At 43.7% G+C, this 131,839-nt stretch overlaps 4 protein-coding genes and 1 pseudogene across 7 annotated transcripts; 1 reads left to right on the plus strand and 4 right to left on the minus strand.

Moving 5' to 3' along the window:
- Window positions 1–13,000: 13,000 nt before the first annotated feature.
- Window positions 13,001–13,134, plus strand: LOC118944389 (annotated as a pseudogene).
- Window positions 13,135–16,728: 3,594 nt separating this feature from the next.
- On the minus strand, window positions 16,729–40,797 carry peli2 (pellino E3 ubiquitin protein ligase family member 2). Its single transcript, XM_021584894.2, has 7 exons — window positions 40,653–40,797; window positions 39,949–40,077; window positions 30,295–30,424; window positions 23,876–23,977; window positions 19,699–19,896; window positions 19,229–19,417; window positions 16,729–19,015 (listed from the first exon to the last, which is right to left on the minus strand). Exons 2-7 carry the CDS (start codon window positions 40,023–40,025, stop codon window positions 18,437–18,439), a joined length of 1,275 nt encoding a protein of 424 aa, XP_021440569.1. The 5' UTR covers window positions 40,026–40,077; window positions 40,653–40,797; the 3' UTR covers window positions 16,729–18,436.
- Window positions 40,798–46,819: 6,022 nt separating this feature from the next.
- ktn1 (kinectin 1) lies at window positions 46,820–80,399 on the minus strand. 2 transcript variants are annotated; one of them, XM_021584882.2, is made up of 34 exons: window positions 80,207–80,399; window positions 63,518–64,128; window positions 63,105–63,260; window positions 62,796–62,900; window positions 62,385–62,620; window positions 62,086–62,217; window positions 61,810–61,916; window positions 61,512–61,656; window positions 60,983–61,079; window positions 60,680–60,858; window positions 60,306–60,374; window positions 58,671–58,708; window positions 58,453–58,543; window positions 57,987–58,055; window positions 57,848–57,885; window positions 57,639–57,729; window positions 57,457–57,525; window positions 57,307–57,344; window positions 57,105–57,195; window positions 56,856–56,953; window positions 56,655–56,754; window positions 56,514–56,554; window positions 56,304–56,394; window positions 55,102–55,188; window positions 51,930–52,019; window positions 51,584–51,700; window positions 51,408–51,497; window positions 51,217–51,309; window positions 50,868–50,936; window positions 50,652–50,735; window positions 48,608–48,691; window positions 48,297–48,386; window positions 47,928–48,038; window positions 46,820–47,805 (listed from the first exon to the last, which is right to left on the minus strand). In XM_021584882.2, exons 2-34 carry the CDS (start codon window positions 64,125–64,127, stop codon window positions 47,782–47,784), a joined length of 3,630 nt encoding a protein of 1,209 aa, XP_021440557.1. In that variant the 5' UTR covers window position 64,128; window positions 80,207–80,399; the 3' UTR covers window positions 46,820–47,781. The 2 variants fall into 2 exon arrangements, with proteins under 2 accessions (XP_021440557.1, XP_021440559.1); XM_021584884.2 differs by lacking the exon at window positions 55,102–55,188.
- On the minus strand, window positions 80,261–87,269 carry msh4 (mutS homolog 4). Of its 3 annotated transcripts, none has more exons than XM_036962218.1 (20): window positions 86,400–87,269; window positions 85,982–86,155; window positions 85,723–85,889; window positions 85,455–85,565; window positions 85,251–85,366; window positions 84,975–85,148; window positions 84,697–84,869; window positions 84,502–84,569; window positions 84,317–84,391; window positions 84,165–84,229; window positions 83,897–84,066; window positions 83,601–83,737; window positions 83,248–83,351; window positions 82,875–82,999; window positions 82,002–82,202; window positions 81,764–81,882; window positions 81,541–81,669; window positions 81,181–81,355; window positions 81,003–81,091; window positions 80,261–80,912 (listed from the first exon to the last, which is right to left on the minus strand). In XM_036962218.1, exons 1-20 carry the CDS (start codon window positions 86,548–86,550, stop codon window positions 80,871–80,873), a joined length of 2,565 nt encoding a protein of 854 aa, XP_036818113.1. In that variant the 5' UTR covers window positions 86,551–87,269; the 3' UTR covers window positions 80,261–80,870. The 3 variants fall into 3 exon arrangements, with proteins under 3 accessions (XP_036818113.1, XP_021440561.2, XP_021440560.2); XM_021584886.2 differs by having other exon boundaries at window positions 80,479–80,865; window positions 80,974–81,091; window positions 86,400–87,265; XM_021584885.2 differs by having other exon boundaries at window positions 80,479–80,865; window positions 86,400–87,262.
- A 40,967-nt stretch (window positions 87,270–128,236) lies between these two features.
- Window positions 128,237–130,922, minus strand: LOC110505580 (ADP-ribosylation factor 6). Its single transcript, XM_021584899.2, has 2 exons — window positions 130,763–130,922; window positions 128,237–130,552 (listed from the first exon to the last, which is right to left on the minus strand). The coding sequence occupies exon 2, from the start codon at window positions 129,829–129,831 to the stop codon at window positions 129,301–129,303; it is 531 nt and encodes a 176-aa protein (XP_021440574.1). The 5' UTR covers window positions 129,832–130,552; window positions 130,763–130,922; the 3' UTR covers window positions 128,237–129,300.
- Between the last annotated feature and the right edge of the window lie 917 nt (window positions 130,923–131,839).

Consider the following 131,839-nt stretch of genomic DNA (forward strand, 5'->3'; position numbering starts at 1 on the left):
ATATCCATAGAGATCCAGAGATTCATATACTGCCAGGATTCAGACACGGTGTATATCCATAGAGATCCAGAGATTCATATACTGCCAGGATTCAGACACGGTGTTTATCCATATAGATCCAGAGATTCATATACTGCCAGGATTCAGGCACGGTGTATATCCATAGAGATCCAGAGATTCATATACTGCCAGGATTCAGACACGGTGTATATCCATAGAGGTCCAGAGATTCATATACTGCCAGGATTCAGACACGGTGTATATCCATAGAGATCCAGAGATTCATATACTGCCAGGATTCAGACACAGTGTATATCCATAGAGATCCATATGCTGCCAGGATACAGACACAGTGTATATCCATAGAGATCCAGAGATTCATATACTGCCAGGATTCAGACACGGTGTATATCCATAGAGATCCAGAGATTCATATACTGCCAGGATTCAGTCACAGTGTATATCCATAGAGATCCAGAGATTCATATACTGCCAGGATTCAGACACGGTGTATATCCATAGAGATCCAGAGATTCATATACTGCCAGGATTCAGACACAGTGTATATCCATATAGATCCAGAGATTCATATACTGCCAGGATTCAGACACGGTGTATATCCATAGAGATCCAGAGATTCATTTACTGCCAGGATTCAGACACAGTGTATATCCATATAGATCCAGAGATTCATATACTGCCAGGATTCAGACACAGTGTATATCCATAGAGATCCAGAGATTCATATACTGCCAGGATTCAGACACGGTGTATATCCATAGAGATCCAGAGATTCATATACTGCCAGGATTCAGACACGGTGTATATCCATATAGATCCAGAGATTCATATACTGCCAGGATTCAGACACAGTGTATATCCATAGAGATCCAGAGATTCATATACTGCCAGGATTCAGACACGGTGTATATCCATAGAGATCCAGAGATTCATATACTGCCAGGATTCAGACACAGTGTATATCCATATAGATCCAGAGATTCATATACTGCCAGGATTCAGACACGGTGTATATCCATAGAGATCCAGAGATTCATTTACTGCCAGGATTCAGACACAGTGTATATCCATATAGATCCAGAGATTCATATACTGCCAGGATTCAGACACAGTGTATATCCATAGAGATCCATATGCTGCCAGGATTCAGACACAGTGTATATCCATAGAGATCCAGAGATTCATATACTGCCAGGATTCAGACACAGTGTATATCCATAGAGATCCATATGCTACCAGGATTCAGTCACAGTGTATATCCATAGAGATCCAGAGATTCATATACTGCCAGGATTCAGACACAGTGTATATCCATAGAGATCCATATGCTACCAGGATTCAGTCACAGTGTATATCCATAGAGATCCAGAGATTCATATACTGCCAGGATTCAGACACAGTGTATATCCATATAGATCCATATGCTGCCAGGATTCAGACACAGTGTATATCCATAGAGATCCATATGCTGCCAGGATTCAGACACAGTGTATATCCATAGAGATCCAGAGATTCATATACTGCCAGGATTCAGACACGGTGTATATCCATAGAGATCCAGAGATTCATATACTGCCAGGATTCAGACACGGTGTTTATCCATATAGATCCAGAGATTCATATACTGCCAGGATTCAGGCACGGTGTATATCCATAGAGATCCAGAGATTCATATACTGCCAGGATTCAGACACGGTGTATATCCATAGAGGTCCAGAGATTCATATACTGCCAGGATTCAGACACAGTGTATATCCATAGAGATCCATATGCTGCCAGGATTCAGACACAGTGTATATCCATAGAGATCCAGAGATTCATATACTGCCAGGATTCAGACACGGTGTATATCCATAGAGATCCAGAGATTCATATACTGCCAGGATTCAGACACGGTGTTTATCCATATAGATCCAGAGATTCATATACTGCCAGGATTCAGACACGGTGTATATCCATAGAGATCCAGAGATTCATATACTGCCAGGATTCAGACACGGTGTTTATCCATGGAGATCAAATGCAAACAAGCAGAAAGTCGGCCTCATACAAAAGCTGCACAGGGATGTATCGCTACACCAGAGAAACTCATCTTCTATGTCCAGAGGTGATAGTTAGGCCCAGGTCTACTGTATACTGAGTCTTTCTTTGTGCGTTCTGGTAGGTGGTCTTTGTGCGTTCTGGTAGGTGGTCTAAACACTGCAGGTGGCAAAGCCATTTCAGATGTAAGTATTCTCACAGATCCTGTTGTGATTCCAAAAGGCAAATTAGGTACCACTCTCAATCTAAGTCTGTTGACAGGGGTCACAAATACACACGGGTTCCAACATCCTTGTGTATCAACTGAATGACAAGGATGTTGTAAACTAAAGCTAGCTGTTTTACCTTTGCACCATGTGGTTTACAAAATGTTTCTAAACTAGACCGCAAGATGGAAAGGATAAGACAAATGATAATCATCATTTTGCACAATGGAACACAATGGGGTTGGGAGAACAGAGGACAACAAAGTGAGCCCTTGTTCCAATCGCCCAAAGCAGTACACTTAATGGAGACCAATTAAAATGTGAGGATTCAATTTTGCAAAACAACAGGAACCTGAAGATAAATCTTGTATCTCAGTTTGCAGTGAAGGCCACTCCCTTACTTTGGTTTCTATCATGTTTGTTGTGGCATTTCAGAAAAGCAGCTGGCTACTGACAGAGTTGGTCCAAACTACCCCTCCAAAATGGCACTAATCCTACTACACAATGCATTTAGACAGGGAGAGGGAGAGAAGGGTGAGGAGAGAGAGAGAGAGAGAGAACAGGGCTGAGAGTATGAGAATAAAGGAAATAAGATAGTCTAGGACTGTGGTGTGGAGAATTTAGAAATAACAGGAGGGAGAGAGAGACTGAACGTCACAGCATGACTTCCATGTGGGAGCAATCCACTTACTTAAACTGATAAAGATTTAATTAACACACAACTCTGCAATTGCTATGTAATTAAAGTAATTTGTCCCCTTGTTGGGATGAGTAGACTATGTGCCACAGCTGCCACAAAATAGGAAATTGAAGAAGGTGGGAGTGACAGAGAAAAGAAAGAAGGGTGGGGGTGGGGGGTGTGGGGGGGTGAAATCAGAAGAATAAAGGCCATCTGCCCCCAAACAAATTGAGTTGATGACAAAAATGCACATTCAGAGTAGGCCTATGCAAAATAACAGCGAAAAGGTAATTGTCACGCCCTGACCTTAGAGATCCTTTTTATGTTTATGTCTATTTTGGTTTGGTCAGGGCGTGAGTTGGGGTGGGCATTCTATGTTTTGTGTTCTATGTTTTCTATTTCTGTGTGTTTGGCCGGGTGTGGTTCTCAAATCAGTAGCAACTGTCTATCGTTGTCTCTGATTGAGCACCATACTTAGGTAGCCTTTTCCCACCTGTGTTTTGTGGGTAGTTGTTTTCTGTTTTTGTGTCTGCACCAGACAGAACTGTTTCGTTTTTTGTTCGTTCTCTTTGTTATTCGGTGTTCAGTTCTATTAATAAATCATGAACAATTACCACGCTGCGCTTTGGTCCACTTCTTCAAACAGCCGTTACAGAACTACCCACAACCAAAGGACCAAGCAGCGTGGAAGAGAGAACTGGACATGGGAGGACATTCTGGACGGCAAGAGATCCTACACATGGGAGGAGATCCTGGCTGGAAGGGATCGCCTCCCATGGGAACAGGTGGAGGCAGCCAGGAGAAAGGAACCAGCGGTATGAGGGAACACGGCTGACAAGGAAGCCAGAGAGGTAGCCCCAAAAATGTTTTTTTGGGAGGGGGCACACGGGGAGTGTGGCGGAGTCAGGTTGGAGACCTGAGCCCACTCCCTGTGCTTACCAGGGCGAACATGTGACTGGTCAGACCCTGTGCTATGGGGTGATGCGCACTGTCTCGGCCGAGCATTCACAGGCCGGTGTTCTCGGTGCCAGCGTCCCGCATTTGCCGGGTGGAAGCTGGCATCTAGCCAGAACGGGTGGGGCCGGCTCTGCGCTTGAGACCGCCAGTGCGCCTCCACGGCCCAGTGTGTCCGGTGTCTCGGCCAAGGAGGAGGCCGCCTGTATGTCTCCCCAGCCTGGTGAGTCCTGTGCCTGTCTGGAGCTGCCAGAGTCTCCCTCCTGTCCGGAGCTGCCAGAGTCTCCCTCCTGTCTGGGGCCCGCTGCGAGGGTCCCCAGTCAGGGGTTGGCGGCGAGGGTCCCCGCTCCAGAGGCGCCACCTAAGTGGGCCAAGCCTAAGGTGGAGCGGGGTCCACGTCCCGCACCAGAGCCGACACCGCGGATAGATGCACACCCAGACCCTTCCCTATAGGTTTAGGTTTTGGGGGGAGGGGGGGGTGTAATGTTATGCCCTGACCTTAGAGATCCTTTTTATGTCTATTTTGGTTTGGTCAGGGCGTGAGTTGGGGTGGGCATTCTATGTTTTGTGTTTTCTATTTCTGTGTGTTTTGCCGGGTGTGGTTCTCAATCTGAGGCAGCTGTCTATCGTTGTCTCTGATTGAGAACCATACTTAGGTAGCCTTTTCCCACCTGTGTTTTGTGGGTAGTTTTCTGTTTTTGTGTCTGCACCAGACAGAACTTTTTTGGTTTTGTTTGTTCTCTTTGTTATTCAGTGTTCTATTAATAAATCATGAACACTTACCACACTGCACACTGCCCTAACCCATCTGGACAAGAGGAATACCTACGTGAGAATGCTGTTCATCGACTACAGCTCAGCATTTAACACCATAGTACCCTCCAAACTTGTCATCAAGCTCGAGACCCTGGGTCTCGACCCCGCCCTGTGCAACTGGGTACTGGACTTCCTGACGGGCCACCCCCAGGTGGTGAGGGTAGGTAACAACATCTCCACCCCGCTGATCCTCAACACTGGGGACCCACAAGGGTGCGTTCTGAGCCCTCTCCTGTACTCCCTGTTCGCTCACGACTGCGTGGCCACGCACGCCTCCAACTCAATCATCAAGTTTGCGGACGACACTACAGTGGTAGGCTTGATTACCAACAGCGACGAGACGGCCTACAGGGAGGAGGTGAGGGCCCTTGGAGTGTGGTGTCAGGAAAATAACCTCACACTCAACGTCAACAAAACAAAGGAGATGATTGTGGACTTCAGGAAACAGCTGAGGGAGCACCCCCCTATCCACATCGATGGGACAGTAGTGGAGAGGGTAGTAAGTTTTAAGTTCCTCGGCGTACACATCACAGACAAACTGAATTGGTCCACCCACACAGACAGCATCGTGAAGAAGGCGCAGCAGCGCCTCTTCAACCTCTGGAGGCTGAAGAAATTCGGCTTGTCACCAAAAGCATTCACAAACTTCTACAGATGTACAATCGAGAGCATCCTGTCGGGCTGTATCACAGCCTGGTACGGCCACTGCTCCGCCCACAACCGTAAGGCTCTCCAGAGGGTAGTGAGGTCTGCACAACGAATCACCGGGGGCAAACTACCTGCCCTCCAGGACACCTACACCACCCGATGTCACAGGAAGGCCATAAAGATCATCAAGGACAACAACCACCCGAGCCACTGCCTGTTCACCCCGCTATCATCCAGAAGGCGAGGTCAGTACAGGTGCATCAAAGCAGGGACCGAGAGACTGAAAAAGCTTCTATCTCAAGGCCATCAGACTGTTACACAGCCACCACTAACATTGAGTGGCTGCTGCCAACACACTGACTCAACTCCAGCCACTTTAATAATGGGAATTGATGTAAAATATCACTAGTCCCTTTATACAATACTACTTAATATAATGTTTACATACCCTACATTACTCATCTCATATGTATATACTGTACTCGATACAATCTACTGCATCTTGCCTATGCCGTTCTGTACCATCATTCATTCATATCTTTATGTACATATTCTTTATCCCTTTACACTTGTGTATAAGGTAGTAGTTTTGGAATTGTTCGGTTAGATTACTCGTTGGTTATTACTGCATTGTCGGAACTAGAAGCACAAGCATTTCGCTACACTCGCATTAACATCTGCTAACCATGTGTATGTGACAAATAAATTTGATTTGATTTGACTTTGGTCCACTTCTTCAAACTGCTGTTACAGTCATAGTCAAGGTCTTTTTAAATGAGGTTGGGTCTGTTTTGCCTTCCAATAGGCATATGCTGTATAGGGGAGAGTGGAGACAATTTTTATGACAAATGTTATTTATTTAACGAGGCAAGTCAGTTGAGAACAAATTATTATTTACAACACAGGCCAAACCCGGACGACACTGAGCCAATTGTGCTCCGCCCTATGGGACTCCCAATCACGGCCGGTTGTGATACAGCCTGGAATCAAACCAGGGTGTCTGTAGTGACACCTCTAGCACTGAGATGCAGTGCCTTAGACAGCTGTGCCACTCGGGAGCCCTACACTACATGACCAAAACATCTCATTCCAAAATCATGGTCATTAATACAGAATTGGTCCACCCTTTGCTATAATAGCCTCCACTCTTCCGGGAAGGCTTTCCACTAGATGTTGGAGCATTGCTGTGGGGACTTGCTTCCATTCAGCCACAAGAGCATTAGTGAGGTTGGGCACGGATGTTGGCCGATTAGACCTGGCTCGCAGTCGGTGTTCCAATTCATCCCAAATGTCTTCGATGGGGTTGAGGTCAGGGCTCTGTGCACGACAGACAAGTTCTTACACATTGATCTCAACAAACCATTTCTGTATGGATCTTGCTTTGTGCACACGGGCATTGTCATGCTGAAACAGGAAAGGGCCTTACCCAAACTATTGCCACAAAGTTGGAAGCACAGAATCATATAGACATTCTATATGAGTCTGTGCTTCCAACATTGTATGCTCTAGTGTTAAGATGTCTCTTCACTGGAACTAAGGGGCCTAGCCCGAACCATGAAAAACAGCCCCAGACTATGTGTTGCAACAGAGGACAGATGATTTTTACGCGCTACACGCTTCAGCACTCAGCAGTCTCGTTCTTTGTGCTTGTGTGGCCTACCACTTAGTGGCTGAGCCGTTGTTGCTCTTAGACGTTTCCACTTCACAATACCAGCACTTACAGTTGACCAGCGCAGCTCTAGCAGGGCAGACATTTGATGAATGGAGTTGTTGGAAAGGTGGCATCCTATTGACAGTGCCACGTTGAAAGTCACTGAACTCTTCAGTAAGCCCCATTCTACTGCCAATGTGTGTCTATGGAGATTGCATGGCTGTGTGCTCGATTTATATGCCTGTCAGCATGGGTGTGGCTGAAATAGCCGAATCCACTAATATCAAGGGGTGTCCACATACTTTTTTATATGTGACTCCCCACCTGGATTCAGTCTTATGTAGGACAATTTGAAATCTTTTTTTTTTTTTTAATTGGTAGAAGGTTGAGACTCAGAGCTACAAAATGGTATATCATGCACTGCATTTGAGGAAAAATGGGAAAGTAATTCTGCTTTGAAAGTTGATCAACTTGTAAACTTAATTTTGAGAAAAGGGCCTTTGAATGTTTTGGTAGCCACTGGAGAGCTCTCATTTGTCTACACCCATTCGGCATTGTTCACACCCTCTTAAGCCAGCCCCACCCATCTCTTTAAGGATTCACATGTGAGGTCATGTGCTAAACACTGAGTAATGTAGTATCGATTAAGACTAAAAGAGGCAGTAGTCTACAATAAGGAAAAATTCCAGGTAAACAGAAAGTGTCCAGATAAAAATATTTGATGACTCTTACCCAGACACACTTGTCTAAATTGATGACCACTATGTGAAAGAAATGCTGTAACCCCCATCCACATCCAGTGTTGGAAAAAGTACTAAATTCTCATACTTGAATAAAGATACCTTAATAGAAAATGACAGAAGTAAAAATCACCCAGTAACGGGTCACATATAGTGTATTAAAAACATATAGTTTATTAAAAACCACTACAATCCTAGAGCAATAATGTCATATGTAATATTCAAACTAGACCTAGAGTAGGCTATGCATATTTTTTTGAGACGCTGGGATCCTACTGTTACATATATCAAGGAAAATAGAGGTTGGGAGTTCAGGAATTTAAAAAAAAAAATTCAAATACCTTTTCTACCCCTCTCTTATTTGCAGAGGTGCTCAACCAAGGGGCCCCGGGAAGCGTGGACGGCTGCTGGGCTGACTGGCTGCTGACTGGTGCGTATTTCGAGGTAAATATAACTTTGGTTGAATACCGGGTGTTGATAATTAATGAGACGTTTTCCGCAGCAAACAGTGACTAATTGCGCAACACGGATATAGCGAAGAATTAATAGCATTCATCCAACGCTTGCCACGATCCCCTACCGGTTCAATTTGCCAGGAGATTAAAACGACTGCCAAATTTACTCAATTAAAAAGCAGGGAAACAAACGTTCGTCTTGTTGTGTTTGTGCGTGAGTTGGTGTGCGTGTGTTGTTACTTCATTTTTTTTAAGCGAGGGGGGAGAACCCTATCTCTTATTTACAGACGATGATCTGCATATCATTTGCCTCGGCAGCATGCTGGGAGAGGTAAATATCACAGCCTCCAACTCGCTGGCTAAGGTGTCCTATTGATAGCTTGGCGTGCAGCCTCTAGCCACCTGTGGCATTTCGCATGCCAGTTCACCGGGTCTTGGACAGAAAATAGATCAGGAGACAAAGAGACATGAGGGTGGTTACACCATTCAGACACAGCAAGTGAGATGGCGTCTCCAGCAAGGATAATAAGGTTTACAAGACAACATAGCTGCATGGCGACATTGCATTATACTCTGCTGCTCACCATACATACCCCATGGCCATCTAATCTAAACCGTTTTCAAGTAGACTAAGGCCTAGCATTTATAACACTCTCTCCTACTATTTGATTATTATCCACCATTATCATCTTATTCTTTTATATGTTTTACTTATCTAAATATGTAGGCCTATGTGGCATCAACAGACATTTTATTTAGACTCACACTTTCTGTAAGATGTATAATGATTTAATTTTTGTGGTTTTGTAATGGACTGCAAATGATAATTCATGATATCCCCACTCTCTTCCCCAACCTGGACTCAGGGGTAGATGTAACATAGTAAATGTAAATCCAGGACACTCTCTTCCCCAACCTGGACTCAGGGGTAGATGTAACATAGTAAATGTAAATCCAGGACACTCTCTTCCCCAACCTGGACTCAGGGGTAGATGTAACATAGTAAATGTAAATCCAGGACACTCTCTTCCCCAACCTGGACTCAGGGGTAGATGTAACATAGTAAATGTAAATCCAGGACACTCCCAATTAGTGTGATAATTTAAGTTTGATATGGTGTGTATTAATTTGTGACTGTCCATCATCCATTTATTATACGTTACAAATTACAGTTTGAATAGTATGTTACGACTTGCAATTTGTACAACATTTGCAAAACATATACAGTACCAGTCAAAAGTTTGGACAAACCTACTCATTCAATTTGGACTCATCAGACCAAAGGACAGATTTCCACCGGTCTAATGTCCATTGCTCATATTTCTTGGCCCAAGCAAGTCTCTTCTTATTATTGGTGTCCTTTAGTAGTGGTTTTTTTGCAGCAATTCGACCATGAAGGCCTGATTCACGTAGTCTCCTCTGAACAGTTGATGTTGAGATGTGTCTGTTACTTGAACTATGTGAAACATTTATTTGGGCTGCGCTCTGAGGTGCAGTTCACTCTAATGAACTTATCCTCTGCAGCAGAGGTAACTCTGGGTCTTCCTTTCCTGTGGCGGTCCTCATGAGAGCCAGTTTCATCATAGTGCTTGATAGTTTTTGCGCCGGCACTTGAAGAAACTTTCAAAGTTCTTGACATTTTCCAGATTGACTGACCTTCATGTCTTAAGTTGTTGGACTGTTGTTTCTCTTTGCTTATTTGAGCTATTCTTGCCATAATATAGACTTGGTATTTACCAAATAGGGCTATCTTCTGTATAACACCCCTAACCCCTAACCCTAACCCCTCACAACAACTGATTGAGTCAAACACATTAAGAAGGAAAGTAATTCCACAAATTAACTTTCAACCAGGCACACCTGTTAATTGAAACGCATTCATGAAGCTGGTTGACATAATGCCAAGAGTGTACAAGCTGTCATCAAGGCAAAGGGTGGCTACTTTGAAGAATCTCAAATATAAAATATATTTTGATTTGTTTAACACTTTTTTGGTTACTACATGAATCCATATGTGTAATTTCATAGTTTTGATGTCTTCACTATTATTCTACAATGTATGTGTCCAAACCTTTGAATTGTACCGTCTGTTATGGATTCCAATTGGTTGTGTCTAACGTTAGCTAGGTTGCTAGGTAGCTAACACCAACGTTAGCTAAGTGGCTAACATTAGCTAGGCTAGAGGTTAAGTTTAGGCATACGTTTAGCTAACATGCTAAGTAGTAGCAAGGTAGCTAAAAAGTAGTAAGTAGTTGCAAAGTTGTCCGTGATGAGATTTGAACCAGCAACCTTTGGTTATGCTAGACGTTCCACGTTCACGTTATACGCCAACACCTCCACCCCGACATCCCACCCTACTTTCATTTTTGCCTTTAGTAACCTTCTGTCTAATGTAACCATACCAAACGTAACATATCCTGCAAATTTGAGTGTCTCGGAATTACATTTACTAATGTTACGTTTAGTCCATAAGACCAGGCTGTCTTCCCAATATAATTTATCCACCATTCAGAGGTTGACATCTTCTGATCTCCTCTTAAAACTGCCCCACCATCCTCACCCACTGCCAGCTTCCCATCTAAGCACCTGTCTAACAGCTGTTAAAACACACATGTATCCCTACTCATCAAACACTGTTCACCTGATCACTTCAAAAGATGCTTTAGTACAACATGAAAGGGAGGAGTGATGTAGTCAAGGTTATCAGAAGGGAGAGGACACAGACTCGGTTGTCTGTTCTGGTTTCAATCTGCTTCCTTGGGTGCCTGCATCTCTCCTTTTGTGGGTGCCTGAATCTCTGGCTGATAGGATGTGACATATCCTGCCTCCGTCTTTGATCCTGCAGGTACGGGCCTCTTGTGAAGACAGGCATCCTGACTGAGTCTGTCAGTGGGCTGAAATAATCACACACATTGTATTGGTCTACCTTTCTGTTTGTGGTGTACTCTTGACGTACCGCTCAGCAACACCACACAAACTGCGAAGCCTCTACAGCACAGAGGCACTAAGCTCCACACTTCCAGAGACCAAAGCGGCTGTCAGTCTACTAATGGGTTATGTCCATCTTGATAGTTAATGCTTCAACATTGTATCATCACTCCCACCCAAACTTCTGCTGTGTTACTAGCTTAAGACTAAAGCAATACTGTTTAGGTGGATACATGGTAGAGACATTTAGTGTACACAAAAAAGGAATACTTCCTTGGCAAATGGCAAAAAAACTGGAAGCTAATTTCATGCTTTAGTCATGCCTGATCCCTTCAATGTGCTGCTTTAATCTATAATGTTAATATGCACTTGAATTCATGAAGTTATTGTTAAAATGGACTATATGAATTAAGGGCAGTTCTAATTCACTGCTCGTTTTCGACATATTTTCTTTCCTATGTCAAGGGCTGATAAAATTTTACCAATAGCAAATGTGTAATAAAGTCTATATAAAACAGCTCATTCACATTTAGAAACTGTCACTGTTTAAGTCTCGTTCATTTGCATAACCCTGCCCCGCTTAAAGCAGGAAAGCCAACCAGTGATCTCCCAAATTAGCATTCTGTCACCTTCAGTGTCTCCTCTGTCATTCAGAAAAACAGGCGAGGGTGCAAACACACGAACCCCCTCACATCCACAGGAGTAATGTTAATTAGGAGGCATGGCATCCCACTGCTCTATCCTCCTCCTCAAACTGACTAAATGACATGTTATGTATTTAAATCCTTTCATGCGCCCTTAGTTTAGAGGGGAGCAAGTTAAATGTGTTTGAGGGAAAATGTCACCGTCATTGTACAATGTTTCTACATGAATACAATTATTCTACAATGTCAAGAAAACTCAATGACATGACTTGGATCCATGATTTGCACTGGTATAGCTAGCTTCTATAAATTGCAACATGAGGAATGCCAAGGAATTATACATTATCTTCCCCGCCCATGTGACTCTGTACTTTTCACATTTTAATATTGTCAATTTAGGAAAAAGCATGACATCTATATACAATCTTGATGTGCCGTCTGTCATAAATATTATTCATCATTTGTTGTAATGTATTTATTCTCTTCTATCTGTGTCATCCACTGCTGCAATGAGTTGTGGGTCCAATAGTTCCCTTGGACATAATTCGCTCCTTACATGACACTGGGTAGCGCCATGTCCATAGTTGAGGGAACAGTGTCCTCTAGTGGTTGGTAAGGTGACCTGCACAAACAGGAAACAAAGGGTCAGGAAATGTTCCTATTATTCAGGCCTACACTAACTTGCTATAACCATTTTGAAACAACGATAGTATCAAGAAATGTTGCTGATGTGTTCTGTATGGTAAAATAAAGAGTGGGCTGTCGCTGATGAGATATGACATGTACAAAGAAAGCTGCAATCTTTTCTCCATCTTATCTAAAATTGTAAATTTTATAGAGCCAACTTTATTTACATATGCTTGTATGAAGATTGGGAATGATGCAACATGTCAGCAACTATGAAGAAAGCCTCCGTGAGATGCAGTAATGCCTGTTATCCTGTGGGGGAGCCAGAGAATCCCAGCCTGCTTGGGACTGCTGTCAACCAGGACTGGAATCTTCTTCCCACAGTGTTTTAACATGGTCACCGTTCTGCAAAGCCTGTCTTAACTTACATGTGTTCCTGAGTATTATCTTTCAAAAAGGCTTTAGTAGCCTAAATGTGAGCCTTACCTTTTACAATTGAAGTGATTTTGATCATAGATATAGGCAATGGGCATCTAATAACCTTTACACATGATTATCAGTTGGCTCATACTGTTGTAGGAATACTAATGTATACTTACCTGGCAGGGGAGATCCAATGAGGCTCGGCCATTGCCTTCCTACAATGCAGGCCCCCCTGCGAATTTCCCAAATGTGGGAATCGCGACTGCATAATTTGTGGTAGTTGGGGACTGCTTGCGTCTAGTTTGGCTGATGCAACTCATGTGGTACACAGCAAAGGAAGTTTTTGAGTTTGGTGTCAGCCAGACTAGAAGGGGGCTGAGCTCTCCCCTGGAGAACAGAAAGACTAGAGTGTAGTGAGATCCTACACAGAACTGAAACCAAACAAAGACAAGCAACATTGTTTTAAACAAATGTTTTATTTTTGAAAGTAGGCTTTGGGAGCATCAGTGCAGGCTATGACCTGGTTACAGAGTTCAGAGACAAAATGCACTGAACAGGTCGTAGAGTGAACAACAGGACCCCTCCACCATTGCAGCAGGAAGATGTTTGGGGATGGGGTGCTACATCGGTCCACTATCACAGGACTGGTAAAGGCCCAGTGCACTACTTTAGTGAGACATTTTGTTAGTTTTTTGTTGCATTCTGATTTTTCAGGGGGTGCTACAGCACCCTCAGCACCCTTACTTCCCACAGCTATGCCTCCCAAGTATTCAGGGAGGAATGTTTGTGCTACATTACAGCTGTTCCAGAGCAGGGTCTTTATCTGCGTACTGTCAGCACTAACTGGGCACCGTGGGGGGAATACTAGTGTAAGATACCCTTCCTTTACACTGCTACTCAGCACCTGTTATGTCACCACATCTGTCCTACTGTTAGCTTCATACTACCAAGGTCATGTCTTTACCCTCTGGAGGGGGAACCGCTGCAGTCCACCAAAGGAGAGGACACACCACTTCTGTACTGTATCTGAGCCCATGTGCATTGTAGAGACACACGTGACATGTCACTATATTATTTGGCTTCTCAGTGTAGCTGAAAAGAATAGCATCATGAAGAACAAGGAACACACCAGGCAGGTCCGAGATACTGTTGTGAAGAAGTTTAAAGCAGGATTTGGATACAAAAATATTTCCCAAGCTTTAAACATCCCAAGGAGCACTGTGCAAGCGATAATATTGAAATGGAAGGAGTATCAGACCACTGCAAATCTACCAAGACCTGGCCGTCCCTCTAAACTTTCAGCTCATACAAGGAGAAGACTGATCAGAGATGCTGCCAAGAGGCCCATGATCACTCTGGATGAACTGCAGAGATCTACAGCTGAGGTGGGAGACTGTCCATAGGACAACAATCAGTCGTATATTGCACAAATCTGGCCTTTATGGAATAGTGGCAAGAAGAAAGCCATTTCTTAAAGATATCCATAAAAAGTGTCGTTTAAAGTTTGCCACAAGCCACCTGGGAGACACACCAAACATGTGGAAGAAGGTGCTCTGGTCAGATGAAACCAAAATTGAACTTTTTTGCAACAATGCAAAACGTTATGTTTGGCGTAAAAGCAACACAGCTGAACACACCATCCCCATTGTCAAACATGGTGGTGGCAGCATCATGGTTTGGGCCTGCTTTTCTTCAGCAGGGACAGGGAAGATGGTTAAAATTGATGGGAAGATGGATGGAGCCAAATACAGGACCTGAGACTGGGACGGAGATTTGTCTTCCAACAAGACAATGATCCAAAACATAAAGCAAAATCTACAATGGAATGGTTCAAAAATAAACATATCCAGGTGTTAGAATGGCCAAGTCAAAGTCCAGACCTGAATCCAATCAAGAATCTGTGGAAAGAACTGAAAACTGCTGTTCACAAATGCTCTCCATCCAACCTCACTGAGCTCGAGCTGTTTTGCAAGGAGGAATGGGAAAAAATGTCAGTCTCTCGATGTGCAAAACTGATCAGAGACATACCCCAAGCGACTTACAGCTGTAATCGCAGCAAAAGGTGGCGCTACAAAGTATTAACTTAAGGGTGCTGAATAATTTTGCACGCCCAATATTTCAGTTTTTGATTTGTTAAAAAAGTTTGAAATATCCAATAAATGTCGTTCCACTTCATGATTGTGTCCCACTTGTTGTTGATTCTTCACACAAAAAAACAGTTTTATATCTTTATGTTTGAAGCCTGAAATGTGGCAAAAGGTCGCAAAGTTCAAGGGGGCCGAATACTTTCGCAAGGCACTGTATTTTCTATATGGTAGAATAGTAAAGAAATCAAAACTATGAAAGAACACATGGAATCATGTAACCAAAAGTGTTATTTTTTATTTGAGATTCTTCAAAGCAGCCACCCTTTGTCTTGATGACAGCTTTGCAAACTCTTGGCATTCTCTCAACCAGCTTCATGAGGTAGTTACCTGGAATGCATTTCAATTAACATGTGTGCCTTGGAAAGTAATTCCACTATTTAACTTCTTAATGAGTTTGAGCCAATCAGTTGACCAAGTCCATATTTTTTATTTTTGTATATCTTGTTTTAACCTTTATTTAACTAGGCAAGTCAATTAAGAACAAATTCTTATTTTCAATGACGGCCTAGAAACAGTGGGTTAACTGCCTGTTCAGGGGCAGAACGACAGATTTGTACCTTGTCAGCTCGGGGATTTGAACTTGCAACCTTCCGGTTACTAGTCCAACCACAAGGTTACCCTGCCGCCCCATATTATGGCGAGAACAGCTCAAATAAGCAAAAGAGAAACAACAGTCCATCATTACTTTAAGACATGAAAGTCAGTCAATGCAGAAAATTAAGAGCCTTGAACGTTTCCTTCAAGGACAGTCGCAAAAACCATCAAGCGCTATGATGAAACTGGCTCTCATGAGAAACGCCACAGGAAAGAAAGATCCAGAGGTACCTCTGCTGCAGAGGACAAGTCCATTAGAGTTACCAGCCTCAGATTGCAGCCCAAATAAATGCTTCACAGAGTTCAAGTAACAGACACATCTCAATATCAACTGTTGAGGAGACTGCGTGAATCAGACATTCATGGTCAAATTGCTGCAAAGTAACCACTACTAAAGGACACCAATAAGAAGAGACTTGCTTGGGCCAAGAAATACGAGCAATGGACATTAGACCGGTGGAAATCTGTCCTTTGGTCTGACGAGTTCAAATATGAGATTTTTGGCTCTAACCTCCGTGTCTTTGTGAGACGCAGAGTAGGTGAACAGATGATCTCCGCATGTGTGGTTCCCACCATGAAGCATGGAGGAGGTGTGATGGTGCTTAGCTGGTGACACTGTCTGATTTATTTTGAATTCAAGGCACACTTAACCAACATGGCTACCACAGCATTCTGCAGCGATACGCCATCCCATCTGGTTTGCGCTTAGTGGGTCTATTATTTGATCAAGAAGGAGAGTGATGGCGTGCTGCATCAGATGACCTACACAATTCCCCGACCTCAACCCAATTGAGATGGTTTGGGATGAGTTGGACCGCAGAGTGAAGGAAAAGCAGCCAACAAGTGCTCAGAATATGTGGGAACTCCTTCAAGCCTGTTGGAAAAGCATTCCAGGTTAAGCTGGTTGAAAGAATGCCAAAAGTGTGCAAAGCTGTCATCAAGGCAAAGTGTGGCTACTTTGAAGAATCTAAAATATATTTAGATTTCTTTAATACTTTTTTGGTTTCTACAGGATTCCATAAGTGTTATTTAAATATTTTTTGATGTCTTTGAATGAGTAGGTGTCCAGACTTTTGAACGGTACTATGTTGAGCTACACTCTACATACATGGGTAGTCAAACTAGCAAGCATCGACAAAGAGTGCATTTGATGAGATTCAAATTCTTTAGTTTCAACTCATTTCCACCGCACAGCCCAACTACAACATAATTTCTTATCCATTCATATGCATTTGGCCCACTTGATCCATCTCCACAATTGGATTTGATAAATTTGGCGTTGGTACATGATAATATCCTTATTATCCTTGTGATAATGAGTACAAACAAATAGCTTTGACAGTCATCCTGAACTAGATTTGTATTCTACAATAGCAGTTAGGTTTTTAATTTGCGTACAGTAACACTTTGCGTTGCAGGAAGCAGTTGTTGCATCAGAGAGAAAACACTTATTTTATATTTGGTATAATCCATCAATGCTGCAGTGACTGTGCCCAGGTTTGGGAGCATACAAATCATTGGATAAAACCCAGCATGAGATAAAGCTACACATTCAACAGTGCACACTGAGTATGGGACAAGACCAAAGAAAGCTCACAGGTGTGTGTTGATGTGTGAGTGAGTTACACTTCCAAAAGTTAATCTATTTCACAAGAGTTGACAAAGGCCTTACTGATATCACGAGACACCCGCGTTTTACAGTATATTAAGAAGGAACAGACCTAGCCATTCAGCGAAGCAATTGCATAATTTAGGCTAACGTGCCAATGGTGAGGAAAATAGGTATTTTAATAGATTCTTTGTCATGACCCACAAGGTTGATGCCAGTGGCCTGTTGTTGCCTTTTGGTGGTTACGTCAAGGGACTAATGTCTCCGTATGAGCCGGTGTTGGCACATTCAAGCACACCCATGTGGATCCAACCTACATGCACATAATAGTTACACAAGAGAAAAATATATTAACATTTTCATTTAAAAAAAAAAAACTGTACACCTCAGTGTAGTAAAATACTTCTTAACAAAGAATAAAAAAGATGGAAAATATTCTGTGGGTTAAATTTATTTATACTTTATGTAAAACTCTCGACTCCCTCAACAAAATAGCTTTTTTCATTTAGTAAAAATATTCCCAGGGTTTTACTGGGAGCCCCAGGCACTGGAATATATCTCTGTACAAGAGGAGAGAAAAACACTTGTTTTCTTTTAAGGACCTGTTCTCTGAACAGAACAGAGTTCAGCTCACCTCTGGAAAGGCTAAATGTTCTGGATACCATTAAAAACCAGATAAGAGCTGAGGAGCCAATGGGGAGCACTTAACTAGTTACCCATGAACCTTGCTGGCTCGCTCGGTCCTCCTCCCAGCCAACAGTCCAGCTGTCTGGCTCTGTGAAAATCATGCACCTCAGGCCCACCATGAACCCCACCCAACTCCCACATACCCTAACTAAACCTACTCTCTGTAATCCGTTTGGAGTTTATGATCGATAAACACGTTTTGTAGCCCTTCTACTTGAAATGAGCAGCCATTTTAGCTTGCACAGTCCACAGAGTTAGCTCAGTTGAGTTGAAAGCTGATGGCTGGCAGCTAAAGAGTAGGATGGTTTCTGTGGTTGTGCCTTAGGTCCACATCGCTGTGTGTACACTACGCCAGCGGCCATCGAGAGGACCAGAAGCCCAAACCAAACACTGTGTAATGGACCACTGCCTTCAGGCCTATCTCCACAGAAACGTGGAACGCACTGTTGTAGTACACCATCAACCTTGTGAAGCGTTCCTCCCCTTTACAATCGGTGATAAAAAACAAAGCACTAAATAGTCTGAAGAGTTTCACAGCATGTTGGCCCCACCCCAGGGCCTTGCAGCTCAGTCAATGGGGCCCTGGAAGATGAGCTTGGCACAGCCCTGGGTGAGGCAGAGCTGGGTGGCACAGAATGGGCAGGCGGCGTGGAAGGCGTGGGTGCCATGGGGCAGAGGGATCTCCGCCCAGTACTTTGCCGACTTCTCTGAGCACACGTGTCCGCACGGCACAAAGGCGTGTGTGGGGGCGCCCACATCCACGTAGAAGGCGGGCTCACAGCCCAGCCACAGCGGCACGTAGGGGCCCACGGTCCGGCACATGGGGCACTCCCGCTGGGCGGTGGGCTCCTGTTCCGAGCGGTGGCCCCAGTTGTGGTAGCCGTGCACGTGGCCACAGGCCAGGTAGACCCAGGGCTGCTTGTCCTCCAGGGAGGAGAGGGCGCGGCTACGCTGCATGCTGGGGAAAGCCAGGGTGTTGAGGCCCACAGGGCACTGAGGGCGCGCTGCGTTGATCTCCTGCCGCAGGGCCTCCAGGTGCTTCTGGGTGGGTGTGTGGAAGAGGCCATCAGCTGTGCGCCACAGCAGGGTGGCGCCACATAGGTCTACCAGGGAACCGTCCTGCAGCACGTTGCTCTCACACTCCACCTGCAGGGGGCAACGCAGCACACACAGCTCCATTAGGTTACACTGGGCTCAACACTGACAGCTGGGTTAGAGCACTAAGTCTATGGAAACTACGTTTTTAAGAGTATGATGTTGAATGCTCTGATATTTTTTTAATGGTTCTTTATTTGACCTAAATGACTGATAACAGATTTCAAATTAGGGTAATGGTGGAGCATCATCCGTGTTACTGACCAGTTTGCCGCGGGTCTGAGCAGAACGGGTCTCTCTCAGGGTGTAAACATCCCCACACACAGAGATCTCCCTCCATACACCCGGCTTGGACTCCTCTGTGAACCCACCCCTGGGGTGCATCACCAGCACTCCATTGGTTGTCAGCCCGTCCATGTGACCATCCGGGTTCTTCCACTTGGCGGCTTTTTCCTGAGGATAAGACAAGGGGAAAGTCAAACAGTAGTGGGCTTACATAACACTGGTGCTAGTATAAATTGTGTGCTAATCTAGTTTATTCTGTCTGGAACGCTAGACAAGCACTTGCGAACCAGGCTTAGATTCTTAGGAGGAAAACAAGAGAAAGTAAAAACATGCTAGAAGTGTTCCATTGTGCATTATTGTCATAAAATGCTAATAAAGAAAATCTGAATACCAATCAACCCAGGGGACATTCCTAACCCTGGGACAGCCCCCCGTGAGCCCAGTCTTACCCCCAGGAAGATGTTCTTGGAGGAGTCAAAGCCAGCAGCATAGATGCGGGCGGTGTAGGGCAGGACCCTCTCACAGACAACACGACAGGCGAAGCGCGAGATGGTGCTCTGGGTGATGGGCGTCTCCTCTCCCTCCTGACCCCCAGACACAGTGTCCGTCACCACAAAGTCTATGGGACTCTCTGTGGAGCGGCCAATCTGCAGGACAATATAGTCAGCCCAGGTTACAACAGACACCTGCACCATTTGGGTCTGAACATCCATTTGTAAAAGGTGGTTTAGAAAGTGTTTGTTTTTAGGGCAGTGCCTGCGTTCTATTTCCTTAATAAATAGTAAAAACAGTAGGCTCAGATGCTGCCAGCACCAGAGATCGCACAATAAAAGAAATAAAATAATAATAATGAATGAGAGGATGTCAATGAATGCTCCATAGCCAGGATGAACAGTGAATTTCTCAACATGTAGTCCTCCATCAGCTAGCTAAGGATGCTATGTTTAATCAAACAAGGTCACAAACCAATAGAATGTGTATGCATTGTAATACAATAAGATACGTCTTTCATTTTGTTTCAACGTTTGTCCTTGTTTAAAATTTATTTTCTTTTTTTGTGGCATTTTTAATTATGATTATACAGACAGAACAAGTAGAGGGAAAAACACACACGGATCTCCTCCCAGATCAAACCCAAACCAACCCCCCCACATGCTCCAACAAAGCCCCACCCTAAAACCAGACTTAAAGCAGGCATGATAAAGAATTTCAGTAATATTTTTTTAGTGAGTAAGTAGAGTAAAAATAGTGATACAAATTTTAAATTAGGGTTGGTTTATGGAGTTGTGAAATTAGCTGGTCCATGTCTTCTTCAAAGGATATGTAAGGTAGCCAGATATTATAAAATGTAATTGCAGATCCCCTAACGGAGCAGCGCATTTTCTATAGCTTGAGATGTTGCTTGCCTTCCTTTATCCAATCGTTAAAAGTACGAGGAAACCGATCCTTCCACTTAAATAGCATAAGACGTCTACCTAGAAGAGTAGTAAATTACCAGCATGTTGTCCATAGAACTGTTCAGAGGGGGCCTACTATGGTGCCACTTCAAATAATGACCTTTTCATCAATCTACACACAATACCACATAATGATGAAGCAAAACAACTTTGAGAAAATGTTGCTAATTGAAATATCACATTTACATAAGTATTCAGACCCTTTACTCAGCACTTTGTTGAAGCACCTTTGGCAGCGATTACAGCCTCGAGTCTTGTTGGGCTGAGCCGCCAGCTCTAGGAAGAGTATTGGTGGTTCTAAACTTATTACATTTAAGAATGATGGAGGCCACTGTGTTATTCAGGACCATCAATGCTGCAGAATGCACTATAGGTCTCTCCAGTATCTTAGAAAATGTCTCATATTGTTATCCAGAAATCTGTCGATTTTGGGCATTTCCAAAACACGGCAATAAAGTAGCAGAAGCCTGCTTACGTCGGTCACAAGTGGGATGTATTTCTGGTCTAATCTAGGATATCCTTTGACCAATGCAGACATTTAACTATTTTAAATTGAATTACAGCATGTCTTAGACATATAGGTGAAGAATGGATTCTTTGAAGCACACTCATATGAAAGTTGTTCACGTAAATCCTCGTCCCTTTGGTTATTAAGAGAGTCCAGGGATTCCAGAGTATACAAGTTTAATAACGTATAGAGATCATCAACTAGATTCAGCCACGGGCCAATTTTTTCTGGAGCGGATGGTCGGGGATGCAGAGCATAACTGCAAATTGACTGCAAGAAGCCCAAACAGATACAGTGGGGAGAACAAGTATTTGATTCACTGCCAATTTTGCAGGTTTTCCTACTTACAAAGCATGCAGAGTGTAATTTTTATCATAGGTACACTTCAACTGTGAGAGACGGAATCTAAAACAAAAATCCAGAAAATCACATTGTATGATTTTTAAGTAATTCATTTGCATTTTAAATGCTCTAAATGACTATATTTATATTTGGAATTTGGGAGAAATGTCAGTAGTTTATAGAATAAACACGTACCTATAAAATAGTAAAACCAGAGAAACTGATAATTTTGCAGGTCTCAATTTTTTCCAGGAAAAAATTAAGAGACCTGCAAAATTATCAGATAGTGGCGTTATAACTTATCCTATTTATCAAAGGTTTTCTAAGAGAGGGCTTAGAGAATAAAGTCTCACTCTATGCGGATGACATGCTATTATATCTATATATATAAAATAGCATGTCATCCACAGAGTGAGAGTTTATTCTCTAAGCCCCCTCTTGGAAAACTTTTGATAGTGGTGTTATAACGTATTGCTATGGCTAAAGGCTTGTTTGCGATGGCAAACAGCTGACGAACCCGGTCTTGTCCCACGTTGAAGATAGGATGAAAGGTTATTATTTGTGCGTACTGCAGCCATAGGAGTAAAGGACTTTGATCCAGGATAAAACATTTGGATCAAATCCAAATTGTTTGAGAGTATAAAAAAGATAAACCCATTCCACCTAATCAAATATCTCTGGAGCGTCAGATGAATCGGGATTATAAAGTATATTATAGACGTTCAATGTTGAAAAAAAAAAGAGGATTTTAAAATTAAGCCAGTTTTTATTTCACCTTTATTTAACTAGGCAAGTCAGTTAAGAACAAATTCTTATTTTCAATGTCTGCCTAGGAAAAAAGTGAGTTAACTGCCTTGCTCAGGTGCAGAACGACAGATTTTTACCTTGTCAGCTCAGGGATTCGATCTTGCAACCTTTTGGTTACTAGTCCAACACTCTAACCACTAGGCTACCTGCCACCCCGAGTTTGATCTGTAGAGATAATGGAGGGAAGGACTGATTCAAAACGGTGGGCAAGCATCTATAACGTCGCATTTTAATAAAGAAATTGGCCTATAGGAAACATACAATATATTTTTTATAATAGAAAATTGAAATACATGCCTGTCTCATTGCTTTTTAATTATTATGTAACTAGGCAAGTCAGTTAAGAACAAATTCTTATTTGCAATGATTGCCTAGGAACTGCCTTGTTCAGGAGCAGATCAGCAGATTTTTATTTGCCTTGTCAGCTCGGGGATTCGACCTTGCAACCTTTCAGTTACTGGCCCAACGCTCTAACCACTAGGCTACCTGCCGGGTAAAAAATATGAGGAGAATGAATCTTCAAATATGGAACGCAAGAGAGGAAAAAGTTGACCTGAGAAAATTTGTTAAGAAATCCACCGGGCCCAGAGGATTTATCACACTGCATAGATTTAATTGCCAACATAATCTCTTCTACAGAGAAATGTTCTTCCAATTCAGCAGCTACAGTATCTCAAGTTCAACTGTGGTAATATCTAAGTTCTAAAAGAAAGTCTTGAATAAGGTAGCGTTACCAGCGAATTCCAAAATGTATAATTGTGAGTGAAAGTTAAGAAAGCATGAACTAATCTCTAAATGTTCGATACATCTCTTACCCAGTTTGTCAATTATCTCCGGTATGGTTTGATTCGCGGTTCTCTGACACAGCTGGTGTGCTAACATTATCCCGAATTTCTTTCCATGTTCATCATTTTGGTATCGCGATTTACTAATACGATGTTCAGTTTGTAGAGTTGAAGATCAAACTGTCTGAAGTGTCAAACGTTGTTTTAGTAGGCCAACGTTTGTCCCTGAGTGGATTTTAAACAGCTCTCTGCTGGGTATGGCTTTTTTTTTTAAACTTACTGCCATTTGCAGACACAATAAAGGTTAGAATGTAAAGCGCGTCTGCAGCAGTAGAACGTCTCCCTGGTGGGAGTGGAGCGGTCTCTGTGCTGTAGATTAACGCTAGGGGGAGAACAGCGTGCAGAACAGAACATGTGTTCACTTGAGGGAAGGAGAGTGGGGAGAAGAGAAAGTGGGACAGGCGGTCACTGAGAGACCACAGTGCTATAGAAACACTGCCCAGCTTCGTAGCAAACAATTCCATGAGGAAGACAGAGACTTCATTAAAGATTTAAATAAAACAGACCAGAGTTTGGTTAAAAATGCATTAACACGAAATGTATATTACTAAGCAGATTGCCTTATAAACTTGTGGTTTGAGGGTTTTCAGTAAAATGGACAATGAAGTGTACATCATCTGATAAATTTAGACCAATGGATCTGGAATATTGAAACGGGTGGACTTACCTGAAACATGTCTGTGTCTTTGTCATGGCAGTATTCCACCACTACTGTCTGGTTCCTGGACAGAGTGTAGGAAATACTGTGCTGCCCTTTGCAGTTCACCGCCTGAAACAACAGCAGAAGATCAAAAGATGCATTCTACACATGCATATAATGGACTGATAGCGACAGTTATCGTACATTGAAACTCTTAATAGGATATTAAGTAATTTGCAAATGACAATAATGTATGAGCTCCTTACTAATGAAATCATACAAACCTATTGAAACAAAGGGCTTCTTCAGTGCTATAAAAGGTGATCAAATCAAATGTTTTGTCACATGCGCCAAATACAACAGGTGTAAGTAAACCTTATCATGAAATGCTTACTTAGAAGCCCTTAACCAACAATGCAGTTAAGAAAAATATTTACGAAATTAACTAAAGTAAAAAATAAAAGAGCAACAAAATAACAAGGCTATATACAGGGGGTAACAGTAGCAAGTCAATGTGCGGGGGTACAGGTTAGTCGAAGTAATATGCACATGTAGGTAGGGGTAAAGTGACTATGCATAGATAATAAACAGCGAGTAGCAGCAGCGTAAAAACAAAGGGGGGAGGGTCAATGCAAATAGTCCAGGTAGCCATTTGATTAGCCATTTGGTTAGGTAACCATTTGATTAGTCTTAACAGGGGGTAGAAGACAAAAACAAATAGGAGTCGGGACAGTAATACTCAGAACGGAACAGTAGGGATCAGTGTTCCTGTGATTTAACACTTCCATTACAGTGACCATGAACAGGCCTCTAGGCTCAGTCAACAAAGGCCAGGCTATCAGCTGAGCTTCATGAAGGGGGATTCATTTCAAGCAACCCAGCCCTGCCGCCACCCAGCCCATCCACTCTAAATCGGAATCTAAATTCCATTTCCCCTAACAGCTCCATCACGTGAGCAAGGGAGATAAAAGTGGGTCACTCACGATTGCTGTATTGTGCAGCTGCAGAATTTTTTATAATTTTTTTAAAGTAAAAAAAAAAAAAAAAAAGATCCTGTAGCGAGACACACAGGGGCTTGTCTTAACACAAAGCACACTGCTAACATCCATCCACCGGTGTCTGTCTGGGCTCAGATACAGTTTATACTCAGTCACAACCCTCCCACTACGCTAGGCACGGTCTACATACGAGCCACGCTACGGGGGTCTGCAGGAGTAAGAAACCATGATAGAGTTAACATTTTCAACAGAACATTTTGTTCTCCTTTTGGATTTCCGCATATCCAGTGCTAAAGTCCCACGCAACCAAATGAGATCTGGAGAACGAAGTAGCCTAAACCGTATGTTAGGGAACACCCAAAGGAACACACACACACACACACACACACGGACAGACCCCTCTAATTGAGATCAAGTGGGCAGATTAGAGAGCAGGGCAGGATTTGAATAGGAGTCTGGCAATGGCAGAGATCCTCATTATCTACTAGAGTGTGCATAGCCCCACTCAGTCAGTCAGCTTTCTCATTATGTTCACATGGCGTGTGTGTCTTGAGTGAAAAACACATTCCTGCTGAGTGAGAGGAGGCATCGGGGGACACACACGGATATCCATAATAGTTGCCCTCTCAAATAGAACTCTGTGCTGGCTCAAGGACGATAGGTATGTTGAACTCATTCACTGACACCAGTGGTAGGCTACGGAGGGCCACAAAAAGGAGAATTTCAAAACAAGGTTCCCTTTCTTGCCTGCCAGAAAGAACAGCCATTTCATCTCTGTTTACAGCTGTGAGCGGAAGGTCAGCCAACTGCAACAACTTCCTCCTCACTTCACTCGCTAAACCAAGCTTAATACAGGCCCTGATACCAGGGTGATAGCAGAGGGGAAGGGGGGGGGGGGGTAAAGGTGCTGGGGGGGTAATAAAGCCCCATCAATTTAAAACAGACAGTACATGACTTCCTACATAAACCTAACTTGTTCTAATGTGGTGTGTCATGTAGGGCTGTCTCCGACTCAAAACTTTGTCAAATGAGAATCTGGTCGAAATTTTAAAACATGCATTTTTCCAGAGACACATCCTGTGTGTTTTAATAAAATCAACTATATGCACTGAGCTCGTCTGATTCTTTAAGCGCTATGCTTGATGAAATAATGACACACAAATGACTAGAGGGAGCCCGACCGCAATTAATTTGATTATGCCAGGCCCAGACTTGCTGCGCTGAGTAAAAAAATAAAAATGACTGTGACTAGCACCCGTTATCAGTCTCTCCTCCCTGCTGCAGCGACCACCACAGAACATCAAGTGTTTGTCACGCTGTTGCTGAAGCTGCAACATAATTACAGCCATTTGACTGAAAAGTTGTTACTGAAATCCCTCATTTGCTTAGGAAAAACATTATATTCCCTCAACCCTTGCTCTCTTCACGTGACAAGTATGCATCACATGCACATGACCAATAAGGTCTGACTTACAGCATATCAATAAATAGGTTATAACAAACGCCAAACACATGAAGAGGACGTTACAAATAAACTCGAAATGGGAGAACGTTCACTGGTTGCTCTGTGGAATAAATTTGTCTAGTTGTGGAAAATACTGGAGATCAAGACAAAGAAGGCAAGAAACAAGCACTGCATGCATATTATAGATTACAATATCATTTTTTCTGACCATTTGGAACAATGTAAACACGAACTAAATTAAAAGCGTACCAGAAAGTCTGTTGTTTAAGACTATTACAGCAAAGACTAAAAACAGACTCATGCATTCTTTATTTAACCAAGTAGGCTAGTTGAGAACAAGTTCTCATTTACAACTGTGATCTGGCCAAGATAAAGCAAAGCAGTGCGACACAAACAGAGTTACACATGGGATAAACAAGCGCACAGTCAATAACACAATAGAAAAAAAGAAAGTCTATATACAGTGTGTGCAAATGGCATGAGGTGGTAAGGCAATAAATAGGCCATTGTAGCGAAGTAATTACAATTTAGCAGATTAACACTGGAGTGATAAATGAGCAGATGATGATGTGCAAGTAGAGATACTGGTGTGCAAAAGAGCAGACAAGTAAATAAAAACAATGTGGGGACGAGGTAGGTAGATTGGGTGGGCTATTTACAGATTAACTATGTACAGCTGCAGCGATCAGTTAGCTGATGTTTAAAGTTAGTGAGGGAAATGTAAGTCTCCAGCTTCAGCGATTTTTGCAATTCATTCCAGTCACTGGCAGCAGAGAACTGGAAGGAAAGGCGGCCAAAGGAGGTGTTAGCTTTGGGGATGACCAGTGTGATATACCTGCTGGAGCGATTGCTACGAGTGGGTGTTGTTATCGTGACCAGTGAGCTGAGATAAGGCAGGGCTTTACCTAGCATAGACTTATAGATGACCTGGAGCCAGTGGGTCTGGCGACAAATATGTAGCGAGGGCCAGCCGACTAGAGCATACAGGTCGCAGTGGTGGGTGGTATAAGGGGCTTTGGTAAAAAAACAGATGGCACTGAAAGACTGCATCCAATTTGCTGAGTAGAGTATTGGAAGCTATTGTGTAGATGAGTGAAGGAGGCTTTGTTGCGAAATAGAAAGTCAATTCTAGATTTGATTTTGGATTGGAGATGTTTAATATGAGTCTGGAAGGAGAGTTTACAGTCTAGCCAGACACCTATGTATTTGTAGTTGTCCACATATTCCAGAACAGTCCAGAGTAGTGATGCTAGTCGAGCAGGCGGGTGCGGGCAGCGACATTTGAAAAGCAAGCATTTGGTTTTACTTATTTTATTTAAAAATAAGTATTGAAATATAGGCCTACGTAAATTACGGGACTAAGAATAAACAGCACGTGCTCTAAGGCCTGCGGTGGTTATACTAGGCTGCTATACTAAGCCTACTAATGATATTGCTTCTTATAATGATCATAATAGTAATGATAACAACAAGGAGGGTTATTATTGTTAATAGAATTAGACAATTTGAAAGTGTAAACACCAAATAAATAACACCAGAGAGCCTGGTTTAATAAAAAAAAAAGTGTTATCAATTTTGTGAGGCTTGATGCTCACTGAATCAGTAGACTATTAAACAAACATTCAAACTGCCAATACTAGCAAGATCTGTCTTATTTCTGTAGATACACTACATGACCAAAAGTATGTGGACACTTGCTCATCAAACATCTTATTCCAAAATCATGAGGATCAACTCCATATTCATTCCCCCCTTTACTGCTATAACAGCCTCCACTCTCCTGGGAAGGTTTTCCACTAGATGTTGAAACATTGTTGTGGGGACTTGCTTCCACTCAGCCACAAGAGCATTAGTGAGTTTGGGCACAGATGTTGGGCGATTAGGCCTGGCTCGCAGTCGGCGTTCCAATTCATCCCAAAGGTGTTCGATGGGGTTGAGGTCATGGACCATGCTTTGTACACAGGGACATTGTCCTGCCGAAACAGGCTAGGGCAATCCCCAAACTGTTGCCACAACGTTGGAAGCACAGAATCATCTGGAATGCCATTGTATGCTGTAGCTTTAAGATTTCCCTTCACTGGAGCTAAGGGGCCTAGCTTGAACCATGAAAAACAGTCTCAGACCATTATTCCTCCACCAAACTTCACAGTTGGCCTTATGCATTGGGGCATGCATTATGCATTGGGGCATGAAAACCCATTTCATGAAGCTCCCGACGAACAGTTCTTGTTTTGATGTTGCTTTCAGAGGCAGTTTGGAACTCGGTAGCGAGAGTTGCAACCGAGGACAGACAATTTGCTTCAGTGGTCCCGTTCTGTGAGTTTGTGTGGCCTACCACTTCGCGGTTGAGCCGTTGTTGCCCCTAGATGTTTACAGTTGACAAGGGCATCTCTAGCGGGGCAGAAATTTGACAAACTGACTTGTTGGAAAGGTGACATGCTATGACAGTGCCACATTGAAAGTCACTGAGCTCTTCTGTAAGGTCCTTTTACTGCCAATGTTTGTCTATGAGATTGCATGGCTGTGTGCTCCATTTAATACAAAAATTTCAGCAACAAGTGTTGCTGAAATAGCAACTCTACTAATTTGAAGGTGTGTGCACATACTCTGTATGTATGTATGTATGTATGTATGTATGTATGTATGTATGTATGTATGTATGTATGTATGTATGTATGTATGTATGTATGTATGTATGTATGTGTGTGTGTGTGTGTGTGTGTGTATGTATATATATATATATATATATATATATATATATATATATATATATATATATATATGTGTGTATGTATATATATATATATATATATATATATATATATATATATATATATATATATATATATATATATATATATATATATATATATATATATATATATATATATATATATATATATATATATATATATAAAATTTAAAAAGCCAGGCACATTTAACAGTTAAGACTATTTATTATAGACCAAATTAAGTTGGGGTTTCCTCTCCTCAATTTTCCTAGACAATTAAGGCAAGGGCTGTTTTCTCGTTTTCTTACTCCACTGCTGCCTCTGCCGCATTGTTCTCAACATCAATATGCCGGTTAACTTTGCTATTATCCACATTGCAACATGGTCAGGTAAAAGGCACTAATTCAACACCGCACTGATGTTTCAGAACCGCAGACAGCGACCGCTATCAAACGTTAGAAAGCACATTTGTTATAAAATAATATTATTTTTAGTGTTGCACCATTGTCCTTAACCATATACAAATACAGTAGGACATGTCTTAAGAGTGATGGACTGTGCCCTCCCCATGGCCTCCACAATGGATTAGTCCACTCAGACAGAAACGAATCAGACAGGTGTCTGGTACACCGTTCTTTTTTTGCAACTGCTCGACTAAAGAAATCTTGGTCGACCAACAGCCTATCGACCAAACAATCGACTAAATGGGGTCAGCCCTCATGAAACAGCACAGACAAGAGCACAGTACAGTAAAGTAAACAGACCGTCAGAGATTACACAGCCTTTATCAGCTAACGCATCACCTTCTCCCAGTAAGAGCAACCAGCCAGCAGACTTCACAGTCAGGCTACAGGGTGGGAGACCAACCCAGACTCGGGCCTGAAGCCAGAAGACGCAAACTTCAAAAAGGAGAAGTGCTCCGAAATGTGTGCTTGATTTATCTAGGAGACCAATTGCAAGAGGGCAGACATATACAGAATTGGGCAGTTTACTGTCTGCAGCTTTTGTGTAGTAAATGTTACAGATCTATCAATAGAGCAGCAATATTTTCTTGACTGGGATTCCAACGTAGACACATGAAAAATCTTATTTGTGTGTAAAAATAAAAAAACTTTTTTTTTTTTTTAAAAGACTATCAACTTGATAAGTGGGGTCATAACATATTCATGAGAACTAATCAAGTATTAATCCAACCAATCACTTAGTTCATTCATGAATAGCCTACATGAGTAGGCTAGGTTCCTGGTTTACCTTGCTGGCCTGTGGTGTGTTGAGGATATGGACGGTGCTGGGTTTAACACCGTTGGCTTTGCTTCTCTTGTACAGGGCAAAGCGGCTTTTCCTTCTGCCCCGGTCTCCGTTCGGGAGGGAGCCATTGTACCTGTCAGAAAGAAGAGGAGAAAGATGTGAGTTTTCAACATTTGAGACAAGGGGAATTAATTGTCCACAAAGGGTGGGTAAACATTTGCTTCCAGGAGAGAAAAGGTCTTAAGAGAAAATGTTACAGAACACGCATGTCTGGAAATGTGGAATGTGCGATGAATAATAAAATGTGTTGTTGGGGTTTTAGAGAAGGGCCATTTGTATCCACTTTCATTAATCCACCACCAGAAATCACATTCATTTTATTTGTGATATAAGCATCACCTTGGATTATTACATAACGCACTTTAAATGCTTTCACTGTCTAAGCTAGCCACGATGTAGCTCGAGCTGTTGATTTACACTAGCCTGTAGCAGAGCTTTGAATGTGCGTCAGGTCTCCTGCTGCCCTTTACAGGACTGTCCAGACTGGTGAGGCTCTCTGACTCACATGAAGGTTCAACAGCGTAATAGCTCTACCGTATTAGTCACAATAACTTGGAACCTGAAATGGCTGACTCTTAAAAACACAGGACAAAAATGGCTTCATCATAACAATTGTGTGGTTCACAATTCCATCTTGGTGCACCCTTGTGATGCCCAGTCTCTCTCAGTCTGCTGTTACTACAAGCCTGGTCTGCCTGGTGAATGGAGACGCCCCTTCCAAAACAATTACTTCCACCAGCTGGCCCCTACAGCTGGGAAACACCATGCTCTCCTCCCATCCAACACAGGCCTATCACCCACCCACAATGATCTTCCAAATAAGAGAGTTCAGACTGACACGTAGACTGAGATCACAGTATTTCAGAATGAATTATGTTCACTAAGTAAATAAGTCAACCACCTTTATTTTAATTAGTGAATGGGCTAAACAACAAACCACTACACTGTAATCCCCAAAGCCCCCTTAATACAACACTGATGCAACAGCAGCAAGCGACTACCACCCCCCCATACTCCTCTGTCCTGCCCAGGCCACCTGTCCCCACAGCCAGGCAACCACATGGCCTCAGTCAGAACAGGTTAGAGCTGGTCTGCTCTACACAACCCTCTCACAGGGGAATATGTTATCTCTGCCATCACTGACTGACTGCACACGAGTACGATCAATATGAAACAAGTCACAACCGCAGTGATCAGCCCACAATCAGGCAGGATCAATTGCACTCTTCTGTTTGCCTTCGGCAGCCACCTGTCTCTAAAGCAGTTATTGTCCTTGGTACCAGTTTTTACCATTGCCTTTGTACCAGGCGATGTCAGAGAAAGGCCCTAAAAACTCCAAAGATTCCAGCCACCCAAATCATAGACGGTTCTCTACTACCGCACGGCAAGCAGGACCGGTGCACCATGTCTGGAACCAACAGGACACTGAACAGCTTCTACCCCCAAGCAATAAGATGGCTATAATGTTAAGTAGCTACCCAGACTACAGTGAGATCCAAAATGTATTGGGACAGTGACACATTTTTGTTGTTTTGGCTCTGTTCTCCAACACTTTAGATTTGAAAGTAAATAACGGACTATGATGTTCAAGTGCAGAGTGTCAGCTTTACTTTGAGGTTATTTGCATCCATACATGTTGCAGTTTCAGATTATTTTGTACACAAAAATAAATGTTAAATATTGTAGTGTCATTTGGAGTCACTTTTATTTTAAATAAGAATGTTCCTAAAAACTTCTACATTATGTAGACGCTAGTAGGGTTTGGGCAGTATCCAGATGTTCATATCGTCCTGTCCTCTTATTCCAGGTTTTACGTTATTACCGGTTTAGTACACAAGGGGGCGCCAACAAAATGCATAAAAGCCCATTGGGCATCTATTAGCAGAATGCTAACAAAAGTTGCACAAGTAATAGCAAATGTTCATGAGGCTGCTAGGTAAATAAAAAACTTTTTTTAATAGCAAAGACATGCAGTCCAGCTCATAAAGTTATACATATACAGTGGGGCAAAAAAGTATTTAGTCAGCCAACAATTGTGCAAGTTCTCCCACTTAAAAAGATGAGGCCTGTGATTTTCATCATAGGTACACTTCAACTATGACAGAGAAAATGAGAGAGAAAAAACCCAAAATCACATTGTAGGATTTTTAAGGAATTTATTTGCAAATTATGGTGGAAAATAAGTAAGAAGATGGGGAGGAGCAGACGGGCCGAGAACAGAGAGGGGGAAAAAAAACAAGGAAATCAAAAGATAGCAGTGGCAGCTGTACAGATAACTCATTCAAAGAGCTTTGACTTCTCAAACACGACAGAAAGCCAACACAATACGATGCCCTGTCACCTAATCTAAGTATGTGGCTGAATTAATAAGTTAAACTTTGGGGTCACGTTAAAGCAGAATTAGTGTTTTTCACACAGGAAATAATATACAACACATAAGAAAGATCTTGCTGCGTTTTGTAATTTCTGCTTGGCGTCAGACTCAATTTGTGGTTCAGTTGCACTTCTCCACTTGGATGAGAATACAGGAACAGGTATTCTATCAGCAGACAGCGCTCTGACTGATGTGTAGCCAGACTACATACGCCAGCATAGCCTAGTGGTTAGAGCGTTGGACTAGTAACCGAAAAGTTGCAAGTTCGAATCCCCGAGCTGACAAGGTACAAATCTGTCGTTCTGCCCCTGAACAAGGCAGTTCCAACCCACTGTTCCTAGGCCATCATTGAAAATAAGAATTTGTATTTAACTAGGCAAGTCAGTTAAGAAAAGGTCAAATAAAAAATACAAATGTTCTCCAGTAAAATGCAAGATTAACTTTAAGAAATGCATTCGTTCTATGATAAACAGAAATAAGATGGCCATGCATAGTTTTTTAAATGTATGTAAGTGTAAGTTCACTTAGCCTACATGTGTGGCTGCCAGCCAAATAGCATTGCACATCTGTGAAAGAAAACTATAGTTGCTGATCACTATCGATACACACCCTGATCACTATCGATACAAAATGTGACCCCTGTCAATACACAACTGGACTCACCTACTCCCACTTTCTCCAGTTGTGCTATCTACAAACAAACAAATGACTGGTTCTGGGGAACTAGAGTAAGCTTCATAATATGACAGGTGAAATGAAGAACGAAATCTTCAACTCCTAACATATTATACAAATTGACTGCAGGTATTTACTTAAAAAGTAGCTAATAATATAAAAATGTATAGTTTCTAAATGTATTGACGCTATTTTCAAATACCCTGATATACGGTATACCACCAAAGCCTAGGTGCTACCATGATTAGGGATAATCATGAATGAATAGTGAATAATGATGAGTCAGAAAGTTAGACGCACAAATATCATACCCCCAAAATGCTAATCTCCCCTGTTATTGTATTGGTGAGAGGTTAGCATGTCTTACTTTTGGACTATGTACAACAAGTGCTATAATTTCTAAATGTTTCACCTGAAATGGATTAAAAAAAATACCCTAAAATGAAAGCTGAATTTCAAATCCAAAGTGCTGGAGTACAAATTGTCACTGTCCCAATAATTTTGGAGTTCACTGTATGTGCATTGACCAGCCTTTGCATGAATTATTCTTGGACTCATCACATACGCTGCTGCTACTGTTGCCCAGTCATTTTACCCATATGTACATATGTATCTATCTCAATTACTTCATACCCCACATCGACTCGGTACCCTATGAATACAGCCAAGTTATCGTTACCTATTGTGTATGTATTCCTTGGGTTGTCTTCTATTTCTCAACATTGTTGGGATAGGCATTTCACTGTTCGTAAACAGGTGTAGACTAAGCATGTGACATAAAAGTTGATCTCTCGCTAGCTTGATGCTACTGGGCCATAACATCTCTCCCCCACTCCAGTTAAGCCGTTTGGGGTCAGATGGGAAGACTGTACATAAATACAAGCCCATTATCAATCTTTAAGGACAGGAAGTGAAGTGTGCAATGTCACCTGGAGCCATCTTCATCATTGCATTAGCTGGGACAGCATCTGTGCTGTAGCTATTGTAATCCTTTTCCCTTTTGACCTGGGCCAGACAGATAGTGGATTTTGCCTTTGGATAATAGCAGGGATTAGACTAGAGACTGAGCATCCCAGTCCACCAGCCTTGACATTCACAGGAAAGAGTCCCCTAGTCACTGTGGCCATGTGACAGAGTTGGGGGGGGCTTTAGGTCACAACCAGTCCAAACTGTTACAATGTACAACAACATTTCTGGTTCATCCTCAACAGCAGACATCATCTACAGTTAGTCACCGCCCTCCCGTATTGGTGGTTTGGAGGTCTGTGCTCCACCTACCCGGAGAAGTCCCAGTCGAATACAAGCTTCCCTCACAGAGCCGTTCCTAGGAGACTCACACAATGCAGTCAATAGCTTCAGTCCCACAGGCACAATGAATAGACAGAGAGGGGACTGAGGAGAGGCAGAGGCTGTATCCTGATCCATCCCTATTTTCATTCCCTAAGACCCACTCACCCAGCCGGCCCGCTGCCAGGCAAAGCATCTATGCCACCACCAGTTTAAGACAAACCCGTGTGAGAATGGCTATTAAAAAAACAGGTCTTGTATGCTCTACTTTGTACCGTTCATCTTTCCCTCAATCCTGACTAGTCTCCCAGTCCCTGCCACTGAAAAACATTCCCACAACATGATGCTGCCACCACCATGCTTCACCGTAGGGATTCAGGTCAAAGAGTTTAATATTGGTTTTATCCAGTGGTGTAAAGTATTTAAGTAAAAATACTTTAAAGTACTACTTAAGTAGTTTTTGGGGGTATCTGTACTTTACCATTTATATTTTTGCCTACTTTTACTTTCCTACATTCCTAAAGAAAATAATGTACTTTTTACTCCATACATTTTCCTTGACACCCAAAAGTATTTGTTATATTTTGAAGGCTAAGTAGGACAGGAAAGTGGTCCAATTCATGCACTTATAAACAGAACATCCCTGGTCATCCCTACTGCCTCAGATCTGGTGGACTCACAAAACGCACATGCTTCCTTTGTAAATTATGTTGGAATGTTTTAATGTGCCTCTTGTTATCCGTAAATAAATAAATACATATTTTTTAAATGGTGCCGTCTGGTTAGCTTCATTTAAGGAATTTTGGTAATTACATGTACTTTTCATACTTACAGTGAGGGAAAAAAGTATTTGATCCCCTGCTGATTTTGTACATTTGCCCACTAACAAAGAAATGATCTGTCTATAATTTTAATGGTAGGCTTATTTGAACAGTGAGTGAGAGAACAACAACCAAAATCCAGAAAAGCGCATGTCAAAAATGTTATAAATTGATTTGCATTTTAATGAGGGAAATAAGTATTTGACCCCTCTGCAAAACATGACTTTGTACTTGGTGGCAAAACCCTTGTTGGCAATCACAGAGGTCAGACGTTTCTTGTAGTTGGCCACCAGGTTTGCACACATCTCAGGATAGGTTTTGTCCCACTCCTCTTTGCAGATCTTCTCCAAGTCATTAAGGTTTCGAGGCAGACGTTTGGCAACTCGAACCTTCAGCTCCCTCCACAGATTTTCTATGGGATTAAGGTCTGGAGACTGGCTAGGCCACTCCAGGACCTTAATGTGCTTCTTCTTGAGCCACTCCTTTGTTGCCATGGCCGTGTGTTTTGGGTCATTGTCATGCTGGAATACCCATCTACGACCCATTTTCATTGCCCTGGCTGAGGGAAGGAGGTTCTCACCCAATATTTGACGGTACATGGCCCCGTCCACCGTCCCTTTGATGCGGTGAAGTTCTCCTGTCCCCTTAGCAGAAAAACACCCCCAAAGCATAATGTTTCCACCTCCATGTTTGACGGTGGGGATGGTGTTCTTGGGGTCATAGGCACCATTCCTCCTCCTCCAAACACAGCGAGTTGAGTTGATGCCAAAGAGCTCTATTTGTCTCTCATCTGACCACAACACTTTCACCAGTTGTCCTCTGAATCATTCAGATGTTCATTGGCAAACTTCAGACGGGCATGTATATGTGCTTTCTTGAGCAAGGGGACCTTGTGGGCGCTGCAGGATTTCAGTCCTTCATGGCGTAGTGTGTTTCCAATTGTTTACTTGGTGACCATGGTCCCAGCTGCCTTGAGATCATTGACAAGATCCTCCCGTGTAGTTCTGGGCTGATTCCTCACCGTTCTCATGATCATTGCAACTCCACGAGGTGAGATTTTGCATGGAGCCCCAGGCCGAGGGAGATTGACAGTTCTTTTGTGTTTATTCCATTTGCGAATAATTGCACCAACTGTTGTCACCTTCTCACCAAGCTGCTTGGCGATGGTCTTGTAGCCCATTCCAGCCTTGTGTAGGTCTACAATCTTGTCCCTGACATCCTTGGAGAGCTCTTTGGTGTTGGCCATGGTGGAGAGTTTAGAATCTGATTGATTGATTCTGTGGACAGGTGTCTTTTATACAGGTAACAAACTGAGATTAGGAGCACTCCCTTTAAGAGTGTGCTCCTAATCTCAGCTCGTTACCTGTATAAAAGACACCTGGGAGCCAGAAATCTTTCTGATTGAGGGGGTCAAATTCTTATTTCCCTCATTAAAATGCAAATCAATATATAACATTTTTGACATGCATTTTTCTGGATTTTTGTTGTTATTCTCTCACTGTTCAAATAAACCTACCATTAAAATTATAGACTGATAATTTCTTTGTCAGTGGGCAAACATACAAAATCAGCAGGGGATCCAAAACTTTTTTCCCTCACTGTAAGTATATTTTAAACCAAATACTTTTACTCAAGTTGAATTTTACTGGGTGACTTTTGAGTAGTTTTCTATTAAAAATGTATCTTTACTTTTACTCAAGTATGACAATTGAGTACTTTTTCCACCACTGGTTTTATCAGACCAAAGAATCTTATATTTCATGGTCTAAGAGAGTCTTTTAGGTGCCTTTTGGCAAACTCCAAGCAGGCTGTCATGTGCCTTTTACTGAGGAGAGCCTTCCGTCTGGTCACTGTACCATAAAGGCCTGATTGGAGGAGTGCTGCAGAGATTGTCCTTCTGGAAGGTTCCATCTCCACAGAGAAACTCTAGAGCTCTGTCAGAGTGACAATCGGGTTCTTGGTGACCTCTCTGACCAAGGCCCTTCTCCCCCAATTGCTCAGTTTGGCCAGGCAGACAGCTCTAGGAAGAGCCTTGGTGGTTCCAAACTTCTTCCATTTAAGAATGAAGGCCACGGTGTTCTTGGGGACTTTCAACGCTGCAGAATTTTTTTGGTACCCTTCCCAAGATCTGTGCTTTGACACAATCCTGTCTTGGAGCTCTACGGACAATTCCTTCGACCTCACGGCTTGGTTTTTGCTCTGACATGCAAGTGTGTGCATTTCCAAATAATGTCCAATCAATTTAATTTACCACAATTTACCACAGGTGGACTCCAATCAAGTTGGAGAAATATCTCAAGGATGATCAATGGAAACAGGATGCACCTGGGCTCAGTTTCGTGTGTCATAGCAAGGGTCTGAATACTTATGTAAATAAGGTATGTTTTTTATTTGTAATAAATGTAAAAAAATATATGTTTTTGTAAAAACCTGTTTTTGCGTTGTCATTATGGGATATTGTGTGTAGCTCAATTTCGAGTCTCATAGCAAAGGGTCTGAATACTTAAATAAAGAAGCCATTTGTTATTTTTATTACATGTGCAAAAACTTTTAAAAACATTTTTTGCTTTGTCATTACGGGCTATTGTGTGTAGATTGAGTGAAAACATGTATTTAATCAATTTTAGAATAAGGCTGTAACGTAACAAAATGTGGAAAAGGTCAAGGGGTCTAAATACTTTCCGAATGCACTGTATATTAACAATTCTATTTTGAAGTGATGGGTAGACCTACAGTAGCAACAGGACAGCAGCTTAAATCCACAGTCTGGGATCTGGGAATAATGGTAATTTCAATTATGGAACCATTATATTGTCCAATAATAGAATCAATGTATAAATGTACACCAAGGGAATTCTTTGTCATGCCTCATTTTAAGAGGATCAGATGGTGACAGGGATCTCAGCAGGGTCAGGCAGCCAGGGAACACCAGTCTGATTGAGGTGAGGTGTTTTATTCAGATACAACACTTTGTTCTCTCTGTGCAGCAGACACTGGACAAGCCAGTTGCTATTTTAAAACAACAAACCTCCAAAGTTGATTTCCAAACTGTATCAAGGGTTGATAGAGGCTTTTCCCAATGACACAAAACATGTCAAACAAAAATATAAGGTTCATTTGTTAGGCAATTGGTTAAAGGTATTTATTATTGACTTACCTTTGATTTAGCTCCGTCTTGTTAATCACAAACATATGTAATAATTATATCTTAGCTAGCTTAATGACTGTGGGCATTTTTGCTGACTTTTTGTTCTAAATAGAGACGACATATTGGATTGTGTAAAATGCAGGAAACCAACTTTGGATGCACACAACCATTCTGGGGGAGGACCCCCAGACCCACGCCACTTTATGCCCCCCCACCCACTTCTACACCCAAAGTGGCATCCCTGCGATCATCAATAGGTGCTAAAGGAAGTTTTAGCATCTATGAATGGTAAAACTACTTACTGTATAGCATTTAATGTATAAACAGAACAAACATGTCCACTTGTGTTTTGGATGTTCCGAAAACATGTCAGTAAGAGATTAATCAAGGAGTCTTAAATTCCCTAAATGGCATTTGTATTGATTGAGAACATAGTTGATTACTTTTTTTTCTGTGGGTAGTGCTCCTGTCAGTTCAAAAAATGGTTGTGAGCACTAAAACATTGCAAAGACTATATTGTCGCTTCATCAGTTTACATGAAAAATGTTACCAATAATAAAAAATAAAAAGCGGGTTAAAATTGGGGACGTAGAAGCAGGCCTACATTAGCCTAAGCCTGAGCCTTCATTAAAGTCGCGTGGAAACACTAGCATACTCTGATGCTATGAGAGATGACTTTATCACGTAAGCAAAGCAACATGTTAGGAAAAAAGTGAGGATTGGGGGATGGGGGAAATCGCCACTTCCGAATTCCTCATCCGCCCTGAATCCAGTCATTACTTGTGAGCAACTTTTATTGGAACAAAAATATACAACACAGGCGCTAAAAGAACACTGTTGCAAGGTTCGGAATTCTGTGATTTACTCATGTACTATTATCTCAAATCCTCCTTCCACCACAATCTACAAATGCATTGTGGGTTACGTTGTAAATAAATAGAACGTTTATACCGTTTCCAAAAAAGTAAATGAAAACAGATCGCTACTATACCGTTACACATTTCTGATAACATGGGCGAGTCAAGTTCTCTGTGGCCTCTAACGATAGCAGTGTACCTATGTAAACAAACGTCTCCTATACCATCTCAATCGAAGTAACTAAAGCGTTAATTTTATTCACGGCGAAGATAGCCAACTCCGGTCTGTGTTTTCAGTGCTGGAAAAAAAAGTTAAATCAGTCAAACATAGCCTCGACTTCTCCAACTAGCCTACAAATTGTTAGCTAACTTGTTGACTTTCTAAAATACCAACACTTTTGTAACTTACTAAACGTAAGCTTTTCTTCAACTTACCCTAATACTACCAACTCCCCGTATTTTATGGGGTCTTTTGTAGGGGCGCACTGCTCCTCCTGGCTTGGTGAAAACATGAGGCTTCTTGCTTCAATGGACAGCAGGCACCTCTCGGTCTCAATGCACTCTCTCAAATTCAGAGGGAAAAGAACACAAGGGATTCCCTACAAAGAGTGTACGCAACTGCCATTTCACTGTATATCTCGTTGCATACGTTTTTACGACTATATAGAGCAGTTTTCCCTTTTAAATTAATGGAATAAAAACGTTGTTTTGTAAGGGAGTCGTGGTTAACGCAACTCGGTGGTTCAATCCGCTTTAAAAGCAGATCCAAAAACAACCAGGAGCAGAGGGTGGACCATACCATTCAGTTGTCCTTTACTTTATATAGGGGTGGGGTTCTTTAGACACATTCCACACTTTAAAAAAAAACATGTATTGATCAAACACTATCGATGTATACTGATATCTTGATTTGATATCGTTTTGTTCATCATTTGATTTCAATCATATTTTTTTTGTCAACGAAATTCTACAAATGACAACAGATTTCCCTTGTTTGTCTACATCGCATGATGGGCATGGCTAGATATGAGGCGGCACCTTCTATTATGTAAACAAAGAGTACAATCTGGAAATTCATAAAGGGATCATAGCTTCCACTTTCCACATCATTTTGAAAGAACAGAACGTTCGAAACTCACCGACAGATGAAACCTGTCCAATTCTAGGCAGGGGGTCCAGGTGGATTCCTATGTTAATATAGCTTTCAGGGTGCAGTATGATTCTTTTAGGCTCGCAGGCGTGCCTGGATGTGTCTGTAAGGGGACCCAGCTAGCAATGACGACGCGACCCTATTCCGGCGCGCCGGGACTGATTTAATCGGCCCGAATCCGGATGCCGGGCTCGGACTGACATCATATTGAATGACTGCCCAGAGTAAGCCAGAACTAAGCCGACACTGCCGGTGTTTTGCCAGAATCCCTCCAGAAGTGTCCTGGTGCAAATTAATATTACTATTACCCATCCACCCCACTGATAGTTCTCAATGCAGTTGCATTACACTATAAAAAAATACAAACAGCTGTAAACTAACAACCTTACACAATGAACAAGTAGACAAGTACTCATTATTATTTTTTGTTTTAACTATACAAAAGATAGAAAAATAAAGATATTACATTTCATACAACAGTACAATGTAGGTAGGTAGTAGGGAGCAGAGCCCTGAGCCAAACATCCCCAGCTTCAGTGTCCCCTTATATGGTGTCTCCTCAATTATATGTGACATATGAATTGTCTATTTTTTATGCACTTCTACATGTTCCTTGTTAATTGATTCCCTATTCGCCAGTCTGTAATCCACTATCTGCTTGCACCTGTTGGGCCTGTTACGCACACAGTCTTCTTAATTTGTTTGTTGTTTGTACAGCACTGATGAAGGCATAACATTCTGAACACATATCATTGGAAAGAGATGTAACATGCTGACCACACCGCTCGCGTGGCGCACTTGGGTGTTGCAAAATAAATGTACACATACATGTCAATCATTGCACCCACACTGCTCGCTCGCGTCAACAAACGTCTGTGTAGCCAGCCGCTAAAATAGAACTTAGTTCTATTTGTGATGCTTGAAGAACTGCAAGTCCCACCTCTCCCATCTCCTCATTGTTCTTTTGGAGCATATACCCACGTGCCATCTCCTCGTTGTTTTTTTGGAACATATACCCACGTGGGTGATTGAAAGATGAACTGAGGTCCACACTCCAGTCCAGTTGGTGGTGGTAATGCACCTTAAAGTTGGTTGCCAACCACCATATAAAGTCCAAAGAAGAAGAAGAAGCCTGAAGGAGGAGAGATCACTAGAAACTAACTCGGTTTACCCTTTTATCTGTGGATTAATTGTCAGAATAGGTAAAGTAACAACTCAATGTTTATATCCCAGGACAAATTAGCTAGCAACAGCAAGCTAGCTGGCTAAATTGCCATGAATGTTTAATGCTTTTCGACCTGTCCCCAAATTAATATAGTTGGTTCAGAGTTCATTTTGATATTTCAACACGCGTGTCCTGATCGTGTCTGGTGTGGTTGGACAAAATCAACATGCGTGCATGTAAGGCTGAAACAAATGCTCTGTTCCTTTTTTTTTATTAGCACCTTGCGCTTTCACTTTTTGTATTATTTTGAGCATGGATTAAATTAAGCCTCCTTAGGTTATTCCTTTTCATGGTTTTGAGTGCTAGTACTTTTCTCACTCTCTCACGCACCATCCGCTTTTCATTCTAGCCTGAGCGCAAACCCTCTAACTGGCTTTCTAAACATATTATGACAACTTATTTTTAATGCAGTGTGAAACTGAGCAGACCCAAATTATATCCTCTCGGTTTTGTGTTGCGAGTGATGAAAATGTAAATACTGTTGTCTGCTGTGACAAACTATGGGGGGCCACAGTGCTGACGGGCCAAATCAGACCATTCTCTCTCTGGTCAAAGACAAAGTCAGCAGTTCTGCCTCAAGTGAATAACACAGAAACTGCATGCTCACTAAAATATACATTAGACACCCAGTCCAAGGCTGCAATTGGTTGGCTATTTATAATGGGGGGAGCTGGGGCAAAGTACCCTGTTACCTCCAGGAGTGAATATCTCTGACTTGCACCTTCCAGCAAGCATCTAGCCTCACTTCAATGTGATTCGCTGTTACCCAATGGTGAAATGCCATTCATTGTCAGTCTTACTGAGCTAAAAGTGGCAGCAGCCAAACCAATGTTAAATTAATCTCACATTTCCAACTAGGAAGTCCCTCCGGTTCCCCTATCCTATATGTCCAGTCGTTGTCACACCTTTCTGATGAATGTGCCACTTCTACACTTCTGTCTACCACCCTCATCAATACATGGCTGTCTCGGTTGTTTTCACAAGGCTCTGCTTGGCTAAGTGCCCCATTCCTCCTAACTCTCCATTGTAAATAGTGCATTGAGCCCCCCTTCAGTGGTGTGCTCCACTCTGCTATTACAACCTGTTTGAGGTGGTGTTCAGTTTAAAAGTGCAATAACAGTTAACACAAAAACAAAAAGGTAGTGAGGGGAAACCACGGCGGTGTAATGCATCACCAAAAAGAGTTCTGACAACTTGATGTTATTTTTGATGTACTAATCCTGTCTATCCATCTGTAAGTAATACAGCAACCCACTTTAAACCATGGCATTTGTTGGTTACGTTCATGGTTCTCCATATCATTCCATTAATACTACTGTTACTACAGATAAAACTCTAGTCTGTCTAGCTGCTTGTGCTATATACCCCAACGTTCTTCCTCTCAGGCTAGTCTTAACAGTCTGGGGTATAATAACTATTTACAGCCCTTTTGTGTGAGACAGTCTTTGTCCCCCCATTTCATAGAGAGGGTATTGTCTGTTTAAAAGAGCACCATGAGACTCCCTTTCAATAACCCCCCCACCACCAAACATACACACACACAAAGCAGGGAGATCAAAAGCTCTCTAGCACATACCACACTGATGGGGAGCAGATGCAGAGAGAGCTGCTCTGTGGAGGTGGGTCTGGCTTGAGTGTGTGTGCGTGAGTACAAAGTCAGATGTTTCTTGGTAATAGGCATGGAACAGAGACTCAATGCAACAAATTGCACAATAGTGACTAACTGTATGAGCCATGATGACGTATTGAAGACAAAGCTCCTATTTTCCTTCCTAGTTCCTCCATGCCCTCCCCCTGCAGCCTCCTCTACATCAGGAGTGGTCAAGTTCCCTGGACGTCTTAGACTGTGAAAGAGTGTGTACGTGTGTTAAGAGCTTGTGGGAATGGGATGTGATTGTAGAGTACTATTTCAGTGACAGTTCCTTAAACTTCACATGGAACTCATTTAAACTACTTCTCCTCTCATACATTTTTATTTTATTTATTTCACCAGGTAGTCTAGTTGAGAACAAGTTCTCATTTGCAACTGCAACCTTGCCAAGATAAAGCAAAGTAGTTCGACACATACAACAACACAGAGTTACACATGAAATAAACAAACATACAGTCAATAATACAGTAGAAAAAGTCTATATACTGTGTGTGCAAATGAGGTACGATAAGGGAGATAAGGCAGTAAATAGGCCATGGTGGCGAAGTAATTACAATATAGCAATTAAACACTGGAATGGTAGATGTGCAGAATCTATATATTATATATAAATAAATGTGCAAGTAGAGATACTGGGGTGTAAAGGAGCAAGATAAATAAATAAGGTATGATGAGGTAGTTGGATGGGCTATTTACAGATGGGTTATGTACAGGTGCAGTGATCTGTGAGCTGCTCTGACAGCTGGTGCATAAAGCTAGTGAGGGAGATGTGAGTCTCCAGCTTCAGTGATTTTTGCAGTTCGTTCCAGTCATTAGCAGCAGAGAACTGGAAGGAAAGGCAGCCAAAGGAATAATTGGCTTTGGGGGTGACCAGTGAAATATACCTGCTGGAGCGCGTGCTATGGGTGGGTGCTGCTATGGTGACCAGTGAGCTGAGATAAGGTCTGGAGATTTGTAGATGACCTGGAGCCAGTGGGTTTGGCGACGAGTATGAAGCGAGGGCCAGCCAACGAGCGCGTCAGGTGACAAAACGGATGTCACTGTGGTAGACTGCATCCAATTTGTTGAGTAGAGTGTTGGAGGCTATTTTATAGATGACATCGCCGAAGTCGAGGATCGGTAGGATGGTCAGTTTTACGAGGGTATGTTTGGCAGCATGAGTGAAGGATGCTTTGTTGCGAAATATGAAGCCAATTCTAGATTTAATTTTGGATTGGAGATGCTTAATGTGAGTCTGGAAGGAGAGTTTACAGTCTAACCAGACACCTAGGTATTTGTAGTTGTCCACATATTCTAAATGAGAACCGTCCAGAGAAGCGATGCTGGCCGGGCGGGCAGGTGCGGGCAGCGATCGGTTGAAGAGCATGCATTTAGTTTTACTTGCATTCAAGAGCAGTTGGAGGCCACGGAAGGAGAGTTGTATGGCATTGAAGCCCGTCTGGAGGTTAGTTAACACAGTGTCCGAAGAAGGGCCAGATGTATACAGAATGGTGTCTGCGTAGAGGTGGATCAGGGAATCACCTGCAGCAAGAGCGACATCATTGATATATACAGAGAAAATAGTCAGCCTGAGAATTGAACCCTGTGGTACCCCCATAGAGACTGCCAGAGGTCCGGACAACAGGCCCTCCGATTTGATACACTGAACTCTATCAGAGAAGCAGTTGGTGAACCAGGCGAGGGAATCATTTGAGAAACCAAGGCTGTTGAGTCTGCCGATAAGAATGTGGTGATTGACAGAGTCAAAAGCCTTGGCCAGGTCGATGAATACGGCTGCACAGTGGGCATAAGACTTCCAAGAACAGACTAGTCATTATTTAAACAGAGTGAGATATACTTCACAGGCAATGCATGAGTGTGAGAAATCTAGAGACTGGATTCCTGGAGATCTGCATCATAGGAAAGTGAAACAACTGTTTATTAAGGTGTTTGACAGAGGCACTGATGTAAGGTCCTGTATCATATCAGGGTAGAGAGGGTTATGCTGAGGTTATGGTGTGGCACCTGTTCTGTCGATAGCTAGGTCTCCATGATGGCTAAGGCCCATAATCAGCTGACTGCAGCATGACAGTGGGAGAATTTTTGGAATGTGCTGATCCTGTGCTACTTTCTCCCCTGACCACTGTGCTGAACAAAAGTCCTGTTGTTATTCTTCAGTCCTGAAGGACCACATGCAGGTTTACAGGTGACAAGCGCAGAGCAATGAGTGTACTACATTGACTCACACACACACAATGTCAATTCTATGATCATGCCATTTTAGAACTGGTGTTTCCTCTCCGTCTTAGCTAAGGTAAAGTCGGAAACAAACACTCAAGGCTAATTCTTAAATGAACTACAGTATATGGGAAAGGGATACCTAGTCATTCAACCGAGATGTGTCTTCGGCATTTAACTCAACCCCTCTGAATCATCTGAATGTGGTCAGAAGTATACGCCAGAGATGCGATGTCCTCCCTAACATGTTGAACTCCACCGGAATGGAAGGTAAAAGCAGGATATGTAATTCACTGATCCACTGCTTGTACAGCTGCCAGTGACAAACCTGATCATATTTCCAGTTGTAAAGTTTCCAGATAACAGTAGGGGGCAGTTGTCCTTCTTGGCGATCTATTATTTCGTTACCACAGCCACAGTCATTATTCTAGCTAAACCCCAGCTATTTATACCATTTCAGCTCACAGCCATACTTCCACTAAACTATAGCATGATGAAACAATGTTTTGCAAGAATGCGGAATTAACCTGTTGAGTAACGTTTCGTTGCCATCCTGTTGGCAACCTGGGTCACACAAAGTTTCATAATTGAGGTGTCATGCTAACACACCATAATCACACGAATGCCCTCCTGTGTCCTAAAATTACACCCACCACATGACAGCAACATGATTGTCTTGAAAGGGGAGGACAGCCTTACATTATTATATTTATTAGTCATGGACTTTGGAACGTTGGTCATCAGCGTAAAAACTGAGCAGAGTTAATGGCCTTCCCTTTGTTTAGTTCGGGTCTAAATTACATTTCATAGGTCTGAAAGTATCCGATAGATGAAAGCAAGGAAAAAAGCTTCCCTCAACCCTCAGGTAGGCACAACATTTCAAGGTGGTTTCTAGATGTGTTGAGGGGTTGATTTTGTAAGTGTAGAATGGACAAAATTGCAATGAACTAGGCCCCATCTTTGCTCTTAAAAGCGGAGGTAAGGTCTGGAAGATTGGTGCCCCTCAGTGGTATGGCAAAGAAAGTGCAGTCAAGATGAGCAGAACTGAAGACAGGACACTAAGCAGATTTTTCAAGCATCCTTTTTACTAACGATCACCTGTTACAAACCCCCCCCCCCCCCTGAAATATTCAGTGTTAATGAAATTACCAACAATATAGCGAGCGTTGATTACAGATAATATGGGATTCCTCTAATAGTTACAGAAGGATTAAAAACCTCAGCTCGGTAGACCTGTCGTTCTGCTCCCACAGCGAGGCAAAGCCACAGCCTCCCTCCTACTGGCTCTGCACTTACAGACTTCCTCTACGGATCTCCATGGTTACAGTTACTTAGTGCCCCATCTGACATGCTGGGACCCTCCCCTTCCCCTCCCAATACTCAGCCAAAGTATGCATGTACAGTAGTTATATATTCATGAATCAGCACATGTACGTGTTTGAGTTGTCAGGACAGGAGTCAAAGAGATCAACAATTGTAGTGTACAGTCAGCAGGTCCCAACAGTTACTTTTTTAAACAATACATTTTTCCTTTTTTAACTTAAAAGGACAAAGAACCCAAAGTTAATTTAGGAATCCACTTATTCGCCTTCTTGACAAAGAAAACTAACAGAGAAATACGATGTATTCAAAGCGTTCCATTGAAAAAAAGGGGGTACTAAACAGGGGGGGGGGGATGCCACACAGTCTGAATGTGTAGGATGCTTTTAGTTCTGGCTGTGCTGTTGGGATCATGAGGAATGTGGTGGGCTTTTGCAGTAGTAAGGTCTGGTTTGGTGTTCGGCGTGTTTGTAGTTTAAGGGAGCCCCTCTGCTCTGGGGCCCAGCCAGGTCTCTCCCTGACCCTGCTGAGGAGGAGCAGGTGGGGGTCAGAGGTTATAGGTCAGCACTGGGCATGGGGTCAGCAAGAGGCTGCCTACAGTACAGGTGAAAGGGAAAGCGAGGAGTATAGCAGGAGAGGATGAGGGCATGATAAGAGAGGTAGAGGTGGAGAGGTTGTCTCTAGAGAGGGTCCATCCTCCCCTCCCTATACTTCAGGCGAGTCTGATTCCTGCAAGAAAGCACAGTTCAATATCTCTTTAGAGTTACAACGAAGACTTACATGCCAGTTATACCCTCCATTTATTGTAAATTGACTCCTTCTTTTGATTGCCGAGTTATCCAATGTCCTACCGCCTCTTGTCCCTTGGTGAGTTGCCGGTTGACAGCCAGTAGCAGCTGCTGCAGTTCCCTCACAGTTTGGTTTAGGTCTGCAGTCTTCTTCTCCTTCCTGTCAATATCCTCCTGAGGGACGGTGTAGTTAATCCCCTCTGGTCACTTTCAATATAACTACACCTACTGGTCAATAAAACTACCCCTAGGTAAAGACTGGTTACATTTAACATACAATACTACAAATACTCATAGCTACCTGTGTTTTTACCACAAATGTACACTACCTAGATCATATGCGTGACTGACTTCAAAACTAATATTTAAAATAAAAATAAAAAATCGACCCAGCCACAGACAAAGTTCCCCTTCCCCTCCAGTAAGTCTTACGTGTGATGAGAGGTTGCTGTTCTCTATCAGGTCACCCTGGCCGGTCTCTTTGCAGAACTCCTCCTGGATCAGATCCAGAGACTGCTGGGCCTGAGGTGGAGCAGGATGGGGGAAATTACAAGAAACATTTAAGCTTACATTTCAGGTAATATAAGCGTGTTCAACACATCCACGTATTCAAATGTTCAGAGTGGATTTAGCTCCTAGAGTGTTTCATTCTAGACTTGGGACTGGTAACAAACTATTTATCTAACAACAATGTATATCCAAACATAAACTTATGGTAGTCCAATCCTGAGGGGCTGTCTTACCTTATAGAGATCCCCAGCCACCTTCTGCCTCTCATGCTCCTCAGTCTCCAGTTTAGACAGAGTCTCAGTCAGCTGGGTCTTCAGCTGCAACCAAACACCAACAGAGAGATGAGACACTTAACACATGACAATGACCATTCCACTCCTGGTGAAATCTGATCTCGAACTGTTTGGAGGGGGGAATTTGCATATACATGAGGTGATATATTTGTATATTTCTACCAATAAAATGCAAACATCTGCATACACCAAAACTGTTTTCACTTGGCTTTTAGAGCAGTTGAGGTAGACATGTAGCTATATCTACTAAACTAATAATAATTAGCTAGACACTGACAAACATTTTTTTTTTTTTATGCATTGTCAAATGAAAAAATCAAAATGTTCAGGTATCCTTGAAGGCATTCACAGACAGAAGGGTGACAAGAGAGACGTCAAGACAGGGAGACGTTGAAAATGTTTCAACTGTGTGTGGAGGCAAATGAATGATAATATGATGAAAGTGTGCGTGCAGTTGAAGACATAGAATGTATCCCCAAAGATGGCCGACATGGAGAAGCTCATTGGCCTGTACAGGAGTAGCAGAAAGCCACCGTAAGCCTTTTAGTGGTAGTGATGGGATAGTGCAGGGCTTTCAACACTTACTCTATGAGGTCTGGAAGCCTGCTGGTTTTCTGTTCTACCTGATAATTGCACCTAGCTAAAATCAGTCCCTGACAATAGGAGAACAAGGGGGAAAAAACAGTGGAACTGGCTTCAAGGTCCAGAGTTGAGTTTGAGGGGGATAGTGGATAGTGTGCAGGATGGAAACAGTAGTGTTTTAAGTCTGTCCTATCACGAGTAAGGAATGTCCATCTATAACCAATGATACTAATAGCTCAGTCTATCGTTACACTAAGAATATAACTTCCTCCAAAAAGCAAAGAAAACCCACCTTACACATGCATATAAAAACAGTTTAGCCTGTTGCATTTAAACTTATATCACTAGTGTATCCAGAGGTTGTAGATAGATAGCTGGAATGACTCCCAAAGGACATTGAGAATCATGACTCCCAAAGGACATTGAGAACCATGTATTCCAAAGGCAGGTGATGACCCCAGAGATAACATTGGGTGGTGGTGCTGGTGAAGTAAGGAAGAGGGACAGGTTACGGGAGCTCTACCTATATGGGTGAGCAAGGCTTACCAAATTCAACTCCTCATTCTGCCTGACTGTTTCTGTATAAGAGCCATCAAGTTAGCTCTGCAGTTCAGTCAACAGATCTTTAAACTGAAATGAAGTGTGAGATGTTTTCAACGAGCGGCTGTGGGACCCGGGGAAACAACGCTACACAGCTGAAGCAAGGGAACGGCTTGGGTGATTGGCTTCTAGGGTGTGTCCTAGTAGTGAATTAGGGTGTGAGTGTAATAGCATCTAAAGCTGTTTAGGAGAGTTCGATGGTTCTCGATCTGACCAATGATCTACAGCGACCTACATAAAATACTCTCACTCTCCGGAGAAACGTGTGATGATTTGAATGAATGCAGCTGGAATGTTTCTGTTCCGTGTGCCTGCAAAGGGACTCCAATGATTTTACAGGAAACAACTAGAAAAACATAAAGTGCTTTAAGTTACTGTGTGAAGTTCGTAAACCCTCTAAAAACAGAGCATTCTACAATGAAAAATGTGTTGTGTAATGTAATGTCCAACTGTTGCATGTACAAACACAATGGTGGATACCACAAACAGTAAACAAAGAGACAAGCTCCATAAACATATAGCAAGTACAGTAACACCCAGAGACAATGCAGAGGGGAATGACTACATTTGCATTTTTATCAGAGCCTCTTATCCAGAGTAATTACGGTTTAGTACCTTGCTTAAGGGCACAGACAGACTTTTCACCTAGTCACCTCGGGGATTCGAACCAACAACCTTTTGGTTACTGGTCCAACGCTCTTAACCGCTAGGCTACCTGCCACCCCTATGACTACATAGATGGATAACCACTATGAAATGACCGAGTATGACAGGTAGATGACAGGAAGTTGAGTCAGCTCACCTCGCTGACCTCCGTCACATAGGTGGCGCTCTCGTGCTCTGCTCTCTCCAGCTCAGACTCAAGGTACTGCTTGTCCCTTCTCAACTATGGACGAACAAAATATTGCATTTTTAGCTATGTATGAAAATCTATTAAATTGAATGTGTCAACTGATGTAAAGTGACTAAATAATACAATTGCTGAGCGGTATGTAAAGTATTAAACTGAAGGACTGACGTTGTCCAGCTCCCCGAGGTCACTCATCCTGTCCACCTCCTGCTCCAGTGCTGCCACTTTCACACTCATCTAGAAAAGAAAGGGCAGGAGAGTGACTATAAGCACCACACCAGTGGATGCTGGTGGAAGGACCTATAGGAGGTGATTGTAATGGCGGAAATGAAGGAACGGAGTCAAACGTGGTTTTCATGTGTTTGATGCTGTCCCATTTATTCCATTCCAGCCTTACAATGAGCCCATCCTCCTATAGCTCCTCCCACCAGTCTCCACTGCACCACACATACCAATGATATTGTTAAAAGTGCAATATAAACAATTTGAGGTTAATTTAATGTTCTTCAGTGTTCACCTCTTTCAGCTCTGTCTGTGACAGATTCAGCTTCACCTTCCAGCGAGACTCTTCCTGCTCTACACTGCTCTGGAGGCGCTGCAGGATGCCCTCCTGTGGACAGTAGAGGTTATTACAGGTTAGTTTCACAGCCTCCTCACAACACCTTTTTAACGTCATCTACAGGACACTGATAGAGAGCGTCGCCTTACCGTCTCAGCCAACACTTTCTTGTATGTCTCACAATCTTTCTGTAGAACCTTCTGGGCCTCTTCTGATTCCTTCAGCTTATCAGCCAATATCTGGTGAAAGGAACAGCCCTGGTTTCACTTCTTTCCACCCCAGTTCTCAGACATTTTAAAACATAAAAGTCTTTGTAAAAGGAAACCTTGGTGTCCTCTGAGCCCCCTGGAGCTGAAGGTCTGGGCTCTGCTGCTAGGGTCACCTCTGCTGCTGGGGCCTCTTTCACTGCAGTCTCAAACCTCTGCAGCCACTCCTGGTGGTTCTGAGAGATACACAACAATAGACCATGTGGAACAGATTAACTTAGAATTTAATATCACATCATGTGGTTCTCTGTATGGCAGTTGGTAGAGGATGGCTCTTGCAACGCTAGTATAGTGGGTTCAATTCCCGGGACACCCATATGTAAAACATATGCATGCATGACTGAGTCGCTTTGGGTAAAAGTGTTTGCTAAATGGCACATTATATACTGTATTGTGAGACCTTACATGTTCAGCAGGCAGAGGCACGTTGGGTAGCAGTCTGTGCAAAACCTCTCGACACTCTACCTGAGCTGTCTCCAGGGCTGTCTGGTGCTCCTGAAGAGGTAGAGGAGAGCGAGAAGGAAGAGAAACGTGGATGTTCAACATGGACTACACTCAGGGCTCACACACACACACACACAGTGCAGGAAAACATCCAACACCTCAAATCGCTACCTCTCTGCTCGCTTGGTTTCACCTCTCCCATCTCAGAGTGCATACAGGAGCATGGCCTGTGACAAACACAACTCCCTCTCCACGACACTCCAGTGCAACAAACAGCTAACATTTTCAACGGCTCATTTATTGAGTGTGCTTCAAGCAAGTATTCATCCACCCCAGCGTTCAGCAGCCACGCACCACCACGAGACGAGTTCATTAAGTTTAGACCCCGCTCTGCTCTCCACAGGTTCAAAGTTCACATTGGTCTCCTTTCAAGGAGGAACATGTTACTCACTCTTGTTCATTCAGTTGCAGTAATGCCCCGGAGGAGCTAACATTCTTCCCATGGAAGCACGTGTGGTGCTCTGTGATGAAGAACCACCAAACAAAACCCACTACGTTGGTACCATTAATCCCACTAGCTGCACAGGGCTTGAAACTCTCAGGAGGAGAGAGGTGTCCTGGCCACCTCTACTCTCATTAACACCTTGTGTTGTAAGGGGAAAGGGATCTACGCTGGGACATATGCTTTGGATTGTGTATGAGCATGCATTTTCCTGAGAGCACACAACAGGTGTCCAGGAACTCCTACACTCAGCTTAAAATGAAGGCCATTTTTACTGTACCAAGATGGCCGAGAGCAGCTGCTGGGAAAATCAGTTCACCATGTACCCGGTCTGCTTTATGGACATGAGGAGCGAGTCATTAGGGGTTAGAACTGTGGCAAAAATATACCGAACCCCCACAACTGTTTATAGTAGGAGAGCAATCTGTTAGTCTATGGTTTATTAGTGGGTCCCTAAATACATACGGCTAAGCAAAGGGTAATGGCAGATCATATTCTCACTGATGAAGAGGACTAGAAAAACCCCAAGGAAACAGCTGGGTGGATATTAACAGCAGCTACAGCAGAGGAACTTGTGTCAATATTACAGTCTGGTTTCTACACTAAAGTAAAATATAAAACACAAAATAGCGTATTTCTCGCAGAGCTGAAAAATTGCTGCAGTTGTCACACAATACAACGTCACAGATGCCAAAAGTTGAGGGAGCGTGCAATTGGCATGCTGACTGCAAGAATGTCCACCAGAGCTGTTGCCAGAGAATTTAATGTTAATTTCTCTACCGTAGGCCATCTCCAATGTCATTGGAGAGAATGTCCAACCGGCTTCACAACCGCAGTGCACGTGTATAGCATTGTGTGGGTGAGCAGTTTGCAGATGTCAGTTGGAATCAGAGTGCCCCATGGTGGCGGTGGGGTTATGGGCAGGCATAAGCGACGGACAACGAACAGAATTGCATTGTATCAATGGGAATTTGAATGCAGAGATGCCGTGACGAGTTCCTGAGGTCCATTGTCGTGCCACTCATCCGCCGCCATCACCTCATGTTTCTTCAGCATGACAACGCACGGCCACACACTTTTTCCATGGCCTGCATACTCAGACATGTCACCCATTGAGCAGGTTTGGGATGCTCTGGATCGACCTGTAAGACAGTGTTCCAGTTCCCGCCAATATCCAGCAATTTCGACCCAGTAGGACAACATTCCACAGGCCACAATCAACAACAGCCTGATCAACTCTATGCAAAGGAGATGTGTCGCACTGCATGAGGCAAATGGTGGTCACACCAGATACTGACTGGTTCTGATCCACACACCTACTTTAAAAAAAAAAAAAAATGTAAGATACAGCATGTGACCAATCTGTATTTCCATTCTCATATGAAATCCATAGATTAGAGCCTCATTTATTTATTTCAATTGGTGTAAAGTACTTAAGTAAAAATACTTTAAAGTACTAAAGTAATTTTTTGTGGATCTGTACTTCATATTTGACAACTTTTACTTTACTACATTCCTAAATAAAAGGATGCAATTTTTACACCATACATTTTCCCTGGTCCAATTCACACACTTATCAAGAGAACGTCCCTGGTCATCCCCACTGTCTCTGATCTGGCGGAGTCACTAAACACACATGCTTTGTTTGTAAATGTGTTGGAGTGTACCCGTGGCTATCCGTAAATAAAATACAAAAATAAAATTGTGCCTACTGGTTTGCTTAATTTAAGGAACTTGAAATTATTCATACTTAAGTATATTTTACTCAAGTAGTATTTACTGGGTGACTTTCACTTGAGCCATTTTCTATGAAGGTATCTTTACTTTAACTCAAGTATGACAATTGGGTACTTTTTCCACCACTGCCGATTTAAAATTGTGGCATGCTGCGTTTATATTTTTGTTCAGTATATAGGTCAATGCAGTAAGGTGGTGGCGTACACAAACTGAAAGATTTATGTATGTTGATCAATGGTATCACTGTTATTTTAGCATGTTTTCAAAAATGATTTTACACAAAATAACGATGTTGACACTTTGCACATAATCTGGACATCATTTTCTAAACGGCAATTCTGCAGGATCAAATTTCTTGGAATAGAATTTCACTAGCGGCTGATGGCTGTATTGATGTCAGTGTATACACATCACAAAGCATAATGGAACACATGCAGAATTGGGGAAAGGAAATGAGAGAAGCACATGGCAGGAAGTGAGAGGAGCATCACGAAGATCATGGATCACAACTCAATATGACCATCCCGCTACATGAAATCTGGAGTCAGTCACTGCACACTCATTTTCAATTCACAGTTTTACTTTGCACTGGAATTTATGTAGTTATACAACTGTATAAGTAAAGCAGATTCTAGCGCAGAATAGCAAGCAGAACTCAAGAACAGCAGTGGTAAAGTGCATAAAGTTCATTAGTCTTCCTGATATTCCTGAGAGAGGTATAGCTAATGGAGACAATTATTCAGGGCCAGAGTGCAGAAAGAGGGGAGAAATCAGTGTGCAGCAGCATATGTATGAATCATGGAGTAATCTCACTGGTCGATTATGGCAATAGCTGTTTGGGGATGAATCAAGTTTTCAATCTAGAGTGAAGCAGACTGGAAGCAGCGTCCGAACCTTGAGGGCTTTGCCAAGTTTCCCCTGAAGCATGGACTCGGTGGCTGCCAGAGCCTCCATAGCGCTCCAGTTTTTCACCCGAAGCTCCTAGTCAGTTTCAAAAGAGATACGACTTTCAGTTCAGCCTCAGGAAAAAGTATGCAGTGACCAACACAAACAATTCATATACGGACGAACAGAGAACCATTAGCTAATACTATTTTCTACTCTCCTTTTCTGTACAGCTGTCCTTTCCTGTTTCTGAGTGTAGGTTTAAAAGAAAATCCTCACTGCACTTTACCTGTAAACCAGTCTAAGGGTCAAGCGCAGCTTAACATGAGCTGCCCATCTAACGATTGAGTCTTTGAAAGAATCGTCCACTAAATTGTATAGGCAAAAACAAACAGTTAGTCACTCAGTAGAGGTCTTTGGGATAGACACTGAAAGAATCTGGAGAGCTGCAGCTCACTGCCAAAAAAGTCAAATGTACCTAGATAGGAAAAGCCAAATCACGTTATACAGAGCTAGCCAACAAGGTAGCTCTCAGTCTCTGTAAAACAAGGCTGTTGTTATACTGTGGACACAGAAATAGGGACTCCTTGTAAACATGGCCATGAACAGAGCAGAGTAGACTGACATCCCTTAACTATGCTGTTTGATTGTAGAAAGCCTTAGCCAACATAAGCATGGAATTTCAAATTAACAGGACTAAAATGTAAACGGTAGAGAAATTACTGACTTGAATAATTTCAAGTAGCTTAATTAATTTCATTCATAGTCTGCGACAAAATGCAATTTATCCACTTGGGAAAATGAGTAGAGTGAGATTATTCATTTGAAGCAGAGGTGCACAGGACTGCAGATGAATAGGTAGAGTGACATCACTGAGGGGTGTGGTTTAGGGCAGTGGTTCTCAAACCTCTCAGGGACCCCCCAGACATGTCACAATTTTGTTGTAGCCCTTTTCTAACTCATCCGATTCACCTAGTCAATGTCTTGATAATTAGATGACAAGTTGAATCAGGTGTGTTAGCTCCAGAATAGTTTAAATAAATAGAACGGCTGGGGGGGGGGTTCCCGAGGAAGGGTTTGAGAACCCCTGGTTTAGCAGAGTATATACAGGATGAGGTCTGCAGATGTATGTCAGGTCTAGACTGGAGAGGTAGGTAGTGTGGGTGTGGGCTGGGGAAGCAGCAGTCTGCAGCACAGGACGGGACACCTACGTTGTTCTTGCTCCTGTGAAGCTCCAGGGACTCCCTCAGCTTTGCCAGCTCTCCCTGGAGATCAGACACCTGCTTCTCCTTCTCTGCCAACCTGGAGGACAGAACACCACCACACATACATTACCAAGCATAACGCTGCTGGATAGCCCCATGCCAAGGGACACCTACTGTATACTGAAGGGAATTCTGTGAAGTATTGCTGTTACTCACGCTGTCAGCAGTTCCGGGCTTGGGGCTTCAGTGTGGGTCATCTAGAACAAGAAAAAAAGTAAATGACATCTTATTATTTTTCACCCTCTCCCATTCAGCCAATACAGATGACCAATGAACTGTTTCCACCTCTTCCCTCACCTGTTGCTGCTGTAGCTCCTGCACCTTGTCGCTCACCTCCTTGGCCCTCGCCTCCAACTCACTCTGTAGGGTCTGGATCTCCTGGTCCTTAGCAGCAAGCCTGCAACAGAGTGTGTGTCTGTCTAATTTCTCAGGGTATAATGCAGTAATCGAGTAGGAAAGAGTAGAACAGTAGGCTTAAGGATAGTACAGTAGGCTTACTGTGTCTGTAGTTCTAGGAGCTGGTTTCTGGCACTGGTGGTGTCCTCCGCCTCCTTCTGTCTCAGCTGCTCCAGCCCCACCACCTGCTGCTCCAGAGACTGCAGGGACAACAAACACAGGGTCACACCAAACACCCAGCAGGGAGACACAGCACAGTCTAGAACCAAAACAGTAACATTGGGAAAAGTCTAAACACATGCCAATAAAGCACTTAACTTGAATTTTGAGAGAGAGACTATGAACACACACCTCAATGGTCATCCCATTGCTGGAGTCACTCTCCTGTGCTGCCTGTAGGCTCTCCTCCATTGACTTAATCTGCTCATCTTTCTCTTGGATCCTTGAAACACAGAACAACAAAACTTAGCGAACACAGAACAAATTGACCATGAATATGGCAAGCTGTTTCATAGCAGTTGCTAAGGAAAAAGTGGTATTTTCATTGACTTACTTGCTCTGTAGTGCATCCACTATCGAATCGGACAATGTCTGAGAGTAGGAAAAGACAAGAGGGAGAATTCATGAGGGAACGGAGTTGAGACTATCAAAATAAAAAGAGACAGTAGAGCCGTGTGGGGGGGAAAAAGTGTGCATAACATACCTGTTCAGTAGTCTGAAGCTTTAAAACCTCCATCTCTTGTTTCAGAACCTCCTTCTCTTCTCTTACAGTCTGACAGAGAAAGCAATTTGATTTCAAACACTTCATTTTTATTTACAAAATGCACGATCAAAACTGTGTTTATCTGGTGGGAATGATCAAGCTCATTCATGAACCCTGCTCACCTTCAATTCCTCCTCCTTATTGGCCACCTCAATCAGCCCCATCTTCAGCAGGTCCTCCACAGTCTTGATGTTCTCCTCCCGCTCTTGGAAACTGTGTGTGTGTGTGGGGGGGGGGGGGGTCAACAACACAAAGACATAGTGAGACACGGTCAATGTGAAGTAGAGCATTGTTTTCTGGTGTGGTCTTAATGCTCTCTGTTCTCACATACCTCCTCTGGAACTGATCCAAGGTCAGCTGAGAAGCAGTCTAGATGGGGAGAGAGGGTGTGTCAGAGTTATGCATACTGAGGAACTGGTAGATCACAGCAGGAGTTCCATCTAAGAAAACAGGCGTGTTTTACTTCTGACCTGTTCAGAAATCTGAGCCTGCAGATTCTGGAGCTCTACCTTCAGTGACATGTTCTCATTGTGCATGGCCTGTGGAGGAGAGAGGAGGGTGAGGGCAGGAAGCCCAGATTCAACAACATTCATCTCACACAAAGGAGATATCACTCATTTCATTTCATTCATTTGACAGTGTGCATGTAGGTCTACAGTAGTTTGATAATATCTTTATCCTAATGACAATTTTCAGCTAATTTACTTTGTTTTAATGAACAAAGGCAGCCCAGAGGGCTTATCATAGTTCTGTTTTATAACTGTACTAGCTACTATGCTTCACAAAGAAATAACTTCCATGTATAGTAAGCCCACAAATCAATCCAATGTACTGTGAGCAGCATTCCTACAGCTCAACACATTCCATCCGGTTAACAGACCGTATTTTACAGAGCTGGTGTAATAATGGGGGTTTAGACAGTATTACTGTAGGTACCTGCATGTTAGTTTCCCTGCTGGCACCACTGCTCCTCTCACCATTCAGGGAGTCCTCCAGACTCTTCCTCTGCAGCTCCTTCTCAGCCAGCCTGGACACAACCACACAGGGCAAGAGTCAGCAACACAACCCATATGACAGGGACAAGAGTCAGAGAGGACATTATAAGGAACAGACATTCAAGGACAGATGTGCAAGTGGGCTGGGGAAACACTTACAGCTTCTGTAGCTCCTCAAAGTGGGATACAGTAGTGGCCTGAAAGAGGAGGGAAGACAGTGGTCACAACACACTCACATATACAGTACCAGTCAAAAAGGGTTGGACACACCTACTCATTCAAGGTTTTTTTCTTGATCTTTTACTATTTTCTACATTGTAGAATAATAGTAAAGACATCAAATGATGAAATAACACATATGGAATCATGTAGTAACCAAAAAAGTTAAATAAATCCAAACATATTTTATATTTGGGATTCTTCAAATTAGCCACCCTTGATGACAGCCTTGCACACTCTTGGCATTCTCTCAACCAGCTACATGAGGTAGTCACCTGGAATGTATTTAAATTAACAGGTGTGCCTTAAATAGTGGAATTACTTTCCTTCTTAATGCGTTTGAGCCAATCAAATGTGTTGTGACAAGGTAGGGGTGGTATACAGAAGATAGCCCTATTTGGTAAAAGACCAAGTCCATATTATGGCAAGAACAGCTCAAATAAGCAAAGAGAAACAACAGTCCATCATTACTTTAAGACATGAAGATCAGTCAATCTGGAAAATTAAGAATTTTGAACGTTTCTTCAAGTCCAGTCGCAAAAACCATCAAGCGCTATGAGGAAACTGGCTCTCATGAGGACCGCCACAAGAAAGGAAGACCCAGTTACCGCTGCTGCAGAGGATAAGTTCAGAGTTAACTGCACCTCAGATTGCAGCCCAAACAAATGCTTCAGAGAGTTCAAGTAACAGACCGTCTCCTCTGAACAGTTGATGTTGAGTGAATCAGGCTTCCATGGTCAAATTGCTGCAAAGAAACCACTACTAAAAGGACACCAATAAGAAAAAGAGACTTGCTTGGGCCACGAAACACAATCAATGTCCAAATGTGAGATTTTTGGTTACAACTGCCGTGTCTTTGTGAGACGCAGAGTAGGTGAACGAACGGGTGATCTGTGTGGTTCCCACCGAGAAGTATGGAGGAGGTGTGATGTAGGGTGCTTTGCTGGTGACACTGTTGGGGATTTATTTAGAATTCAAGGCACACTTACCCTGCATGGCTACCACAGTATTCTGCAGTGATATGCCATCCCATCTGGTTTGAGTTTAGTGGGACTATAATTTGTTTTTCAACAGGACAATTACCCAAAACACACCTTCAGGCTGTGTAAGGGCTATTTGACCAAGAAGGAGAGTGATGGAGTTCTGCATCAGATGACCTGGCCTCCACAATCACCCAACCTCAACCCAAATGAGATGGTTTGGGATGAGTTGGACTGGAGAGTGAAGGAAAAGCAGCCAACAAGTGCTCAGCATATGTGGGAACTCCTTCTAGACTGTTGGAAATGCATTCCTCATGAAGCTGGTTGAGAGAATGCCAAGAGTGTGCAAAGCTGTCATCAAGGCAAAGGGTGGCTACTTTGAAGAATCTCAAATATATTTTGATTTGTTTAGCACTTTTTTAGTTACTACATGATTCCATTTGTGTTATTTCATAGTGTTGATGTCATCACCATTATTCTACAATGTAGAAAATAGTAAAAATAAAGAAAAACCCTTGAATGAGTAGGTGTGTCCAAACTTTGACTGGTACTGTACATATGAACTCTTGTTGACGAACTAAAGGGTGAAACATACCTGTGAGCTCAACTGGTTCTGCAGAGTCTCAATCTGGGTCTGAAGGCCACTGTTTTCCCTCAGGAGATCCTGTCAGGGTTAAAAGGATGTTATGTTGAGTGCATACCAGAATATGAAAAATATAAATACTAAAATACTTCAAATATTTGGCCCATCTCAGTCTCTCAACTAAAACTGTTCCCCTTTAACTACTTCTCTCCCTCGTTTCCGAATGGGCTGAATGTGAAGTCCTGTTTATACCTGGCACAATAACTACAACTTCCAAGTTTAACTGTCAACCACTGGTGAATGTAAACACTAGGGAATGTGTTATTGTTATACACATCACATTACACATTACAGTCATTACAACAATTAGGGCTGTGTTCCCCTACCTGGACCTGCGCTGAGTTGTCAGCCAGGCTGTGCTGGGACACCTCCAGCAGCTGCATCACCTTCTGCTCCACCTGGTCCTTGGACACTATGGTGTCGGTCAGGCTGCTGTGCAGCGTCTGGATCTCCTTGTTCTTGTTGCTCATTTCGGTCTCCACCGCCAGCAGCTGGCTCTGCAGCTCTGAGAGAGGAGACACCAGACCCAGTCATATCACCTTCGTCACATGTAACATTTGTTACATATTGGCAATGAGTCGTGCATTCGTTTGCCTTTCAGAGGTCTGTTTATAGAATCTCTTGAGCACCTTCTTTAGCAGCATGAAGTTTCTCCCTCTCTGCGTTGACATTGTGGAGGTAGTTCTGGAGCTCGTCCCAGCGGCGCTTAGCTTCCTGCAGTTGAGCCTGGTGATCACAGGACAACACTTGGCACTTTAACAGTGCACATACACTGACAACCTCTCAGAATCCATCTCACTGTACTGTGGTTATGAACACAGGAAAGGCCGACCTGGGTGTCTGTTGCAGGGAAGCAGTGTTCATACTGAGCACAAAGCCTCAAACAGACCCACTTCCTGAGCTAACACAATCCTCCACTTCCCTGTTCTATTACACACCACCCAGAACCCCCCCCCCCCCCCCCCCTTAGGAAGGGCGGACACAGGCCCTCCCATGGTTACAGTGAGAAACCCGAAACAGTCCAGTCCAGGTCTGACCACGAAGGAGAGATTCCTTTGTGTTCAATCTCTGAGGCAGCCGAGTGAACTATGGGCTGAATAAATAATTAAATTAGATGCCCGTGTGAGTCATTTGCCCCTCCCCTGACAAACCACATACCTCCAGCTGAGACACATTCTGCTTATAGTTGACCTCCAGCGACTTCCTCTGGTGCTCCTCCTGCTGCAGCTTGTTGTTGTTCTCCGTCAGCTCTTTCATCAGACCAGAGTACTCAGAGCGCAGCTGGTTCAGCTCCGACGACTGCCTGCCATGCACACCACAACCACTATTATAACCCACACACTCATCCATGCCGTGCCTCAAAGGCAACTAGTATTCTTACAGTGCAATACAATACCTATCAAAGAACTTAACATCTTTATAATCTAGAAACAGCTGGCTGGGAGGTGGCACTCACTTGCTCTCCATCTGGTTGGTGGCAGAGCTGACTGCATCTCTCAGGATGCCGTTCTCCTGCTGCAGCCTGGCGATCTGACCCTCCAGCTGCTCCCTCAGCTTCTGGAACTACACAACATTGGGAGTCAGTACGACCACACATACAGTATCATACAGAAACACTCGTCTATACTGCCTCAGGACTGATGTTGGAGTATAAAGCATGACAGTAAAAAGTGACGGTAGTTGAGGTTTGGCCTGTTTAAGTAAAGGTATCAGAGTGGTGAATGGTGGTCACCTTCATCTGTATGCCCTGGAGCTCTCCCTGGGATTTAGCCTGCATGACATTCAGCTCCTTCTCCAGCGCCCCACGCTGGTCCCTCAGAACAGCCTCCGCCCTCACAGTCTTCTGCTTCTCCTGCTGCAGCTCCTAACAGCGGACAGGGCAGAAATGGCAGCGGATCAGTACTGGAATGAAATGCCACCAAGCCACTGCTAGATTCCACAGGTAATAAACCAGTGATGTAGTCTATGGATATATATTTTGGTACCGGTATGGTCGGGTTAAGGTCATCTTATGAGTATGTATAGGTGCACCTTGCTGAGCTGCTGGACCTTGTCCTTGGCGATGGAGGCCTCCTCCTGCAGAGTGGTGAGGAGCCTCTCTCTCTCCAGGGATGAGGGGTCAGCCTTAGCTGCAGACTTCTGCCAAGCGTCCAGGGCAGATGGGTTCTTCTCTTTAAGCACAGTGACCACACTGACAGCCTCTGCCTGTGACAGGGCCAGACTTCCCAGGCCCAAAAGCAGCTCCTTCAGCTTCACCTCAGAGTTCTCTACAAATACACACACATAAAGGCATAGGATGAACTATGATGTGTTATACAAGTGTTGCATGGCAGCGGAGTGGAATAGAATGATGCAGTTTAAATAGATTTATCAAATGTAATTGTTCATATGTCAGGTTTAAACATGATATAGTAGCTATCTATTGGAGTGTAGGTTTCTCACCTTTATCCATCTCATTCTTCTGTTTCTTGACACTTCCCTTGGAGGGCGCATCACCATGGTGGTTAGCAGGACCTGCAGAGTCAGGCTGGATATCATCCACTTGGGCTGAGGGATACCGAAACACATTGTCATATTTGGGGCCAGACAAGGCACACAAATTGAGAGTGGGCCCAAGGATTTCATAAATATAAATATTTTTAAAAAGGCAGAGTACGATTTTTTTGCTTTCTGCTAGTAGCTTCGAACAATGTCTGAACCTGCTCTGACTTTGATTAACCTGCAGTATCAGTAGGTCTACATCCTCCTTACCATGCTCAGTCTTCTGCTTCTTGGCAGAGTTCTTCTTCTTGCTACTGGTTGAGGTGGCTGTGGGGGCCGCTCCATCCTGGGCTTTGGTTTCCACCGGCACAGGAACCTCCTTTTTGACTGGAGCTGGAGCTTTATCCACCTTAATCTCTTCTTCCACTAGACAGGAACCAACACGAGGACAATTAGGCTTTAGAGATGGAGGAAAAGAGGATGCCATTATGATGGCCTTGTGATCCATTTGTGTAGAAGGTCCTGCTCACTACTCATACTGGGCTTTAAATAATCTGATTTGATTCAGGAGGACACTAACAAGTGGCCTCGGGGAAGGCGCTAGCCCCGTCTGCAGACACAGGCAAGCGCATAGTGAACCACATCCTCTTATCCTATGAAAGTCACCCTGGCCTTCTACTCACCAGCCTCTGTCTTCTGCTTCTTCTTCTTCTTGCCAGAGGACTGGGGGGGGGTCTGAGCCTGGGCTGGGGGCTGAGGGTCAGGCTGGGGTATGGGGGGACTGGGTTTAGCCACTGGGGCAGGGGGCTCTGCTTTGTGACCAGCTTGCTTGGAGCCATTCACCGAAGGCATCTCAGCAGGAGGAGCAGCTGCAGCTGCCTTTGCGGCTTTCTTCTCCTTCTTCCTCTCCCTCACCCCTGCAGGGGCCTCGGCTGGCGATGCCACAGGGGCAGAAACAGGGGTGGGTGGAGCCACAGGGACAGGCTCCTCCTCCTCCTCCTCCGCAGTGGAACTGCTCACAGCATCAGCCACGTCAAAGTCACGCAGGTCTTCCTCAGACTCTCCTCCTTCCCCTCTACTACTGCTCTCTTTCTTCTTGCTCTTTTTCTTATCGTTCTTCTTGCGGGTTTCTGGTTTGGAGGGTGGCAGCTTGAGGTCTCGTTTCTGCCTGGCCAGCACCTCGTCATAGGAGGTCTCCTTCATGAAGAGCCAGAAGAAGAGGAAGATGAGGGCGATGACCAGGGAGGGGGCCAGGATCACCAGGTACTGAGAGTCATAGATGTCCAGCGCCATTCTGAAGAGAGAGCAAGAATAAGTCTTTGGTATCATGCACGTCATATGCACATAACCAACTTTCAACATAGCCAAGAAATAAAATAAATACAAATGGTGCATAGCTGCAAATATTGAATATCAAAATAGCTGATCAGTTCATGCCCAAATGTCCTATATCGCTTTGTTGACACATATTTTAGATTTTTAAAAGTTGCTTTAATTCCAAACTTCAAGGCCAGCCAGACACTGGCACAGCCCCATCCCAGTGAAAGGGAAATGGGCTAACGTGAAATGGGGCGGATGGTAGTCTCTAGGTTAGAGCACTGGGGCCAGTAACCGAAAGGTCGCTGGTTTGAATACTGGACCCGACGAGGTGAAAAATCTGTTACCCTGCCCTTGAGCAAGGCACTTAACCTAGTTCCGAGGGCGCTGTACAATGGTGACCCCACTCCCTGCGGGTGTGTCAATGGGAGTTGGGATAGGCAAACACACACACACACACACACGTGTATAACAGGACATATATAGTCACGCCCCCAAATTATTATTTAAAACAGCTTTGGATACTTCCAGACAGCCTGATATGAATGCCAGAAGGCATTCCACCTCGCTCCCAGTGCCTCCCTGATGGTGACACGTCCTCAATACTTTATGGGTTTGATATACTACAGCAGAAAACCTAATGCCTTTTCCCACACCGCATGAATTGATTTGTAATAAATATAACTCAATTACTTTTTCTAGAGGTTGTCTGCTGAATGAGAGAACCAGCCCTGTGCAGTGAGAATGTATGTGTGTGAGTGAGAGAGAGTGAGTGTACGAGGGGTGATAGTGTGCGTCCTCCCTCACTCGTCTCTGTGATATGATCCTATTAGACTACACTGTCCCGGCCCACAGCCTACCTTCTTTACACACACACACACACACACACACACACACACACACACTAGCCAGCCAAATAGAAAAAGTAGCCAGCCAAGTGCCCTGGGGGGTCTGCCAGGGCTATTTAAAAACTTAAATATTACATTTAGATGTATTCAGACCCTTTACCCAGTACTTTGTTGAAGCACCTTTGGCAGCGATTACAGCCTTGAGTCGTGGGTATGATGCTACAAGCTTGGCACACCTGTATTTGGGGAGTTTCTCCCATTCTTCCCTGCAGATCCGCTAAAACTCGGTCAGGTTGAATGACACCTCCCTGCACAGCTATTTTCAGGTCTCTCCAGAGATGTTTGATCGGGTTCAAGTCCGCACTCTGGCTGGGCCACTCAAGGACATTCAGAGACTTGTCTCGATAGGCACTCCTGCGTTGTCTTTGCTGTGTGCTTAGGGTCGTTGTCCTGTTGGAAGGTGAACCTCCACCCCAGTCTGAGGTCCTGAGTGCTCCAGGCATTTCATCAAGGATCTCTATACTTTGCCTTGATCCTGACTAGTCTCCAAGTCCCTGCCATTGAAAAACATCCCCACAGTATGGTGCTGTGGTCCGAGTCTTTTAGGTGCCTTTTGGCAAACTCCAAGCGGGTTGCCATGTGCCCTTTACTGAGTAGTGGCTTTCATCTGGCCACCCTAGTATAAAAGGTTTTATTGTTGAAGAGCTGCAGAGATGGTTGTCCTTCTAGAAGATTCTCCCAACTCCACAGAGGAGCTCTGTCAGTCAAGAGTGACCATTTGGTTCTTGGTCACCTCCCTGACCAAGGCCCTTCTCCCCCGATTGCTCAGTTTGGCCAGGCAGCCAGCTCTAGGAAGTGTCTTGGAAACACCAAGACACTATGTTCTTGGGGACCATCAATGCTGCAGAAATGTTTTGGTACGCTTCCCCAGATCTGTGCCTCGACACAATCCTGTCTCGGAGCTCTATGGACAATTCCTTCGACCTCACGGCTTAATTTTTGCTCCGACATGCACTGTCAACTGTGGGACATTATATAAACAGGTGTGTGCGTTTCCAAAGCATGTCTAATCAATTGAATTTACCGCAGGTGTCAAGTTGCAGAAACATCAATGATGCTCAATGGAAACGGGATGCACCTGAGTTCAATTTCGAGTCTCATAGCAAAGGGTCTGAATACTTATGCAAATAAGGTATCTGTTTTATATTTTTAATACATTTTCAAACTTCTAAAAACCTGTTTTTGCTTTGTCATTATGGGGTATTGAGAGTATTTTTATTTAATCCATTTTAGATTAAGGCTGTAACGTAACAAAATGTGAGATTATATATCACACACTCTCAGTAAAAAAAAGGCGGCAAGTGGCATTTAGGTTTCAATAAATTCATCTTAATGTCAAATGATATTACGGAATACAATCTTCAAAAATGCAGTACCCTCAATGGCATAGCATTGCTTTGTTAATTTAGAAGAAAAGCTGCTGTTATTTCCAGAGCCCTTATCACAGTCAAGACATCTATTTTATAGTAAAAAAAAAACATGTAATATAAAAAGAGAATAAAATAGAAAGTTGTCTGGAACAGTTATTCTTAAAAAGTGATCATTCAAACCGGGCTCAAATTGGCAAGTTGAAATCATTTTTTCACAGGGTTACCAACAAAAAGCTCTCTTTTCGATATACAGGCTTTAGATTTAGTTTATTCTACCTTATTTTTAGAGGCTTCTAACAATTCCACATTGAACACTGCATGGGGATGAATTACGGCCACCGACATCCGTTTGGTAAGTAGTAAGTAAGTAGGCTACACTTAAATATGCTCAGTCTTTATCAAACTAATGTTTTCACCTATTTTCAGTGTGGAACCTATATGTTTAGGGGGGTTATAGCATAGGCTAACCAATTAAACAAAAAAATACAAGTAGTTTGCAAAGTAGCCCAAGAGGAAAATAGACAGGACACACTTATTCCAAAACTGCAGCTCGTTGTTGGAACACATGTTCCTACTTCAAAATCAACCAATTTGTGATAAAAACGTACCATTTTGCAAGGAATGTAGCTTGTGTATCCCATCAGTTATGCCAGCACCAAACCACCCTGCATCCCACCGCTGGCTTGCATCTGAAGCTAAGCAGGGTTGGTCTCGGTCAGTCCCTGGATGACAGACAAGATGCTGCTGGAAGTGGTGAGGGAGGGCCAGTAGGAGGCACTCTTTCCTCTGGTCTAAAAATATATATCCCAATGCCCCAGGACATTGCCTTGTGTAGGGTGTCGTCTTTCAGGTGAGACGTTAAATGGGTGTCCTGACTCTCTGTGGTCACTAAAGATCCCATGGCACTTATCGTAAGAGTAGGGATGTTAGCCAGGACACCGGGGTTAAATTCCCAATCTGGCACTCATACCATCACAGTCACCTAATCATCCCCAGCTTACAATTGGCTCATTCATCCCTTCTGTAACTATTCCCCAGGTCGTTGCTGTAAATGAGAATGTGTTCTCAGTCAACTTACCTGGTAAAAATAAAAAGGGATAAAAAAAAGTTAGATTTATTTATGTAGGCCTAACGGGAGCGTGTGTGTGCACTCAGCACGTGTAGGGAGCAGTCGGAACGCGAATGAGACACGGAGGAGGAAGGGAATTGAGGTAAAAAATAATAATAAATGCTTGGCTTCTTGTTTGTTTTGCCCCACATGTACAAATGGAACACTAGAGTCCAAGCAAGCTGTTTAAGACAATTTCACTTGACCATTTGGGCAGCCACGAAGCACATGCTACCAAATAGTTTTACAGTATTTGAAAAAATAATAAAATCGCTGGTTAAAGATCGCGCATAAACGTCTGTTCAAGTACTCGATTACTGATGCCCATCCCTAGTCTTAAAGGGATGCTTTGGGATTATGGCAATGAGGCCCTTTATCTACTTCCCCAGACTCAGATGAACTTGTGGATACCAAGTCTATGGGTATCTGCTAGCAGTCATTGCACTAACGCTAGTTAACATTGGCTCACAAAACTACCTCCAACTTCCTTCCTGCTGGACACAGAGCCATACAAATGGTATCTACAAGTTCATCTTACTCTAGGGAAGTAGATAAAGGGCCTCATTGACAAAAATCCCATGGTATCCCTTTAAGCATTCGATGTGGCACAGTGTGGAAATTATAATAAAAGTGCAGGAAATGCAGAAAATAATTGCTTGGAGTTGGATTGAACAGTATAAATGGAAAATCACTTTTAAATGTCAACTCGGCAAAAAAAGAAAAGTCCCCTTTCAGGACCCTGTCTTTCAAAGATTATTCGTAAAAATCAAAATAACTTCACAGATCTTCATTATAAAGGGTTTAAACACTGGTTTCCCATGCTTGGTTCAATGAACCATAAACAATTAATGAAAATGCACCTGAGGAATGGTCATTAAGACACTAACAGCTTACAGACGGTAGGCAATTAAGGTCACAGTTATGAAAACTTAAGACACTAAAGAGGCCTTTCTACTGACTGAAAAACACCAAAAGAAAGATGCCCAGGGTCCCTGCTCATCTGCGTGAACATGCCTTAGGCATACTGCAAGGAGGCATGAGGACTGCAGATGTGCCCAGGGCAATAAATTGCAATGTCCGTACAGCGAGGCACCTAAGACGACGCTACAGGGAGACAGGACGGACAGCTGATCGTCCTCGCAGTGGCAGACCACGTGTAACAAAACCTGCACAGGATCGGTACATCCGAACATCACACCTGCAGGACAGGTACAGGATGGCAACAGCTGCCCGAGTTACACCAGGAACGCACAATCCCTCCATCAGTGCTCAGACTGTCCGTAATAGGCTGAGAGAGGCTGGACTGAGGGCTTGTAGGCCTGTTGTAAGGCAGGTCCTCACCAGACATCACCAGCAATAATGTCGCCTATGGGTCCAAACCCACCGTTGCTGGACCAGACAGTGCTCTTCACTGACGAGTCGCCGGTTTGTCTCACCAGGGGTGATGGTCGGATTCACGTTTATCGTTGAAGGAATGAGCGTTATACCGAGGCCTGTACTCTGGAGCAGGATTGATTTGGAGGTGGAGGGTCCATCATGGTCTGGGGCGGTGTGTCACTGCATCCTCGGACTGAGCTTGTTGTCATTGCAGGCAATCTCAACGCTGTGCGTTACAGGGAAGACATCCTCCTCCCTCATGTGGTACCCTTCCTGCAGGCTCATCCTGACAGGACCCTCCAGCATGACAATGCCACCAGCCATACTGCTCATTCTGTGCGTGATTTCCTGCAAGACAGAAATGTCAGTGTTCTGACATGGCCAGTGAAGAGCCCGGATCTCAATCCCATTGAGCATGTCTGGGACGTGTTGGATCGGAGGGTGAGGGCTAGGGCCATTCCCCCCCAGAAATGTCTGGGAACTTGCAGGTGCCTTGGAAGAGTTGGGTAACATCTCACAGCAAGAACTGGCACACTAGGGTCATGAACTACCCAGAAAGCATATTTTGACATTGTATTTTTCAAAGACAAAATACAATCAAATACCATTATACCGTCATTTATTCATTTTTTATATTGTGATATAATATTTTGGCACCTAGCAAGAGGCTGTTTTGTAGCACACGTGATGGCAGAGTTTGCAAAACAAATACCCACTGGATTGATGGAAATAATCATAATATCATACTGCCAGGTATTCACAGGCTACTTTGTGTCAGTATTGTTAATTTGCTTGGTAGTACCCCTTGCTTAGTGGTGTTGCAGACTCTGGGGCCTTTCAGAACAGGTGTATATATAAACTGAGATCATGTGACAGATCATGTGACACATTTTTGGCAAAAAAAAAACGCGCCCATTTGAAACGGCCTATTTCTCAGGCCCAGAAACTAGAATATGCATATACAGTCTAAAGTTTCCAAAACTGTCAAAATATTGTCTGTGAGTATAACAGAACTGATATTGCAGGCGAAAACCTGAGGAAAATCAAACCAGGAAGTGCTGTTGTTCATGAAAGCTCTTTGTTCCATTGGATGCCTTGCCTCCATTTAAAAAGGGATGTCAACCAGATTCCTTTTCCTATGGCTTCCTCAAGGTGTTCAACATAGTTTCAGGCTTTTATTTTGAAAAATGAGTGAGAAAGATAATTGTGTCAGTGGATAGCTGGGTGTTCGCAGAGTTTTGCTTCCGCAACAGAGCGGGGCAGCCATTCTCTCCCATTGAGAAAGCGACAGTCCCGGTTGATATATTATCAATTATATATTTTAAAAACAACCTGAGGATTGATTATAAAAAACGTTTGACATGTTTTTGTGGACATTACGGATACTATTTGGAATTTCCGTTTGCGATGTGACCGCTCGAGCCTGTGGATTTCTGAACATAACGCGCCAAACAAATGGAGGTATTTTGGATAGAAAAATAATCTTTATGGAACAAAAGTAACATTTGTGTAACTGGGAGTCTCGTGAGTGCAAACATCCGAAGATCAAAGGTAAGCAATTTAATCTATTGCTTTTCTGACTTTCGTGACCAATCTACTTGGCTGCTAGGTGTTTGTAATATTTTGTCTACTGAGAGAGATGTTCTTACATAAACGCTTGTTATGCTTTTGCCGAAAAGCTGTATTGAAATATGACACGCCAGGTGGATTAACAACAAGCTAAACTGTGTTTTGCTATATCGCACTTGTGATTTCATGAAAATTAAATATGTTTAGTAATGTCATTTGAATTTGGCGCGCTGTAATTCAGTGGGTGTTGATGAAAATGATCCCGCTAATGGGATGGGTGTGTCAAGAAGTTAGATTGCACACCGGTGGAATTTAACTAATTATATGACTTCTGAAGGTAATTGGTTGCACCAGATCTTATTTAGGGGCTTCATAGCAACGGGGGTGAATACATATGCCACTTATCCATTTTTTTTAAACAAGTAATTTTTTTCATTTCACTTCACCAATTTGGACTATTTTGTGCATGTTCATTACATGAAATCCAAATAGAAATCTATTTAAAATTACAGGTTGTAATGCAAGAACTCCCGAGATTAGTGTAACGGTGTGATGTGAAATGGCTAGCTAGTTAGCGGGGTGCGCGCTAATAGCGTTTCAAACGTCACTCGCTCTGAGACTTGGAGTAGTTGTTCCCCTTGCTCTGCATGGGTAACGCTGCTTCGAGGGTGGCTGTTGTCGTTGTGTTCCTGGTTTGAGTGAGCAGAGGTACAGAAGCTATACCATTACACTGGCAATACTAAAGTGCCTATAAGAACATCCAATAGTCAAAAGGTATATGAAATACAAATGGTAGAGAGAGAAATAGTCCTATAATAACTACAACCTAAAACTTCTTACCTGGGTATATTGAAGACTCATGTTAAAAGGAACCACCAGCTTTCATATGTTCTCATGTTCTAACTTAAGCTTTATTACATGGCACATATTGAACTTTTACTTTCTTCTCCACCACTGTTTTTACATTATTTAAACCAAATTGAACATGTTTCATTATTTATTTGAGGCTAAATTGATTTTATTGATGTATTATATTAAGTTTAAATAAGTGTTCATTCAGTATTGTTGTAATTGTCATTATTACAAATACATTTTAAAAAAAATGTCAGATTAAAATCGGTATCTGCTTTTTTTGTCCTCCAATAATCGGTATCGGCGTTGAAAAATCATAATCAGTCGACCCTCTAGTTGAGACTGGTGTTTTGCGGTTACTATTTAAATGAAGACGGCAGTTTGAGGACTTGTGAGGCATCGGTTTCTCAAACTAGACACCCTAATGCACTTGTCCTCTTGCTCAGTTGAGCACCGGGGCCTCCCACTCTTTCTATTCTGGTTAGAGACAGTTTGCCCTGTTCTGTGAAGGGAGTAGTACACAGCGTTGTACGAGATCTTCAGTTTATTGGCAATTTCTCACATGGAATAGCCTTCATTTCTCAGAACAAGAATAGACTGATGAGTTTCAAAAGTAAGTTTTGTTACAGGCCATTTTGAGCCTGTAATCGAACCCACAAATGCTGACGCTCCAAATACTCAACTAGTCTAAAGAAGGTCAGATTTTTTGCTTCTTTAATCAGAACAGTTTTCAGCTGTGCTTACATAAATTTCAAAAGGCTTTTCTAATGATCAGTTAGCCTTTTAAGATGATAAACTTGGATTAGCTAACAACATTCCATTGGAACATAGCAGTGATGGTTGCTGATAATTGGCCTCTGCACACCTATGTAGATATTCAATTAAAAAACTGCTGTTTCCAACTGCAATAGTCCTTTACAACATTAACAATGTCTGCACTGCATTTCTGATCAATTTGATGCATTTATTTATTTTAAAATCACATTTCTTTCAAAAACAAGGTCATTTCTATGTGACCCCAAACTTTGAACAGTAGTGTGTGTGTGTATGTATATATATATATATATATATATATATATATATATATATATATATATATATATATATATATATATATATATATATATATATATATATATATATATATATATATACACAGTGCCTTGCGAAAGTATTTGGCCCCCATGAACTTTGCGACCTTTTGCCACATTTCAGGCTTCAAACATAAAGATATAAAACTGTATTTTTTTTGTGAAGAATCAACAACAAGTGGGACACAATCATGAAGTGGAACGACATTTATTGGATATTTCAAACTTTAACAAATCAAAAACTGAAAAATTGGGCGTGCAAAATTATTCAGCCCCTTTACTTTCAGTGCAGCAAACTCTCTCCAGAAGTTCAGTGAGGATCTCTGAATGATCCAATGTTGACCTAAATGACTAATGATGATAAATACAATCCACCTGTGTGTAATCAAGTCTCCGTATAAATACACCTGCACTGTGATAGTATCAGAGGTCCGTTAAAAGCGCAGAGAGCATCATGAAGAACAAGGAACACACCAGGCAGGTCCGAGATACTGTTGTGAAGAAGTTTAAAGCCGGATTTGGATACAAAAAGATTTCCCAAGCTTTAAACATCCCAAGGAGCACTGTGCAAGCGATAATATTGAAATGGAAGGAGTATCAGACCACTGCAAATCTACCAAGACCTGGCCATCCCTCTAAACTTTCAGCTCATACAAGGAGAAGACTGATCAGAGATGCAGCCAAGAGGCCCATGATCACTCTGGATGAACTGCAGAGATCTACAGCTGAGGTGGGAGACTCTGTCCATAGGACAACAATCAGTCATATATTGCACAAATCTGGCCTTTATGGAAGAGTGGCAAGAAGAAAGCCATTTCTTAAAGATATCCATAAAAAGTGTTGTTTAAAGTTTGCCACAAGCCACCTGGGAGACACACCAAACATGTGGAAGAAGGTGCTCTGGTCAGATGAAACCAAAATTGAACTTTTTGGCAACAATGCAAAACGTTATGTTTGGCGTAAAAGCAACACAGCTGAACACACCATCCCCACTGTCAAACATGGTGGTGGCAGCATCATGGTTTGGGCCTGCTTTTCTTCAGCAGGGACAGGGAAGATGGTTAAAATTGATGGGAAGGTGGATGGAGCCAAATACAGGACCATTCTGGAAGAAAACCTGATGGAGTCTGCAAAAGACCTGAGACTGGGACGGAGATTTGTCTTCCAACCAGACAATGATCCAAAACATAAAGCAAAATCTACAATGGAATGGTTCAAAAATAAACATATCCAGGTGTTAGAATGGCCAAGTCAAAGTCCAGACCTGAATCCAATCGAGAATCTGTGGAAAGAACTGAAAACTGCTGTTCACAAATGCTCTCCATCCAACCTCACTGAGCTCGAGCTGTTTTGCAAGGAGGAATGGGAAAACATTTCAGTCTCTCGATGTGCAAAACTGATAGAGACATACCCCAAGCGACTTACAGCTGTAATCGCAGCAAAAGGTGGCGCTACAAAGTATTAACTTAAGGGGGCTGAATAATTTTGCACGCCCAATTTTTCCGTTTTTGATTTGTTAAAAAAAGTTTGAAATATCCAATAAATGTCATTCCACTTCATGATTGTGTCCCACTTGTTGTTGATTCTTCACAAAAAAATGACAGTTTTATATCTTTATGTTTGAAGCCTGAAATGTGGCAAAAGGTCGCAAAGTTCAAGGGGGCCGAATACTTTCGCAAGGCACTGTATATTATATATATTTTAAATAACAGTTCCCAAATGTGGCTAGTGAATTAAGCATGATGATGCCTTAACTTCTTACGGATCATTGGGACGCTAGTGTCTCACCTCGACAACATCCGGTGAAATTGCAGAGCGCGAAATTCAAATGACAGAAAGGCGTCGCGAAAGACAGAAATAGCGATAAAATAAATCACTTACCTTTGAAGATCATCTGGTTGCAATCACAAGGGTCCCAGCTACATAACAAATGGTCCTTTTGTTTGATAAAGTCCTTTATATCCCCAAGAAATCAGTTTCATTGGCGCGCTAGACTTCCAACCCTCGTTCAAAATGCATAAAAATTAATACCTAAGTTACCAATAAACTTCTTCCAAACATATCAAACAACGTTCCTAATCAATCCTCAGGTACCCTAATATGTAAATAAACGATCAAATTTAAGACGGAGAATACCGGAGACCATTACCGGAGATAAATAACCGAAGTACGCGCACTCACCGGAACACGCAATAAACACTACAGCCAAAATGGGAGCCACTTACTAAAACTACAAATTCTAGCTCATTTTTCAAAAAACGAGCCTGAAACTCTAAAAACTGTGGAAGTGGAAGCCCTAGGAACTGCAATCTGGGAGGTCTTCCTTTTATGCTCCCATTGACAGCCATAGTAATCATGGGTGAGCTGAAATAAAACTAAATCTGGATGGATTGTCCTCTGGTTTTAGTTCTGTTATACTCAGACATTATTTTAACAACCAAGCCCACTGCTTCTTAACACAGCGTGCATCCAACCCGGAAGACAGCCGCACCAATGTGTCGGAGGAAACACCGTGCACCTGGCAACCTTGGTTAGCGTGCACTGCGCCCGGCCCGCCACAGGAGTCGCTGGTACGCGATGAGACAAGAATATCCCTGCCGGCCAAGCCCTCCCTAACCCGGACGACGCTAGGCCAATTGTGCGTCACCCCACGGACCTCCCGGTCGCGCCAGAGCCTGGGCGCGAACAAAGGGTCTCTGGTGGCACAGCTGGCGCTGCAGTACAGCACCCTTAACCACTGCGCCACCCGGGAGGCCCTGAAATTCTCTTTCTTTCAACCAGCATCCTCAGCCACTGAACACCGGACATTCATGGATGTTGAAAAGTAGTTGAAATTTGTTAAGTCCGCCCTGGCCTTTATTTTAATGTCCACAGATGTAGATTTTTGGTCTGAACCAATAATAGTTCATGTTTCACAAGTTCGGACAGCACAGTAGTGTCCAGAAGAGCAGTGGTTCTAGGACACCTGGGGGAACTTGGCCTATCCACAAGGGGTACCTTAGAAGACTTGAGACCATAAGCTTACTGGTAAAATGTACACGAGTGGGCTTTCTGGGCAGAGAACAATTCAGTTGGTGGTAACAGTAACTGAAAAAGGTTGAGAACCATTGCAGTAGAGCACACTAAAGTAATGTACAGTGTAATATACTGTCTTGACTATACTCTACTGCACTGTACTCTATTGAGCTGTCCAAACAGGCATATATGATTGAATAAATTGTGTTTTTGTAAAAATAGTCTGGGTGTCAAATAATACCCAAATATGCAAAGGAGGATATTGCATATTGTACCTATTCAGGACACATCATCATAAAGAGAACGACATTCATATCCATAATTACGCATTTCTGTGTAGTACAGATAAGGGACCCATTGTCATTCTGTTACAGGGTGTTGATCCACTCAACTTACTGTAGTTGAATAACCAAAATAGTTTTATTTTCTACCCCAAGGTGTCAAGTCACAGCCGACACCCCATTCTTTCTGCAGACATCTTTGAATCTTAATTTGGAGTAGATATTTACTTGGTCACAAACAGTCAAACAGTCAGATTTTATCATTCTGTTACCAAACTCCACATCAGCATTGTTCCAAGTAAATGTGTTTTTGGAAAATGTTCAGTCTAAATTCCATGAAGTTAATGTGCCAGTTTCTAATTGATCAGAAGAGCAAATATTGGCACAAGGTTTTTTGCCACATCTCTTTGTTGAATAAGATTTGCTTATCTGTTGAGTAAAATGAGCTTATTGGATACCTCATTTGAAAGTACTTAATCCATATTGGACATCATACCAGCAGTAAAAGCAACTAGAGGCTTTCAAGGCTAACAATATGAACCAAAGTTGCTCAATAACAAGAGATGGGAGTAAAAGGGCATGATTGCCCAATGTACTCAATGGAAGAATTCACATTTTCAATACAAGGTCACACAGACACACAAAGAAACCTTAATATATATAGGTGCAAAAGCCAACACTGATTAGCAAGGGGCTGGGCCACAAACCCTTTCAGGGCCAAACCGGAGCAGCCAACGTAACATTTACTTCACCAGGAAACACCCTAGGCGGGACAACTGGAGCTGTGAAAGTAAACACCTCTTAAGCAGTAAAGAACACTAAGGCAGTGTGGACAGGATGGGTGGGGTAAATCGCATCATGCTTGCCTGCTTGCTTTCAGCCCTAGCTATGCTTTAGACTGGAGGGTGAAAAAGTTTCCCAGTACAACAGGAGCCATGTCCCAGCATGGAAATGAGCCTGGAAGACAAAGCCCTCTCGGGCCATTGGCTCTCCGGAATCCAGCCACTGGCTAGCTGGAGCTCCTGTTTTAGCATGGACAGACATGGCAGCCTCTGTGTCAGGAACCCTTTATAAACTATCAGTCCTCAAGGAGAGAAAACAGAACATGACAAACCAGCCTTTAAGGGCACACTACACCTGACCTGTAGCTGTAATATGTGTCAGTAATACCGTGTTCAGAAATAACAGCAGTAAACTTGTTTTTAGTCTGCTAATGTTTCAGTAGGATATATTCTTGAACAGGCCAAAACATGCACAATTTAAGTATTGCAAATAAACCCAACATACAGAGATACTGCGAGGAAGACATTGATAAGAACCAGCCATTACATCCCTCAGTATCCAGGTTACGCCATGAGGCTTACTGCAGCGCCTCTCTGAAGCCAGAGGCTGATAAGGTTTCTCAGCAGTCAGCCCTGTGGGTGCCAACAAATAGAACCACCACCCCTTCAAGCCATATCTGGAATAAGACTCACAAGAGAAGGCTGCCATTCACACACACAGTCCTAACTGAACAATCACTACTGGGGTATATTAATTACGCCGAATCTGTTCCTTAAAATGGTGGCAAACAGGGAAGAACCTAACTAAATTTGTCCAATAGAAACGCTTGTTTTAGTTGCAAAACTTCTTTGGACTAATAATTACAGCCCTAAAGTAAGGAAAAGGACCAGGGGTCTGGACGTATATCGCCTACTGCAAAAATACCTCATATGGCTGCAACATAAAGACAGCATTTACCAAATGTCATGCAATACAGATTTTGTAGATGGCCCCTGTCAACACAAGTCGCTGGGTAATGAATAAGAGCACTTGGGGGACTTTATCCAGTTAAAATGTTAGACATGACAAGCAGAGATCATCTTCAAAATACTGGAGTAGCCTAGCAAGTTAAACACAAACCTCAAGGATCACTCATTCTTCACAACAGCTACAGATGGTGGGAGAGAAATGCACACTGATATGAGGCTCACAACAATCATTGTATTAGACAATTAGAGATCACATGATAAGCCTAATAACCATTTAGGCGCAGATGACTGGGACAATTCAAAACAGTCACCCCTCCATCCATTAAAACAGTGTAATGATGTGAATGTAACCAGCTGGCTAATGAAACTATTCTACAGGTAAAGTAGTAATTTCCTTTACCCACAAAACTGCCTACAATGGGTGTTTTGGGCCATGCTTAATATGAGAACAGGCTTTGTTCTAAGCAAAACTCCCCTAGCTAGTATTGCATAAGGCCTAGCCCCTAGGTTAATCAGTTCTGTTTCAAGGTGATGAAATGTTCAGTCTCTGCTAGCATGCCTTCCATGTCCTTGCACGTAAGTTTGCAAGCAGCACTTGTGGTTAGATATTGTTCTGCTATTATATTACTAACAATAATGTGAATGTATTATCTATACTGAACAAAAACAAATGCAACAATTAAATATTTTACTGAAAAACAGTTCATAAGGAAATAAGTCAACACAAATAAATGAATTAGGCCCCAATCTATGGATTTCATTTGACTGGGAATACAGATATGCAAAAAAGGTAGGAGCATGGATGATTAAACCAGTTAGTATCTGGTGTGACCACCATTTGCCTCATGCAGCACGGCATATTCGCATAGAGTTGATCAGGTGGTTGATTGTGACCTGTGGAGTGTTGTCCCACTCCTCTTCAATAGCTGTGCAAAGTTGCTGGATTTTGGCAGGAACATACTGTCTCACACATTGATCCAGAGCATCCCAAACATGCTCAATGGGTGACATGTCTGGTGAATATGCAGGTCATGGAAGAACTGGGACATTTTCAGCTTCCATGCGACGTGGGGCCGTGCATTATCATGCTGAAACATGAGGTGGTGGCAGCGATGAATGGCATGAATGGGCCTCAGAATCACTTCACGGTATCGCTGTGCATTCAAATTGCCATTGATAAAATGCAATTGTGTTTGTCTGTAGCTTTTGTCTGCCCATACCCCCACCATGGGATACTCGGTTCACAGCATTGACATTAGCAAACCGCTCGCCCACACGATGCCATACATGTGGTCTGTGTTTATGAGGCTGGTTGGAGAGCTTATGGTAAAGAAATTAAGTTCCCGGGCAACAGCTCTGGTGGACATTCCTGCAGTCAGAATGCCAGTTGCCCACACCCTCAAAACATGAGATGTGTGGCATTCGGCATTGTGTAGAGTGACAAAACTGCATATTTTAGAGTGGCCTGCATATTTTAGAGTGGCCTTTTGTCCCCAACACAAGGTGCATCTTTATGTAATACATGTATCACTAGCCACTTTAAACTATGCCACTTTTATGTTTACATACCCTATATTACTCATCTCATATGTATATACTGTACTCGATACCATCTACTGCATCTTGCCTATGCCGTTCTGTACCATCACTCATTCATATCTTTATGTACATATTCTTTATCCCATTACACTTGTGTGTATAAGGTAGCAGTTGTGGAACTGTTAGGTTAGATTACTCGTTGGTTACTACTGCATTGTCGGAACTAGAAGCACAAGCATTTCGCTACACTCGCATTAACATCTGCTAACCATGTGTGTGTGACAAATACAATTAGATTTGTAGTGATCATGCCATTTAAATCACCTTGATATGCCACACCTGTCTGGTGGATCACATCTTGGCAAAGATGCACATTTGAGAGAAAGAAGCTTTTTGTGCATTTGGAACATTTCTGGGTTATTTTGTTTCAACTCATGAAACAAAGAACCAAAACTTTGCATGTTGCGTTTAGATATTTGTTCAGTGTAACTTGCTAGCAACGTACATCAATGGTGGACACGATACTGACGGGAGGGCTTTGGTAAGGCCTTGCTTTGGATACCAACTGGTTAGTTACAAAGCCGTACTGTCATTATTTGACTAGGGGCGCACATGTTTGTGGGTAACGTTAATAATGAATAGTTAACCACTCCGGCTTTTCCAATGAAGCCTACCTTACTTTAGCCACAAACGATGTACGCCATCTTTTTGGATCAGGGCGTTCAGCTAGCTAGGTAGTTTGCGGTCCAAGGTAAGCTAGCTAGCCAGCAATAAATGAAGTGAATAACGTTACGTTAGCCAGTTCCATCTGTGTCAACGTGCTACAAATCATGACACTTGCGGGAAAACTTGTCTGGTCAGTGAGTGACGTCTCGATACGCACGGACATAGTTTTTATATTATAAAACAGGTGAAATGCTGGAAACAAAATCATTTGTAGTTTACAAATAACGTTCCCAAAACTGCTATTAACCCAGGAGTACAGCACCTGAGAAGCCAATCCCAACAAAAAGGCCTCGCCTATAGTCACCCAGCCCTCTGTCCTGAAATCTGACCCGCTCTTGCGTCCCGATTTTCCGGCAGTGCGTTGGGGCTAGTGCCAGGCCCAGATTACTGTTTCATCTAAGCACAGCCTTGAATGACTAGCTCGTTTAAAAAATAATAATAATGTATGAGAAAATGCAATGTACATACCCTGAGGTGTTTTAGTGCCGCAGTTTCCTGAATGTTGAAATTAAATGGAGTTCCCCAGAGCAGCACAACTCAACGCTGCCTGTGTATCTTGTTTCGCGGGGGCGGGTCGATATGTCTCAGCACACAGCGTAAAATTCAACTAAGAGACGACTGGAGATGAGGATATAGAAAAGGCAGGGCCTTCTTCTCTGATAGGGGTTTTGAAGCAACGTGGGTGTTTAAAATGTGGGCCCCTCCCTTGCCCCGCTCCATGTTAATAATAGACACTTGGAAAATATACAAATGTTTTATTTAAATATTACTGATTAACATTGAGTAAACAAATACTACATATATAACAACGTCATTGAATATCATTATAGAAGATATAGTCAAACAGCATCACTCATAAGTCCACAAGCTTCCTTAAAATTCCTCTCTCCTCACCTCCCCACCCTTTGACATCCCTTTCCTCATCCGACTCATTCTTCCTCTGTCTCCATGGACACAGGCTCTCCTATGACCTGCAGCTCTGCTTCATAGTGTCTCTTCAGGCCCTTCAGATAGATGCGTAGGCTGTCAGGGTCCAGCCTGGAGTTCCTGGCTGTCTGCAGGAGCCGAGTGGCCAGGTGGTACACTGCTCTCTGCCGTTGCGTTTCCGGATCACTGTGGTGCTTGGCCTGAGTTAGGGTAGGAGGAAGACGACAGGTTGACGGACCATCAGGGACTACAGAGAATAAGATGATGGATAGTAAGTTAGATCTAAATAATGATACTGGAAAGCATACCAAAAGCATGGCCTACTGGAAAAGCATACCAAGAGCTGTTGGCTGACTTTAGAGCTAATCGCCTTTGCTTCTTGGATTATGGTTGAAGGCAGTGCAGTCATCGCCGCAGCCCTCAGACCTGAACGTTGAACATTACAGTAAACCTTTTACAATTAAGGTGAATGATTGAGATTGGACAATGTTAAGTGTCTGATTGTATTTCCTTACCGTAGTTTCTTTCCTCAGAGCTTCCACGGCTCAGCAGGAAGGTATAGATGACACGCTCTGTACCCGTATCACCAGTGCGGGTGTGCTGAACCTCCATGTGCTGGTTTTCCACATTGGGGTACAATGTCTCCAGCTCACATAGTTCCAGGAAGTGTGTGGCGAACAGCGTGAACGCCTGGGACCAGCAGGTAAACAGCTGAGCACACATTTATCTTATGATAGATTGTGAACTGAGCAGTGCAAGTAACAGGAAGTCAAAGAAAAGAAAGGCCTCCATGATTCATACACAAAAATACAATTAATCACATATTGTTTCAGACAGGAGAGAGGCACTGTGCTGGTTGGCCACACCGTACCTACCCTGAGGCTAAGGAGGAATTCGCAGACAGAGTGACAGATGCCGACACCCTCCTCAGCACTAGTACCACGCCCAAGCTCGTCTATGATAATGAGAGACCTATCACTCACATTATGGATTAAATATGAGACCTTGGGAGTACAAAGAAATGAATCAGAATTACTTTGCGGTATTTCGAAAATACATACAAAACCACTGAGTGGCAAATATCTATGGGAAATGTACCTCCTTCATTTCCACCATAAAGGTTGAGGAGTTGGTCTCAAAGTCGTCATCCACCCCGATTCTGGTGAAAATCTGGTCAGCAATGCGGAAGGAGGCATACTCGGCAGGGACAAAGGAGCCTAGATCAGATTCATTATATAAGTAGCCTGTGAGTAAGCCTGTTGAATGGTTACAACACGGAAAATTAAGTTAATTATATAACTACATTCCATTTTAAATTAATTTTGTAGTTTCCCACCTATCTGAGCCATGATCTGGCACAGCGCCACCTGTTTGAGGTAGGTGGACTTGCCGCTCATGTTGGGCCCAGTGATGATTACAAAGTTGCTGCCCTCAGAGATGTAGCTGTTGTTGGACACGGGCTGCTGGCCAACGATGCGCTCCAGAATGGGGTGACGACCCTGCTTGATGGCCAGTGTGTCTGTGAACTCAGGACGTACTGCAGGCACAGAGAAGGAAAACAACTTTAGGAAGAACACAATACAAATTCATAATTACATGGTTAGTAAATAAATGTTTTACTCAGTGTTGAATTACTGTGGATGACATTCAGTTGGGTTTGTTATTTTATCACACATTTTATGAGAAAATTCAAAACACTTCTAGCATGCAGTCAAAACAGACATCTACAGTAGTCGTGTCATGCAGAAAGATTGGTCTGGTCAAATACAGTAATGGTTTCTTGACCAGGGTAATCTGAGAGTGAGATGACTGAGACAGAGAAGGCCGACAGTCAGCACGTGTCCCTCCAGAGATCCTGTTTCAGACAGCTGTGGGCCATTGGTCACCACCCACATGGTTATGGGAGCTGCTGCCCAGACAACTTAAGCTAGCAGGGCAACCAATGTTAAATAGAGAGCAGATCACAGCAGCCTCTTCGTCACATATAGAGGAGAACAGAGGGTGCTGCTGCTGACACACTATTTACTCATGCTGCTATGAGAGATGGATGAGTGGGTGGGTTTCTTCAGATACTGTCTAGACTCAGAGCGAGGTCAAACCACTCCAGGGATAGCTTGAATCTGACTGAATTTGAGCAACACATACTTTTTGCAGATATGTAGGGAGGAAATTAATAATTGATTACATTTAACTTTCCTGCTTGATTTACCATAGTCTGAGATGGTGCATGCATTGGCTAGTGACAGCAGCATGTCTAGCATGGACACAGCATCGGACAGTTTGTAAAGACAGTGTATATGCTCATGAACTGTATTCAGCAGCTGACACACCACCCTGGAAAGAGATAGGTGGAAACAGGACAAAATTATCTACAATGCCAAACGCAATAGCCCCATCTACTGGGTAAACAATAGTAAGTCAATCCAACTTCCCTCAATTACATTTTATGACACGTGATCATAACAGAAATAAAGGGTAGGTTTGACAGACAGATCAAAGCAAAGAATACATATTTTTCTGTACACATTATACACTGAAAATGTAGCCTGATAATTGTGAGACTGAAGCTGCTCTTTACTCACACATAGGACATGTGAAATATTTCCCTCAGGGCCTCATCACAGCGATCATTCATCTTCATCAGGTCTGCTGTGGTGAAGCTGTAGTTGTTCTTGTGCTTCGTCACCTGAGGAAAGTGTGAATAAAAACACAGCAAGAATATGAAAATATATTACTATGGAGAATTCCTGAACAAGTTTTAGTATAATATAGAGCCAAAGCAATTCTGACAGGTACAACTATTTTAAACCATGAACATGAAGCTATATGACACTTTGTAATGGGTTTCTCTCACTTAAAGCTCTGTATATACCATTCACCATTGCCACAGTCCAGCATTGCCAGGTACAGAGGTGTTCATCAAATAAGTTATTACCTTGATGAAGTCAGCTGGGAGTTCCCCATCAGGTAAAGCTACCCCCTCCAGTTTCATCTGGATGAAGAAGCCTCGAGCTGTGCTGAAGCTGGTGCGTATCGGCAAGCCATACTTCTCCCCCACCTGGTCAACCAGCCCTGTGCATCAACATGGGTCATTATGTAATTCCCACCAGGAAATATTGACTGTAGGCTACACATAACACATCAAAGTGTTTGAAATCAATTAGGGATAATCCGATAAGAGATTATACATTTGCATATCCTTTTAAGACATCATAACCATCTAGTGAACACCTGCAATGTCATCCACAATCTCAGTGTAGGCTCGCCGGGCAATGTCCAGGAACTCGTTGATGTTGGGGCGCACAGCGTAGCACTTCTGTGTGCGCATGTTGAGGCTCCCCTTCATGTAGCTGGTGTCATCATTAATCACTGACTTGATCTGCTCCAAGATCATGTCAAACCTGAGAACATAACAGGATCAATGGAGGCAATGTGCCTGAGAGGTGTTCTATCGAGAGGCTTGTTAATGGAAAACCCAATCCCTTTAGTGATTATGTACCTGTTGTCTTCCAGTGAGCTGCTGTAAGCCTTCAGCAGAGCAGTGTTACAGTTCTTCAGCACCATCTGTTTACACAATACTGGTAATAAAAAGGCACATGGTACAACAACAGTAATGATTTTGAATATATTATAATGACACCGAGCACTTACCCTCAGTGGTGGTACCAACTCCAGAGTATGCTTCAGCTGAATCACATGTGTAATCTTTGACTCTGCAACTTGAACCTTCATTGAGAAGAAAATTGACAGATTCTAACATTCCTCTCACTGTTCCATCATTATGGCTCTGACAACTCTTATCTTCAGGAAACCATTTTTTTAAAATCTATATGTACCGTTTCCTGCTTGGGGATCTGGACAAGAACAGAGAGCAGTTGGTCTATATCCAGAAAATGTCCAATGGCTGCAGTCACAGTAGAAATGAGCAAAGGAAATACACAAGTTCACACTAATCTGTACAGAACTGTCAATCAATATTGAAAACCTATCACTGTAATATAAGGTAATGCAGTTAGTAGCTGTTTACTAACCATTCTTTAAGCCAAAGAAGAGCTCCTCATCCTGTAACAGCTCTTGAATGGTGTCTAGACGTATGTTTATGGTATCGACATCCAGCAAGGGCTCTAGAATGTTAGAGCGCAGCCGCCTTCCCCCACCAGGGGTTTTGGTGTAGTTCAGAACCCCTAACAGGGTATGTTCACTCCTGCACACACACACACTAGACGTCACATACTCTCTTGATGTATTGACCATGTTTGAAATACTGATAAGTGAGACAGTTTCACATCCTTCTGCCACGCCACCATACCTGTGGTCCCTGTTGTTGACAACCAGCTCCAGGTTAGTGGCAGACGCTGAGTCGATCATGGCAGTATGCTCACTCCCTTTGAAGCTTACTTTCAGTGACTTTGGTGCATAAATGGAGTTCTGAATGAACTCAAAGTATTTCAGTAAAGCAGCCGCAGCTGCCAGGCAATAGTATCTGGGGATGCACACTGCAGTTTACTGGACGGTTATTCTGCCTGATTGATTATTATGAAGTGACAAACTATTATTGTTGTGCTCTCTGAGCCCAGTGACATACTTAGCTTGCACCTCCATAATAACAGTGCTGTACTCTGGTGCAGACAGTTGCTGGATGTATTCCAGCCCTTTTCTCTCATTGAAGTACTTTCTCTGGATTGCAGTGAAAGCTACTGACTGAAACATAAAGAAGGTTAGGCAACAAATAACACATAAGACAAAAGTCTCACTTCAGCAGTATAGACAGACCACCATGACTCAGCACCTGAAAGTTTTCTGTGATTAGGCTGTATAGCTTGGTCCCTTTGCCTTTCTCACTGGCAGTGTCTGGCATCAGTATCTCGAGTGGCACCAGGATGTGAAGCTTGGTGATAACCTGGTAGTGGATCAGCGACAAGTTTAACGCTCATTTAGTACACTGAGATAACCATGCACTTAGCTAGGCTGCATGGAGATGGATTTGCCTGTCTCTCCCTGTTCTGAGATACTGAAGACAGTAAACCAATTCAGCCTGTTTGTTTATTATGGTCTACCTTGGCATAGGTCCCAGTGTCTGCAAACTGATAGAGGACCAGCTCTGGGCATTTCAGGTTGATACTGGCCATGCCAATCTCCCCCCTGGCCAACCCACGCCCTTCTACCACCGCCACAATCACAGAGGCAGCAGTGGTCGATGTCACAGAAGAGCAGCTAGTGGTCACTGCAGGGATGGAGAGAGCGGAATAATTCAACTCTCAAACTGAGACAGCCCAGTGAAAAACAACTCAGTTGCGTGTGTCTTTATGGCTTTACCAGAGGGTTCAGTCTGTGGCGTCCATGCAGGGTGTATGCCTAGAGCCCCAGCTAAGCCTGGGGTCCTCCCAAGTCTGGGGGTCCCCCCCATGAGTCTGGGGGTCCCACAGAATGAGGAGCCACTGGATGGTGGGACAGATGAACTTGTCCTTCCCCCTCTGAAGCTGTGAATCACTTGACCAGAGTCAAAGAAAGAGGCCATCAACTTGTAGACTACAACTCAATCTAAATAAGCCTGCCTGGCTAAGTGCTTTGTAGCCTAGATAATAAAACATATGAACATGTGTATAAGCCTTATTTAGAGAATTTGGCAGTCCTTAACTTTGCCAACATGATTTCCATTTCATCAGAATCGTTAGCTTTTCTATCTAGCATGCTTGTTTACATAGCTAACGTTAAATAATTTATGTAGGCCTACCTCTTGTGAGCAGCCCTGCAGATGTTGATCCACGACCGAGTGACACAGGCCCACTTTGTCCGCCTCGATGATCCAAAGGTGACAGCACCGAGCTTCTTCCGGAGTCCGTGGTGTTGCCAGGTGTCAACTCCTCTGTACTACTTCGAAGCATGTAAAGAGTTTTGATGGTGATTCGGCACAGAAATTTAGAGAAATTATAATAAATGTAGGACACGGCACAGTTTGTTAACCTCAAGGAAGCGCTCGTTTAAAACTTTCCCGCCACGTCAGGTGAATGGGCGCGAGTCAGCTAACTTATTCAGCGCACGAGCGTAATACCAGACACAGTTCACACACACACTAAGCTGCATTTGTAATTGTAAAGCAAACATTAATGGTGCTTCCACAACAACTGGGATCGTGGGGAAAAAACCTAGGTCAAATCATCTTGCCATTGATACTCAGGTCGGAAAGTCGGGAGTTCCCTGTTCATGCCTGTTCAAAATATTTTCCCCAGTTGGAACTAGTTTATTTCCGAGTTTCCAGCTGTATTGAACGCACTGAATTCGGAGAAGACCGAGTTCCCAGTTGATATGAACGCAGCAGTAGACCAGCCCCGGCTGCTATATCACATTGGTATCTATGGGAGAGCCACCCCCTTAAATAGACCGAAACAGACTATTTTTCCCCAATGGTAAACGGCCTGAGTTACTTATCTTAATTTATCCACCATCTTCGGTAGCATTTCGCCAGGTGGGTTGTGCTACACGTCTAGGTGGGCGTGGATTAAGTGGCGAAGAGTTCACAACACCAGAGAACAAGATATCGGAACAAACAGAACAATATACATATTTTGTAAGATATGTTGAGAAAACGACGGATATAAAGCAGTGTTTTAAAGGATGGACCCCAACATTATGTGATTGCGTTTAGAGCACATATGTCAGAGTCAAGGCCCGCGGGCCACATCCGGCCCGCAAGAAGGTTTTTTACGGCCCCTGGGATGATCTTGATTTATTATTAGAACCGGCCCGCAGCAAGCCGGCAGCCCGCAGATCTTTTACACGCACCAATACTACATTTCCCACAATGCAAAGGTGACGCACCGAGCAGTAGGCTGCTTCATTTCAATATTTATTGGCACAGCAGTCGTCAGCATCACAGTAAAATTAACTTTCAGATACCCATCAAAAATGGCAAAACGGAAGGTGGATACTGAGAACCGGGGGTTTCAAACAAGGTGGGAGTCGGAGTATATGTTCACGAAGGTAGCTGGAAAACCTGTGTGTCTTCTGTGTGGAGAAAGTGTGGCGGTACTGAAAGAGTATAATCTGAGACGACATTATGAAACGAAACACGCGGACAAAAACAAGAATATGGACATGGAACAAAGGCTACAAAAGGCAGAGGAATTAAAACGAGGCCTCAAATCTCGACAGGCTCTGTTCAAAAAAGCCAAATCACAAGGCCAGGCTGCTGTCAAGGCCAGTTTTATTTTGGCAGAAGAGATCGCTAAATCAGCCCGGCCATTTACGGAGGGGGATTTCATCAAAAACTGCATGATTAAAGTTTGTGACGAAGTTTGCCCAGAAAAAAGGCAACTCTTTTTAAATGTGAGTCTGAGCAGAAACACCATTGCCGAGAGAGTAGACCAGTTGTCCATCAATCTAAAAGAGCAGCTTGTGAAAAAGGGAAAAGATTTTATTGCATATTCCTTGGCTGTGGATGAGAGCACCGACATTTCTGACATTGCCCAGTTGTCAATTTTCATCCGCGGAGTGGACTCCAACCTAAGCGTGACAGAGGAGTTTTTGGCTTTACGTCCTATGCATGGCACAACTACGGGGCATGATTTGTATGAAGAGGTGTCAAGATGTGTAAATGAGATGGAGCTGCCTTGGGAAAAACTCGTGGGTTTGACAACCGACGGAGCACCTGCGATGTGTGGACACAGGAGCGGACTGGTGGCGAAGATACGGGAAAAGATGCAAGAGGAAAACGCGACAGGTGAGCTGACAGCTTATCATTGTATCATACACCAGGAAGCGTTGTGCGGTAAAGCCTTGAAAATGGAGCATGTAATGAGCATCATCACGCGCACAGTTAACTTTATCAGAGCCAAAGGTTTGAATCACCGCCAGTTCAAGGCATTTCTGACGGAGTTAGAAACGGAGCATGGTGATTTGCCTTATCACACAGAGGTGCGATGGCTAAGCCAGGGAAAGGTGCTTCAAAGATGTTTCGAGCTTCGTGAGGAGATTTGTCTGTTCTTGGACAGCAAAGGGAAAGACACAACACAACTCCGAGACGAAATGTTTCTGTGTGAAATGGCTTTTCTGTGTGACATTACGAGTCATCTGAATGCAATAAACTTGCAGCTGCAGGGTCGGGATCGTGTCATCTCTGATATGTACAGTACAGTGAAGGCATTTAAAACCAAACTGACTCTGTGGGAGACGCAGATGCGGAAAGAAAATTTGAGCCACTTTCCCAGCTGCCAGACCATGAAAGAGAAGCTCTCTACCAGTGCGTTCCCGAGCACACAGTTGGCTGATAAAATAGGTATGCTTGCCGCTGACTTTCGACGCCGATTTGCTGACTTTGAAGCACAAAAAAGCAGGTTGGAACTGCTCGGTAACCCATTTGCTGTTGACGTGGAAAGCTCACCACCAAACCTCCAAATGGAGTTGATTGACCTCCAATGCAATGATGCACTGAGGGCAAAATATGCGGCAGTGGGTGCTGCGGAGTTCGCCCGTTTCCTCCCCGGCACAATGCCCCAGCTGCGCATCCAGGCTGCTCAAACGTTGTCTATGTTTGGCAGCACATACCTGTGTGAACAACTGTTTTCTTTGATGAACCTGAACAAAACATCACACAGAAGTCGACTTACTGCTGAACACCTCCACTCAATTCTGAGGATTTCTTCAGCTCAGAGCCTTACCCCGAACATTGATGAACTTGTGGAAAAGATGGGACACCACCAAGTATCACCCTCAACCTCAAACAAGTGAACATTACTGTGCAATCACATATTTAGAGTTTTTACTCAGTTCAAGTTTAAAAGTTAAAATTTAATATTTGTTTTCACTGCATGTTACTTCTCCTTAAACAAAGTGTTGTTTTTGATTAATAGATTTTTGCACTTTATTTTTTTGTATTTCAATCCAATTATATTTTAAAAATATTTCAGTTGAGTGGATGATAGAAAATTGCTATTATTGTTTTTTCTTTGAAGTAAATTTAGCCCACTTTTGCTAAAATAGAAAATATAGTCTACTGATGGTGCCTTGAATACCGGTTTCTTTCATTTAATGTTCATGTTATGGGGATATTTATATAAAGGAAATTTGTCTTTTGTGTCTGTTGAAAATTAAAGATTACTGACAGAGCCATAAGAAAATATTGCTTTATTTATCTGATCATATTGTAATATATTTGTTAGGTTTTCAGTAGGTTCAATTAGGTTCACTAGACTATATGCGTCATTTAAAAATGTTTCAATGAACATTCGAACAGTCCGGCCCTCGTCTTGTAGCTGATTTTTTTATTTGGCCCTCCGTCCATTTGACTTTGACACCCCTGGTTTAGAGGGTAGAGCACTAATATTGGAAGACCTCATCTAAAAAGTCTTCCTATTATGTACAGTACATTCAGAAAGTATTCAGATCCCTTTACTTTTTCCACATATTGTTACGTTAGAGCCTTATTCTAAAATATTTTTTCTCCTCTCATAATCTACACAAAATAATCCATAATGAAAAAGCAAAACAATTTTTTTGTATTTTGTTTTATAAAAAAATAAACGGATGACATATTTACAAAAGTATTCAGACCCCTTACTCAGTACTTTGTTGAAGCACCTTTGGCAGCGATTACATCCTCAAGTCTTCTAGGGTATGATGCTACAAATCAAATCAAAGTTCATTTGTCACGTGCGCCGAATGCTTACTTACGGGCTCTAACCAACATTGGAAAAAAGACGGTGAAAAATAACAGTAGCTAGGCTATATACAGGCATTGGTTAGTCGGGCTGGTTGAGGTAGTATGTACATGTAGATATGGTTAAAGTGACTATGCATATATGATAAACAGAGAGTAGCAGTAGCGTAAATAAAATAGGGGTTGGAGGGTGGCGGGACACAGTGCAGATAGCCCAGTTAGCCAATGTGCGGGAGCACTGGTTGGTCGGGCCAATTGAGGTAGTATGTACATGAATGTATAGTTAAAGTGACCATGCATATATGATAAACAGAGAGTAGCAGCAGCGTAAAAGACGGGTTATAGCCATTTGATTACCTGTTCAGGAGTCTTATGGCTTGGGGGTAAAAACTGTTGAGAAGCCTTTTAGTCCTAGACTTGACACGCCAGTGTCACTTGCCATGCGGTAGTAGAGAGAACAGTCTGTGACTGGGGTGGCTGGGGTCTTTGGAGGCCGGGCAATTGCCATACCAGGCAGTGATGCAACCATGCTCTCGATGTTGCAGCTGTAGAACCTTTTGAGGATCTGAGGACCCATTCCAAATCCTTTTAGTTTCCTGAGGGGGAATAGGCTTTGTCGTACCCTCTACACGACTGTCTTGGTGTGTTTGGACCATTCTAGTTTGTTGGTGATGTGGACACCAAGGAACTTGAAGCTCTCAACCTGCTCCACTACAGCCCCGTCGATGAGAATGGGGGTGTGCTCGGTCCTCCTTTTCCAGTACTGCACAATCATCTCCTTAGTGTTGGTTACTTTGAGGGATAGGTTGTTATTCTGGCACCACCCAGTCAGGTCTCTGACCTCCTCCCTATAGGCTGTCTCATCATTGTCGGTGATCAGGCCACTGTTGTGTTGTATGCAAACTTAGTGATGGTGTTGGGGTCATGCCTGGCCATGCAGTCGTGGGTGAACAGGGAGTACAGGAGGGGACTGAGCACGCACCCCGAGGGGCTCCAATGTAGAGGATCAGCATGGCAGATGTGTTGCTACCTACCCTCACCATCTGGGGGCGGCCCGTCAGGAAGTCCAGGATCCAGTTGCAGAGGGAGGTGTTTAGTCCCAGGATCCTTAACTTAGTGATGAGCTTTGAGGGTACTCTGGTGTTGAACGCTGAGCTGTAGTCAATGAATAGCATTCTCACGTAGGTGTTCCTTTTGTCCTGGTGGGAAAGGGCAGTGTTGAGTGCAATAGAGATTGCATCATCTGTGGATCTGTTTGGGCAGTATGTAAATTGGAGTGCGTCTAGGGTTTCTGTGATAATGGTGTTGATGTGAGCCATTACCAGCCTTTCAAAGCACTTCATGGCTACGGATGTGAGTGCTGCGGGTCTGTAGTCATTTAGGCAGGTTGCCTTCGTGTTCTTGGGCACAAGGACTGTGGTGGTCTGCTTGAAACATGTTGGTATTACAGACTCGGTCAGGGGAATTTATATGTTTAAGGTAATGACTACACAATTCCACCCTGAAACGTAATTATAAGATTATGTAAAGATCGTCATATGAAGGAGTGGACCAAAACGCAGCGTGGTAAGTGTTCATGATCAATTTAATACTCAAAACACTCAAACAAAATAACAAAGAGGGATAACCGAAACAGTCCTGTCAGGTGCAGACACTAAACAGAAAACAACTACCCACAAAACCCAAATGAAAAAGGACAACTTATATATGATCCCCAATCAGAGACAACGATAGACAGCTGCCTGTGATTGGGAACCACACCAACATAGAATTAAAGAAACTAGAATGCCTAGGGGCGGCAGGGTAGTGGTTAGTGGTTAGAGCGTTGGACTAGTAACCGGAAGGTTGTGAGTTCAAACCCCCGAGCTGACAAGGTACAAATCTGTCGTTCTGCCCCTGAACAGGCAGTTAACCCACTGTTCCCAGGCCGTCATTGAAAATAAGAATTTGTTCTTAACTGACTTGCCTGGTTAAATAAAGGTAAAAAAATAATTTAAAAAAATAAATACCCTGGCCTAACCAAAATAGAGAATAAAAACCTCTCTATGGCCAGGGCGTGACAGTACCCCCCCAAAAGGTGCGGACTCCGGCCGCAAAACCTGACTCTAAAGGGGAGGGTCCGGGTGGGCATCTCTTCACGGCGGCGGCTCTGGTGCGGGACGTAGACCCCAATCCGCCCAATCATTTTGGAGGCGGCCCTGGTGCATGGACCTTCACTGGAGGAACCGGGCCGCAGATCATCGCTGGAGGAACCAGACCACCGATCATCGCTGCAGGCTCCGGACTGTCGCTGCAGGCTTCGGACTGGGGACCGTCGCTGCAGGCTCCGGACTGCGGACCGTCGCTGCAGGCTCTGGGCTGGGGACCATCACTGCAGGCTCCGTGCCATGGATCATCCCTGGAGGCTTTGTGCCATGGATCATCACTGGAGGCTTCGGGCCATGGATCATCACTGGAGGCTTCCTACGTGGAGCCGGAACAGGTCTCACCGGACTGAGGAGACGTACTGGCAGCCTAGTGAGTGGAGCTGCCACAACACATCCTGGCTGGATACCCACTCTAGCTCGGTGAGTGTGGAGAGCTGGCACAGGACGCACTGGGCTATGACGGCGCACTGGAGGCATAGTGCGTAGAGCCAGCGCAGGACACACTGGACCGTGGAGGCGCACCGGAGGTCTGGAGCGTAGAGCTGGCATAACTCATCCTGGCTGGATACCCCCCGTAGCCCGGCAAGTGTGGGGAGCTGGAACAGGCCGCACTGGGCTTTGCTGGTGAACTGGGGACACCATGCTTAGAGCTGGCGCAGGATAACCTGGGCCAAAGAGACGCAACAAGGCCAGGAACGCTGAGCCGGCACAATCCGTCCTGGCTGAATGCCCACTCTAGCACGGCCACTGCGGGGAGCTTGCAAAGAGCGCACCGGGCTGTCGATGCTCACTGAAGGCATGGTGCTCAGAACCGGATAGCACGGTGCTTGACTGGTCACTCGCTCCCCACGGTAAGCAAGGGGAGTTGGCTCAGGTCTGAACCCTGACTCTGCCACTCTCCGTGTGCCTCCCCCCAAAAAATATATTTTGGGGCTGCCTCTCGTGCTTGCCTCCTTGCCGTGACTCCTGGTATCGCCGCCGTTCCTCCCTTGCTGATTCCGCCTGTTTCTATGGTCGGGTCTTGTCCCCTGCCATAACCTCCTCCCATGTCCATGAGTCCTCCACTCACTCTTCTCCCGGGTCCAGGATCCCTACTCCTTCTGGCCCAAATTAAATGCTGCTTGTTCCTTTGGTGGTGGGTAGTTCTGTAGCGATCGTCGTATGAAGGAGTGGACCAAAACGCAGCGTGGTAAGTGTTCATGATCAATTTAATACTCAAAACACTCGAACAAAATAACAAAGAGGGAAAACCGAAACAGTCCTGTCAGGTGCAGACACTAAACAGAAAACAACTACCCACAAAACCCAAATGAAAAAGGACAACTTATATATGATCCCCAATCAGAGACAACGATAGACAGCTGCCTCTGATTGGGAACCACACCAACATAGAAATAAAGAAACTAGAATTCCCACCCTAGTCACACCGCGTGACATTATGTAACATATATAATGAATAATTAGACAAACGTCACTATTAGAAATTATTAGATTATGTAACATGTATAATGAATTAGAATGATAAACTTCAGTCTAATAAGGTTTGGTCGAGACAAGTAAAAATGTGTGTGTGTGTGACTAAGAAAATACAGAGAACAATTAAACCGTGTATGACCTGACCTGGTTAGAACTCTAGAACTCTCTCGCGCCCATTCACCTTAGAACTTCCTCTAATCCCGGAAGGAGGGAACTGCCACCTTGGAAGTGATAAACGAGTGGTGAGAACTATGAGGAAAGATACATCCCACCTACTGTGTGTTTGTGTGTATGTGCGTGTATTAGGTAGGGAGGGAGTGAGTTATAAAATGGCATGGAACGTTCTCGTGAATAAACTTTACGGACCTTTTGCATAAACGGAGTCTTTGCCTAATTATTATTAAACCCAGGGTCTTACAAACCTCGGGGATTGGTCAAAGCTTAAATAAGTGTTAGTTATTATCATTGGGATTGAAAATTCCCAATGATAATTCTGCCAGTTGGTCAGCACATGCCCGGAACACACGTCCTGGTACTCCGTCTGGCCCCGCAGCCTTGTGAATGTTGACCTGTTTAAAAGTCTTACTCACGTCGGCTACGGAGAGTGTGATCACACAGTTGTCCGGAACAGCTGATGCTCTCATGCATGCCTCATTGTTGCTTGCCTCGAAGCGAGCATAGAAGTGATTTAGCTCATCTGGTAGGCTTGTGTCATTGGGCAGCTTGCGGCTGTGCTTCCCTTTGTAGTCTGTAATAGTTTGCAAACCCTGCCACATAAGACGAGTGTCGGAGCCGGTGTAGTATGATTCAATCTTAGCCATGTATTGACGCTTTGCCTGTTTGATGGTTCATCGGAGGGCATAGCAGGATTTCTTATAAGCTTCCGGGTTAGAGTCCCACACCTTGAAAGCGGCAGCTCTACCCTTTAGCTCAATGCGAATGTTGTCTGTGATCCATGGCTTCTGGTTGGGGTATGTACGTACAGTCACTTTGGGGATGACGTCCTCGATGAACTTATTGATAAAGCCAGTGACTGATGTGGTGTACTCCTCAATGCCATCGGAAGAATCCCGGAACATATTTCAGTCTGTGATAGCAAAACAGTCCTGTAGTTTAGCATCTGCTTCACCTGACCTCTTTTTTATAGAACGAGTCACTGGTGCATCCTGCTTTAATTTTTGATTGGAATCAGGAGGATAGAATTGTGGTCGGATTTACCAAATGGAGGGCGAGGGAGAGCTTTGTACGCATCTCTGTGTGTGGAGTACAGGTGATCTAGAATTGTTTTTCCTCTGGTTGCACATTTGACATGTTGATAGAAATTAGGTAGAACTGATTTAAGTTTCCCGGCTTTAAAGTCTTCGGACACTAGGAGTGCCGCCTCTGCGTGAGCAGTTTCCTGTTTGCTTTTTTCCATATATAGCTGACTGAGTGCGTGCCAGCATCCATCTGTGATGGTAAATAACCAGCCACGAAAAGTATAGCTGAAAACTCTCTAGGCAAATAGTGTGGTCTGAATTTTATCACAAGATACTCTACTTCAGGCGAGCAAAACCTTAGATTTCATGCACCAGCTGTTGTTTACAAATATGCACAGACCGCCCCCCCCTTGTCTTACCGGAGTGTGTGTTACGGTGAGTGAATGAGGACCCAAAAGCGAACTAACTTAAACAGAGCTTCTTTAATAACCAAACATAGGTAGGCTCAGATAGACCGGCAGATTCCGACAGGACAGGACAAGGTTACAGCAAACATGACGATAGTCTGGCTCAGGCATGAAACACAACAAACAAGAATCCGACAAGGACAGGAACAAAAACAGAGAGAGATATAGAGGACTAATCAGAGGGAAAAAGGGAACAGGTGGGAAAAGGGGTGACGAGGTAGTTAGGAGGAGACAAGGAACAGCTGGGGGAAAGCGGGGGAGAAAAGGTAACCTAATACGACCAGCAGAGGGAGACAGGGTGAAAGGAAAGGACAGAAAGACACAACATGACAATACATGACAGTACCCCCCACTCACCGAGCGCCTCCTGGCGCACTCGAGGAGGAAACCTGGCGGCAACGGAGGAAATCCTCGATCAGCGCACGGTCCAGCACGTCCCGAGAGGGAACCCAACTCCTCTCCTCAGGACCGTACCCCTCCCAATCTACGAGGTACTGGTGACCACGGCCCCGAGGACGCATGTCCAAAATCCTGCGGATTTTGGGTGCGCCCTCGACAAGGATGGGGGGGGGGGGGGGGAAGACGAGCGGGGGCGCGAAGAACGGGCTTGATACAGGAGACATGGAAGACCGGGTGGACGCGACGAAGGTATCGCGGAAGAAGAAGTCGAACTGCGACAGGATTAATGACCCGAGAAATACGGAACGGACCAATGAACCGCGGGGTCAACTTGCGAGAAGCCGTCTTAAGGGGAAGGTTCTGAGTGGAGAGCCAAACTCTCTGACCGCGACAATATCTAGGACTCTTAGTTCTACGCTTATTAGCAGCCCTCACAGTCTGCGTCCTATAACGGCAAAGTGCAGACCTGACCCTCTTCCAGGTGCGCTCGCAACGTTGGACAAAAGCCTGAGCGGAGGGGACGCTGGACTCGGCGAACTGAGATGAGAACAGCGGAGGCTGGTACCCGAGGCTACTCTGAAAAGGAGATAGCCCGGTCACAGACGAAGGAAGCGAGTTGTGGGCGTATTCTGCCCAGGGGAGCTGTTCTGACCAAGACGCAGGGTTGCGAAAAGAAAGACTGCGTAAGATGCGACCAATAGTCTGATTGGCCCGTTCTGCTTGACCGTTAGACTGGGGGTGAAAGCCGGAAGAGAGACTGACGGAAGCCCCAATCAAACGGCAAAACTCCCTCCAAAATTGAGACGTGAATTGCGGACCTCTGTCCGAAACGACGTCTGACGGAAGGCCATGAATTCTGAAAACATTCTCGATGATGATTTGTGCCGTCTCTTTAGCAGAAGGAAGCTTAGCAAGGGGAATGAAATGAGCCGCCTTAGAGAACCTATCGACAACCGTAAGAATAACAGTCTTCCCCGCTGACGAAGGCAGTCCGGTGACAAAATCTAAGGCGATGTGAGACCACGGTCGAGAGGGAATAGGAAGCGGCCTGAGACGGCCGGCAGGAGGAGAGTTACCGGACTTAGTCTGCGCGCAGACCGAACAAGCAGCCACGAAACGACGCGTGTCATGCTCCCGGGTGGGCCACCAAAAACGCTGGCGAATGGAAGCAAGCGTACCCCGAACGCCAGGGTGGCCGGCTAACTTGGCAGAGTGAGCCCACTGAAGAACGGCCAGCCGAGTAGGAACGGGAACGAAAAGAAGGTTCCTAGGACAAGCGCGCGGCGACGGAGTGTGAGTGAGCGCTTGCTTTACCTGCCTCTCAATTCCCCAGACAGTCAACCCGACAACACGCCCCTCAGGGAGAATCCCCTCGGGGTCAGTGGAGGCTACTGAAGAACTGAAGAGACGAGATAAAGCATCAGGCTTGGTGTTCTTAGAGCCCGGACGATAAGAAATCACGAACTCGAAACGAGCGAAAAACAGCGCCCAACGCGCCTGACGCGCATTAAGTCGTTTGGCAGAACGGATGTACTCAAGGTTCCTATGGTCAGTCCAAACGACAAAAGGAACGGTCGCCCCCTCCAACCACTGTCGCCATTCGCCTAGGGCTAACCGGATGGCGAGCAGTTCGCGGTTTCCCACATCATAGTTACGTTCCGACGGCGACAGGCGATGAGAAAAATACGCGCATGGGTGGACCTTGTCATCAGAGAGGGAGCGCTGAGAAAGAATGGCTCCCACGCCCACCTCTGACGCGTCAACCTCGACAACGAACTGTCTAGAGACGTCAGGTGTAACAAGGATAGGAGCGGATGTAAAACGATTCTTGAGGAGATCAAAAGCTCCCTGGGCGGAAACGGACCACTTAAAGCACGTCTTGACAGAAGTAAGGGCTGTGAGAGGAGCTGCCACCTGACCGAAATTACGGATGAAACGACGATAGAAGTTCGCGAAGCCGAGAAAGCGCTGCAGCTCGATGCGTGACTTAGGGGCGGGCCAATCAATGACAGCTTGGACCTTAGCGGGATCCATCTTAATGCCTTCAGCGGAAATAACAGAACCGAGAAATGTGACGGAGGAGGCATGAAAAGTGCACTTCTCAGCCTTCACAAAAAGACAATTCTCTAAAAGGCGCTGGAGGACACGTCGAACGTGCTGAACATGAATCTGGAGTGACGGTGAAAAAATCAGGATATCGTCAAGGTAAACGAAAACAAAGATGTTCAGCATGTCTCTCAGGACATCATTGACTAATGCCTGAAAGACAGCTGGAGCGTTATTCAAAGTGCCCTAACGGAGTGTTAAACGCCGTCTTCCACTCGTCCCCCTCCCTGATGCGCACGAGATGGTAAGCGTTACGAAGGTCCAACTTAGTGAAAAACCTGGCTCCCTGCAGGATCTCGAAGGCTGAAGACATAAGAGGAAGCGGATAACGATTCTTCACTGTTATGTCATTCAGCCCTCGATAATCTATGCAGGGGCGCAGAGACCCGTCCTTCTTCTTGACAAAAAAAAACCCCGCTCCGGCGGGAGAGGAGGAGGGGACTATGGTACCGGCGTCAAGAGCTACAGACAAATAATCCTCGAGAGCCTTACGTTCGGGAGCCGACAGAGAGTATAGTCTACCCCGGGGGGGAGTGGTTCCCGGAAGGAGATCAATACTACAATCATACGACCGGTGTGGAGGAAGAGAGGTGGCCCTGGACCGACTGAACACCGTGCGCAGATCGTGATATTTCTCCGGCACCCCTGTCAAATCACCAGGCTCCTCCTGTGAAGAAGAGACAGAGGAAACAGGAGGGATAGCAGACATTAAACATTTCACATGACAAGAGACGTTCCAGGAGAGGATAGAATTACTAGACCAATTAATGAAAGGATTATGACAAACTAGCCAGGGATGGCCCAAAACAACAGGTGTAAAAGGTGAACGAAAAATTAAAAAAGAAATGGTTTCGCTATGATTACCAGAAACAGTGAGGGTTAAAGGTAGCGTCTCACGCTGAATCCTGGGGAGAGGACTACCATCCAGGGCGAACAAGGCCGTGGACTCCCTTAACTGTCTGAGAGGAATGTCATGTTCCCGAGCCCAGGTCTCGTCCATAAAACAGCCCTCCGCCCCAGAGTCTATTAAGGCACTGCAGGAAGCTGACGAACCGGTCCAGCGTAGATGGACCGACAAGGTAGTGCAGGATCTTGAAGGAGAGACAGGAGTAGTAGCGCTCACCAGTAGCCCTCCGCTTACTGATGAGCTCTGGCTTTTACTGGACATGAAGTGACAAAATGACCAGCAGAACTGCAATAGAGACAGAGGCGGTTGGTGATTCTCCGTTCCCTCTCCTTAGTCGAGATGCGGATACCTCCCAGCTGCATAGGCTCAGCTCCCGAGCCGGCAGAGGAAGATGGTAGTGATGCGGAGAGGGGGGCAACGGAGAGCGCAAGCTCCTTTCCACGAGCTCGGTGACGAAGATCAACCCGTCGCTCAATGCGAATAGCGAGTTCAATCAAGGAATCCACGCTGGAAGGAACCTCCCGGGAGAGAATCTCATCCTTTACCTCTGCGCGGAGACCCTCCAGAAGACGAGCGAGCAAAGCCGGCTCGTTCCAGCCACTGGAGGCAGCAAGAGTGCGAAACTCAATAGAGTAGTCTGTTATGGATCGATTGCCTTGACATAGGGAAGACAGGGCCCTGGAAGCCTCCTCCCCAAAAACAGATCGATCAAAAACCCGTATCATCTCCTCCTTAAAGTCCTGATACTGGTTAGTACACTCAGCCCTTGCCTCCCAGATTGCTGTGCCCCACTCACGAGCCCGTCCAGTAAGGAGAGATATGACGTAGGCGACACGAGCAGTGCTCCTGGCGTAAGTGTTGGGCTGGAGAGAAAACACAATATCACACTGGGTGAGGAACGAGCGGCATTCAGTGGGCTCCCCAGAGTAACACGGCGGGTTATTGATTCTGGGCTCCGGAGATTCGAAAGCCCTGGAAGTGGCCGGTGGATCGAGGCGGAGATGGTGAACCTGTTCTGTGAGGTTGGAGACTTGGGTGGCCAGCGTCTCAACGGCATGTCGAGCAGCAGACAATTCCTGCTCGTGTCTGCCTAGCATCGCTCCCTGGATCTCGACGGCTGAGTGGAGAGGATCCGAAGTCGCTGGGTCCATTCTTGGTCGGATTCTTCTGTCACGGTGAGTGAATGAGGACCCAAAAGCGAACTAACTTAAACAGAGCTTCTTTAATAACCAAACATAGGTAGGCTCAGATAGACCGGCAGATTCCGACAGGACAGGACAAGGTTACAGCAAACATGACGATAGTCTGGCTCAGGCATGAAACACAACAAACAAGAATCCGACAAGGACAGGAACAAAAACAGAGAGAGATATAGAGGACTAATCAGAGGGAAAAAGGGAACAGGTGGGAAAAGGGGTGACGAGGTAGTTAGGAGGAGACAAGGAACAGCTGGGGGAAAGCGGGGGAGAAAAGGTAACCTAATACGACCAGCAGAGGGAGACAGGGTGAAAGGAAAGGACAGAAAGACACAACATGACAATACATGACAGTGTGCTGTTCTATCTTGCCGATGCAGCGTATATCCCGCTAGCTGAATATCCATGTCATCATTCAGCCATGATTCTGTGAAACATAAGATATTCCAGTTTTTGATGTCCCGTTGGTAGGATATTCGTGATTGTACCCTGTCTAATTTATAGTCCAATGATTGCATGTTGGTGAGTAATATTGACTGTAACGGCAGCTTTCCACTCGCCTTCTGCGAATCCTTATGAGGCACCCCCTCTGTGTCCTCTGTACCAGCATCTCTTCCTCTTGCCAATAACTGGGATGTTGGCCTTGTCGGGTGTTCGGAGAATGTCCTGTGCGTCCTGTGCGTTGAAGAAAAAATCTTTGTCTAATCCGAGGTGAATGATCGCTGTCCTGATATCCAGAAGCTCTTCTTTGCCGTAAGATACGGTTGCAGAAACATTATGTACAAAATAAGTTACAAATAACACGAAAACCCCCCACATAATAGCACAATTGGTTGGGCACCCGTAAAACTGCTGCCATTTCTTCCGGCACAATTTTAACCACTACAAGCTAGGCACACCTGTATTTGGGGAGTTTCTCGCACTATTCTCTACAGATCCCCTCAAGCTCTGTCAGGTTGGATGGGGAGCGTTGCTGCACAGGTATTTTCAGGTCTCTCCAGAGATGTTTTATCAGGTTAAAGTCCAGACTTTGGCTGGCCCACTCAAGGACATTCAAGACTTGTCCTGAAGCCACTCCTGCGTTGTCTTGGCTGTATCCTTAGGGTCGTTGTCCTGTTGGAATGTGAACCTTTGCTCCAGACTGAGGTCCAGAGTGCTCGTAGCTGTGCAGCAACGCTCCCCATCCAACCTGACAGAGCTTAAGAGGATCTGCAGAGAAGAATACCAAGCTTGTAGCATCATACCCTAGAACACTCACGGCTGTAATCGCTGCCAAAGGTGCTTCAACAAAGTACTGAGTAAACAGTGTCTCTTCACTTTCTGTGGGTTTCCTCACAGTCCCCACTGTTCCGTAAGGTGTATTTATTTTTATTATATCTGATTCTACTGCTTGCATCAGTTACCTGATGTGGAATAGAGTTCCATGTAGCCATGGCTCTATGTCATATTGGGCACCTACCATAGTCTGTTCTGGACTTGGGGATTGTGAATAGACCTTTGGTGGCATATCTTGTGGGGTATGCATGGGTGTCCGAGCTGCGTGTTAGTAGTTTAAACCTACACCTCGGTGCATTCAGCATGTCAACACTTCTTACAAAAACAAGTAGTGATGAAGTCAATCTTGCCTCCACTTTGAACCATTTGAGATTTACATGCATATTATTCATGTTATTAAAGGGCTCCTGAGTGGTGCAGTGGTCTAAGGCACTGCATCTCAGTGCTAGAGGTGTCACTACAATCCCTGGTTTGATCCCTGGCTGTATCACAACCGGCTGTGATCGGGATTCCCATAGGACGGTGCACAATTGGCCCAGCGTCGTCCAGGTTAGGGGAGGGTTTGGCCGGAGTAGGCCATTGTAGAATAAGAATTTGTTCTTAGCTGACTTGTCTAGCTAAATAATAAAAATAATGTTGGCTCTGTGTACACTTAAGGGCCAGCCGTGCTGCCATGTTCTGAGCCTTTTGTCATTTTCCGAGGGCCCTCTTTGTGGCACCTGACCACAAGACTGAACAATAGTCCAGGTGTGACAAAACTAGGGCCTGTTGGACCTGCCTTGTTGATAGGGATGTTAAAAAGAGAAGCGCTTTTTTTATGGACAGTCTTGTCTCCATCTTAGCTACTGTGTTTTTACATTGACAGTTTACAATCCTGGGTTACTCCAAGCAGTTTACTCCCCTCAATTTGCTCAATTTCCACATTATTTATTACAAGATTTAGGGGTTTAGTTAATGATTTATCACGAAAACAGTGCTTTTCGTTTTTGAAATATTTAGGACTAACTTATTCCTTGCCACCCGTTCTGAAACTAACTGCAGCTCTTTGTTTAAGTGTTGCAACGATTTCACTTGCTGACATGTATGGTGTTGAGTCATCCATATACATAGACACACTGGCTTTACTCATAGCTAGTGGCATGTCATTAGAAAATATTGAAAAAAGTAAGGGGCCTAGACAGCGGCCTTGGGGAATTCCTGATTATACTTGGATTATGTTGGAGAGGCTTCCATTAAAGAACACCCTCTGTGTCCTGTTAGACAGGATACTCTTTATCCACAATATAGCAGGGGGTGTAAAGCCATAACACATATGTTTTCCATCAGCAGACTATGATTGATAATGTCAAAAGCCACACTGAAGTCTAACAAATCAGCTCCCACAATATTTTTAATCATCAGTCTTTTCTGTAAGTGCTGTGCTTGTTGAATGTCCTTACCTATAAGCGTGCTGAAAGTCTGTTGTCAATTTGTTTACAGTAAAATAGCATTGTATCTGGTCAAACACAATGGTGTATAGCAGCTTTCCACAATAATGGGCTTTAAGTATGGCAGATGAACCTATAGCCATATTACGTCAACAGTGTTTAACATGCAATTCTCTCTAAGCTTTACAGGAATGTGGTTCTAAATACAAACAGCAACACCTCCAACATTGGCATTTCTGTATTTTCTGTTGATGTTCTAACCATGTATTGCTACCACTATATCATCAAAGGTAATATCTAAGTGAGTTTCAGAGATGGTCAGAATATGAATGTCATCTCTAACTAGCAATTGTTGATTTTATTGACCTTGTTTCTTAAGCTACATATGTTAATGTGGGCTATTTTTAGCACTTTTCTGCAATGCTTGATTGTTTTCATTGCTTTACTGGGAAGCTTAGCAGTAGACATGCTCATTTTATTTATGTTAGTGCATGGTGACCTGCACACAGTGGACATCCTACTAGGGCACACCCCCTCAGTGCAAACAGTATCTCTGGTTCATAGGCACATGGTTGCTGTGTTCAATAGCTGTAGGATTAGCAGAGGCATTTAGGACAGTTAGAGGGATATAAATTAGGTTACTTAAGTTGTGTCTTCCAACACACCTGAGTAATGTACATTTGCTGAAGCATTATTACAACTCAGCAACATAATGGTAGGGATTAACTGAGCTGGGCTTGTGTCATTGTCTCAACGCAGCCTAATAATGCTGTGGAAGGATCCTGGAACCCAAATGATTTGGGTGGATCCCATTCTCCTTATAAAACAAGCTTTGTTTCCAAATTGTATCAGAATTGTCAATAGATGTTACACCCACAGAGCTGCAATAATCACATAGCCAGTTATGGAGGTCTAAAAGTCTGCTGAAACGTTCAGTGCTACGATTTAGGGAGGGTACAGGGCCAGAAATTATGGGGCGTTGGCGTTGGTGTCAAGCAAAGACCCAATCAGTTCTTTAAAATCCATATTCAGCTTTTCTGAGCTACCCTTCATAATGTCATTGAATCCAACATTAACTATGATAGACTCAATTAGATTATGCAGATTTAAAATATTGATGTCCTGTAAGTTTTTGCTCTAGAGACTGAGACATTTCTCACCATTAAACTACCCAATACATTTGCTGGAAAAGGAGATGGAAAGATCCGCCCATTCCTACTTCACACAATTTGTGGAAGCTTTCTCGGGCCCACAAGAAGCAGGATAGCGTATGCCCGCAGCTCCCGGCGATGGGTCCAGACCTCCCACAGCAGGCAGTGCCCTGTCAGATCCAGAGAGAGGGAAAGGAGTCAGACTCGACTATGAAGCCGCTGCTGGAGTCAGCGTATTTGGAGTCATCACAGACACAGGCCGTACCAGCGATGAAGGGGCAGGTAGATCAGGCACCAGGGCGGCAAAGCTGTTCCTCATGTCAATCTGCTCTGGACCTCTCGCAGACACTCCAGTCTGCTTAGCAGAATGCCGCTGCCTTCGGTTTCCACGACTTGTGACCAGCACTGATTGGAACAATCTTCTTGCTGTTCTTTGTCTACTCCACTACAAGATGGAGGAGGAGAAGCAGATTGAGACGACTTCCTTGGCAGGCAAGTTCCAGGGAACACAGGCCATTCGGATAAGGCCAGATGACAAGGTGACAGATGACAGATACATCCATCAAGCCCAAACGGCGTCCAGCCATAGGAGTTGGCACTTTCCCCATAAATTCACAAATAATTTACATTTGCTGATTACTAGATTCCATGCAAACAGATACCTGGGGAACAGACCCGGTGGATGGGAATGGTTCTAGCCATGTCCTCTCCTGTGACCTGCTTCTATGATTAGCACCCATTGCCTGTCGTATGTCACAAACAGATGGGTCCATTAAACTAACACATGAGACCTGGGATGATTTTTATAGAAATGACCACAGCCACCTCCATTCCTGAGCACTAGGGGGCAATAGTTGCTCACAATGGAAAAGGGTGACAAGAGGTGCTGCTAGATAAACATGCAATGGTATCATTACCTAATTCTAGATGTAGTGTTAATGTTTGTTCAGAGGTTACATATAAGAAGCTAAAGTAGACATTCACCACAATTAATACAAATGAGCCACCATATAATTTACCATTTAATTTAGCTTTTGAGCAATTATACAAGTAGCCTGTTCTATGTCTTTGTTATTCTATATTCTATACTATATTTCAGTGATCATGCATCACCAAGTACATCCAGCATATAGCCATCTTTCCTAAATGACCTCCATACAGAGGGAATTCCTCACCAAGCCACAGATTAGTAGGAAGATTATAGCTCTTTTTCAAGCATAAACCATGAAGCACGCCCCAAACTCCCACAGGTATACATTGGCCCCCAGGCAGCCTTTCATACTGATCTCTGTTTACACAGTGGGTCTGTAGTGTAGTGGGAAGGTTTGCCTCCAATGCCCTCTCTTCAGCTATATGGAGAGACTCAAAATAATGTACAAATAGAGGTGGGCAGGGTTCAAACACCATGTTAAATACTTGCTAATAAATGACTTATATTAATCAAATTTAGCAGATAAATTATTGTTGATAAGGGAGTTTACCCTGGTAGTAATCAAACTCTACCGGTCATTGTCTGGGTCCAGTCAAGTGGTCCACTTAGCAACGATTCTAAAGAGGATTGAGAAAAACCTACTATCCTAAAACCTGCTTAAAGGACCATCTGTGATGTATACTATTCACTCCCCTGAGTTTGGGCTTGTGTTCCAAAGTTTAAAGTTTGACCTTTGTATTTATTTACCAAAACTTCTAATTTCAAATTCATTGGAATGTGAATTCAAACAGATTTGTTTTAATCTAAAGGAAGTCGGACAAAAGGGTCAGACAAAGAATAATTAGCTCCACATAATCCAATTTTGGATGATTAAACAGTGGACTTAGTTAGATAATCAAGGCTTTTGTTATGGATTATTATGTGTTCTTTAATTGCTGTACTGGGTTAACCACTTAAATGGCTCTCACACGCTCAGCAAAAAAACAGCTTTTGCTTTTGTCATCCCCCCAGCCACACACACACACACACACACACACACACACACACACACACACACACACACACGCGCGAACGACCGTACAGAGATGAAAGGGTACGTGTTAGTTGAATGAATCACAGACCACCACCCCCACTCTCAAATCCCTCAAGGCCTTCTTGGCGGATAATACAGGAAAAGGCAGGAGGGATGTAGCAATTTCACTGAGAGATTAATTGCCATTTGTTTCTTGTGCTATAAATAACCAGAACAGATAATTTGAGATAATTACTCCCAGTGGCTCTCTTTTCTCCGTCTTCTCCCTCTGTATGCTTTCCAAGTGCCACTGGACTGTAGGGCTTCTTATTCGTCCCCTCTTCTCCTTGGCCAGCATATGTTTAGCCTAATTACTTTGACACAGATCTGGTATTGACTCTCCCGCTTCCCTGGGTGGTGAGGACACGACATGAGAGGGATGGAGGAGAGGTTCAGTACATGGTATCATTGAGCAGCATTTCAGATGGTCTCTCAACTCTTCCGCCTGTTTCTCCTGCTATACAATGTTAAAACTTAAGCTCTCTTAAAATGTTTATTTTTTTATTTTTATTTTTACTGTAAAATAGATTTGCATGGGAGTGCAGAGTGACTTATTAACGTCAGCTAGCTAGCATCTAAACTGCCTAGCTAACATTACCACCCGCCAATGAATAATGGTGTTTGTTTCTCTTATTGAAATTAATGACTGAACATAGAATGCATCTCTACGTATCCTACAAATAGAATACAGTTAAAGATGAGTAATTCATCCAATAATATCACGTGTGACAGCTGTGAGCAGCCAGCCACATCCCCTAATGGCCTAACCAGCCATTAGTCTACTCAGCTGCTCTCCAGACCCGGCGCCAAGATAAAGTGACTAAGGGGGCAGTTGAAATCGGTGATGGGGCAACATTTGGGGGGGTACTTATATCACGCTATACCACAATGAACAAAGTTCAAATGCTGAGACTTTGAGACCGTTGAGTCCGTTGAGTGCTTTTGAAGTGACAGGTTGACGTGAAATCTGTAGCCTATCTCCTATGCGCTGTATCAGCAGAATGGACAGCGCCCTAAACACTAAAGCAAGGCCTTTTTGGTCATGAATGTACAGTAGGCTACAAGATAGGCTCTTTGTAATAGGTGAATTACCCTATGTGAATGCAGCCGTACACACAGCTGTCTTCACAAAATAATGCAAACTAAATCTGAAAGTAGTAGTCTAGTTATTCATGCATGCAAACAATAATACTGAATAGCAGTTTGGCTTAGAATACCGACAAAATTGTGAATGCAAACAGAACAAAACAGCGGTACCAGGTGGTAGGCCTAGGAAACAAAATATCAGATGGATAAAGGCATGACACAATCTATATTTAGGCTAGTTACATTCACAGTAAACAAACGCAGTAAACAAAAGGTGAATGGAGATCCAAATAACCAAAACATAGCCTACTACAGCGAGATGCAGCATGCACAGCTCTCTTGCCAAACAAATAGGCCTATAGGCCGGTTTCAGAAAATCATGCAGCTCGTGAGAACAGCAACACGTTGTGATATGTATGGCACACTACACTTCTGCGGATAAAACTTGACCCACGTAATCAATTAAGCAATGTCAGCCTGCCACAAACATGTTTCCAGAGTATTGAGATTACATGTATTATGTACAGTGGCAAGAAAAAGTATGTGAACCCTGGAATTACCTGGATTTCTGCTTAAATTTGTCATACAATTTGATCTGATCTTCATCTAAGTCACAACAATAGAAAAACACAGTCTGCTTAAACTAATAACACACAAACAATTATACGTTTTCATGTCTTTATTGAACACACTGTGTAAATATTCACAGTACAGGGTGGGAAAAGTATGTGATCCCTTGGATTTAATAACTGGTTGACCCTCCTTTGGAAGCAATAACCTCAACCAAGCGTTTTCTGTAGTTGCGGATCAGACCTGCACAACGGTCAGGAGGAATTTTGGACCATTCCTTTTTACAAAGCTGTTTCAGTTCAGCAATATTCTTAGGATGTCTGGTGTGAACCGCTCTCTTGAGACCTGCATCTCAATCGGGTTGAGGTCAGGACTCTGACTGGGCATATTTTCTTCTGTTGAAGCCATTCTGTTATTGAATTACTTCTGTCTTTTGGGTCACTGTTGCATCACCCAACTTCTGTTGACCTTCAATTGGTGGTCAGATAGCCTAATATTCCGCTGCAAAAGTTTTGATAAACTTGGGAATTCATTTTTCTGTAGACAATAGCAAGCTGTCCAGGCCCTGAGCCAGCAAAGCAGACCCAAACCAAGATGCTCCCTCCACCATACTTTACAGTTGGGATGAGGTTTTGATGTTAGTGTGCTGTGCCATTTTTTTCTCCACACATAGTGTTGTGTGTTCCTTCCAAACAACTCAACTTTAGTTTAATCTGTCCTCAGAATATTTTGCCAGTAGCACTGTGGAACATCCAGGTGCTCTTTTGCAAACTTCAGCAATGTTTTTTTTGGACAGCAGTGGCTTCCTTAGTGTCCTCCCATGAACACCATTCTTGTTTAGTATTTTACGTGTCGTCAACAGAGATGTTAGCATGTTCCAAAGATTTCTGTAAGTCTTTAACTGACACTAGGATATAACCTCATTGAGCATTCTGCGCTGTGCTCTTGCAGTTATTTTTGCAGGATGGCCAGTCCTAGAGAGAGTAGCAACAGTGCTGAACCTTCTCCATTTATAGACAATTTGTCTTACCGTGGACTGATGAACATCAACTCGTTACTTAGATGAAGATCAGATCAAATTGTTTGACCAATTTATGCAGAAATCCAGGTAATTCCAAAGAGTTCACATACTTTTTCTTGCCACTGTACTTGTTATTCTCTGAAAATATTGTCACCTTTTTGGACCCTCACCAGATGCATCCCTGTTTTAATATAATAGTACTACCTATATAAATATTGTATTTTTTTTTGGGGGGGGGGGGGGGGTACCTGGGTGGTGGTGCAGTTGCGAGAGATGCCTTACCTATACCAACAGACATTGGCAGAGGTCGGCTGTCGAGAATGGGACCAGGTAATATGTGGAGACTTTCTTCAGAATGCCCAGGATCAACTGGAAATTAAGTGCCACATGACGGGCCAATGGGAAGCTCTCTGAAGCATAAGTGTTTTGGCTAATATTACTCACAGGTTATTTATATTACTCTCCAAGATTAAAATAAATAGCCTACCTAATGACATCCTTCCAGCTGTGTTTTCGAGTGTCCTGCCTATACCCCATAATGTAACTGGCTACTGTCGGCCCTTTCAAATTTGTTTGACAATGATGGCTAGGTGAACAGTGTCTAGAACAAGTGGATGCGCGCCATAGAAATACACTGTATGGGACGCACACTCCGTAATCTGGGTCTACATAAAATAATGTATATTACCGAACAGTGTAAAAAGTATAAATCCTAACTGCTCCTGTTAGTTGCTCATCTGCTAAATTGCCTAAATGTAAATGTGTTGTGCCATCATCAATATGGCTGATAAATGAATATGCAATTATCCCTGGGCCTGTTATATTTTATGTTGTATAGGCCTAGGCCTATTGTCTCTCCAGACAATAGACTGGTCTCTTATCAGATCACCCTGGAGTGGATGCTGAAGGGAGAACATCTAGGTCAAGGCCAACAATGGGTTCTCCCAGCCTCTGTGGTGGCAGCAATTCCATCTAACTACCCTGACCCCAACAGCAGCTACAATGGATTCCAGGAAGTTGTACCCCTCCCAATCCAAGAGGTACTGAAGGCCCCTCACCCGACACCTCCAGTCCAGTATGGACCGAACTGCATACGCCAGCGCCCCCTCGATGTCCATGGGGGGCGGAGGAACATCCAGCACCTCAGCTTCATCACCGGCCTGAGGAGAGACACATGAAACGAGGGGTTAATACGGTAGGTAATAAGGGGGAGCTATAACCTATTTCGGGTCGAGAGCAGGTTTCGGGTCGAGAGCCAGACCCGGTCCCCCGCCTCGCTGCGGTGGCGGTCAGCACTTGCCTTCTGCCGCCCTTCGGCCCGTTTAAGGTACCCGTGGGCGGCCTCCCAGGTCTCCCTTGAGCGCCTCACCCAATCATCCACCACAGGAGCCTCGGACTGGCTCTGATGCCATGGTACCAGAACCGGCTGATGGCCCAACACGCACTGGAAGGGCGATAGGTTCGTAGAGGAGTGGCGGAGTGAGTTCTGGGCCTCTCTGCCCATGGGATATACTTCGCCCACTCCCCTGGCCAGTCCCGCAGAAACGTACCCACATCCTGGTTCAGTCTTTCCACATGCCCATTACTCTCGGGGTGAAAACCCGAGGTAAGGCTGACCGAGACCCCCAAACATTCCATGAAGGCCTTCCACACCCTGGACGTGAACTGGGGACCCCGATCAGAAACAATGTCCTCAGGCACCCCGTAGTGCCGGAAGACGTGAGTAAACAGGGCCTCCGCAGTCTGTAGGGCCGTAGGGAGACCGGGCAAAGGGAGGAGACGACAGGACTTAGAAAACCGATCCACAACGACCAGGATCGTGGTGTTGCCCTGTGACGGAGACAGATCGGTCAGGAAGTCAACCGACAGGTGTGACCAAGGCCGCTGTGGAACGGGAAAGGGTTGTAACTTCCCTCTGGGCAGCTACCCAGGAGCCTTGCACTGAGCGCACACCGAGCAGGAGGACACATAAACTCTCACGTCCTTGGCTAAAGACATCGCACCGTCCTACCAATCCCCGGGTTAACCAGAGGAGGGAGATGTGTGAGCCCACCAAATCAGCCTGTCCCGAACTTCCAGCGGAACGTACACCCGTCCAGCTGGACAGTGTGGTGGAGTAGGTTCTACACGCAAGTCCACCTCCCACCTCACCAGTGCCACCAGACAAGAGGCCGGGAGGATGGGAGTAGGATCGATGGCCCGCTCCTCCTTATCATACAGTCGGAACAGCGCGTCTGCCTTAGTGTTCTGGGAGCCTGGTCTATAGGAGATGGTGAACCTAAATTGTGTGAAAAATATAGCCCACCTTGCCTGACGAGGGCTCAGTCTCCTCACTGCCCGAATGTACTCTAGATTACGGTGGTCAGTCCAGATGAGAAAAGGGTGTTGAGCCCCCTCAAGCCAATATCTCCACACCTTCAGGGCCCTGACAACGGCCAGCAACTCCCGATCCCCCACGTCATAGTTTCGCTCCGCCGGGCTGAGCTTCCGCAAAAAGAAGCTTTGTAAGTGTGCTGTGAGAGCACGGCTCCAATCCCAGTTTCGGATGCGTCCACCTCCACTATGAATGCCAAAGAGGGATTCGGATGCGCCAGCACGGGAGCCGAGGTGAAAAGAGCCTTCAGGCGACCAAAAGCCCTGTCCGCCTCAGCCGACCACCCCATTAGAGCCCTCTGTTGCCACGAAATCCTGGGGTTGTGACGGGCCAACCAGGGTATCCCCAGCACCACCGGAAACGCAGGAGAATCAATGAGGAAGAGACTAATTCTCTCCTCATGACCCTCCTGCATAACCATGCCCAGTGGAGCCGTGGCCTCCCTAACTAGCCCTGACTCTAATGGTCGGCTATCTAAGGCATGCACTGGGAAGGGTTTGTCAAGCTGAACAAGGGGGATCCCTAACCTATGCGCTAAACCGCAGTCAATAAAATTCCATGCTGCGCCTGAATCTACTAGCGCCTTATGCTGGGAATGAGGGGAAATTCAGGGAAAAAATCAACATTTACATGTGACCAACAGGGGGCTCTGGGTGAGCCTGGTGCCGACTCACCTGAGGTGTCCGAGCGGTGCTCGGCCTGGCGTCTCGACTCCCTGAAGGATACCTCCAGCACCAGTCAGCAGTGTGCCCTCTACGACCACAGCTGGTACAGGAAAAGCCCCCTCCTCCGGTCGCCCTCCCTGCAGCACCTCCTAGCTCCATGGGCGTTGGAGTGGAGGGGCTGGGGGATGGAACTGACAGGACCCGAAGTTGTTCAACCGAATGGACATGTCTATCAGCTGGTCCAAGAAGAGGGTGGTGTCTCTACAGGCTAGCTCCCTACGGAAGTCCTCGCGCAAACTGCACCTATAGTGATCGATCAGGGCCCTGTCGTTCCATCCCGCGCCAGCGGCCAAGGTCCGGAACTCTAGCGTGAAGTCCTGAGCACTCCTCTTCTCCTGCCTTAGATGGAACAGCCGTTCACCCACCGCTTGGCCCTCAGGTGGGTGGTCGAACACGGCCCGAAAGCGGCGGGTGAACTCTGGGTAGTGGTCCCTCACCGAGTCAGGATCGTTCCATACCGCGTTGGCCCACTCCAAGGCTTTGCCTGAGAGGCAGGAGACGAGGGCGTTCACGCTCTCACCTCCCGACGGAGTCGGGTGAACGGTTGCCAGGTATAATTCCATCTGGAGTAAGAACCCCTGGCACCCGGCCGCCGTTCCATCGTACTCCCTCGGGAGTGCAAGTCGAATACCACTGGACCCAGGCAATGAAGGAGAGGGTTTTAGTACTGGTTGGGGTGTGGGAAGGCCACCTCTCTCCCATCTTTCCATGGTCGCCATCACCTGATCCATCGTGGTCCCCAGCCGGTGTAGCACTGCCGTGTGGTGTTGAACACGCTTCTCCATAGATGTTGAGAGCACGTCCGCTCCTGCTGACTCCATCGACAGGGTGCAGGATTCTGTGATAATGTTGCGTTTAGGAGGTAGGTGAAGGAGTCAGGTGCAGGAGAGCAGAGATGTCTGGAAAGCGTACTTTAATTGGCAAGCACAATCAAAAAAAGTACAATGCCCTCGACAACAGAGAACCCGTAAAAACGCACGTAGGAACAAACAAAGTTCAGACAATAACACTCTTAAGAAACATTGAAAACAAAGAATGGCATAACCTCACCGAGCACATCACAATGAAAGAATAATCCCGCACAAACCTCGGCAGGCAACAGGGTAAATATATACACACAGAAATTAAAGCAAACGAAAGCAGGTGTGAAAAAGAACCAAAGACAAAACAAACAGAAAAAGAAAAAGGGATCGGTGATGGCTAGTAGACCGACGACGCCAAGTGCCGAGCGCCGCCCGAACAGGGAGATGAACTACCTTCGGTATGGGCTCACTCATAGCAGAAAATAATGTACTATTTCTGTTCAGTAACCTTATAATGAAGAAGGGAATTGCATCACAAAGCTAAATAAACTAAACAGGGTGGCACAAATAATCTCTGCCCTGAATGACGGGTCACCACTGGATTGCTTCAACACAGCTTTTCTCTACCATCTACAGTATACTTCATAAACTATAAATGTTGTTGTATCCCCATTCATTTCAATGGCGGAATGCAGGCTTCAAAATTCTAGACTAAAATCACTACCACAGAACTTTAATGTACTCACTCTAGCCTACTATAATAGCCCACTATAACCCACTATAGTAACTACACACCTACAACGCACCCCAAAATAGGTCACTATAACTAACCCATAACTTATGACAACCCTATTACTACCATTAGTACTAACACCATCACTACTGCCATCACTACCACTGCTACTACTATTCCTCAACCATAAATACTTCAAGACTAGCAAGCACACACATTTACTTCAGGAAATTGTCCTTTTCTAATTATAAGGTGTGCTTGCTGAAAGCCAAGCACAACTTTAGAAATTGTTCATTCTTATTATTCTCTTTCCACTGCCACCTTTAGCACTAAAATGGTTAAAGCTACCAACACCAAAACAACTTTAAAACGTGCAGTCTGACTGTCCTCTGTGTGCTTGAAAAAACCTAAACGTTTTGATCCTACTTATACTTTTAACACTACAACCATATTTCCATAAAATCAAATGGGCCTAGACTGGGCAATTCAATGGGCCTAGACTGGGCATTTCAATGGGCCTAGACTGGGCATTTCAATGGGCCTAGACTGGGCATTTCAATGGGCCTAGACTGGGCAATTCAATGGGCCTAGACTGGGCAATTCAATGGGCCTAGACTGGGCATTTCAATGGGCCTAGACTGGGCATTTCAATGGGCCTAGACTGGGCATTTCAATGGGCCTAGACTGGGCATTTCAATGGGCCTAGACTGGGCATTTCAATGGGCCTAGACTGGGCAATTCAATGGGCCTAGACTGGGCATTTCAATGGGCCTAGACTGGGCATTTCAATGGGCCTAGACTGGGCATTTCAATGGGCCTAGACTGGGTATTTCAATGGGCCTAGACTGGGCATTTCAATGGGCCTAGACTGGGCATTTCAATGGGCCTAGACTTGAAGGGTATAAATTCTGGTCATAACTAGTCTACAATTTGTTTTACAATAAACGCCATTCAAACTTTTAAACGTGCAGACTGGTCTGTAACAGTGTGCTTGTATACAGCTTTTTGATACCATTTATACTTTTTGAACTAGAACCATTTTATATCTTCATAAAAGCTCCATAGGCTTGAATGGGAAATATTTGGATTCACCACTGCACTTGATCCGCTTCAGCTACAAACACCAACCCAACGCTGACATGTGCAGACTGACTCAACATAGATTGCTTCAACACAGCTTTTCTCTATCATTTATTCTTTATAAACTATACTGCTTGTTGTATCCCCATTCATTTCAATGGCGGAATGCAGGCTTCGCCAAACTGAAATCACTGCCACAGACCTTTCAGAATGTTAAAACTAAAACCTTTTCAGAGTTTAAATGCACATTATATGGCATAGTATAATATTGTAACCACTCTAGTCTACTATACTATCCTGCTATAACCCACTATAATAACTCCACACCTACAAAAAAAAACTAAATGTCTCACTTTAACTAAACCATGGCCTTGTCACGCCCTGATCTGTTTCACCTGTCCCTGTGATTGTCTCCACCCCTCCAGGTGTCGCTGATTTTCCCCAGTGTATTTATCCCTGTGTTTCCTGTCTCTCTGTGCCATTTAGTCTTGTATGTTTCCAAGTCAACCAGCGTTTTCCCTTTCTCCTGCTTTTCGCATTCTCCTTTTTCGAGTCCTCCCGGTTTTGACCCTTGCCTCTTTCTGGACTTTGTACCCGCCTGCCTCACTATTCTGCCTGCCTTGACCACGAGTCTGTCTGCCACTCTGTACCTCCTGGACTCTGATCTGGTTTTGACCTTTTTGCCTGTCCATGACCATTCTCTTGCCTACCCCTTTGGATTAATAAATATTGTAAGACTCCAACCATCTGCCTCCTGTGTCTGCATCTGGGTCTCGCCTTGTGCCTTGATAGGCCTATGACAACCATATTACTACCATTAGTACTACTACCATTACCACTGCAGTCAATACCACTACCACTACTTATTTTACAACCATAAATACTCCAAGACTCGCAAGCACACACATTTTCTTCAGGAAATGTAATTCTGTAGTTTTATAGTTATGCTGTATGTGTGAATGGTATAACTCTTTTTGAAATATACTAATCAGCAAAACAAGAAGGACTGCTGGTGGCCAATGTTTGGGAAATACTGTATTCCGAGGCAATTTTTCCAACAGATGGCGCTATAACTGCAAAAACCTCAACATGTGGAGCATACTTCTGTAAGCCTGCCTACACATTGTAATTTCCAAGTACCACATCCTCCTTGTTCACAATTCTGTGAAAAGCGAAAACATGAAGTCATTATGATGATGACCATGTGATAGGACTACTGTTTCCCTCTTTGTGTGTTAGTCTTGCATGCAGATCCTAATCCGCAGGTTAGGAAGTGCTCTGTAAATGTGTTTAGCATTCTCGCTAGACTAAAACATATTTTCTTAGTAACACACTATCGGTGTCGAGACGTATTGCACCCTTATGGAGCACATTCCCAAACCTTTGCATAAATTCCACGAACTGCATACCTCTTCTGGGTCCCTATGGAAGGGTACTCAAAATAACATGAGGAAGCAGCCTCACCCTAACTACAACAGTGGCGAGAAAGAGAGAGTGGCGAGCGAGGCGAGAGAGAGAGACTGCTGCATCACAGCCCAGTGACACAGAGGAGCCTTTGTGCCATCGTCATCACACTGCTGCCTCCAGCTCAGCCCAGCCAAGAGATGCTGTCTCTGTGTCACAAAAGAACACTTATTTTCTTGCCTACTTAAGAAAGAAACTGAATAGAAATCAGATTGAGATTATTAAAAATAGACTGTGAGTGTTAAAGTGGGGCTCTACTTAAGATAGAAGTTGAAGAATAGATATCAGATTGAGATGATTAAAAATAGACAGTGACTGTTAAAGTGGGGCTCCTCTGATATGACAAAATCCCTCCCCAAAGACCTCCTCCCTAAGATTGCTTTGACATGATGGGGTATTGTGTGTAGGCCAGTGACACAACATCTAAATGTCATCCATTTTAAGTTCAGGCTGTAACAACAAAATGTGGAAAAATTCAAACTCTGTGAATACTTTGTGAAGGCACTGTATCTACCGCAATTACCTCGTAGCCCTAGAAAACAACTCAGTACTGATACCCTGTGTATGTAGCCTAGTTATCGTTCCTTATTGTGGATTTATTCCTTGTGTTATTAACTTTCTATTATTTTTCTCTCTGCTTTGTTGGGAAGGGCCCGTAAGTAAGCATTTCACTGTTAGTCTACACCTGTTGTTTATGTTATGATGCATGTGATGAATAAAATGTGATTTGATTTAAAAATGAGTGTATAGTGCCAATGGAGCAAAGCCCAGTTCTAGAGAATAAACGGATGGAGCAACGACATTAAAACTAGCTGATGCAGCCACAGTGTTGACTCCACCCCTCCCTGCAGGCAGGAAGATGGAGGGGGGCCAGCCCCAGTGTTTCCCTGAGTCATTACCTCTCACCAGTCTGAGTCTCTGTAGTGTGAGGCTGTGAGCAAAGCAGTGCCGGGCTGGTTGTAGGGGCTGTGGCTCTCTGGAGTTCCTTCATGCAGTCAGAGGCTGCTGTATAACGGGCCACGCTGTCACTCTGAACCCTGACACTACTGCAATTAGATGGGATCCTGTCAGTCACACAGACGTAGTCAGTCATTGAGTGTGACACTGTGGTGGTGAGCTCCTCTGTCGATGGAGTGTAATGAGAAGTCTCTGAGCGGTGAATGCTGCATCTCCATCACCCTGTCACTGGTGGAGTAGGTTAGTCCCTGAACATTGCCACAAGTGCCACTCAGTGAATATCACCAGCAACCACCAGTCTCTGCAAACACCACTTATATGTATATGACATAGATAATGAGAGATATAATGAACAAAAATATAAATGCAACAATTTCAAAGATTTTGCTGAGTTACAGTTCATATAAGGAATCAGTCCATAGAAATAAACTCATTAGACCATAATCTATGGATGTCACATGACTGGGCAGGGGCACAGCCATCGGTGAGCCTGAGAGGGCATAGTCTGGCCCAACCAATCAGAATGAGTTTTTCCCTACAAAAGGGCTTTATTACAGACAGAAATACTCCTGAGCACCTGCCTCCCCCCTCTTCAAAGCCCCTGCGAGTGTCAAGTTAACCTCAACTGAGTATGAGAAGTGTCTGTGTTCTACAGTGCCTTGCGAAAGTATTCGGCCCCCTTGAACTTTGCGACCTTTTGCCACATTTCAGGCTTCAAACATAAAGATATAAAACTGTATTTTTTTGTGAAGAATCAACAACAAGTGGGACACAATCATGAAGTGGAACGACATTTATTGGATATTTCAAACTTTTTTAACAAATCAAAAACTGAAAAATTGGGCGTGCAAAATTATTCAGCCCCCTTAAGTTAATACTTTGTAGCGCCACCTTTTGCTGCAATTACAGCTGTAAGTCGCTTGGGGTATGTTTCTATCAGTTTTGCACATCGAGAGACTGAATTTTTTTCCCATTCCTCCTTGCAAAACAGCTCGAGCTCAGTGAGGTTGGATGGAGAGCATTTGTGAACAGCAGTTTTCAGTTCTTTCCACAGATTCTCGATTGGATTCAGGTCTGGACTTTGACTTGGCCATTCTAACACCTGGATATGTTTATTTTTGAACCATTCCATTGTAGATTTTGCTTTATGTTTTGGATCATTGTCTTGTTGGAAGACAAATCTCCGTCCCAGTCTCAGGTCTTTTGCAGACTCCATCAGGTTTTCTTCCAGAATGGTCCTGTATTTGGCTCCATCCATCTTCCCATCAATTATAACCATCTTCCCTGTCCCTGCTGAAGAAAAGCAGGCCCAAGCCATGATGCTGCCACCACCATGTTTGACAGTGGGGATGGTGTGTTCAGCTGTGTTGCTTTTACGCCAAACATAACGTTTTGCATTGTTGCCAAAAAGTTCAATTTTGGTTTCATCTGACCAGAGCACCTTCTTCCACATGTTTGGTGTGTCTCCCAGGTGGCTTGTGGCAAACTTTAAACAACACTTTTTATGGATATCTTTAAGAAATGGCTTTCTTCTTGCCACTCTTCCATAAAGGCCAGATTTGTGCAATATACGACTGATTGTTGTCCTATGGACAGAGTCTCCCACCTCAGCTGTAGATCTCTGCAGTTCATCCAGAGAGATCATGGGCCTCTTGGCTGCATCTCTGATCAGTCTTCTCCTTGTATGAGCTGAAAGTTTAGAGGGACGGCCAGGTCTTGGTAGATTTGCAGTGGTCTGATACTACTCCCATTTCAATATTATCGCTTGCACAGTGCTCCTTGGGATGTTTAAAGCTTGGGAAATCTTTTTGTATCCAAATCCGGCTTTAAACTTCTTCACAACAGTATCTCGGACCTGCCTGGTGTGTTCCTTGTTCTTCATGATGCTCTCTGCGCTTTTAACGGACCTCTGAGACTATCACAGTGCAGGTGCATTTATACGGAGACTTGATTACACACAGGTGGATTGTATTTATCATCATTAGTCATTTAGGTCAACATTGGATCATTCAGAGATCCCCCCTGAACTTCTGGAGAGAGTTTGCTGCACTGAAAGTAAAGGGGCTGAATAATTTTGCACGCCCAATTTTTCAGTTTTTGATTTGTTAAAAAAGTTTGAAATATCCAATAAATGTCGTTCCACTTCATGATTGTGTCCCACTTGTTGTTGATTTTCACAAAAAAATACAGTTTTATATCTTTATGTTTGAAGCCTGAAATGTGGCAAAAGGTCGCAAAGTTCATGGGGGCCGAATACTTTCGCAAGGCACTGTATATGTCAATCTAATTGATTCCATTATAACAGAGGTCAGTGCTGCACCTCTACTCTAAGTCTTGAACAAAGGTGCGAAACAAATATGGGCCCTTTAACTCACAATACCTGATACAGAGAGAAAACACACACATACTGTACTCACACACAAGCACACATACCCACACACAGAAGGTGGAGGGTAAAAGATCCAATGAGGAAGTTATACATGTGTAATAAACTAGATTTAGAAATGACTTATTTTCCCCTCAACAACAGATGTAGTCTGAAGTGCTGTTCTTCCTACTGTACAGCACATATCAAGGAGTGAGACCAGCATTGGATCCAGCACTTCTCTCTACTCCTTATCCTGTACAGGTGATCAAACACAGTGCTCTCTCCATATGAGGCCAGGCATTCTGGGACAAATATACAGTACTGTAAATCAGCTTTTCTGTGTGGTCACACCCTTACACAGCTGTGATAGGCATGCTACAATGCCCCAGGTGGCCTATACAGACAAACTTCAGGCTTTCATATAATATGATATAAATAGAAGCCCCCTACTGAGTTCCTCACAAACGAGTGTTATGTGAGTCATAATGCATTTCTGTTTAAAAGTAACGATCATGATTATGGGTCAATGCACAAGCTGCCAACTAGACTGGGCTCTTCTTTAGTTTAATTTATTAAATTGCTATGGTGGTTAACAGGCTCATGTCACCGCCTCAGTCCACCAAAGAGCACTGACCACCAGTCGCTATTTATTTATAAGAGGACTCCATTCAACCCCTGCCTCCCTACTGTTTGCGATTTCTATCCCGGTCTCTACCCCTCTCTGTCCCTCACCCTCTCTGTCTCTCCCTCTGTCACTGTCTCTCCCCCTCTCTGTCTCTACTTAAGTAGTTTTTTGGGGGTATCTGTACTTTACTTTACCATTTCTATTTTTTACAACTTTTACTTTTACTTCACTACATTCCTAAAGAAAATAATGTACTTTTTACTCCATACATTCACCTGACCGAGTCTGTAATACCTACACGTTTCAAGCAGACCACCATTGTCGCTGTCCCCAAGAAAGCGAAGGTCATGTGCCTAAATGAATACCGCCCTGTAGCACTCACGTCAGTAGCCATGAAGTGCTTTGAAAGGCTGGTCATGGCTCACATCAACACCATCATGCCAGAAACCCTAGACCCACTCCAATTCGCATACTGCCCCACAGATCCACAGATAACTCAATCTCAATCGCACTCCACCCTGCCATTTCCCACCTGGACAAAAGGAACACCTACGTGAGAATGCTGTTCATTGACTATAGCTCAGCGTTCAACACCATAGTGCCCACAAAGCTTATCACTAAGCTAAGGACCCTGGGACTAAACACTTTCCTACTGCCTTTGATCTGGCCGACTCAACTAAACACAAATGCTTTGTTTGTGTTGGAGAGTGTACCTGGCTATCTGTAAATAAATAATACATTGTGCTGTCTGTTTTGCTTAATATAAGCAATTTGAAATGATTTACTATTTTTGATTTTTATGATTTACTTTTTCTTTTACTTTTGATACTTAAGTATATTTATAACCAAATACTTTTAGACTTTTACCAAAGTAGTGTTTTCCCTATTACTTTAGTTATTTTCTACTAAGGTATCTTTACTTTTACTCAAGTATGACAACTGGGTACTTTTTCCACCACTGGTATTTACACCAACATACATTCATTAGTGATAACCAATCCTCAACCTCAAGTCTCTATTTTGCTCACAGACAGAAGCTGTATGTATTTTCACCCTGGTCTGCACGTATGACTTCATTCAAGCCTCTGAGTCCCAGCAGGAAACCTAGAGCTAACTTCAAACCACTTCCTGTCCCAGCTTTAAACTGAGCACCTCTGTGTGTGTGTGTGTAGATTATTGACAATGTAGCATTAGAGGTAGCTAACTCGCTGTGGGTTGGGATTACCCAACGCACATTGACTCGGTACCGGTACCCCCCTGTATATAGCCTCGTTATTGTTATGTCGTTTTCTTGTGTTACTTTTATGATAACATTTTTTACTTTAGTTTATTTAGTAAATATTTTCTTAACTCTATTTCTTGAACTGCATTGTTGGTTAAGGGCTTTTCAGTAAGCATTTCATGGCAAGGTCTACACCTGTTGTATTCGGCACATGTGATTACCAGAGGAGAGAGGTTCCCTCACTGGGTTGAATAATGGATGTTTTACTGTTCTTGAGGATAAGCAGTTACCCAACAGAGTTTTGTGGAATGTGGTTTAGAGTGGGGCTCCCTTGGCAGATGTAAAATAATCTGCCTGAATCACTGTGTGTGTGCATGACTCACGAACCACAAACTGATTATCCCCCTGGGTGTGGTGGCTGAACATAAGCTACAGCATTGGACCATCAGTTGACTACACTCACAGCCCAAACTAAGAGCAGAGGAGAGCGGGACAGAGGTGAGTTACTCACAAGGCCTGATACTTTAGTAAGCCTAAACACCATAAACAGGGATCAGGCTGAGGTCATTTCTACAATGCTGTACCACTCAACAGATTTATCACAGGTCATGTTAAATATTCGCCTAGACCGGGCAAAGACTTCAATCTGGCCAAGAGTGCAATGTGAAATTGCTCATGTTTACTGTCTCTTTTGTTTTCTTTTCCTACTTCCCCTTTCTATGTAGCGTAGAGTAACTCCAGTACGGGAAACAGTTGAAACTGTCTTACCTCAGTGATACCAAAACCACTCCACTGGCCCCATTATGTAGTAACCATAGTCACCGGCCCAGCAAACAGCGCATTCTGGCCTGCTGATGAATTTGTCTTGCACATTCTTGGAGAAACCTGTGAAAGGGTGTGCACGTCGAGCTGTGCCCTTTGCATATAGTTACACCCTCACCCTCCTGCTATGTCAGTTTACCATACAGAAGTCAAGTGCTTAACACTTTGCCAGATTCAATGGGGAGATACTTATGATTGAGGCTTCATTGGTAGGGTTCCAAGAACACGTGGCCGTACACCACTGGTAACACTGAAGTTCAGTGAACACATGCTTCCTGATCCTTTTCCATATCACTGTCATATGCTGTGGTTTACTTGGGTCCTGGAACACTGACACTGCACATGCTCCATGACCACATCTATGATCATTCCACAATGGCAGCGTATCTAAGACCAATCCCAACTGTTGACACATCCGTCAGACATTGGTGCATCTATCAAGTGCATCACATTGGCATGAAAACCTATTCCTCGACATCTTGTCCTTTCAGGAAGTCTCTGGGATTCCAGCCAACCCCAGCGGGAGAAGAGATGAATGGTCATAAAACCTGTCTGACTGTCTCTGTCCTCTCCCTCAGGGACATGTGGCTATCAAAGGTTGTGGAGAACATGTGGTAGTAATGAAGCACGGAGAACCACAGTAGCCATTACTGCCCAATTAAACTGAAGTTAGTGTCCTAATGAAGGCCCTTGACCGAGCTCCTACTGGGAGGAGGGCGACAGAGTGCATGTGTTGACACCAACACACAAGCACACCAGCTCCTTGATCTGAGAAAATGCAAGAAAGCATGTTTCAGTGTTTTTATGTGTGTGTTTTACCAGCGCTATAAATCACTTTTGCTTGTGGCATGTGGTTTGTGTGATACATCTCTCCAGTGCCTGTATCATATGTGGGTCGACGTCACCTGACCTGTTTGACGGAAACCAGTGCTAAAACAAATACCCTAGCCTCTGCAATAGGCTAGCTCTGCAGCAGCTTTTCCACACACTGAATGAGGCCAGAATCAGTCCATAGCCAACTGACTGTGTGTGGATATGGACACACACATGTGCATGGATAATTACCTCTGTTTGTCCTTAGCTCCGCCTCCTGCATGCCTCCACTTGTCCCTTTGCCTTTGACTTAGAGGGCGTATGCACCGATCTTAATGCTAAGGCAGTACTCTTTATGTACAGCAAAATGACTTGACATGTTAAGTGTGACTGTTGTATTGAATGTAATACATGAAATGCATGGTAAACAGTATCACTTATTGCTTAATATCAAACCAATGGTGTAGTGGAGGGTAAACACAAGTAAATGCTGTTTACCCACCTTTTGTGGGAAAATGCATTGAGAGTAGAGCAAACTTTATTTTATTCCTTCTATCATGCCTCCTCGGTGTCTCTCTGTCTGTCTCTAATGGAGTACTATTGCTAATCTTGTTAATTAAAGGTACAATGCAGCCGTTTTTATCTCAATATCAAATAATTTCTGGGAAACAATAAAGTACCTTACTGTGATTTTCAATTAAAATTTTCAAAAAGAAAGGAAAATAGCTAAAGAGCAATTTTTAAATAAATAATTTTACTACACTGGAAGTGGTCTGAGTGGGGAGGGGAAAACTGAAAACTAGCTGTTATTGTTAGAGAGGTTTGGAACTTAACACCTGGCGATGTCACCAGGCAGGACAAACCGCCATCTCACCAAAATGGGCTGAAATTTCAAGCGGTCTTTTCAAACAGCTCTTACACCAAAAGGACATTATCACCATTTTCACAGTATTATTCCAACCTCACAGTGTGGAAATATATATAAAACGTAGGAAAATCACATTTTTAACTGCACTTGGACTTTATACATGGGGCATACAGGACTACACAGACCAAGCAGTTAATCATATTCATAGAGCCTGTGACCTCAAGAAATACGGCTCCAACACAATATAGCAATATATATATATATAATGGTGCATGCACCATTTGTATTTACATTCACAATGCTATTTTAGGCAACCATTTAATATACAAAGACTCAATCAGTATGTTTAATAGTTAAAAAAAGAACGTAAATGACATCAATACAAATACAATCCAATCAGTCAGATTATTAAAAACATAAAAACAATATGAAATGATTGACAATGTTCGAAAAATGACAGTTGGCCGCGGAACTGTATGACTTGGAGGGGCTTGGTCTGGGTCTTGTCCTCTCCTATAACAAGCATTAATGCGGGATTCTGACAATTCTATTGAATTTATTCATCAGACCTTGCCTCTTCACTGCAATTTTCAATGGGGATCAATAAATATCCTATTGAATATCTCTCTCTGTGGCACGGCCAGGTATTGATTTTGTGGGACGCTGAAAGATGTGTCCTCCGTCCTTCAACATCGATTGGAGGGGGATCAGACTCCCCTCTTACTGTTGAGGGATGCCAGTCACACACCCCAGGCTGATGAGGTTCTATCCATACCATCCATCCTCTGTCCAGAAAGAGGAGACACATCCCGTAGCCACTAGTCTTGGTCTATCTTTACTTGTGAACACCAGTCAAACAAACCGCATGGCAAGGTAGTATGAGGTAGTATGTAAATGAATGTACAGTGCCTTGCGAAAGTATTCGACCCCCTTGAACTTTGCGACCTTTTGCCACATTTCAGGCTTCAAACATAAAGATATCAAACTGTATTTTTGTGTGAATAATCAACAACAAGTGGGACACAATCATGAAGTGGAACGACATTTATTGGATATTTCAAACTTTTTTAACAAATCAAAAACTGAAAAATTGGGCGTGCAAAATTATTCAGACCCTTTACTTTCAGTGCAGCAAACTCTCTCCAGAAGTTCAGTGAGGATCTCTGAATGATCCAATGTTGACCTAAATGACTAATGATGATAAATACAATCCACCTGTGTGTAATCAAGTCTCCGTATAAATGCACCTGCACTGTGATAGTCTCAGAGGTCCGTTAAAAGCGCAGAGAGCATCATGAAGAACAAGGAACACATCAGGCAGGTCCGAGATACTGTTGTGAAGAAGTTTAAAGCCGGATTTGGATACAAAAAGATTTCCCAAGCTTTAAACATCCCAAGGAGCACTGTGCAAGCGATAATATTGAAATGGAAGGAGTATCAGACCACTGCAAATCTACAAAGACCTGGCCGTCCCTCTAAACTTTCAGCTCATACAAGGAGAAGACTGATCAGAGATGCAGCCAAGAGGCCCATGATCACTCTGGATGAACTGCAGAGATCTACAGCTGAGGTGGGAGACTCTGTCCATAGGACAACAATCAGTCGTATATTGCACAAATCTGGCCTTTATGGAAGAGTGGCAAGAAGAAAGCCATTTCTTAAAGATATCCATAAAAAGTGTCGTTTAAAGTTTGCCACAAGCCACCTGGGAGACACACCAAACATGTGGAAGAAGGTGCTCTGGTCAGATGAAACCAAAATTGAACTTTTTGGCAACAATGCAAAACGTTATGTTTGGCGTAAAAGCAACACAGCTCATCACCCTGAACACACCATCCCCACTGTCAAACATGGTGGTGGCAGAATCATGGTTTGGGCCTGCTTTTCTTCAGCAGGGACAGGGAAGATGGTTAAAATTGATGGGAAGATGGATGGAGCCAAATACAGGACCATTCTGGAAGAAAACCTGATGGAGTCTGCAAAAGACCTGAGACTGGGATGGAGATTTGTCTTCCAACAAGACAATGATCCAAAACATAAAGCAAAATCTACAATGGAATGGTTCAAAAATAAACATATCCAGGTGTTAGAATGGCCAAGTGAAAGTCCAGACCTCAATCCAATCGAGAATCTGTGGAAAGAACTGAAAACTGCTGTTCACAAATGCTCTCCATCCAACCTCACTGAGCTCGAGCTGTTTTGCAAGGAGGAATGGGAAAAAATGTCAGTCTCTCGATGTGCAAAACTGATAGAGACATACCCCAAGCGACTTACAGCTGTAATTTCAGCAAAAGGTGGCGCTACAAAGTATTAACTTAAGGGGGCTGAATAATTTTGCACGCCCAATTTTTCAGTTTTTGATTTGTTAAAAAAGTTTGAAATATCCAATAAATGTCGTTCCACTTCATGATTGTGTCCCACTTGTTGTTGATTCTTCACAAAAAAATACAGTTTTATATCTTTATGTTTGAAGCCTGAAATGTGGCAAAAGGTCGCAAAGTTCAAGGGGGCCGAATACTTTCGCAAGGCACTGTATAGTTAAAGTGACTATGCATATATGACAAACAGAGAGTAGCAGCAGCAGCGTAAAAAGAGGGGTTGGGGAGGGGGCACACAATGCAAATAGTCTGGGTAGCCATGTGATTACCTGTTCAGGAGCCTTATGGCTTGGGGGTAAAAACTGTTGAGAAGCCTTTTTGTCCTAGACTTGGGACTCCGGTACCGCTTGCCATGCGGTAGCCGAGAGAACAGTCTATGACTTGGGTGGCTGGGGTCTTTGACAATTTTTAGGGCCTTCCTCTGACACCGCCTGGTGTAGAGGTCCTGGATGGCAGGCAGCTTAGCCCCAGTGATGTACTGGGCCGTACACACTACCCTCTGTAGTGCCTTGCGGTCAGAGGCCGAGCAATTCCCATACCAGGCAGTGATGCAACCAGTCAGGATGTTCTCGATGTTGCAGCTGTAGAACCTTTTGAGGATCTGAGGACCCATGCCAAATCTTTTTAGTTTCCTGAGGGGGAATAGGCTTTGTTGTGCCCTCTTCACGACTGTCTTGGTGTGTTTGGACCATTCTAGTTTGTTGTTGATGTGGACACCAAGGAACTTGAAGCTCTCAACCTGCTCCACTACAGCCCCGTCGATGAGAATGGGGGCGTGCTCGGTCCTCCTTTTTTACATCTGTCCTTCTATGACTTTCTCAGGTTTAAAAGTCAAGCCTGTCTCTCTCTGGGCTTTTGACTCCAGGTTCAGTGAATTTCTCTCCTCCTAAACCAGTAGGCTGACTACAGATGATGGCCTTGGCACCCCTGTTCAGTATGTGCCAACCAGACAAGCTCCAGCTGGTTCTTCGGCTGATCGAGTCAGTGTGTCTGTGATTATAAAGGCCTGAGTCTCTGGTCCTATTCTTTTGACTGTTTTAATGACTACTCAATAAGACTGATTAAGTCAAGACTTGAAAAACACTGAGGGGTACAAGGCCAAGGCACCATTACTGCCTGGTGTGAGATAGTACACAGATGAATGAGTAACTAGAGACCTTGTCCCATTGTGACCTTTTATTTGAATCCTTAACGTATATTTTACCTTGAGGCAAAGATAAAACACCCAATAAAAAAGCACATTTAGCAGGACAATTTTTACAAACAAAAACAAGTTTTCAGAGTTTAACCAATCTGGTGGACAGTTTATAATATTCACAGGACCCCAGACAAGATACAAACCAGCATGCAGCTGGATTGCTTACTGATTCTAACTGGAGAGGACACAAGAACTTGGTAACAGATGTTGACCTCTTTCGGTAAGTCTGATTCAGCCCAAAACCCTTGACAAAACTGTACAAAAAACAGGATGTTTTTTTCTAAACGATGCTGTAAAGTACCTCAATAAACTAGATTTAACATGTACAAATGTTTTTGTACTGGGCATTCATGAATTATGTAGGTTCTTTCTAAACAAAGATTGAGGGGAGGGCAGAATTTGTAGCCTGTTTTGAACCACAAGCAGAGGAAGTAACAGCTGACAACCCAGCATTGGCTCAATATCAAGCACAAACAAGTGAGCACAGAATTCACAAACAGCTGTATTGCTCCAACAATTTGTGCAGCCAGTCAGTCACCCAAACCTCAATGGAGGCTAGTCATGTGGCTCTGTAGTTATTCCGCTGAGAACAGTTGGACTTCCTGTTTTTGTTTTTTTACATGGGGTAAAATGAAAAACATATTTCCCAATGGTGACAGAGTGACAAAACAGGCTTATTTATTTTGGTGGACAGCTATATAAACTGCCCAGGAAAGTTTCAATGCAACACTTCACCAAGACATTGTGTTCTTCACATAACAGAATAATGACTCATTAGGCCTACTTATTTGAATTAAATGCTGTAAAAGTTTGTGTTGGATATTGAACAGCTGCATTCTGCAGCACATCAAGTACAAGCTCTGCAAAACATTTCTCAAAGGGGATCAGATAATTTTCGCAGTGCAAAGGTGGTCAACTATTAGCAAAGACCAATTACAATCTTGTCTCTAGCATTCTTTATGATGGATTTTGAGTCCTAAGGAAGATATGTAATATGAGAACTGTGTTCCTTTAACCACTTTTGAGAAAGTTCGGGTTATGATCAAAACAAGAAAATTAGGCATTTAAAATTACTTTATTATTTATTAGACATTACAATGACATTGTTCTGTACATGGTTCTCCAAGTCAACATGAGTAAAAAAGCTGAACCAAAAGATGACATCGTTTCACCAGGGAGCTGTTCTCTCCCATTGAATGACAAGGTCCACTTTGCTGAAGGGTTACTGTACTTCTGTACTCATGCTGCAGATTTAGTCAAGTGATAGGTCTCATATCCTGAGACATATTAATGGTAGTAGGTTGAGATCTGAGCTGAATGATATTCCTTTGGAATATTGAGTCAATTGGCTACATAACCATCAATGTTAGGCTACCCATTAACAAAACCTGCATTCTAAAAAGCATGTTTGAGTTACCAGAAGCCTGTTTCAGTTTTATGCTTGAGCACAATTTGGGATAAAAGCACAATATAGCCTACTGAAGGGAATCACTTGTGCAAATGTGTTCCAGATGGTTAGTCCAAGCACTACATAATGTATTTTCAGACATAATTGTCACAATGTCCAGAATACTGAAAATGAAATGTAAGACATGGGATACCTCAATTTGCTACTGGGTTTCTGTATTAAAACATGTTTAATATAAAAAGGTGTTGTAGCTAGTTGTCCAGAACAAGCTTGACTAAACAGACTTTAGTTCTGAAAGGAAAAACTAGGAAACAGACACTTGTTACTCAATCAATCAAAGTGTGTCTTAAAAGCATAACCAAGCCTTAGCCCAAATGAAAATATTGAAATCCAGCTCCATTAGAAAATCTATTAAAAATGGGGTAAAGAATAGGCAAAGGCGGTAAACTTTAGTTTTGAATTATGAACCCATTTAATTGTGTATTCATCAAGCCACAAAAAAATAATGTGACATAAGCTTGCTACAGAGTAGAGGCAACCTATAAACCAGCAAACCCAGTTTATAAAGATAAATTAGCTATAGGATCATAGTAATCAAATAAATGGATAAATCAAAACGTATTTATTGTATTCATTTTAGAAGTTAAGTTATTTAACTTCAAAGTAAAAAAAATAAAAATAAAGTATTCTAAAAATAGTTATCACTCAATCATTAAGATTTGTAATTTGATGTTAGCCATGTCAACCCCTCATATAGTCCGTCTCCCGTGGTCGCACAGGAGGGCTGAACATACCAATTCCTATCTCTGATGCGGGTCAATCCTAGTTTCTCTTGGATTTCATGCGGCTTCATGGCATCTGGCAGGTCCTGCTTATTGGCAAAAATCAAGATGATGGCGTCCCTCATTTCACGGTCATTAATGATGCGATGGAGTTCCTGCCTCGCCTCATCGATGCGATCTCTGTCTGCACAATCCACAACAAAGATTAACCCTTGAGTGCCCGTATAGTAGTGTCGCCACAGGGGCCGGATCTTATCTTGGCCTCCAACGTCCCATACATTGAATTTTACGTTTTTGTAGGTGACAGTCTCGACATTGAAACCAACAGTGGGAATTGTGGTGACTGACTGTCCAAGTTTCAGTTTGTAAAGGATGGTGGTCTTTCCAGCAGCATCAAGTCCAAGCATCAATATTCTCATCTCCTTGTTGCCAAAGATTTTCGAAAGCATTTTCCCCATCATGAAAACAGTGCATAAATATTCCTTGTCAAATTAAAAAAACTGGTTGGGTTCTTCAGTACGTCCTGTATTACTTCCTTAATGTCAAACCATGCAGCTTTCAACTTGATTTATTTGCTTAATCAGGCGTAACCCTGCAACTAACTATCAATGGACATGGTGTGAAATATGAAGCTCAGCCTGAGCAGTCAGGATCAAATCAATGCTTAACGAATGTGTCGGTCTGTCAAATAAACTGGCAACAATAAGCTTATGCCTGGTGACAAATCAGTAACTATGAGGATTGCTGCTAATAACTTACTGCTCAGAGTTTGAGGCATCCAAGTTCAAATATGTACCCAAAGGTTTGGAAAGTAAATTGTATGACAAGCCGTATACTTCTTAATTGTAGCTGTCACAAAATGTTAATATTATCGATTTCTTATTCCTATCGATTTCTATTAAATTCCGGGTCAGAGGGGCGGGGGCTGTTGATAGACCAAGGAAATCGAATAGGCCCTCCAAAAACACTGCGGTACTCCGGACTTCCTCTTGGTGAGTGTGTTTCGAGGTCCCCCTCCTCGCCCTTGTTTCGACCAGCACCACCTGAGGAGAAAGGCAATTGTCTGCAACTATTCCATCAAACGTCGCACTGGGCTACCCACTCGTTCGTAGGAGCCCGTGATCCTAAAGTCCCGGTGACTAAGGTCATTGATTTAATCCAAAAATACCCGCTCTTGTCCCCCTGAAACAGAAAAGGTTTGGGATGAGTGTCAGAAAGCTCAATTTAGCAAGGTGACGGCTGCTAGCTAACGTCAGCTAAATGCTAACTTCTAGCTTGCTAGCTACTTCACGCTGCATTGTGGATAGGTCAACGAAATTGAAAATGCAGACGTTAGTATGTACTCTTTATAATATTTTACACAAATCTCAAAATAAATAAAAAATATATTACCTTCTGTTTCCCCCCTCCTCTCTCAGTAATTTCCAACCTGCTTTCGTTTCTCTCCTTTTCAGTCGAGTTGAAGTGCTACTACCAAAGATTATTATAGCAAACCCAAGATAGACCAGAGCCTGTCGTTTCCAATGGGAGCAAATTAATAGTGGGCAGGACAAGCAAGGAGGTGGGCAGAGCCAAGCACAAGCTAGTTAGATACTATTGGTGCATTCTATCATTTATTTGCATATTTCCGTTAAGGAACGCCCACTCTGAAGTGCGCATGTGCAATAAGTCAATTCGCCCTTGCACTCCTTCTAAACAACGCAATTTTTAAAAACTTTGGCGAAGGGAAAAGTCTATAAAACGCAGTCCACTCTGTTTGTCACAGATTATAGTTTGGGAAACGGTATCAAGATCAAATGTTTCATTGATGAGAAAATTACCTTAATGACCTGTCGGCCAAAATCTTTCTCGCTCCAACTTCTCCGACTTTCGGGCTACTTGACTTCCGTTCATCACCATATTTGGTAGTAAGAGGAACCGGGCTTCACATTTATACGTCTGGTGAAATATCTGTCTCATTGTTCTGTCTGTGCTTACAACTCTGATCTACCGGAAAGGTGTGGACTACATCACCCGCCACTTCCTCTGGCTCATTCAGTTGGTTTGTGCACGCTGTGTTCAGAGGAGCCATTTCTGCTCCCCGGATTACTCTGACATCACAAGCATTGTCAAAAATGCGGTCCATTGATTAAAAGTAAAGGCATGGTCGAATGTACTAAAAATCATGGCCATTAATAAAATTTCGAAATTGCATCAGTAACAATATGTATTTGTAAATTTAAAATACTACACGTGGTATGCTTAACAAACATATATATTTAAATGTAGGCTTCCTATGTCTTTCCTTAACATTTGTTTTATGTAGACTAGGTTACTGAATGAATACTGTCCTCGATGCAAAGTGTAATATCACCACCTTGTGGCATACATCAGCGTTGTCTTTCATTTTACGGAAATTATTTACGAACGATGCAGGAGATCGGTAGCCAGATGCCCCACTCAAATTCGTAGTGGTGGTAGGTGGACTAA

The sequence above is a fragment of the Oncorhynchus mykiss genome, chromosome 25 (assembly GCF_013265735.2).
Source record: "Oncorhynchus mykiss isolate Arlee chromosome 25, USDA_OmykA_1.1, whole genome shotgun sequence".
Lineage (NCBI taxonomy): Eukaryota > Metazoa > Chordata > Actinopteri > Salmoniformes > Salmonidae > Oncorhynchus > Oncorhynchus mykiss.

What these genes read in the sequence shown, in the direction of transcription:
- peli2 (XM_021584894.2), bottom strand. Translation starts at nt 40,025, where the DNA reads ATGTTTTCACCAAGCCAGGAGGAGCAGTGCGCCCCTACAAAAGACCCC. An exon ending in GGGGAGTTGGTAGTATTAGG is followed by an intron (nt 30,425 to 39,948) that starts GTAAGTTGAAGA and finishes TCTTTCTGACAG; the next exon opens with GTACAATGGCTCCCTCCCGA. An exon ending in ACACACCACAGGCCAGCAAG is followed by an intron (nt 23,978 to 30,294) that starts GTAAACCAGGAA and finishes CTGTTGTTTCAG; the next exon opens with GCGGTGAACTGCAAAGGGCA.
- ktn1 (XM_021584882.2), bottom strand. Translation starts at nt 64,127, where the DNA reads ATGGCGCTGGACATCTATGACTCTCAGTACCTGGTGATCCTGGCCCCC. An exon ending in GAAGCAGAAGACTGAGCATG is followed by an intron (nt 62,901 to 63,104) that starts GTAAGGAGGATG and finishes GGTATCCCTCAG; the next exon opens with CCCAAGTGGATGATATCCAG. An exon ending in ACCTCGGGGAGCTGGACAAC is followed by an intron (nt 50,736 to 50,867) that starts GTCAGTCCTTCA and finishes GTTCGTCCATAG; the next exon opens with TTGAGAAGGGACAAGCAGTA.
- msh4 (XM_021584885.2), bottom strand. Translation starts at nt 86,550, where the DNA reads ATGCTTCGAAGTAGTACAGAGGAGTTGACACCTGGCAACACCACGGAC. An exon ending in ATATTTCACATGTCCTATGT is followed by an intron (nt 83,000 to 83,247) that starts GTGAGTAAAGAG and finishes ATCTCTTTCCAG; the next exon opens with GGTGGTGTGTCAGCTGCTGA. An exon ending in AATTCCTCCTTAGCCTCAGG is followed by an intron (nt 81,356 to 81,540) that starts GTAGGTACGGTG and finishes TGCTGGTCCCAG; the next exon opens with GCGTTCACGCTGTTCGCCAC.
- LOC110505580 (XM_021584899.2), bottom strand. Translation starts at nt 129,831, where the DNA reads ATGATGGGGAAAATGCTTTCGAAAATCTTTGGCAACAAGGAGATGAGA.